Genomic DNA, 144,179 nt, shown 5'->3' with positions numbered 1-144,179 from the left:
ACTGCACAAAGGCAGTATCCAATTAAGCAAGAAGCTAAAAAACAGGTCAATGAGATTTTAGATCAACTTGAATACCAGGGGGTGATTGAAACATGCACCTCTCAAATGTACAATCCTTTGTTTCCTGTCTCCAAACCTGACGATTCATATCGTCTAGTTTTGGACTACAGACACCTTAACTCATGTTGCAAAACATTTGCAGTGCAAAATTCGCATAGTGCTGCACTAATGAATAATATAGTTCGGAAAAAATATAAAACGACATTAGACATATCTAATGGGTTCTTTTGTCAAAATATTGCACCAGAAAGCAGATACTTGACCGCTTTCTCAGTAATGGGGTCACAGAAAAATTTCTGTAGGCTCCCACAGGGATTCAAGAACAGCCCAGGACTATTCTCAGCCAGAGTAACAGAGTTAATACAAATATATGATGATGAGGCATTATCTTACGTCAATGACATCTATCTAACAGATGACGACTTGGAGACTCACTTGAAAAGGGTGAACACCATAATACTTGGGTTCGCTGCAGAGGGTTACAAATTCAACTTTAAAAAGTCAAGAATTGCCCATCTGACAGTCTTATTTTTAGGATACGAATTATCAAGTGAAGGAAAAAGCCTAGCGGACAACTTCTTAGAGAAATGCGCTATACTCCAAGCACCAAAAACGCTGAAGAACTTACAATCGATTCTAGGCTTCCTGAATTTCGGAAGAACTTACATTCTAAATTATGCGGAGAAGGTTAAATCTCTCTACGAATTAATTAATCCTGATTTTAAACCAATCAACTGGACTCAAAAACACACAGAAATTTTGAGATCACTGCAAACAGACATGTTAGCAAAAACAAAATTAGAAACACGTGACAATACACGCTATCTTGTAATCCGAGTCATCCCTGGAAGATGCGGATTCACGTACCTGACCTCTAATGAGGGAGAAACTGTACCAATAGCTTACAAATCTCACTTGTACACACAAGCAGAAAAAACATTCAGTCTCACAGAAAATACTGTGAAAGCAGTACAAACTGCAATAGCGAATGAACGAGAACTAGCACACGGCAAAAGGATCACTGTTCTCACAGCAGAATCCGCCTTCGAGGCACTATTCAGCCCAGTAAACCTGCCTACAGTGTCACTGGATCCGAAATAGATACAGTGGGAAAATTCTCTTGCTGCGGAAGATGTGAAATACTATTTCGCCCCGCACATGAAAAAACTTAATGATTTAACTTATGAAAAAGAATATCCTCTGCCAATCGAAATCCTGCCCCTTGAACAGTACTCCAGTATAATCTACACAGACAGATTTGTACAGCATTACAATGTAGAAAATAAATCCTACGATGCAGCCTGCGCGATTGTTAAAGGTCGCTGGCTCTGCGGTAAATTCAGACCGAAAATAACAAAAACTGAATCACTGAGAAAAGGTTCGGCTCAGCGAGCTGAAATCAGATCTTTAAAGATGGCGCTTGAAAATGCAGAACGTGAATTCCCGACACTAATCGTGTGCGATTCGCATTTTTGCGTCCATTCTTACAATAATGAGTTGCAGAGCTGGGTTCAAAATGATTACAAAGATGACACAGGTGCCACAATCAAGCATAAAATGCTTTGGAAACAAGTAGTTCTTTTACAGAAGGAACTACAAAAGACTCATGTGATACACACTCTGAGTCATCAACGTGATGGCGTTCACGTTGCAGGGAATTCATTGGCTAATACAGCCATAGCGGAAGCAACTAAACTGGCTTCCGTAGCCACAAAAAAGCGTTCAGAAAAATACATAGACGGGGAAACCATGCTGGCAGTTAAAACGTCCTTAAAAGGTGACTGTGCAGCACTACCCGTGAACTATCCACTCAATTATGCATTCGTAATTGATGCAAACTCCGTTCCTTTTGTTCGAATCCCTGGAGTGGGGGATAGGGTAATTCCAAACACGAACCGGAGAATCTTTTTAATAGCAGACGCACACATGGGATTGGGTCCGAGGCACAAAAAGATCAAAGAATCTCTGACTGAATTACAATCAGAGTACTGGTGGCCGGGGATGAGCGTGCAACATCAAATATTTGCAAAAAACTGTCAAGACTGCAGCAGAGATCGCAGTAGTGAACCGGTCCAGCCTGTTGCCCAGATACCCTTTATGGACAGGGTAATGCTGTCTATATGCAATCCAGCGTCCTATTAATGGTTTAAGACTACATTCACTTAGAAAATGTGGCCCCAGCGCACGGCTGACGCCAAAACTGTTATAAAAGATCTGCGAGTCTTTATCGGCACATACGCAATTGCCATGTTTCATTCTGACCAGGGTCCTGCTTTCAGCTCTCGAGCTTATAAGGAGGCCATGGCCAGTATGGGCGTTGGGTTGCGATTCTTTTGTCCATCACACCCTGAGGGGAACAGTGTAGTGGAAAGAAAAAACCGAGACATAAAGCAATCTATAACGGCGAAGGTATTAGGTTCGGGTGATGGGTGGGTCAAACATTTAATAAGTGTCCAACTTAGTCTAAATAATTTGCCAAGAAATTCTCTAAAAGGTTTCAGCCCGTACAAACTATTGTTCGGAACTAGAATGCATATTCAGGATCTTGATAGTCAGGCTTCAGTGGTAAAAGATAAGAATAAAGATTTTGACATCAAAGATCGTTTGGCTGTTTTACAGGACTTGAATGAAACAAGAAAATCCTTAAGCAACATAAAAATAAAGCAACAGCCAACTACCACTGAAGACACACCACCAGCCCCAGCAAGACCCGTCTGGATTCCAAAGATTGGGGATCTGGTCAGAGAGAAAATAGCGGTGAAGAAGGAATTTGGGCCTTCTTACAGAAAAGCAGTACCTGTCTTGGCAATCAACGGAACAAGATCAGTAGTACTACCGCCTCTTGCTGGTAAAAAGGAGAACCGAGTTGTATCAATCGACCTGGTAAAACCACAATCATGTGGCCTATAATCAACAGTAGGCCAAGTGGACTCCCGAGAAACAACAGAATACCTAAATTTGCAACAATTCAAGAGGTTCAAACTGAAAGACTAATTACATTTGATAAACCTGCAGTGCACAGAGAGGGACTATGCAATAATGCCATGGAACTCGTGCCTCTTGAAACACAGATTGAAACAGTTCGTCATGAAACACCAGTCTACAATGATGTGGCATCAGAATGTGCTAATGAAAGACAAATTGAGAAAACAATTCCAACAATTGACAGAACTGCCTCTGGCTACTTCATCAACTTCGATAACTTCTCTGAAGATCAAAACGACTCTGAAGTGACGCCAGAAACAAAGACCTTTAAAGAAAGGGCAACAGAGCTTTTTCATCAAATCAAAGAAGTATATCTAGATGCACCATTGATTGAGCATTGGATTATCTCAGGGGTACTTATACTCCTACTATGCCTAATTTTAGTTTTAATTTTAGGAATTTTTTTTACAGTTCAATGGACACAGCAAGTCAGAACATCAACTTAGTCCTGAATCCACACAAATCATCTCACGTGAAGAAAAGAGGACTATCATCAGTAAATGTCACAACCATTCCAATACCCGGCGGGGTAGTATGGGACAAGACTGACTTCGAAGTATATGGCCCGGTCGAGATCTTGAAATATCCTCACCAGTTCAAGGTTTCATTAAGTGACTTTGTAAAACCAAGTACATTCTCTGATGATTGGGATTTTGAAAGTATAAATAATATGATGTCAGATTTAGTGCTGTCAGCAAGATTTACAGAACATGATTATTTACAAGGTTCGTCTAATTATGAACAGATGTACTGCTTTTCACATTACGGAGACCACTACTTACATAAATCTGCACAACCTAGAAATGTTTTTAAATATAACCAATGGGAACATTGTGCTACTCCACCTAAAAGCAGTTCAAAAACATTCTATGAGAAATTCCAGTACTTCTCAGGGTTTAACACAAGTGATGCAGAAACATTTTATTATAAACTGTTGGATAAAACAGGGACGAAAACCATGCTGACAAATACTAAATTGATATATTCAGAAGCATTTTATGAAAAAATGATGACATTTGGTTTTGATTTCTGGAAAAACAACATTGAAACAAAAACCATCTGAGGTACAAAAGATTGGCAGGTACAAGGCCTAGAAGCATTATTTCGAGCCTGCATGATCCCAGAACAAATAATGTTCTTAAATGACACAATTTACCAAACAACCTGTCTTGGCTTAGCTAAGATTAAAGACCTTAACAAACCGTCTATTCCAAAGCCAATACCTGATAATGCAACCACAGATATTGAAATAGACGTATCTAAAATTTGACATCTAAACAGAACACATCCTGATTGGAAAAAGTGGTTAATCTGGCCCACTGACACGAATAACTGTCAAGATAGATTCCTGAACAAAACACAGGGGTTAAAAATGACCAGACCAGACCCTAGATACTCCCAGAGACAACATCCAGGGATAGTAACAACATACAGTGTAGGGAAGCTGTGCCTTGAATGGCTAGAATCATCCACACTGGCAGAAATTAAGCAACACTTATCTTTACTTAAAGATGGTGCTGATTTGCGCGATTTCATTATGGGACCACGCAAACAGCGTCAAAAACGTTTCATAGTGGCAAGTGTATATGCGGCTTACAACGAGGCATGGAAAGTAATGCAAATTGAAACAGCTGAAAAAATACGAGAAATTGATCGTATTAATTTGGAAAAATCACTTTCTGTTGTGGACAATGGGTTAATGACTTTGTCCTCCAGAATATATTCACTGGACAGTATTGTATCATCTGCCATCGATATAATAGATAAAGACTTGCTAATGTTACAACATGGCCAGTCGCAATTGCGTTCTATTGTATAGCTAGGCTGGACGCTGCAAAATCTTCGTTCAGGCTTTGTGCCATGGCGTTTAATCAACACAACGTCATTGTTTTCCATCTTTAACCTTACTGATAAACAAATCAGCTTGGCACAGAAAGGAGCAGACTATACAATCCTGAGCATCGAAAAACTTGAGAGATTGCCATTAACAATGTCAGAAAGACCTGCCATTGAATGGATAATACACGGGATTATCACAATTCCGATAACAACTTTCCGATTTAAAAATTGCCTTGAGTATATACCGACTGGCCAGTATGAACGATTGGGTAAAGGGTACATTAAGTCAGCATGGAAATTACCATATACACACACATGCTATAGTGACAGCAACAAAAATGTATTTCTTAGTGGTGAAAATTGCAAACATTCACTAAGCGGTATACTTTTGTGCCAGGGTATTAATTTACATGGGGCCTGTGAAGGGACTTCAAACAACCTTTCATGCCACCAACATGTCACACCTGCAACCCAGATAGAGCCCTTCTTTAGGCAGCCTTCTAACGGGAGTTACATTCTAATAACGGATCACAGCTGTTGTGGCTTGGTGCCAGGGAAAGCATATCTCGTAAGCGTAACTTCCATGGTCACTTGCTGTATGCAAGCATTGTTTCCAAACGGCCCTGGAGATTCCGAGACGCCGATTTGGCCTCCTTTGAATGTCTCTTCTATACGAATTGATACTTTAAGCAGAATGAAGTCTGTGCTTTTACAGACAACAGTGCCCATAACGTCATCAAAAGAGACGTATGATCTCCAAGTTGCAAGGACAGCTTCGGAGATACATGACCTTTTATCAACAAATTGCCCAGTGCATTTCACAGAAATGCTTAGGCAAATTCTAAATATGTCGGATGCTGTAGGTATCTCAAACGTATTTAAGACGATTTTTTCGGGACTGTTAACACCATTCAAAGCGATCCTGGGAATTATTCCTAATTTTGTCCATTCAGTCTTTGGCGGCATACCCCTGATTTTGGGACTTGTAGCAGGCATTTTATTTTTGACCCTCCTGCTCCGATATGGCAAGCCAAAACACAGACATGACTCCGGCAAGGATGGAAGAAACAATCCTAGCAGTACGCTACCGGGACCACATAACTAGAGTCCTTGGATTGGCCAGGCTGAGAGATCTGAACATGACCTGGTTTCTTTCATTCAGACCTATATGGTAGACCTGCATCTTACCTGTGCTTCGATGTATGCTATGCGGAGAAGAATGCGTGTTAGACACCTGTCTTGCACTACCATCAGCAGTACCAATGGATATCGATACTTTGCTAAGTCCTGTAACGGTTCACGCATCGTGTTGTCCCCAGCGGCTACCAATCCTGATGACGGCATTCGTTGAGACTCCTGCGCTACGACTAGGTGGCGGCAGTGAAGCGGTACATAAAAGCAACATCACCCAGGTTCGGCCTTCTGTGAGCATTGCTGATCCAGAAATCGATGATAGCAATCATTCTCACACCTGCCAAGTTACAGCATTATCGAACTTGGTCGAACTGTCACCTGAATATGTAGACCTATTCTTTGAGAGCTTGTCTGATATGATGTTCTCCCCTGAACAGAAAACATTCCGGCGCACAGCGTTCCCATGAACTCTGAATTTGGCCTTCAGTTTTGATCAACAAAAACTACTGAAAAGCGTTGGAACTCTATTCCCCCGTTCACCATAAAAAGTTTTTTTTTTTTTAAACTGAACATTTTTCAAAATATTTACCTTTTTCCTGGCACAAATACTTTTGCTTAAAGTAGAACTATTCATAAAGAACAGAACTTCTATTTTTAGTAGATCTAGAGACAAAATAACTTTACCTCAGCCTCTAGCACATTTTACAGCAAATGCATTTATATGTGATGAAATAGTCTCGCCCTTCTTTTCTGTATTAAGAGACATTTCATGTGTAATTTGTTCGCAAAATCGTTCAACTGATTACATATGCTATAATTTTTGAATGATTTCTATGCTTAATAACGTACAGTACCTATACTCTCATGTATTTCATATACGCCATTTCAAATGCAATATGTATTTTGGGGTGGGAAGTATTACACGCACATCTTATTGCTTTAGTTTTAGTAATTTGATGGACATAAATTCGTGGTGTGGGTGTCGTGTTCTATCTAGGACCCCGATCAATATTGTGACCTTATGCCCCTATACGGCTATAATCAATCCATACCCCTATAATGGCATAAACGATCAGAGCCATATTTCAGAAACTCGTCTCTGCAGCTCATTAAAGTACATGACACAGCAGAAGCCACTATCTTAGATTCCTAGATTACACAACGAGTTCTTTCAACAGATAAAACCCCCAGCAACCTGGGAAAGCCCGCTTGCTTTGTTTTTATTAGTAATAGAACTCTAATGAGCACTGTAAGAACGACTAGTTCTTAGTGACATCTTTATTGACGTCTTATGTCCAAAAACTTACGTCAAACAAGGCACCTTCCAGGTATAAATAATACCAGCATTGCCTTAAGCAAGCGCGATGGTGGTGGTGAATACAGGAGCCGAACAGCTGTCCCTTGCAGAGCCCAGCAGATGCGAGAAGCCCACGGATGCTGCCCCTCCTCCTCCTTGACGCGCTGAGAAAGACGCTGTCTTTTCTCCTGCCGAGAAAATCCAGCTCCGGCGTTTCCAGCCTACCCTTGCGGGTAACTGGAATATCGAGTCCTGAGGGAAGATGCCAGACCTCCAACATTCTATTCCAGAGGTACGGTGTTGACTAAACCCTTAGAGAGAATTCTTGAAGCAAACCCTTGGCAAAACCAACTTAACTTGTTAAGGACGTTAGCTAAATGTATATATGAATGTATATATTTTATTCATTTTAACTATCGTATGGCTAAGAAACCATATCAATGCTTTTATAGTATTATTTCGCAATCCTCCTTTTACTGTACACACTTTTTATAATAACAAGTCTTGCAATTGTGGCAATTCATTTCTCTTGCATGAGAAGAAAGACTGTTCAATAAATAATATCTTTTATTGAAAACGCCCGTCTCTCTATTCTCTGCATCCTGGTGAAAGTAATTCCTGCACAACTGACTGAGTGAAATAGCTGTCTATTGTTTCACACGACTCTAGAGATTGACTCTTATTCTAAGGAGCAAAGTTGTCATGTTTATGCGGTTGTTGGAAAACTGAATCCCTTCTTGTCTGAGCCAGGGAAGCTTATCACTTCCTATTCAGTCAAGAAAGTTTCCAGTGACCTCTGAGCTAGTTGGTACAAACCCAATTAAGTCTAACATAGTCAGTAGAGACCTGGAAGACCGCACTTCTACGTCTACACTGCTGTTTATGTTATTCCAATGCGCAGGGCCTATAGGGAAAATAGGAACTACACTACAAGAGTAGGGCACCAGGTATCTCACCTTTACAAACTACTACGCCCTAGATCCACCAAAATCAATGACAAAACATCAGAATATTGGACAAGGTAGCAAGGTATCACACTGAACGAGCACGAACTGGAACTCCTCTGGGCCACCCCCTCAAAGAATAGGATAACCCAAGCACTGGCCCAGACAAAATTCTGGCTACTACATAAAACGTACTGGACCCCAGCGTGACTAGCAGCACTAGGCCTCAGGGAAAACAACTTATGCTGGAACTGAAAGAACGAAAAGGGGAACCTAACACACCTAATCTTCTACTGCTCTAAAGTTAGAAGGTTTTGGGAGGAGATATTCAGGTTTATAAAAGAAATGCTGGGGTGCACACAGAGGCGAGAATTTTCCACCCTTAATACAGCGTTTATAACCACTGACCTTGATTCACAACATGACAGGGACCTGCTAGATCTCCTGCTGTCCTAGGCAGTAAAAATGGTGGTCTCCAAATGGAAGGAGATAGATAAGGCGATATTTAAGGGGTGGCTCAACTGGATAACATAACTCAGAGGCGCAGACAGCACCGCACTGCTGAACTCACCCTGGAGACCGGCAACCAGGGGTATGTGGACATCACTGGATGATTACTTGGGACACTATGAGCCCCCGTAATCAGTACCAAAAACGGGTGGTCGCCCACAAAATACTCTCCCACAGGCCAAGTTAGAACCACAAGCATGAACTCTCCTTGTGCACTATCCTCTTCTTTCTCTTCTCCTGCTCTTTCTCTATCCTCCTACTTACTATCATTCCTATAGTAGGACAGTGGAAAGGGGGACATCCAAACATGTAGACCACTTACCTGGATTAGTGTCATGTACAGCCAGTTTATGATGTTACCCCGCGATGGGAAAGCAATGATAATTGTATGTGTAAAATGTCTTAATAAAATAGTTTGAAATAAAAAAATAAAAAAATCACCCATCTGTAATGCTTGCATTTCTAGCAGCAGTAGCAGCAGCTCTGCTCGGAGCGCTGCTGCTTCTGCCTGCTGGAGCCGAGGTTCTCCTCTACTGAGGTGGGCGGAGCTGCTCGTGGGCCCGTCAGAGAGGTCCAATAAGCAAAATCTCCGAAGACAGCCGAAGCCAAGGGATACATGATCCCGTGAAGATACCAAATATTACAAAACACCAGCTTGGCACAGGAGATATGACCTTTGGAACAGAGCCTGGCCTCCTGCCCCTGTGTCCTTGTGCAATGAGAAGGAAATGCTCTTTTTTCCTGGGACCCCGAAGATTGCGCCCAGAGATACACCTGTCATATGGAACTCAAAGGTCACTGCCATAAAGTACACAGAGTCTTCAGCCTCAGCAGGGCACCAAAAGGTCACTTTTAAAATTGTGTTCAGATATTCACAGCAACACGGGATCAAATTGGGTGCTGAAAGGCTCCTTTTAAGTGCTTAGAAGCCGCTGTCATAGAGCACACTTGCCATACAGTTCAACAGCACAGGAAGTAGGGGTGCTGGGGTGATGCAGCACCTCCAAAAGTAACCATGCTTGAGATCAGAAGGTGAATGTGCAATAAAGATGTTTTTCATTTAAAAAAAAAAAACAAAGTGCAGGAGTTTACACAATGTGTTAGCATGTAGCCAGTTTGAAATGCACACCTAGGGTATTACTTTAACCAGGCAAAATACTGTATGCATTACTTTATGTAAGGGGCGGAGGCCGCTGTGGCCCCCTCTAGGGCTGCCAAGGGGCTGATGCTGGGAGGAGCGGGCACGCACCAGCACCTCTAGAGCAGGAGCGCCTGCTGGCAGCCGTTGTCGCCCTGTATCCGTTGCCGGTTCTGCTGCATCCTGAGCCGTGGTCATGGATGCAACCTCCTGCCATAAGTCACTGCTGCTAGCAGCCGGCCACTACAAGGCCCTCAAGTCAGAGCAAAACGCTCTACAGCTCCAGCGGAAGCTTGAGGTCATCGCCGGTCTGAAGCTGACCTAGCACTTCGCTTCCGGCCAGGTGCTACCCACTGCGGCCCGCCCGTGGTCCTACGCACCCTGGGGCTCCTCTCGACTCTGGCAGTAGATGGAGAGGCCCGCGAAGCGCTGCGATCTGCACACGGCCTGGGAGGCTCGCTGACAGCCGCCGTGCACCGCTACAGCGGCGGAAACCCGACGAGAGAGCCTCTTCTGCTGCCCTACATTCAACTGCTGCAGCGCCTGACCTACAGATAAGGAGGCCAGCGCGGGGCCCGCACCCACACAGATGAGCTGCGGGTTTCCTGACAGAACGCATGCAGGCCCCTGAGGATGAGCTGAACATGTTTGCTGGCCAACCTGTGCCGCGGCAACCCGATAAGAGGATGAAATAAACAGGAGGGAAAAAGAATGGAAACAATGGCAGGGGTTGAAATAGAAAGATAAAAGAGGGAAAAGAACATCAAAACAGAAGAAAGATAAAAGGTTGAAGGACAGGAAATAACCCAGGAGTCTGTCACAGATTATTGCGCACCGAAATGCTATTCATGGCTATGTACACATAACGGAGACGCGATAAGTCTCTCGAGGACTGCCGCGCGCAGCCCATTATCCATTCAGTGGGTTTCATTGAGAAAAGACGTGTAGGGCTTTGTGCATAATTCTGCTAGTCAGAGGCAGAAAGGAAATGAGGGGGCTTGAGAGTAAACATCACGTTGCATGTAGCGTGCATTTGAGCGCAATATGAAAAATGTGTCTGTGTACACAAGAAAGGGAAAGAGGAAGTGAACCTTGTGGGAGCGAGCAGTGGCGCGCAGGGGCCATTTGTTTATAATTAACGTGGCTGCACCGCTGCTTGCTCCCGCAAGGTGGATGCCGCCACAAGCACGAGTGCGAGTGCTTGAAAAGTCAAAACCGATTGCTAAAGGCCCTCTCCTAGCGCACCGTATGCTTGCTGCCTAGGCGAGACCTAAAAAGGTTATTTATTTTATGATTTTTTTGCCATAGTTTATCAAAATTCATTTTTTGAAAGAATAAATACATACATATGAATATTTCTTTACGTGTTTTTACATAATAAACATTGTTACAGTCATTCAGTATGGTCATACTTCAATTAGGATGTAAATAACAGGCAGCTCATACATCCTTTACATCACATAGCCATCTTTTTCAGTGTGTGCCACTTCGTACATCTCAGGTAAGAACTATTGAGATGTTTCTTTTGTCCTCAAATGTATACTGTTGTTTGTCAGCTGAGAAGCAAGTTTATGCACATAGAGAGATACGCCTGTGGGGCGGGGCATTCCATAACGTTTTTATTGTCAGCTGTTTTTTTTGCCTATTATTTACAATGCCACAGCTCCCCTGGGTTTTGGGGAAATAATGCCATGGTCTCTTCCCCATGACTATGCTGACACACTAATAATGTCACCTGTCGTTTCTCTGGCCTAACAGCTAGAGCAGCCGACGTTGAAGCTGGGGAACCAGACTCTATTCTGGCGGGGGCTCAAATATCCTGTGATTCTGGGCAAATTACTTAATCTGACCATGCCTGTTTAAAACTGCAAAAAAACTAAATAAATTGACCAAGGCAGACAAATGAACTATAACGTCATCTCTGCCTCGCCGCTCAGGCCATTGTTTTTGTTCGGTAGTTTGCATTTCTAGTTTATTCATTTAGCATCAACATACCCTGTCCCACAAATAAAAGTCATGTATAAAACCAAATGGGAAATGAAGAGGGGTCACTGATTTTTATAGGTGCATCATAGGACTAATTTCTCTTAAAGGACATTGAAAACAAAACAAAAAACCTACATCAGCTAGGTTGCATATGTTTAAATTCTTTAATAAAAAACAGTTCTTTTTTAAATTACTTTCTTTTCCCTCTATATTCCTGTCTCTATGTCTCCCCCTCCCTTCCTGTATTCCTGTCTCTGTCTCTCCCTCACTTCCTATATTCATGTCTCTATGTCTCTCCTTCCCTTTATCCCATCTAGTCTCTGTCATTGGCCCCACTCCCAGTGTAATTTTTTCCATCCCTCCCATTCCGTCTCATTATTTACCTGGTCCTAGTGGCCCTATTAGTATCTCCCAAACAATGCTCCTAAAATGTATCTCACAGTAGGACAAGGACAAGGGGAACCTCTCCACTTGGCCATAAACAGCACCTCTTAAACACTGCGTGGAAAGCATCATGTGAACAAAAATACTTTACATGTTCTTCATAGCCAAGCAATACAATTAAAGAGTTTCTCAGGTGTGAGGCTCCTGACTGCTCCCAGCCAAGAGACTGAACAAAAAGAGGCCTGATGACCCCTCAAATTCAGCCTTTGTTATGCGCCCATCAGGAGTCTTAAATAAGAAAGCCCCGTACATGCCTGCACGTTGTTGCTTGTTGCAGATGGAAAGCAGACAACGTGCAGGCGCTGTTGAAAGTGTCCCGGTGTTTGGAAATTACACCGGGATGAGTTCAGAACATTATTCAGTAGGGCCCAAATTGTTGGCAAGCTGGACGGCGTTCGCCCTGTGAAAAAAAGTGGGTGTACGTTGTCCCTGTATGTAGCGTTGCACCATTTGTTTCCTATATAAGCTTTCTAAACTTTCAGCCTGGTGCGCACCAGCTAAATGTGTTCATCGTGCAGAAGCGATGTTGCTTTTTACACAGCTGCAACCAGGGCACGAGTCGGGGTACCACGCGGGTGGACGGCATCCCCCCACTTATTTCCGAGGGTTTTTCAGGGTGGATGCCGTCCACCCTGCTAAATCAAAACCGCGTCCACCATTAAATAAACAAGCATTGGAAATGCAATAGGTCTCGCAGCATTAGAGTTAGTGCTTTTAGAATTGTTTATGGGTTTTTTTTGTAAATCTTTAGCATTTTTGTTTCCTGTAGCCAATGCTAAAGAATTACAAAAAAAAAAAGCCATAAACAATTGTAAAAGCTGTAACTCAAATGCTCCGAGACCTATTGCACTGTGTGAGGGTGAGGGGTTGAGGGTGAGGGTGGGTGAGGGTGAGTGAGGGTGAGGGGTTGAGGGTGAGTGAGGGTGAGTGAGGGTGAGGGGTTGAGGGTGAGTGAGAGTGAGGGTGAGTGAGGGTGAGGGTGAGTGAGGGTGAGGGGTTGAGGTTGAGGGTGAGGTGTTGAGGGTGAGGGTGAGTGAGGGTGAGGGTGAGTGAGGTGTTGAGGGTGAGTGAGGGTGAGGGTGAGTTAGGGTGAGGGGTTGAGGGTGAGTGAGAGTAGTTGAGGCTGAGTGAGGGTGAGTGAGAGTATTATTAATTATTAAAAAAAGATTTGGTACCGCGCACATACACCAATTGGTTTCTTGGCGCTCAAGACCGGGTGGGAGGAGAACATTCAGGGGCCGGGCAGCTAGCCATGCGCCAAACGGAACAGGTAAGTTTTTAGAGAGTTACGAAAGCAACGATAGTCGGTAGACAGACGAATGGCAAGAGGGAGGGAATTCCAGGTAGCCGGAGCAAGGGAGGAGAAGCAAGCTCCTCCATGTTTCTTGCGGTTAAACCTAGGGGTGATCAGGAGCTTGTGAGCCGAGGATCTGAGGTGACGGGAAGGGACATAGGCAAGTAAACAGGAAGAAATAAAGGCAGGAGCGCATGAAAACAGGGATTTGAAAATGATGCAGGCCATTTTAAAAACACACCGCTGTGCAACTGGGAGCCAGTGTAAAGTTTTCAGCAGAGGGGTGACATGTTGATGTTTAGGCTGCCGAAAAATTAGTCTGGCTGCCTGATTCTGGACCAGTTGAAGTCGGGAAAGATGGCAGGCAGGGACCCCCACGTATAGACAGTTGGCATAATCTAGACGTGAGGTGATGAGGGCCAGAGTAACAAGAATAAGGGCCTCTTGAGATAGAAACCTGCGAATCTTCCCGATTCGGCGGAGGTGGAAAAAACAAGCCGAAGTGACGGTGTTAATGTGAGGCCGCATTGAGAGGTCACTAGAAATAGTGACCCCCAAGCTCTTCACTGTGTTCACTGGACAAGGAGGGGGACCCAAAGCTACAGGCCAGAAGTTGGGAGACCAGGGAGTAAGAGGACCGCCGGTCACCACCAGCTCCGTTTTACTGGGGTTGAGCTTAAGTTGACTAAGGTTCATCCACTCATAGATGAAGAGCATGGCATTTTGAAAATTAGAACAGGAGGAGGGAGAAGAATTGAGAGGAAAAATAAGCTGTGAGGGTGAGTGAGGGTGAGTGAGGGGTTGAGGGTGAAGGTTTGAGGGTGAGGGTGAGGGGTTGAGGGTGAGTGAGGGTGAGGGGTTGAGGGAAGGTGAGTGAGGGTGAGGGTGAGTGAGTGAGGGTGAGTGAGGGTGAGTGAGGGTGAGGAGTTGAGGGTGAGTGAGGGTGAGGAGTTGAGGGTGAGTGAGTGTGAGGGGTTGAGGGTGAGTGAGGGTGAGGCTGGGGTGAGTGAGGGTGAGTGAGAGGTTGAAGGTGAAGGGTTGAGGGTGTGAGGGTGAGGGGTTGAGGGTGAGTGAGGGTGGAGGGTGAGGGTGGGGGGTGAGGGTGTGGGGTGAGAGTGAGGGGGTGAGGGTTAGGGGGTGATTGTTAGGGGGTGTGAGCGTTAGGGGGTGTGAGCGTTAGGCGGTGTGCGGGTTAGGGGGTGTGAGTGAGGGGGTGTGAGGCTTCGGGTGTGTGACGTTGCGTGAGTGTGAGTGTGTTTTTCTTGTGATGTCCCACTCTATTTTGATTCATTCTCCACTAAGTTCGGTGATTCATTGGGGGTGCGTGGCTAGCCGAGCTGCGAGATGGCCACATTAGAAATGTCACCGTGCGTAAGGAATTACACTTAGCCATGCTGATTAACACCCAGCTATCATGCGGTAATCAAGGTCATGCTTTTGATACAAACTACTATTCTGTATCGATGCACAACCTCAACCTGTGATACAGCATACTTGGTGCTGTCAAGCACCGCACGACAACTGCAAACCTACATATTCACCATTTACGACCGATTAGCATCAAGAAGCAGTTTTGACATTTTAGTAGCAGAGACGTGTTCATCGCCCGGCACCCTCTGCTGGTCTCTGAAAACCCTCCAATTAGTCCATTAGTAGAAGAATTGTTAATTAAAGGTTCTGACATGAAGGCTGCAAGCTCCAGTGCACCTTCTGGGGCCAGAGCTCACGAGTCCGGCCTCGATGCTGTGAATGACAGACATCCTAATGGGCGCTAATTGCCGGCTCGGAGAGTTTCAGGCCGCGAGAGCAGCTGCCTGTGGAAGGCACACAAAGGGCTCCACAAGGCTAAAAACACACCGCTGCTTTGAGGAGGGAAGCGACGGGGCCGTGAAACTAGACACTTGCTGTGCCCCAGTGGCAGCTCAACATTTCGAACATGTGCAGCACTGGGACTGCAGGGCCCGGGCCTGTGCATTCAAATCCTTTTCAAATAAGCTGGCGCTCATGTGGCAGTCTAGATCACAGCGGCTTAAGGAGGACTTCTCCAAATAGTTACCCACTAGGTTAATTCCTTCTCCGTGCCTCCCTCCTCCACCTATACATTCCTCTCTGGGGTTTAGCAGAGGTCTCTCTGTAACCCCCCACGTCGCTCATAAATGAACTGTACAGGTTCTGCGAGCGATGAAAGATTTTACTCGTCTGTCCTGCTGGATCTGTTCCACGAGGAATAGAGTATTGCACTTGATGCCTTCCAGGAGACACGGAAACTTGCGTTGCGACAGCCACGCTGAGCCGGTTTTGTAAGGCAGCAAAGCCTTCAATGCTGCTGCCCAATTTGTAAGTGTCCAGTGATCGGGAAAGCCCGTGCTGCTAAAATGGCGGCACCCCGCAGATTGCTCTCCAGATTGCTCTCCTGAAGCTGGCTGCCTGATAGAGTGGAGAGCGGGCGGGGAGACACGGAAACTTGCATTGCGACAGCCACGCTGAGCCGGTTTTGTAAGGAAGCAAAGCCTTCAATGCTGCTGCCCAATTTGTAAGTGTCCAGTGATCGGGAAAGCCCGTGCTGCTAAAATGGCGGCACCCCGCAGATTGCTCTCCAGATTGCTCTCCTGAAGCTGGCTGCCTGATGGAGTGGAGAGCGGGCGGGCAGAGAGAGTGAGGGGGCGGAGCGGGGGTGTGGGAGGAGTGCGGCTGGCTGCCTGATAGAGTGGAGAGCGGGCGGGCAGAGAGAGTGAGGGGGCGGAGCGGGGGTGTGGGAGGAGTGCGGGAACAGACGGGAGGGGAGGAGAGTAGGAGGAGGAGTAGGGGAGGCACGGCCTAGCGGCCGTGCAATCAAGAAGTGAGGGGGCGGGAGAGTAGGCAAGGCAGGCGGCTGGGGCCATGTGCACGCGCTTTTAAGCTCAATGCGCATGCGCATTGAGCTTAAAAGTCACGGGCACTGCAAGGAATCGCCACGATTCCTTGCAAGTTGGGAAAAGAGTGGATAAGTCCCAATACTCTCGCTTGCTCGATGCGCATGCGCATCGACAGGCGAGACCTAAAAACGGGAGCGCGGCGCGCACAAAGTAAATAAAGCATTTCCGTAATTTGAACCGGGCACAGCTTGCCCCCACCTCCCTTCTTGACTCCGATGCTGTATGAAAGCTCAGACCCCCAGCAGCACTGTAGAGGCACAGCGGGATGGCAACCCTCACACCTCCAGCCCTTGATGAGCTGTTAAGAGGTGCGTGAAGGTGACAGAGTGAGGGGCTGCAGCTTCAGGAGCAGGGGGCATCCATTCACATGCAAACAGCCCTGAATGCGTCTTGTATCTGCTATTTAGAGGGGGGCACACACATTCCATTTCTACCCAGGGCCCCAAACATCCGAGACTCGGCCAGATTACACCCCTGATTACACCGAGGCAGCACGTGGTTCTCTTCACAGAGCGTAATTACTGTCACTAAATTGTAAGCAAACCTCGGTTCTTCAAACATGCATAATGTAATACAAAAAAGAAATGGCACAATCGCACCCACACTGATGAACAAAGTATGGAGGACAATCAGTTCAATCAGTTCTCTAGGAGTATCTCCTGTAAGTACTGTACATCACAGTGGGGGATGGCATTTTGGACAGAGAGCCTGTCTTCTCGTTGTCTTGTGCAGGAGGGGGCGAGAAGCCCAAGATGATACTAGAATACTGCATGCCCACCCCTGTGCCCACCCTGGTGGATCACGTTCCCTCTCCTGTGATGACTCCTGCTCCTGTCCCCCCATGTTGTGGCTCCAGTCCACCCCTGCCTGTGATGGCTCTTGTCCCCCCCCCCTGTGGTGGATCCTGTCTCCGCCCTGGGTGGCTTCTGTCCCAGTCCTGGAACGGCCCCTGCAGCGAGGGTGAAGTTCTTGATGGGCCTCTTCTCAAAAGGGCTCAGCTCAAAATTAATATGGAAAGGTGGGCGAGTAAGTAAGTGAAGGGATGTGTGAATGGCTGGATGAATTAGTGAAAGGGTGAATGGATGAATGAAAGATTGAATAAATGGATAATGAGAGAGGATAGATGGATTGATGAGTGAGGGGAAGGATGGAGAGAAAATGTAAATAGCTGGATGTATGGGTGGAAGGGTAGCTGGATGATTGATGAGGGGAAAGATGGACGAGGGGAAGGATGAGGGATGGAGGAGGGGAAGGATAAATGGGTGAGGGGAAGGATGGATGGATGGAGGGGAAGGATGGATGGATGAAGGGCAAGGATGGATGGATGAAGGGCAGGATAAATGGATGGGATGGATGGATGGGTGAGGGGAAGGATGGATGAAAGGAAGGATGGATGAAGGGAAGGATGAAGGATGGATGGATGAGGGGCAGGATAAATGGATGGGATGGATGGATGGGTGAGGGGAAGGATGATGGATGAGGAGAAGGATGGATGGATAGATGGATGGAGGGGAAGGATGGATGGATGAGGGGCAGGATAAATGGATGGGATGGATGGATGGGTAAGGGGAAGGATGGATGGATGAAGGGCAGGATAAATGGATGGGATGGATGGGTGAGGGGAAAGGATGGATGGATGAAAGGAAGGATGGATGAGGGGATGGATGGATGGATGACGGGAAAGGATGGATGATGAGGGGAAGGATGGATGGGTGGATGGATGGGTGAGGGGAAGGATGGATGAAAGGAAGGATGGATGAGGGGAGAATGGATGGATGACGGGAAAGGATGGATGATGAGGGGAAGGATGGATGGATGGATGGATGATGACGGGATGGATGGATGGATGATGAGGGGAAGGATGGATGGATGGATGGATGATGAGTGGGTGGGTGAAAGGATGGATGGATGAGTGGGTGGGTGGATGGTGGATGGGTGAAAGGATGGATCAGTGGATTGGATGGTGGGTGGGTGAAAGGATGGATGAGTGGGTGGGTGGATGGTGGGTGGATGATGGGGGGTAGGTGGATGAGTGAAATGATGGATGGATGGATTGATAAGTGCAAGGGTGAATGAATGGACATATGAGTGAAAGGGTGGGTGTAAGTATGGATGAGTGAGTGAAAGGGAGAGTAGATGGACAAAAGGATGAATAGATGTGTGAAGGAGTGAAATGATAGATGGATGAGTGATAGGGGCAATGGATGGATTCATGAGTGGATGAGTAGATGGATGGATGGATGGGTGGATAGATGGATGGAAGGAAGGCTAAGTGAAAGGGTCGATGGAGAGAGAAAGGGAGGATGGATGGATGACTAAAGAGTGGATGGGTGGAAGGATTAGTAAGTGAAAGGATGGCTGGATTGGTGAAAGGGTAAATGGCTGAATGGATGAGTGAATGGATGGATGGGATGAAGAGTGGATGGATAGGGTGAAAGGGTGGATGGATAATGGAGGATGAGTGAAAGGATGGATGAGGGGATGGATGAAGGGATGGATGAGTGAAATGATAGATGGAAGGATACATGATGGATAGGTTTGCAAATGGTTGAATACTTTTGGAAATGGCTGGGCTTACTTATATACTATTGCGCGACCTCTGATGTGTCTGTAAAATGTACCTATTGTCCTCAAGTTTTGTCCTGAATTTTGACCTCCTGTCCAGAATTTGTGTCCTGAATTTTGACCCTTTGTCCTGAATTTTTACACTCACCGCCCTGAATTTGCACCAATGCCAGTTGGTCACCCTAATTCTTTGTGCGGTAGAACCGAGGCTCTTTAACACAGCAGCATGAGAGTGACGAGAGAGAAACCTGGCAGAGTGCTGCCAAAGAGCTCTCCCACTCAGAATATTTCATTATTCAAGTGATCGTGAACAATTAAGGGTAAACTGAGATGTGAAAAACTAAACACAATGCGATGCGGCTGCACAAGACTTGAGGAGTTAATTAAGTATTAGTACTAGCAAGTGTGCTGTAAGTTAAATTAAAACATTTTACATGCAATGTGCGCCTCGTGCGTGTAGAATCAGAGTCCCACTAGACCCGGCCCTGCCAATTAAGTGCCGGCGCTAAGCACTGGCACAAATTACGCCCTGCATTGAACAATTGACACCAGGCTACAAAATGTAAGTAATATGATGGTGTACCCTTGTGTGTTCTTCCGTGTGTCGCTGTTTCCACATGGAATGTTTAATGATGACAGCAACGCCCCCTTCTAGTTTGTGTTGTTGGTCTGAATTGTAAAATTTTTTGGAATGGGGAGGTGTAGGATGGCGCTGGATTGTTCATTTAAACATGACTCCATGATGACGTCTGACTTGGCATTACGTATGTCAGTATATTTTTAATTTAGGCTCAATCCTGTCAGTGTTTGGATAATTGCACTACTGGATAGGGGGGCACAAAGTTTTGCAAAGGTTCTGCCCGCTTTCTTCAAGGGGTCCCCACAAAATGACATCATGAGCTAGGCCCACCCCGATTTTATAGTAAGTAGTCTCTGTAAAGGGGGAAACAACCATTACAATGCATGAGTCATAATCGGCCCTTTTTTTAGGAACTATTACAAAAATAAACAGTATTAATACAAAGTAAAGCAATGTTTATATTTTGTTGCACTGAAGTAAATTAAGGCAAATAAGTCAAACTAAAATATACCAAAACTAAATACATTTCCTTAAATAAATAGAAATAAATAAATCTGCTAAAATAAATATAATGGCCAGTTAATATATCTAAAATTTAGGCATTGACCCAAGTTAATGCCCCGGCAGCTCCATTGTCTTCAGCCAAGATTCCCAATGTTAGACTAATGTTCTGATTTGTTACCTTTGCTGCAAATTGTAAAGCGTTCTGATATCCTTCGGGATCAAGTTCGCGCTATATAAAACTTTATAAATAAAATAAATAAATCTAGCCACAGCTAGAGAGAGGCATCTGGGACAAAACTATTTAATACAGAGTCGCTAGTTTACAATAGGTGGGGAAATAACATATAACACTCATCGATAGAATAACGTGAATATGGAGCCCTACTGTGTGTAATAGTCATTGTCGAGTGTGGGAAGCAGCCTCTCTGGGAACCTGTAATGTATACAAAATCTTGCAGTCAAACTTTCCTGTAGCGTTTTGAAAATGTGTTCATGTCACCTTCGCCAAACTTCATCCACATTTGGGCTGCTAATTCCTCCATGCAGGGACCTTAAGTCACAGGCTTAAGTACCAAGCAGCTTCAATTGTTAAATCTTGCATTATATGCAAATGATAGATCTGCCTTACATGTGATGTCACTTCCTGTTGTGATGTCACTTCCTGTTGTGATGTCACTTCCTGTCGTGATGTCACTTCCCGTCGTGATGTCACTTCCTGTGACCACGCCTACCTTGGAGAGTCCCCCCACTTCTTTTTTTAGGACTTGTGCCCTGGCTGCAACCAACACAAATTCGGCCTTGTCTGACTCCCCAGTCCATCTACTATCATGTTGTACTTTTGTATACTCGTATTTGTTTTACCTTTGCCTACACTTCTCAGTGCCCAAAAATATTTTTATCAAGTTGCATTAAAGCAGTGTGTAATGAGTCAGCGGTCCAGCTGACTGTCCCAGCTCACGACAGATATGTTGCACACATGCGCTCACGCCGCGAGGGCGCACCACGCTAAATAAAAGGGGGCGTGACCGCACGTGGTCAGTCTACACTCAGCTATACATGCGTGTGGTGTGTTGTTTTCTGCGCGAATAGGCCACGCACCTGCCGCGTGCACAAGGCACGTCTATTGCCCCAGGCTCTTTACACTGGCGACGAGGGGCGGAGCCGGATCCACGCTCCGATACTCCTCTGTGGCGGCAGTGCCACAAACAGCCCGACAGTGTGAGGCTCGCAGCTACAGTGCCATGAGTAGCCCAGATGGCGTGCACCGCCCATGGAAGTGCAGCAGTGGCTTCCAGACCTCCACAACCCAGCAAGGGCAGCAGCTGCACCGGTGCACAGACAGGCCCCTGCATGAACGGCAGCAGCCACTGGTAAGGCGGAATCGCTTCTGGTCTGCCGACCACTCCCTGCTCAGCAGCACGAGGCTTGTGCTGGACCGCCCATATGGCCATATTAGGCAGCGCCCGTGCGGGTGAGGAGGAGCCACACGCACAGCACAGGCACAAACGCCCAATAAGGGTACACCTGCGTAGCCCACCGACACAGCAGCAGCCGCACCTGCAGAACAACCGTAAGGGGGGACACAGACCAGGCCCTGCAGACCCAACACCGCGTGGTGCAATGACACAGTCCCAAGACGAGATGGGGACAATGCAGAGGAGAACCAGGCCCCGGTCCGAATAATTATGCAGCACCCTCCCACAGGCGTCGTACCCCCGTTTAGTGAGGCAGCTGACCCCACCACAGCATCCTCCAGGTGGAAGACATGGCTCAGACGCCTCGAGAACTACTTCAAGAGTCAGTCAAGAGGTCGCTCCTGCTCCATTACGCGGCGGAAGAGGTATACTTACTCTTCAAATATCTCCCAGCAGTCGGAGCCCCGAATGACTACGAAGCAGCGGTGGCCAGAGATCACTGTGCATTTTGACCCCCAACTGAACCCAGACTTCGAGCGGTTCAAGTTGCGGCAAGCCAGGCAAAGAGAAGGAGAATCCATCAATGCATTCCATGTGAGACTGAGGGAATTAGCAAGTACGCACCTGGTGGACGAAAGAGCGGCAGAAGAAATCAAAGCTCAGCTCATCCAAGGGATACACATCAAGGTACTGCACGGGCTTATATTACGGCAGCCAAACATACCTTTGAACAACATATTAGTCATGGCCAGATCACACGACCTGTCAGCGGCCCGAGTAAACAAAATGGATCTAGCACTGACTCGCACGACCGAGAAGAGCACCACCATCAAAGTGGAGTGAGTCAATGCCGTCAAGGCACGTGACAGGCAGCAGGCCACGAGACCGCCCACCCCAAGCCCAGAGGGTCCAGTGCGGATACTGTGTGCACGAGGAACACCCACCCCAATCATGTCCTGCCCAGGGGAAGATATGCACCAACTGTGGCATCCCAAATCATTTTGCGTCCGTGTGTAGAATAAAGGCACCGCGGAAGGATGGCAGAGGAGCAAAGCCCATGTGAAAACTGGTGCGAAAGCTGACGAGCGTCTCCCTCGCATCCTCCCATGGGGGAAGAAAGAATGAGTGGGCTGCCTACCAAGCAGAAGACACATCCATGGAGGATGATGAAGGAGAGACGTACTTAGTCTCATTCACTTAAGCACTCAAGAAATGGAGAAGGCCTCAGCCCACGTGCACAGTGCGAATCGCCGGATTCTAAGTGAGCACTGTTATCGATACCAGCGCATCAGTTAACATCATGGGGATTCAGCAGTATAATCGGTTGAGACCCAAACCAGAGCTCTGACTGTCCAAGACGAAGATCTTTGCATACGGGAGTGACTCACCCCTGCCACTCTTAGGCAAGATGACCGTGCCCCTACAGCCCGAAGACAGTGAAATCACCACTGACATCCACGTCATAAACCAAGAGGCCGACACCCTAATAAGCAGCCATGCCGCGGAAGACCTTGGGCTGGGGACATTCGCGAGGAGCGTGCAGACAGACCAGACTAATAAAAAACGACTTAGCCAATTCACTGGTCTTTTCGAAAGGCCTAGGCTGGATCAAAAAGGCCCCGATCCAGCTGCACATTGACCCATCCATCACCCCGATGGCGCTAGGGCACAGGCGGATCCTTTTCCACCTCAGACCGCTAAGGAACAAGAGCTACAAAAGCTGGAAGACCAAGGGGTCATTGATAAGGTCTCTGGACCTACACCATGGTGTCCCCCATGGTGATCGCAGAAAAGCCCCGACAGCCAGGGAAGATCAGGCTGTGCATAGACATCTGCCTCCCTAACATGGCCATCCGGCGTGAACGCCACATCACGCCGACGATGGATGACATTGTTGCTGACCTCAACGGATCCCGCTAGTTTTCCAAGCTGGACCTGAATGCCGGCTACCACCAGCTGGTACTGGCGAGGGAGAGCCGCTACATTACCACGTTCAGTACCCACCTGCAGCTGCAAGGGTACAAACACCTTAATTTCGGGATATTGTTGGCAGCCGAGGTATTCCAGGACGCGGTGAAGGAGATCTTGAGCGGTTTGCCGGGAGTACTGAACGTGAGTTCTGACATCCTCATCCCCTCAAGAACCCCGGATGAGCACTACAAACACCTAAGAGCTACGCTGAAGCGGCTCCAGGAACACAGCGTCACCCTCCACAGGGAGAAATGCCTATTCTTCCAGAAGCAAATAGAGTTCTTCGATACACCTTTAACCAAAAGGGAATCCAAGTAGACCTGCGGAAGTTCCAGGCAATCAAGGATGCACCGGCCCCACTGACCGTGTCAGAGGTACGAAGCTTCCTGGTGATGGCCACGTACTGTGGCCAGATCATCCCCAATCTGGCCACCATCGCAGAGCCTCTCCAGAACTTCACACGCACAGATGCCATGTGGAAATGGAGGACCTTAGAAGAAACTGCATTCTAAACAATCAAGAACACTCTCCTCGACCAAACCACGCTGGTGTACTTTAACCCCGGCAAACAGACGGAGATACGGGTCGACGCCGGCCCCTTAGGCCTTGGGTCGTTCTCACTCAGGAACAGGAGCCAGGAAGATGGGCAGCCTTAGCCTATGCCAGCAAAGCACTATCACCTGCTGAAAGGCGCTATGCGCAAATCAAGAGAAAGGCTCTAGCCATCCGGTGGGCGTGCCGCCATTTTCCCTTGTACATCTGCGGCCAACCATTCAGGACCGCCAGCTGCTGGTACCGCTGTTTAAGGGGTCGTCCCACATCCACCTCCACTGATCGAGGGGTGGGCAATTGGGTTACAACAGTACGAGATGGAAGTGGCCTATCGGCCAGGCGCCAAGAACCCTGCCGACTTCCTCTCAAGGCCCCTGGCACTAGAGGCACACTTAAATATGATTTCCACCATCACATGTCCAAAAGCACTAACACTAGAAGATGTGGCCGCTGCAGCGGAGGGAGATCCCGTAATCACAAAAGGCCTGCGCCGCTGTCCAAGGATGACATTGGCACCCCTTCTTGCAGTCCGCCAGCACCTGGACAGGCCCCGAGAAAGAAGGCCTAATGCAAATGTGGAGGATCCGGAACGAGCTAAGCGTGAGCCAAGGAGAAATCCTGCTGAGAGGATCTTGAATCGTCATTCCGGTGGCCCTACAGCACCATGCAACACACTTGGCCCACGGAGGGCACCAAGAGATCGTAAAGATGAAAGCCCGCATGAGGGAAAAAGTCTGGTTTCCAGGACTGAAAGCCCTGGTCGAGGAAGCAGTAAGAAGGTGCCCAGCTTGCCAGGTGACGAGTGCTTCAGAAAGACTGTCACCCGTCCAGACAGAACATGGGAAGGTCCCTTGTGAGAAGGTGAGCTTGACTTTGGGAGTTTCCCAGATGGCCGAACAACCATAGGCCTGATCAACAGCTACTCCAAATATCCCCTCGTAGAAGTCATCAGCTCCACCTCTTTCTCCTGAGTTGCCCCAGTGCTCCAGAAGATCTTCGCAATGTTCGGGTGTCCGGAGGAAATCAAACGTGATAATGGACCCCCATTCCAGTGAAATTAGTTCTGAGAATTCATGCAGCATCATGGGATACGACCCCGCCGCATTACCCAACAGTGGCCCCAGGCTAACAGAGAGATCGAAAAGTTTATGAGGACCCTAAAGAAGGCCCTCCGTATCGCTGTGGCTGAGAATACAGACCCAAACAGCACCTGCAGCTGTTCCTCCGAGAGTACTGAAGCACTCCCCACAGCACCACGTGCTAAACACCATGGGCGCTCATGTTCAATGGAGCTCACGGTGACACCCTCCCCACCGGGTGGGCATCACTGTAGAAGTGATATTTGTATCTGTCTCACTGGTACAGGGACACCCTTAGCCTACGGGTTCACAAAATGAGGATCAACATTGGAGTGGAACAAAACACAAATTTATTACACCTTATGAGTGGGCTCCGTCATACAGACACTGCAAGTTTCTGAGAGGGAACTGACTAGCATGGTTTCAAACCTAGTATTTATACAAATTTGGTACAGTAAGACAAGAACTAAAACCCCTTTGTTACATAATGCTTACACAACCCCTTTGTATAATGCTTACATGCTGAACTGTTAAATCCTGATAAACCCCCTCCCACATCACTTTCATCGATAGTCAGAGGTGGGTACAGGCGTTGGTGGGTTTGTAGATAGGAACATCTGCATGCTCTGGGCCTTTCGGCAGGGCCTCTACTCTAGCAAGTAAGTATTATCAGCACAACCAGCTTTCAGTGAACATGTAACTTCTGACTTTGCAAAAAGTCCCCACAGAAACACAAAATGGGGGCTGGTAGACAAAATGGCTAAAAGCGGAGGCTAAGTTAACAGAATACATTTTTTCCTGTTTAATATCACCACCCTACAACGAAGAAGACGCCATCGGGCGGAGAGAAAGACAGAACCTAGTTGCCAGCCGGACAAGAAGAGCAACGTCCAGAAAGGTGCAAAGAGGGGATACAGTCATAATAAAGGACAGGAGACCCGTAGAAAAATTTCGGTTCAGATACGAACCAGGTAACTGGTAAGTAGTCAGCCTCAAGGGAACCATGATAACGGCTGAGAAAGAAGGAGAGACAGTGACACAAAACATCTTGTGGTTTAAGAAGATACCAGATCCTCCTGCGGGTGAAGAAACAGATGGGGCCCCAGTTGTGTGGGAGGACGGTGGAGCAGAAAAGGAGAAACCCCACGAGAGTAAGCCGGCAACACCACCGCCTGCCGTACCCAGTGAGGTGGTGGCAGGGGAGACCCCAGAGGCATTGTCGGCATCCAGAACGCCGGGGGCCCCATTCAACAACCGAGGCTGCCAACCCAGGTATGAACTGAGGGGGATCCCCCAACCGAACACAGGCCTGAGGGACTGTGCGTGCCAAGTAAGTGGACTGCAGATCCCCTGTAAAAGATAAAAGGACTGAGTTGGGATGGGATGTATTGAGTCAGCGGTCTAGTTGACTGTCCCGGCTCGTGATACATAGGTTGCACACATGCCGTGAGGGCAGAGCGCGCTACAGAAAAGGGGGCATGACCGCACTTGGTCAGGCCGCACTCACCTATACATACATGCGAGTGGTGTGTTGTTCTCTGCGCACATTGGCCGCGCACCTGCAGCGCGCACAAGGCACATCTATTGCCCCAGGCTCTTTACAGTTAACAACTCCATTCAGTTGCACAAGGTTCACCTTCACCTGAGCATAAATATCTAGAAAACTCAGCTGATTTACAGGCTCTTCTTTATATCGCACTCCACTACAAATAAAACATAAGTAATAAACAATGCCATTAACAACGCCAATAGTTCTACCTATCACAAATGCAAGACCTATTGCATTGCAAATGCTTGTTAGTGCTTCTTATTCGCGCAAAATGTTGTAATTTCTGATATTGATCCGTTTCCATGTACTTTATTTGCTCGGTTTTACTCGTGAGAAAGTGTCATACATTTTGGTCCTTGAAATTCACTCATAAGTAGACTGCAAGCATGGAAATGTCACACGTAAGCAATCTGAAAACTTGGTAGCATTCAAATTGGGCTAAAACGATGTTTCTTAATGTGTACACATATTTTACAAAGAACTTTAAACGCATTTCCCATTCACGCAGCAATTTTCGCGAGTGCATAGCAAAGAAAATGAAAACTACACTAATGATGTAATCCAACCGTTCAATATTTTCTAAATCCGCCGCATTACGTAGGTGCTCAGCAAGACTACGACAAAAAATTAACGAAAAGTTGTATGCGGAGGAACTCTTGTCACCCGAAAGAACGTTTCCCACTTGTAGAGTGGGGCGCGTGCTGCGCGCGCACCACCGCACAGAGCTTCCGGTTTGGTGGAACTGTTTTTGAAAGAAGAAAATGGCGGCAAGCCCCGGCCCGGTCCCGGGGATGCCAGTGGGCGGAATGGCTGCACCTCAGGGAGAGGAAGCGGAGACAGCCGCTGAGCGAGACCCCCGGGTGCACTGCTACAACAAGCGCCTCCTTGGGGAGGTGCTGGAGATGTGTAGCGACTTCAGCAAAGCTGTACTGGAGAGCCAGCCGCAGCTTTGTCCGGAGCACAGGAACAGGGCGTTGCAGGAGGCGCGCTGGGTGAGTAACTGCGTTGTTTGTCTTTCCCTTCTACAGTCGAAAAGGTTTCCCTTGCTAGAATGACGAGGTTTCACGTTTGCAAATTCCCTGAGTGAGTAGGTCGCCCAGTCTGTTCGTTGCATTCTGGTACTTGTGGTTTTGTGTCCCCATTTATGCTAGGGCGACAGTACCAGAAACTAAACCCGGAACTGTTTGCATGGACCTGGGAGACTTCAGGAGTCTTGCTTGGCTTCTTCCCAATAAGCTGTATACTCTGCTAGCAAGGTTGTGGGTATGCTGATTGCTGTTACCTAGTAACCCGCTGAACGCTGTCTCCCAAGGTTACCTGTACTCCAGTGACGCTGGACTGTTCTGCTCATTTACATAGTCATCCTGGTAGCAAGAAATTATACACTTTTGACCTTAGATCAGAGGTCGAAGTAGGCGGGGTGACCACTTAAGCAAGCAAGCTTTATTAATTTGATCAGAGCAGATCCCATGCTTTATTTTTGTTTGAAAAAACAAACAACAAACACAACCGTTCCTCAACGGTGCAGTGGCTTGGGGTTGACGGGGGACTCCTCTACTGCGAATGATACAGGGGTGAGACTGCTAAAGAGGAAACCAGCCTATTCTCCTTCCTTTTAAAGAATTGTAAATCTGTGCAGTTGTTTAATCAACAAATATAAAAGGCCAATATAGGATAGCTGAAAGGAATCTGGAGTTTGTCCATTTAATCAAAAGCTATAGTAAAGGTTTTCACAAGCCCGAACTTAGCAGTTCGGGCTGGACTGTTCCAATGAGGCACATGTCAGACTGATTTGCATATGGCCATGTCTGAATTGGAGTGGAGTGAGCTAAAAAATGAGGATAGATTAAACCCAGATCAGTTGACTGGGGTTGAGTTTTTGATTTGCTCCAACGCTCCGTCCATCATCCCCTTTGGTATCGCAATGTATTACTGAAAACATTACCCACTGAAGGCACTGTAAACATTCAAACTATCCTTTTGCACTTTTTTTCCGGCAGCCTATTTATACTATGTGCAACCTATCTTTTGCTATGTGTAATAGACTTTTTTTAAACCAATGGATGGCATTTTCACAGTGCTTTCTGTCATAGGTTTGGACGTCTTAGCACTAGAAATACACACCACTACCCCCCCCCCCCCTCCACACACACACCCCCATGCACCGTCTTAGACTGTCGGGATACACCCACAGACATCTGAAATGATCTTATTAACTATTGACCTTTCCTAACTGAAAAATTAATTTCCCAAAGATACATTTATTTTTGATTTAAGGCTTGTGTGTTATATTTTACATGTAGTTACCTAAAGGTGAAAGACCAACCAAATATTTCCAGAATATTTTGTTCTTTTAAGCCACGTCTCTGGCTCCGCCCCATCATACTCTGGATCACAGTTCCCACACTTTTCTTTATGCACTTCGACTGCTGCCATGGATGCTTGCAAAGTAAACATGCATGGATTAGCTGTTTATTTCCCTATGATGCGTACTCTCAACTGAATCGCCGCATGTCTCCTGGGAGTATTTTTTTGGAGGGCGGTTATGTTCAATCAATCATGTGTTTGTTAAGCGTGACTACTCGCCTGTAATGGTCTCAAGGTGCTGGGGAGGAGGGGAGGTGCAGGTTCCACTCCATCTAAATGTAAATGTATTGCGATTTATATAGCGCACGTATCACCCGAAGGCATCAAGGCGCTTGCCTTGGGAACCCGTCCTGGTATTCCCCTGTGAGATAACCCCAGCAGGGTATCCACAAGGTGAAAGCCAGGCATCCTGCCGCGAGGGGCCGTAGTGGAGATTAAGCAAGCTATTGCCCAGAGTCTGAACCCGTGAGTCGAGTAGGCACCGGAACGAGAATTATCGAGTCCGTGGGATTTTTGAGCCCAAGACCCGCCGAGGCGGGGAATTGAACCCTGGTCCAGGACCGATCTCAGCTTCCGGGTCTGCCACCTCTAACCCCTGAGCCACACTTCTCTAGGAGGGGGGTCTGTCGAAGAGCCAAGTTTTGAGGTTCCTCGTGAAGATGGGTAGTGATGTTTGTCTGATGTGGAGCTGTAAAGCGTTCCAGGCTCTGGCCGCGAGGAAGGAGAAGGAGTGGCCTCCCGATCACGGTGTAGGAGAGTTGGTCTGATTGTAGGGTTCTTTGGGGTGCATGGAAATTGGGTCGGCTGTTCAGGTATGCTGGTCCGGTGTTGTGGTGGGCTTTGTGTGCGTGGATGAGGATCTTGAAGGTGATTATAGTCTCGATGGGGAGCCAGTGGAGTGTGCGCAGGTGCTGGGAGATGTGGCAGTGTCTTGGCAGGTTGAGGACCAGTCTTGCGGCGGCGTTCTGGATGTTTTGTAGCTTGCAGGTGAGGTTTTTGTTTGTTCCGGTGTAGAATGTGTTGCCGTAGTCAGTCAGCTGGTGACAAGGGCATGAGTGATGGTTTTTCTGTGGTAGAGGGAGATCCATTTGAAGGTCTTACTTAGGAGGTAGATTGTGTGGAAGCAGGATGAAGCGACGGAGTTGATCTGGCGGTCCATTTTGAGTTCGGAGTCCCGAATGATTCCAAGGGTACGTGCGTGGTCCGTGGGGGTGGGTGGGCTTCCGAGGGCGGGGGGCCACCAGGTGTCGTTCCGGGCATCGGGGTGTGGGCCTATGATGAGTACTTATGTTTTGTCAGTGTTGAGTTGTAGACAGCTGTTTTTTATCCATTTGGCGACAGCTTCCATGCCTTGACATGTTTTTTGGCTGCGTTGGGTTTGTTGGATAGGGAGAGAATGAGTTTGGTGTCGTCTGCGTATGAAACAATGTTGAGTTCGTAGGTTCTGACGATGGGGGCGAGCGGAGCCATGTAGACGTTGAAGACCGTTGGGCTGAGGCAGGACCCCTGGGGGACTCCGCAGGTGGTTGGTGTAGGGTTCGAGAGGAAAGGAGGGAGTCTGACCTGCTGCGTTCTACACAGAGGAAAGAGTGGATCCAGTCGAGGCCCTTGTCCCGGATCCCTACATCGTGGAGTCTGCGTGTTAGGGTGCGTTGGGAGACTGTGTCGAAGGCCGCTGAGAGGTCGAGGAGGGCCACTCTTTCTCCTTTGTCCTGTATGGATCAGATGTCGTCTGTTGAGGCGAGGCAGGCGGTTTCTGTGCTGGGTTTTTTTCTGAAGCCGGATTGGGTTGAGGATGTTGTGCTCTTCGATGAAGGTGGCAAGTTGGTGGTTGATGGCTTTCTCGATGACTTTCGCTGGGAACTGGAGCAGTGAAATGGGTCTGTATTTTTTGAGGTTGGTGGGGTCTGCCGAGGGCTTCTTCAGGAGGGGTCTGATCTCTGCTTGGTTCCAGTCGTCGGGGAAGGAGGCATTCACCAGGGAGCAGTTGATGGTGTGGCGGGGCATGGGTGCAATGGTGTCGGCAGCTCTGTTGAAGATGTGGTGGGGGCAGCGGTCCGTGGGGGCCCCTGAGTGGGTTGATTCATCCTCTTCAGTGGTGAGGGTTGTCTAGCTGTCAATCGTTGGCTTCAGGGTGTCAGGGGTGGCTGGTAAGGGTTCAGTGGGTTGGTTGTCTTCGTCGAAGTTGTCGTAGATGTTCTTGATTTTGTGGTGGAAGGTGGAAGAAGGGACTGAGTTTGTTGCAGATATCTTGTGAGGGAGGAATGTCCGTGGACTCGCTGGTGGTTTGGGCGAATTCCTTGATGATTTTGAAGAGTTATTTGCTGTTGCGTGCGTGTTAGGAGATTCTGTCTTCGATCACTGTTTTCCATGTGTTTCTGATGAGCTGGTGGTGAGCTTTGGTGGCGGCTTTGAAGTTGTTGTGGGCTTCTGTGGATTTGGAGTTCCTCCAGGCCATATCGAGGCGGCGGCAGGTGCGCCTGGACTCTTGAAGGTCGGTGGTAAACCATCTGGCTTTGTCGGCGTGTGTGTTGTTGTTCTTCTTGAGGAGGGCTATGGCGTTGGTGCTGTCGGAGATCCCTCTGTGCAGAGTTTGGGCTGCGGTGTTGGGGTCGTATTTTTTCCGCCGTAGTTGGGGTAGAGTTGCTAAGTGAGGAGGTGAGTTGGTCATCAGTGATTTTGGTCCAGTTTCTTCGTGGGAGCAGGTGACGGTGTCTGTGGATGGTCGGTGTTCTGAAGGTGAAGTGGATGCATCGATGGTCTGTCCACGGGAGTTCAGTGGTGTGCTGAAAGTGATGGCGTTTCCTGTTGTGAAGAGGGGTCGAGGGTGTATCCTGCTGGGTGCGTGGGTTCGGTCACGATCTGGCAGAGTCCAATGTTGTGGAGGTTGTTCAGGAGGGATGTGGTGTTTGGGTCTAGTTGGTTGTCGAGGTGGAAGTGGAGGTCTCCCAGCAGGGTGTAGTTGGTGGATGCGATGGCTTGCGGGGAGATGATCTCCGTGATGGAGTTGGTGATTGGTCCAGGGGCTCTGTAGATGAGGGTTCTCCAGAGGGTGGTGGTAGGGCCAGCCTCTATCTTGAAGTGAAGGTGTCCCATTAGGTCTGTGGGCTTGTCAGGGAGTGTGCTCAGGCGGAGGGTGGATTTGTGGACAATGGCGATTCCTCCTGCCGGGCGTGTGGGGCGGTCCTTCTGGGAGATCTTGTATCCTTGGGGAATGGAGATGGTGATGTCCGGTCCCGAGGTGGTTTGTGTCCAGGTTTCAGTGAAGAATGCTACGTCCGGGGTGGTGCTGTCAAGGAGGTCCCAGATTTCGGTGGCGTGTTTGTGGAGTGATCGGACGTTGAGAAGGATGCATTGCGGTGTCTACGGTTCGGTTGTGTTCTTGCGGGCAGGTTGTGCTTGGTCCATGTTCCTGGCGGTGCTGCAGGTGTGCCGGCAGCGGTGACCGCTGAAGGGTCCGTGGGTGTCGGCTGGTGGTGCTACCTTGCAGTTGTTAATGCGACCTGGGTTGATTGCATGGAGTGCCGCTGGGTCGTAGCGTTGGCAGTGCGAAGATCACGAACGCGCGCAGACGGGCTTGCCTTTGGTGCGTCTTCGGCTGCTATTAAGTAGAGGTAGGGATGGGCTGGACAGCTGGGAGGCGGGAGCCGGGAGGGGAACTTGCTTGGGCCGGTCGTGCTGGGAGGGGCCACGGAGGCAGCAGCGATCGGAAAACTGGCACAAAAAGTGGTAAAAAGTGAATAACAGAGATAGGGTGAAATAAAAATGAGGGTGAAAAACAAGTATAAATGGAGCAGAAAAGGAGTGGAAAAGCGGTGCGAGAGGAGGAGTCAGGGGTCCACTGGACCACCAGGGATGAGGCGCAGGTATAACCTGCGGGTGGAGCAGGGCTTGGAACATCAACACTCGAGGGTGCAGGGGCTCAAGAGGGTCTCACTTGATGGTGGAGCTGCGAGGGCGGGAGAGCAATTTCACTAACAATGAGTCGGTGGTCTTGCTCGCCTGTCCCCGCAGCGGCTGCCATTAATTAAGGGTCGGGAGGGCTGGACAGCTGGGAGGGGAACTGGCTTGGGCTGGTCGCTCTGATTGCGCTGGGGTGGAAGAGGCTGCAGGGGCAGCAGCGGCGGGGAAAACTGGCACAAAAAGTGGGGAAAAGGAAAAAGTGAAGGACAGAGATTGAAAGGGTGAAATAAAAATGAGGATGAAAAACAAGTATAAATGGAGCAGAAAAGGAGTGGAAAAGCGGTGCGAGAGGAGGAGTCAGGGGTCCACTGGAGCAACAGGGATGAGGCGCAGGTATAAGCTGCGGGTGGAGGAGGGCCTCGCACACCAACACTCGAGAGTGCAGGGGCCTAGGAGGGCCTCACTTGATGTTGCAGCTAGCTATACAAAGGTGGGAGAGCAATTTCACTGACAGATGATGGTTGCCGTGCAGGGAGGTGTCCCTAATCTTCTGTTTTTAAACTCTGCTACATTTCCCATCATTAACCCCCCATAGCTGGGTAATTAGCTGCAGAACCAAATCTGACTCTCATGAAACTCTGTGTCCATGAAAGCTTGTTGCTAATAACAGTATTTTTTTGCTTAGGTCTGGCATTAGTGGAGACCTTTTAGATTTTTCTAAATTTTATACATTCAGACCATGACAAATCATACAAATGTTACCAACCGGCAGGTCTTGTGACTCAATCTACTCAACCTGATTGTAATTCTCAATGCTCCGAAACGTGGTATTGGGTATAGGTGTATGGCGCCACTGTGTAGAATCATACCGCTAATTTAGGATCTGTCTATTTGTTCAGACGGTGCTGCAGGGTATGGAGAACCACCAAACTCCACAGATCAAAGCCTTAGCTTCACACAAAATTCAATTCACTCCCCAGCACACGTCAAATTTCAATATGGTTCCCTGTTGTAAAAAAAACAAACAAATAATAATTTTATCACAGTGTGAATTGTAAACGTTTCGTCTTTTCTTTTTCAAGTTTTATTCTTGTAGGCTTTCCACATCAGCTCTCAACAGCCAACACATGTTTCAATGTCTCACGCCGCTCGCGTCGTCAACCGATATGGCAACAAGATTGACTATTCGGAAGCTCTAGCCTTGATGAAGTCGCGGGACAACACCCCATACGCGACGAAACACATGTTGGCTGTTGAGAGCTGATGTGGAAAGCCTACCAGAATAAAACTTGTAAAAGAAAAGACTAAACGTTTACAATTCACACTGTTATAAAATTATTATTTGTTTGGTTTTTGTTACAACAGGGAAACCTTATTGAAATTTGATGTGTGCTGGGGAGTGAATTGTACTAATTGTAATGCTCTTGGCCCACAAACTGTTTCAAATTAAGTGATCCTGGGCAAATATTTTAATTCCCTGAGCTGCCATTTTTTTTCATTAAGAAAAACAATGGTTCACTCGCGCATCAGTCTCAATAAAAAAAGCAATATGTCCTTAGTAATTGAAGACCGAACAATAACAATTGTCCAAGGCAAGGAAGAAACAGGCAGGTAATCAATATTGTTTGACAATTTATTTATTCATTGCATTTGTTTATCAATCTAATGTTTTTTTTATTTTAACAAATATCCAATGCTCACACAAGTGAAGAAGGGTGCAATGATGGGTGATAGAGGAGAGAGAGAAAACGTGCATCGCACGCAAAGACATATGACTCTTTAAGGTTATTTTATACAATATACCAGGAGTCTATATAGACAGCTTTTCGACCTCTGGCAATGAGTGGACATCATCGGGACAGGGCGCAAGCACCCACTATCTATACATTTAAAAACATATGTATGAGAATCAATGGCCTGAAAAGGCAAATGAGGATGAAAAATCCAGCTTTTCTTGGGGTGAGGGGAGGTGGGAGGGACGGGAGTCAATCCATGAGAGGTGTTCTCTCCAGGGAGTTATGGTAAGGGAGTCAAGGGTGTCCAGCTTAGCCCTAAATAACTGAGAAAAATTAAAATGAATCATGCTGGTAGCGCAAGTGTTGCAGTGGAATATGCCTACTGATAACGCATGCTTTTTTCCTGCAGGCAATTACAACGCACTCGTTAACACGCCTGCCTTGTAACAACGCCTACCATTACCCCGCATTTTATAACAACGACTTGCTCTGGGCAGGGGGGGTGGCGGGGGCTGGGGGGGTTTGGGGGTAAGGGTGATGCGCTGGATTAAGAACAGTATATTTTATTCCACCTCCAGTATGTGGAACAGTAGGGAAGGTGTTGGATTTAAATCCGACTTGCGGAGTAATGGTATGCGTTGTTACAATGCGATCGTTGTAACAACCGCGCTGTAATTGCCTGCGGGGAAAAGGATTCGTGGTAAACAATGTTTACCGTTTCATTGGGAAGGTTTACAACATATTGTGAAATAGCGCGCCTCATATTGGATCAGTGCTGACTGACAAGGGGAGCTGGGTACAAATGGGGGCTTGTGCCAGTTGCTATCAGCCTAGGGGTTCCAGAATACTGGATGGGTGAAGAACTGCATTTTTGGGACCCCCATAAGGCTATAGCTTCAGTTGCTGGAAGGTAGAAAGGGCGCTTAATTAAATGAATGACAATAAGGCCATGGGGCCGCTAAGAGAAGTTGGGTCCAAAAGGGAAGATTGGCCTTAAGTGCTGATAGCTCATGGCCAGCTGGCCTATGGAGCTGGGTTATGGAAGAGGAGCAAGTCAGGATAGCGGACCTAATACCGCCCGACTAAAAAAGGACTGAGTGGCGCAGTTTCTGAGCAGGAAGGAAACTAAAATGAAATGAGTCAATTAAAATGTCTGTGTCCCCAAACCTAAAGAAGGTTCAAGTTGAGTCGCTGGTGCGTACATGTACAAAACGTCCTCTACAGGAGGACCTATGGGGTGTCAGAGGAATATGAGACCGAACTATTGAAATGACAAACATACATTGAACATTTTTATTTCAGCAAGACCCACGTAATTACCATTGGTTGCAGTGTCATGGACTACAGTGTTTAGCGCAATCCAGGGCATTTAGCGTTTGCCATACTTAGCTCCTCAAATGCTGTGGACTTATCAATGTCCCGGCAATATACACTCTTATTGTATCGTGCTCTGACCTTATTTGCTTTGACAACTGTCATTGAGATCATTTTTCTCTTAGCCCTCGGGGATCCAGGGGCCATAACTTGGCTACTCTTGTTATTTTCATTTTGAGGAATAGTCTTTACTACATTGAAGCTTTGAAAAGGTTGTCTAGTGTGACGAAACACATGTCGGCTGTCTTTGTGTTTGTTTACGAAATAAAAACAAATGGAATCATCAGCTTTTCTGTGTCTACCTTTTGCTCATCAAAGTTGATTCTACATGAATGGACCCGCTAAAGTGAAGGACCTTTTATTTGTACTTATGGTGGTGCTCTGGACATTTTTCAGACACACTGAAAATACTAAACACATAACTGAAAAGCCAGGAAAAAAGCAGAAAGAATTGCAAAAATTATAGCAGTTGACAAAACCGAAATAAGGTAAATGAGTTAGCAACTGATAAGTGGAATTGTAGACATGGAAAAACGTACACATATAGGAAAATTAGACATAGAAAAATTATATTTCAGTGTTAGTAAACCATCAGGGGAAATGAAAAGTCATCAGTGATGCTATATGATAGCGTTCCATTTGTCTTGTGGATTCAAGCATTAGTTACACACGCGTTTCAAAATCAATTTTTCCTCCAATCTGTTGAGCAGGTGTTGATTGTTGCCTCCTCTCCTTTGGGGTTTAATGATTGCGATCACTTGCCAGAAGTTATTTTCTCTAAGTCCTTGCAGTAGAAAATGTTCCACCAGATGTGCCATGGTGACTTCGCAGCGGACTCTCCTCTTGTTTTGGGAGATCCTTGCTTTCTCTTTTTGGGCTGTTAATCCAATGTAGATCAAATCACAGGGGCAACGAATACAGTAGATAAACCTACTTTAGTTACAGTTCGAAAAGAAATTGAGATCTTGTTGAATGTTCCCATGGTGGATTATTTTCGTGGTTATGGTTGAATTACAAGCTGTGCAGTTTCCACATTTTTAGTGACCCTGTACTGGTGGAAGGTTCAGAAGGACGTGAATGGTGTTATCGCTACCTTTTAGTTTGTGTACCCTCACTAGGTGGTCTTTGATGTTAAATCCTTGTTTGAATGATACCTGTTGGTAGCTCTAAAAACATGTTTGTTATCGATAAGATGTTCCAGTGTTTTTTGATACTCCGGTTCTTGATGACGGGGCAAAAGTTGGTGATGCAAGTGATATTGTTTTCAAAGGTGTTTTGTCTTTGGGTTGTAGAAGTTATTCCCTGTGTGAATTTTAAGCACGTTTGAGTGAATATTTGACACGCCTTTTGGGTACCCTGTCTCCATGAGTTTGACAAGTGTTCTTCCTTGAGTTTGCAATTGCGGCAAATGCACAAGAATTGACCATCAGGAAGGCAATCTTTCAGGACATGTGGACGGAATTAGACTATTGGAGCAATGTGTCCTCTCTGTGGGTTTACAGAACAAGGTATTGTATAGTTGGTTTTCTGATATTTTTACTGTGACATCTAAATAGTTAAATTGAGTGTTGCTTTGGTGGATGAGCCAATCTAAGGTCAAGTTGGCAGCTGTTAGCCATTCACAGAAAAGTGTAATATCCCTTACATTGCCAGACCAAATCATAAAAATGTCTATATCTTTGCCATGGGCATATTTTAGAAAAGCATTAAGGATGTATTGTCTCCATATCATCAACAAACAATATGGCAAAGTTTGGTGCGAAAACCCACTCCCATACACTTCCCTTTGCGTTTACCGTAGTATTTACCTTCAGATAAACATTTTATTTTTTGCTGAGAGCTATTTCTAGAAGGGAAACAATGTCGTTGGTGGGTCCACCGTTAATTTTTAACAACGTGGTAACCCTTACAGGGCTCTGCAAGTGATAATTTGTAGAAGAGAACGGAGTTATTTCCTTAAATTCGCAGACAATAGTTCTTTTGGAGAGGAGCAGGAGTCCTTTAAATGTACAGCACCCCTTTAAAATCGGGGAGAGTTTTTTTAACTGTGCTTGATGTGTTATAACGTGTCCATTTGTTATTTGAAAGTGAACAACCTAATTCTGTAAATGTTTTGCCTTTACTTAAACGGCTGTCAGTCACGTTTGCTCTTTCCTGCTTGATATCCGGAGAGCAGAGTACTAAAGGCACAGGTCTGTAAAAAAATGCAAGTATCTTCAACGATGAGTGCAGTTTGGGAGTTTTCCACATTTGTCACGCACAACTGTGTCCTGTTACGTCACATAACCAGGGCTCTATGTAGTAAATGTCCTCTCCACTGTCCTTCACTAGATAGACTGTACTATGTCATCTGTGACATCATAGAATGCCTGGGTGACTCTCTGGCTCACAGTGTCTCTCTCTACCTGACTGTGGCTGTTGGTCAACTCAGGTTGAGCTGCTAACAGCTGGCTCCTGGTGGGGTAAGGAACCTACAATAAAGGATCTTAACTTAACACAGTGGACTGTGCATCTTCCTTTACTACACTCTACTCTCCGAATAAAGAAACCGACGTTGTCCAATGAGACTTCACACTGAAGCTGTTCTGCTGTTAATCCGGGGGTTCTGACCAACCAGAAACACTAAAAGGCGATTTAAAACACAAAATACCCTACTATTACATTCCAAGCACATACTCGACACTCAAGCGGCAGCCCAGTGGAAAAAAGTGCATATTTGAGTTTAGAATAAAAGAAGTGAAAATAGTAAAAAAGAAAACCACCTAAAACCGCTGTCACTCCTATGTCCATGCATTCATAGCCGCATGCTGGGAGGGGAGGGGGGCATAATAGCAAGTACCACACTGGGGTTGTGTATTCCATCCTGCGCCCAGACACCGTGCTTCTCAATCATATGCTAATTTTCACCACTTCATTCCAACCCCGGAATCTTTGCATCCATAATTCTGTTGTGCTAGATCTGAATGAGCTCCAGCACTAACCCGGAGACCGCGCTTCTGCAGCCTTGCACTCTTGGGTCTCTGTACATTTCCAATCAGTCGTTGTAGGACAGTGCAGCTCCGGACCGTGCCCTAGTATGTGCCTACACAGTCCTGTACCCCCGCCTGAATCTGTGCAACCCACCCATGCTTCCTTAACACCATGAACACGAAGCCATTCGCGTGCCGGGCCAGAGTATCTCCAGCTCGAGACTCCTGGATCCCTGCTTCCCACTCTGCGTCCCATTCCAGTACGTTTAGGACCGTTTGCATCTTTCAATTACACCCCACTAAATGCTTTTACCATGTTGTGCCACGTGATCATGAACGTTTTAGGAGTTACTTTTCACTTGAATTCGTTATTACCAGGTAGATTCTTAATGCTGATTGGCTAAACGTGTTCATTCGTCCCACGGTGACCTGTTTCATTGTGGGCTTGCAGAGGCAGCAGAATTCCAGTCCAGAAACCAGCCTGCCTACAATGGACGGAGATCTGTGCTGCAGCCTGTGCTCTCAGAGCGTGAAAAAAAATATGATTGTTGAAAACTAGATCAGAAAAGAAGAAAGATAAATCTCAGCTTTTACAGTGTTTACTGCATCGCAATTTACAAGTGCATCTCAGTGGATATCGAAGTGTAGCCTGTTCGTTACAGGTTATTTTTTTTTATCTTTCAAAGGTCAGAAAAGCCCACCTGGTTTTGTTTGTGAATTTTATTCACAGTCCCTTAAACCCCCAAGACAGTGACCGTGACCGCTCCATTAGGCACGTGCATGTAATAATACACATTGCCAGTATAGTGTGTACAGTGTGCATTCATACTGGGTAGACATTACACTCTACCAGCTGCGCTGCCATGCTTTCCGATCACCTGTGAGATCCACGGGTCATGTTATTCAGCACGGAGGTTTGAAAGTGAAGGGAGGGAGATGTGTTTTAAATAGCTTGTTATTATATTACTTCCTCTGTAGTCCTTTTACTGTTTTCCTTCCTTGCTCATTCTCAGAATACCTCTGTAATCTACTTGCTATGACCTCATGTAATTAATGTTCCAGCTGAGGCAGTTGGTCCCTGATCAGCTGGTAGTGTGCATGTTATATTCTCTGTGCTGCAATAAATACTTGAAGACTTATAACCTACAACTTGTATTGGATCTCTTCATCTTACATCATCAACAAAACTCTGATTTTCTGGCACTGGTATTTTGGAAAACCCACACCAATAAATCCTACTCATGTGGTGCTCCCCTGTCTGTGTTCTGGTTTTTGTGCCTCTGGGCTCCCCTGTCTGTGTGCTCGTTTTTGTGCCTCTGGGCTCCCCTGTCTGTGTGCTCGTTTTTGTGCCTCTGGGCTCCCCTGTCCGTGTTCCCGTTTTTGTGCCTCTGGGCTCACCTGTCCGTGTTCCCGTTTTTGTGCCTCTGGGCTCCCCTGTCCGTGTTCCCGTTTTTGTGCCTCTGGGCTCCCCTGTCTGTGATCCCGTTTTTGTGCTGGGTGGGTGCCTTTGTGTGTGTGGCTCTGTGTGGGTGTAAATGCAATAGGTCATGCATTTGCGAGCGATTATGCTATTGGCATTGTAAATGACAATGCCATTTATTTAACGATTAAGCTATTGGCAATGTAAATGACAATGCCATTTATTTAACGATTAAGCTAGTGGCAATGTAAATGACAATGCCATTTATTTATGATTTTAAAAAAAAAATGTCATGAGCAAGCCAATAGCTCTACCTTTTAATAATGCCTAGACCATTGCATTGTAAATGCTTGTTTTTCTTAATATTCTGCAGTACCTCAGGTTCGTGAAAGCTTTGGGGTCACCCTTGCTCCTAATAGAAAGCCATTTTCTTCATTATCACATATGCAAGCACCTTCAAATATACAAGTCTGGCATGTCTGTTGTACAAAAAACGATATTGTTTGATTTAATAAACTCCATCTTTGTTCCAGGAGAAAGTGTGACAGGAGTGGTGAGATCCCACCTAAATCTTCATGCTCATGTCTAATTCGTGAGAAGGGCTAGAGTGAAGTAGTTTGCGTACTAAATACTCTAGTTTATATAAAGAATTTTCAGAATACACGAAAACTGCTTGATATGGAACATACAGTTGTAAAATTTGTAAGCCTCCTTTAGATTAGGTTCGCTGTTTTATCATTTGGGTCTCTACGTTCAGCTATTGGGCTGTCCATTATGGACAGCCCAAATTCAGAAGAGCAAAAACAATCTCCTATAGTATTGCAAGCAGTTCTTAGCTATAAACTTGAATGAACTCCTTCGCGGAGGGGGTAATTCCCCCACGGTGCGGGGGGGGGGGGTGGGCGGTGGGGGTTAGCGCGGCGCCGCGGTGCTTGTGACGAGACCAGCTCATCATGAGTCACGGTGGAGCTGTGCTCATGATGAGCTGGTCTCGTCACGGCCCTGCCCACTGATTATTTCGCCCGCACAGGCGGGGAATTAATCGCGCGCGGGCGGAGCGACACTGTTATGACGAGACCAGCTCGTCAAGAGCACAGCTCCACCGTGACTCATGACGAGCTGGTCTCGTCACGAGCACAGAAGGGGTTAAATGAAAAATAATTTATCGAGCTAAAACTGTCTACTGAGCTCGCTACTGAGTCAAAATTTAGGGTTATTCTAACAGTAGACTAATAAATGCAAAGATATGAAATCCTATTAATGTATCGTGCTTTAAGGTAGTTTATCTATTTGTCTGAAAGCAGTATTGTTGACCGTTTTATTACTAGTAATAGAGATAGATAGCTCATGTTCTTTTATAAAGTCGATTAGAATGTGGTTAAATATGCAAGGTGAAATTTAACAGAACACCCTCTAAGATATTCTGTTAGACCATGTAATAACTTATACAAAGATATTGAATGAACCTGGCTTTGGAAAAAAAAAAAGTAACGATTTGTGCAGATTGTAAAACACTCACCAAACAGCACATTGAAAGTGACAGATTTAAAGAGTTGATCACAAGGTTGGATAAAACCTACTAGGAAACTCACATCTTATCTGGTAATAAACCACACAGTAATGAACCACAATGTAATGCATTTGAACCAATATAACACTAGATGTGTATATCAAAAAAAGACACTGCACCCTTAAAATAGCAGCTTACCTGGCACATAGATTTGTGGTTAATCTGTTCTCCACTCAAAATAAATGCCCTTCTGGTCGTGCACAAATAAAAGCATAGTTTATTTATTCTTGTGCCTCTCCTGAGCAATTTAAAGATAAGAGGTATCAAAACACAGCAGATATATTTTCGAAGCACTAGCGATTGTCTGCAGCCACTGACTTGTTGTGGTTTTCACTATTGTGAAGTGGTCTTGTTTACCCGTTGCTGAGTGTTTTCCCTCTTTCAGCCTGCTCCTTGTTGGTTTCAGGCCACTCACTGTCTGGTTCACAGTCCTTTGGAAATACTTTTTTGTAATATGGGTGTAGGAGAGTAGCATCTGCTTACTATGGTTACCCCCACTTTTTGCTAGTGTTTCACTATTTTTTTTTTACTTTAGTCTGGCTGGGGCCCTGCTATCCCAGACCCCAGCCTAGCTGCTTCCTCTCTAAATTGATTGCATGTACGTTAGGTACACTCCAGATTGGTTTCTGGGTTACCCTTGTGAGTCCCTAGTATATAGTACCTTGGGTACTAAGGGCATGGGTACCCCAGAGGCCTACTGGGGGCTGAAGCATGTATTATGCCACCCCTGGGAAGCCTTCCAAAATGGCACCACAGGTCAGCTACTGCAGCCTGGGTAAGGTGGTGCATGCACCCCTTACTAAGTTATAGGTTACCTATATCTACCTTTAAGCACTGACACATATAACCCTATAAGCCACTCCTATGGCAGGCCTTATCAATCCTGAAGGCAGAGTGCTTAGTTTTGTGTGAGAGGGTGCCCATGCATGAACTGAGCTCCTCTGCAGCTTTCAGAATCTATTCTCTGATGCTGTTCTGTGATGCAGCCAGACCATATACTCTTAAGTGCATTATAACCTCGTGGTAAATGCTAACTTTGGAATGGCTGCATGGAAACATGTCGTGTTTGGTGTCAAACACTTTGGAATTCCACCCCCCCCCTCCTGCCAGTCCTGGCGGCGGGGGTAGAATTCTACCCTTCTAGAGGGAGAAGACATGTACACATGTACCTGCCCGGTAATAGTTTAAAAGAGCCCCAGCACCTCACAATGGATGCTGCAGCCACAGACACAAGGCTGACCTCCTGCTGCTGGACGAAACTCCGGCAGGGATGCCTGGACGATAGGTTTCCTGTCTCGGGGAGGTGTAACCACCTCCCAGACAGGCTTTAGTGTATTGGGGCTGGGTGGGTGCAGTCCTAGAATGCTTTTTAGACCATGCTGGGGGCACACTTGGTGTCCCTGTGCATACCCCAGTTCAAACCGGTTGCAGGGGCTCTCAGCCCCTGCTCTGGCGCGAAACTGGACAAAGGGTAAGGGGTGTAACCACCTCCACACTGGGTCCTCTCATAGATGGGACCCTAGAATAAGTCCAAACCCTTGTTAGTATAAGTATAGGAACCCAGTCCTTAAGACTTTAGATTACCCTGGACAAAACTCTGCAACATATATCCTGGAACTTCGATATTCTATTTTGACTAGAAGATGGAAGACTCTCCCTTGGCGTGAAGGAGTGACTCCCCTGTTCAAACAGGCACCAAAGAAGCATCTTGCCAGTCTGCATTTCCAAGGCTCCCGCCGGATTTGTGACTCAGGACACGGACTTCCAGACTTCTCCGAGCCCGACACGAGATCCCAGAAAAGCTGAGACCCGCTGCCCTCACGAGTGACATGGAACCGGAACTCATGGACACCGTGCACATTTGCTAGTGCATAGACTTCCGAGCTTTCCCGAAGCTGTGCATTGGGCTACTTGTAGTCCAAGCCCCAAGCACCATTTGCACCAAAGATTGTGGGCCTACACTCCACGAGTGTTCCGTGGGCCCGCTTCTAGTATTTCCACTTGAGGCTCCTTCGTGATCCCTGGTACGTCGATTGGTGGGTCCCCACGAAGGTAGCTCTTTTGTTTCTTGGGCTTTCCTGGTTGCTCCAGACGTGCTCTGACTCCCCTCCAAAGGGCGAGTCCCTCAGACCTTGCTGGTCTGCACCAAAGCCAATCTCTGCTTTCTGCTTGGGTTGCTGTTGCCAAGGCTTGTTGGGTACAATCCGAATACCGACACCGCAGCACTCGACATCCTCCGTGGGACAGCTCGAATCCAGCTCCTGGTCGTCGACGGCGCTTCCTGGTCCTTGTGGCTAGCTTTACCTTCTGCACCTGTAATCACCCAACATCGGTGGGCATCTGCTCATCGCCTTCCTGGTCACTGGCTAGTGACCCAAACTCTGTCCCCTCTGCTTTCAGGTTCTTCAGATCTCCGATCCACCCTTGGATCCATCCGGACACTTTCCACTTGGACGCCAGCAGCACTTTTCAGCAGCTTGCCATAAAAAATGACGACGAAACCTGACACAAAAAGACACTATGCACCGGCTTCCCTGGGTGAGGTAACTCGAGTACTCCGGTGCTCCCATGGGCATTGACTCTAGAACTGCCTAGCTCTAAAGGGGTTTGCTCCAAGTCCACTCCTAAGTGTCCCTAATCTTTAAAATTCTAATTGCACCTTTCTCCATAGAAGTCAAAGGTCATTCGCGGCTGTGTTTAGACACTGCACGCGTCCCCCATGGGTCCCCTGTGTCACTACCTTGGGTGGCTCCTGGTGGCCCCAGGGGTTCTACAGGCCCTAGGCCTTGACTCTGTCTGTCGTGGTTCTTATACCACTTTCTTAGTATATGGTTTGGTACGCCCCTAGGGCTAATCATATATTGTGCCAATTTACTGTGTGCTAAATAAGTTTAATGTATGTACTTTTGCTTCTAGCCTCATAAAGAGACTAGAGGGATGTGTTTAGAATAAATACATAGATTTTATCTATATACCTGGTGTGGTTCTCCTTTCATTTGGTCATTCATGAGATTATAGACTGGTAAAACAAGCTGCTTTACATTCCTTCAAGACTTAGCCTGAAGGCTACTCTCCACAGCTACCACTAGGATAGCTTTCTAGATAGGTTGTCTTTAAACCTACCATCAACGAGGGTCGTTTAGACTGGTGCTAGGTGCCCACTACAATAGTGGACCGCATATGCCAGGCCAACTGCTCACAATTGGTTAGAATGAAACATTTGCTGTTCACTAATTGTAGATAACTGTATTATGTGTGTGTGTATGTATGTATGTATGTGTGTGTATATGTATATAATATATTATATATACTGAAAAAAACATAGGTTCCAGGCACGTTATAGTTAGAAATTAGCATTTAAAAAACCTTAGAAATTCACAGAAAAACCCATAGGTTCCAGGGATGTTCTAGTTAGTTGGACATTTCACTTGCAAAGAACCATAGATATTCCTCAGTTATAATTAGTTGAGCTAACTATAACTCGCGCCCCCGCAATGCACCGCTGATGACGTCACATATTCCATCATTCATGACATGGTCAGTGACATCACTGATGACATAATGACTCCTCAAATGACTCCTCGAATGACTCCTCGAATGACTCCTCGAATGACTCCTCGAATGACTCCTCGAATGACTCCTCGAATGACTCCTCGAATGACTCCTCGAATGACTCCTCGAATGACTCCTCGAATGACTCCTCGAATGACTCCTCGAATGACTTCTCAAATGACTTCTCAAATGACTTCTCAAATGACTTCTCAAATGAAATCACTGATGAGATCATCCAGTGAATGTGTGTTTCTATAAAGTTTAAATATGTGTTATATACCAAGGAGTATTGAAGAATGAGTGGGTGTATAAGTGTCTGGATGGAGGACTGTTTAACCCCTTCACTGCGGCGGCTATTCCGCCGCAGTGCTATGGGGGTGGGGTGGCCGCGCAGCGGTCCCGTCACGGCACGCTGGTGAGCTGTGCTTGTGACGGAACGGTTTGGTCACGGCCCGCCCGCGCTTCAGAATGTTAGCGCAGGCGCGGAATTCGCGCCGCGCAGGCGCGGCGAGAGGGCTGTGACTGAACCGTTCCGTCACCAGCACAGCCCACCCGAGGCTCGTGGCGGAACGGTTCCGTCACGAGCATGGAAGGGGTTAAGCGAGTTATTACATATGTCTTATTGAATGTATGGGTTAGTGACTAAACAGTGAATGTCTGTATCAGTCTGTCTGCTGTTGTATAAGCTGCGGGGCAAATACGAGAGGTACCCCTTAACTAAAGTCAAGGGAAATAGGGTTTACTAACCAGTAAAACAAAGTATTCCCTTGAGCGAAAATGAATAGGAAAAGCCGGAGGGTCAAGGAAAAAACAATTACAAAATACAAGTAAATATAAAGAATTCTTACCATTTATTTGGAAATACAAATGTTAAAAGGAGAGTGGTCCAAATGGAACCCACTCAACACAGGTAAAACAATAAAAGGTTTTTTTGACATTCAATTTTGGCCAGCAAGATTGAATCACAAGGACCGAAAGGACTGTAAGACATGGAATTTGTCCAATACTGGTTGTATATTCGGACTCTATTGTTAACACCTAAGCTATGTGCACTATAATACAGTAAATCAGCAAAGATGTTGAGATCATGAATTATACTGGGTGAAGCGTCGACGCGTTTAGGTGGTTTTCCAAAGTTTTGTCCACCTTTATCAAGACACCATTTAATTTCTCTCGAGGTATTGGGGTCAATGTAATTGCCCTAGAAGAGTGAACATACAATAAGGTTTGATTAGTACATGGTGATTTACATTTATCATACAAAACACACTTAGCTACTTGACCTGTAACAATTGGTACATGGCTGTGCATATATATAGACTTTTCTAGTATCTTTTGTGCTAACAGATTGGTTATTTAGGGTATGCTGTTTTATTAACTCCCCATAGGGTTGCAGGTTCGAAACGAACCAGGACTGTTCGTAGAACATCCCAAATTCATAGAAACTTGGATGCTGATCGCCAACCGGTGTAGCCGTGATTGGCTGATTTTAATCATCGAAACAGCCCAAGAATTAATAGAATTGGAGAAATTAGAGATAGACAAACTTGAAACAACACTCAAACAATCTCCGGCCCTGGAAGATGCAAAAAAGAAGCTTGATGAAATCAATTTTGAGGCAGACGAATATAGGGATTACCTGTCCAACAAAAAACTTAGGAAATTTAAAAAGGATATAGAAAAATACTCTACTGAGGTAGTTTACCCGTATACACATAAGGACTATTATACCAACAAAAATGAACCCCGGTGGGAAAGACCCAACCCACAAAACACAACCTATTCCAGAAATAACAATAAAAGAATCACTTTTTCAGAATCTTCAGGCTCTAGTGGAGAGGAAGAACTCGATAGACCCGATGAAAATGAACCTTTTTTAGACAGGCGCCCATATCGCGGATACAGGAACCCAAGGGGTTAAAACCACCCACAATATCCGAGGAAGCAACAACCTCAGAACAACTCCAGGGAGTACATAGCCACCAGGAGCACACAATATTGGAGATAGGTGAATTTCCTATAGTCCATCTCTCCAAAAGGACCCTAACCAGTGTAGAACAATCAGTATTACAGAAGGGTTTTAGTTTCGCGCCAACCAATGCACCTTCCCTGTTCCATTTGGAGAGTGACCTGAAATCATTCTTTAGAAAAATTCGGCTTAACCGATTTTCGAAAATCTGGAATATAATCCCCCTCCCAGTGTCACCGGGTTCAAACCCAAGTCTACTTTTTTCCCAGCACGCACCAAGTAGACAAAAATGTAGAGGTGTTTGAGAGAGTAGTTGAAGTAGAAATCAAGAATTTATTTTCTAAAAAGACACATGGGAACAATAACTTTTCAAAAGCACAGAGAGACGCCCTTAACAACTTACAAAAGAGTGAGGAACTCACAATAAAACCCGCGGACAAGGGCGGAGGAATTGTCGTATTCGATACTGATAAATGACAGTAAAATGAGACAACTCCTCAGCGTCCAGGAACACTACCAGAAATCTAGGTTCCAAGAACTCAGTAAATTAAAAAATGAAGTAGCCAAACTCCTAAGTGAGGGGAAGAATAGTGGTGCCATTAGTGAAAATGAATATAAATTTCTCTTGAACCAACACCCAGTTACCCCTGCGATGTATGGACTCCCGAAAATCCATAAGAACCTTATTGATCCACCTATGAGACCAATAATTAGTGGCATAGGGTCCATTCTGGAACCATTAAGTAGGTATGTAGACTTTTTCTTACAACCTATTGTAAAGAAACAAAAGTCTTACCTCAAAGGTACTTCACACGCTATTTCAGTATTTGAGGGCAAAGGTTTCAATAGGGTGACCCAGTTCTTGGTCACCCTAGACATAGAAGCCTTATACACAGACATCCCCCAAAACAACACCTTAAAGGTTATAGCGTCTATACTAGAAACAGAGGACCTCAATGGAGGGGACGACATCTTCATCATGTCGTGCATCCATCTGATCTTGAAGAGGAATTTCTTCCTCTTCAAAGGTGACCTATACCTACAGGTCAAGGGGACCAGTATGGGGGCCACTTGTGCCCCCAGCCTGGCCTGTTTATATGTGGGTGAGTTCGAACTCAAGCACATATTTAATGAGGCTGCCCCCTTTTTTGAGAATATCTCCTGCTGGCACCGCTACATAGATGATATCATCTTTATCTGGAGCGGTGCCAGCGAGGATTTAGCCAGCTTTTTGGAATGGCTCAACCTGGGAGACCCCAACCTTAGATTCACAGCACATCAGAGCAACTCCAGGGTAGAATTCTTAGATATAGCCATCAAAGAAGAGGAGGGCTTCTTGAAAGTCGAACCTTTCGCTAAACCAACGGACAAAACTCACTCCTCCACTATTCGAGCAACCACCCCAAAGCACAAAGGGACAATGTGCCCTTTGGAGAATTCCTAAGACTGAGACGAAATTGTTCCAATCTGGACGATTTCTACAGACACTCTGAAAACATGACAAAAAAACTCAAGGAGAGAGGCTACCCCCACAAATTAATTAAAAATTCCCTTAAGCGGGCAAGATTCTACGATCGAGGCAGCCTGCTCGATCAAAACAAAATTCGTAACAAAAACGGTCTAGACAAAATAGTTTTTGTAACTCAGTTCTCACACCTGAGCAATCAAATTAAGAACATCGTGAACAGGAATTGGTGTATCCTTAATTTTAATCATGAAACCAAACTCAACAAACCATTGTTTTCTTTCCGCAGAAATAAAACCCTACGAAACAGCCTAGTTCATAAATATAAATCTCCTATGGAAACACAACGAACTTTGACAGGGCCAATAGCCTCAGGCAACCACAAATGCGGAACTTGTTCGGTATGTCAGCATTGCATTACAGGCACTAGTCTGGAATTCAATGGGAAAACCTTAACCCCCAGAACATTCAACAACTGTAGGAGCCAAAATCTGGTTTACCTACTGGTCTACCCCTGTAACCTCGGTTACGTGGGGGAGACCAATAGAGAACTTAGACTCAGAGTCTTGAATATAAATCGGCCATACGCACAAACAAAGGCAATGCACCTCTAACAGAGCACTTTAAACAGGAGAATCATACCTGTGATGACCTGCGTTGGTTCATTTTAGAGAAGGTCAGGACTACCAGACGAGGGGGTGACACTGACAAATTGAGAAAAACCAGGGAACAATGGTACTTCTGTTTCCTCAACACCATCCTCAAATATTTAAATACCAGGGAGGACTGTACAAAATGCATCTAGATCTCTTGAGTTAATAGTCTAATTCTGTAACCTTGCCCCAATCAATCGAGAGGAGTATTACTTAAAATACTTTTCTAGGGAGTGATATTTTTCACAGCACATAATGATACCGCACGAACCCCCTTTTCGGTCGCCTTGACCGTAGCACATATTTAGTAGACCATGATATGTTCCATTGCTCTCTCGAGTAAGCATTAAACACACCGCCATCCTTAGTCATGGGAGAGTAACTACGCGACCGCCTTAGATACTCCCTCCCAAAAAATAATGGGAAACAACTCTCTCATTTAATCCCTCTAAACTATGAGTTTGGGATATTTCTTATCGATAATAAGCCCTCCGCTTTCTCAGATTTTTTTAGTAAACACCTTCCGTACCATAGACGGGCTCCCATAACATCACTACACCACAATATCCTGAATATAGGTCCCAATCCTCGCTCATGGGATCAAACTGAGAAACGTAGGAACTATATTTCCTTTTTCCCTTCCCTCCCGCATATTCCATCGCACGGTCATAATTTCTTAGTCCACGATCAAAGAAATAATTGAAATAGTATCTGTAAACACATCTGCGGCGAAGGTGGTCCAAACTATGAGAATCATACATTCCGAGAACTACATATGCGGTCTTAACACCATCGATGCTAGTGTTATTTTCCTCCTGTGCTCATTTATTGAGTTTCCCATTGTTCATGACGAGCTCAGCTCGTCATGAGTGTATGGAGGTGTACATCATGACGAGCTGAGCTCGTCATGAGCATCCAAGGAGTTAAGGACCTCCGCACAACCATTCCTTCCGAGACACGACCCACCTCACTGAAAGACTCCCCTTACCAATCGGAAGACACTCGATTAAGACCAACCAATAGGGAGACAACACTACAAGCCCGATTATGCTAATGTCGTGGCTTCTGCTAGGATCGACCCGATTGGCCAGAATTTAGACCAATCACATGCTAGATAGAGCATTTAAATACAGCGCTTTCTTTCCTCGGGTATTTTCCGTGGAACCAGAGAAGCAGGCAGTCCGTCGTGAGACAACAGGTAAGCACCTCTATTAGAATAGGATGTGAGGCAATATCGGCAACTGAACCAAGCATGGTATACATAACCACTAAGCCCCCTTTTCTTTATCGACTCCTAGGAAACTATTCCCATAACACAAGGACATGACGTTAATGCCTCTGGTTCTGCAACTTAATGACTAATCGTAACCAGAGAAGTGAGCAGTCCTTTGTGGATAATTAGGTAAGCCTATAAAACTTGGTGACAGTATAGAATAGCAATATGCTAATAATATTGTCCCCAACTGACCTACACTTGATCTTTATATATTATGTTTAGAGAAACGGAATCTCATTCTGCAAGGACAAGACTTAGGCGCCTCTGGATTTTAAAATTGTAAAGAAGAGCAGGAAGAAACATTGGGCACAATAATTCTGAACTGACTGTATGCCCACGTACCAATATCAACAGGTATGTCCAACCTTTACTAATAATGCCCAGATAGCCTCTTAAAAAACCAGGCTTAAAACTAGAATTACATTAGGGTAAAGTTCCTTCTTTTTCTTATCCGTATCCTATAATCTTTTGATTCACAGGAGCACCATATCGGTAGCATGATCCACATATACAGCTTTAATAATTTGCGTCCAAAAATGGAATAATATAGAAATCTAACTCAACCCTCGCATATGGACTTTAAGGTAAACGTTTCTTCCAAGTCATACAAAAGTGATAGAATAGACTTGAGCGTCCTAAGGTTCGTCAATCTGGTACACGATTACTAAATGTAAATTCACCACAACCTTTATCCCCATACCCTAATAGTTTGTGCCTATATAGAGAACCCTGTAACTTTCTGGCCAAGCAGAACAGCTCCTCCCCAAAGGTAGATGGCCAAAGAAATAATAAACTGTTAAGAACTTGATCATTTTTCCTCGAGGAAATAAGACCATAACCGATTCCTCCATACACTTTCTGAGCAAGTAGAACAGCCCCTCCCTGAAGATAGAGGGATATAGAATAAAGTAAACTGTTAAAATTTGGATTAGCCATCATTGAGGAATTATGAATACAGTCGATGTTTTCACATGTATGTACCAGAACTGTTGATCCATTGGTTACGATACTGTAAGAAGATTTATAATGGTCTGTACAGCGAATGTATCCTTTTCTTTGAGTTAATAAAACAGCATACCCTGAATAACCAATCTGTTAGCACAAAAGATACTAGAAAAGTCTATATATATATGCACAGCCATGTACCAATTGTTACAGGTCAAGTAGCTAAGTGTGTTTTGTATGATACATGTAAATCACCATGTACTTATCAAACCTTATTGTATGTTCACTCTTCTAGGGCAATTACATTGACCCCAATACCTCGACAGAAATTAAATGGTGTCTTGATAAAGGTGGACAAAACTTTGGAAAACCACCGAAACGCGTCGACGCTTCACCCAGAATAATTCATGATCTCGACATCTTTGCTGATATACTGTATTATAGTGCACATAGCTTAGGTGTTAACAATAGAGTCCGAATATACAACCAGTATTGCACAAATTCAATGTCTTACAGTCCTTTCTGTCCTTGTGATTCAATCTTGCTGGCCAAAATTGAATGTCAAAAAAAACTATTATTGTTTTACCTGTGTTGAGTGGGTTCCATTTGGACCACTCTCCTTTTAACATTTGTATTTCCAAATAAATTGTAAGAATTCTTTATATTTACTTGTATTTTGTAATTGTTTTTTTCCTCCGGCTTTTCCTATTCATTTTCGCTCAAAGGAATACTTTGTTTTACTGGTTGTATAAGCTGCTCCATGAGTTGGTTAGTAGCTACATGAGTGTCTATATGGGTTATTCATTGGTTGCCAGGGTATTTGTATGGGCGACTGAGTGGGTGTGTGGGAGGTGTGTGACTCTGTGCATACATGTTTGAGTGATTGATTCACTGGCTGTATGGGTTCAATAGTGCATGTGGAAACAGCTGTATGGGTGGGTCAGTGTGTGTATAGGTGTGTTACTGAGTGAATGAATGTCTCAGTGGTACATGTCCAAGTAACTACATATGTAAAAGGCAGTGTATGTGAGAGTTGGAGTATATTAATGACTATATGTGAGAGTCAGTGATTGTTAGAGTGGCTGTATAGGTGAGTGTGTAATTGTATCAGTGATTTGTATAAGAGAGTAATTATGTTTGTTTTTGTTTCAATAAGTGTTTGTTGTGTGTATAACTCTGTAGGTCAGTAAATGGAAGTGTGATTAATTCTTTGCATGACTGGCTAGGTGTGTGAGTAACTCTGGATGAGTGCTGGTGTGTGTCGGTCTGTGTAGGTGTATGAGTGTATATGATAGTGTTGTATTGATGAGTGACTGCATGTATGAATGATTGTATGGGTGAATGAGTAGATGTGGGTGTAGTCCTAAGAACCAGTTCGTAGATATGTAGTAAGTGGAATTGGTGTGTATATGGTTTCAAAAATAGTATTCTGTATTTTGGAGTGGGTGTATCAAAGGTTATATTAGGGTGTTATGATGTGTATCGGATTATCACATGGATGATGTCATAAGTGATGTCATTTGCCATGTCATCGGTGATGTCACTGAGCATGTCATGCATGATGTAATATGTGACGTCTTCAGCAGTGCATTGCGGGGGCGGCGTGTTATAGTTAGCTGAACTATCTAGAACAGTGGAATTTCTATGGTTTTGTACGAGTGAAATGTCCAACTAACTATAACGTCCCTGAAACCTATTTTTTTTTCAGTGAATTTCTAATTGTTTTTAAATGCTAATTTCTAACTCTGCCTACTGTTGCGGGGCAAGTGGGGCCGAAGGAACTGACGCAGAAGCGGTTGTCGGTCTGTTTCAGTGAGGGCTTTATTTTTATGAACACTCGTCGCTTTCTACTGGTCAGTCTTTCCCTGGCGCACGCGGCAGGGTCCGTCCTGGCCTGACGTGGGGGCTCCAGGCTCTTGCGGTATTGACTCAGGTGGCTTCAGCGATGTTGTTGCCCCAAAAAGAAAAGAAAAGAAACCAAGGTTTAGGACAAGCGTCCTCTTGCTTTTCACCAGGGACCGGGAGTGAGGGAAACCAGGTGCTCCGGGGTTTCTAGTGAGGGGAGGGTTGAAGGAGAGTGGTGCTCGTGATCGGGAGGAAGGTCAGTCACAGTATTTACACTATGTACAATGAAGTCTGTACACGCGTGGCCGGGTACTTTACTCAGCAGGAGGGTTGCGTCTCCCCACCCAACCCGCTACCTTCCCCTGTACCTAGTCGAGCCACGCTCCTCCCGCGGGAACGTTGCTGGGCGACTCGTAGGGACGTTGGCCTCCTGGCTTGCCGTCGATGTTCCTCCGTTCCGCATAGCTCTCCTTCGCTTCGTCTTCTTCCTCCGATCTCGGTACTCTCCACTCCGCTCTCTCGCCTTCTACTCCTTCCACCTCCAGGGAAACGTTGTCCGCTGACTTCCTGGTTCCGCTTGTTCTTGACAGGTCCTGCGTGATGACGTCACGCCGAGGAGGAGTCAGGTTAAAAGAGCCGTGGTTTGTTTAATCATCCTGCCACCAAGGGGGGAGTCCGTCCTGTATCCATTCGTCAGCGGGAGGGGACTGCTGCATAGAGGGTACAGAGGTGGGTGAGAGGGGGACGGCGGACCACCAGTCCTGTAGTTCTTCGGACCCCTCAGTTGCCTGACCTGCCCCATCATACCTACAAAGGTAGGACATGAAGAAAGAGGAAGAAAAGCGCAATAAGAAGCAAGACAAATGCTGAAAGAGTCAACAGAAGTCCATAAAGACAAACAAAAGTGCAGGAAGAAGTAAGAGATGTGCAGAAAGAACCAACAGAGGAGCAGAAAGTCCTCCTGTGCCCTCAACTTTTTACTGATGGGTACTGCTAGTAACTGACTCTGACTAACCAGGACTGGAGCCAGTGCTATGGTAAAAGACACTTGGAATACAGTGAAAAAACCTACATACACTAGGAAACACTATGCGTTGGGGTACCCCTGTGATTAGCATGAACTCCTCTGTATTTGCCATGAGTTAGTGCCTGGGTCATTGCATAAGTACATGGGTACTGAGTGGATGATTAGAGTACTGCAAGGAGAGTGCATGGTGAATTTATAAGTGCTTGGGTTTTAGTGGAGTGATTGGATAAGTATGTGGTGCTGGCTGGGTGATTGGAGGAGTGCATGGGTAGTGACAGAGGGATTTCTTTTCTTTCTTTTTTCTTTTTTTTTTTTTTGGGGTAAGACATTTATTGCACATTGTCATAGAAATAGTACAGTCAATATCGCCTACAACCTGAGAAGGCCGGTTGTGCATAGTACGCAAGAGTAAATCAGAGACTTATCCATACACAGCCAATCAGCCGACAACCATAGGTCCGGCGGCGCGTGCTCGGTGTCCGTGTAGGCTCGGTTTTCGACAATGCATCTGTATGGTGTATATGCCTGGTCAGCCTTATATTTTCAGTATTTTCAACCAAAGCCCCCATAACCTAGGGGGGATGATACAAACAACAAAGCAACAACCCCCTGTAAAACTCAAAGCACTGTGTCACAACATTCTCCCCCCCTCATTGCCCCGCCAAGTGTAGCCCAGAGTAGCAAGCAACCTGTAGCAATTGAGCGCTCAGCACGCGTCGTCGTCAGAGGCCACTGACACCAGATATTGTTGAAAAGGTTCCCAAAAGTCTCTGGGGCGGGACCCCATAGGCAACTCTTCCTCATATGTGACTAAAGTGTCTCTACAATAGGTCAAATCCTCTAGCCAGTTTTTTACTTTTGGTTTCCGCTTACTGTTCCAATGCAAGGATATTCTCCTCTTCGCCATCAATAGTGCAATCACACAAAGTTTACGTCGTCTCGCTCTCAAGTGCGGCACCAACCCCAGGAGACAGACTTTAGCAGTACACGGCAATTGTGCCCCCAAAATAGTGTTGAGTGTCCGCATCACCTGATCCCAGTATTGTGCCGCCGCATCGCAGTGCCACGCCAAGTGTATGAAATCCGCGTGTTCCTGTCCGCACCTAGTGCAGTTAGAGTTGTCCCTCAGACCATATCTGTGCAGTCGTTCAGGCGTGTGGTACATGTGGTGCAAATATTTATAATGAATCAGTCTAAGATTCCCGTTTGGTGTCAGCATCCCCGTTAGCATGCAGGAGGCCTCCCATTCCTCTTCCGTGAGGTCATCCCCCAGTGCTGCGTTCCATTTCTCCCTGGCTCTTGTTGTGTTACCCCCATTGCTAGATTGCGCGCTGCGGTACAGACGAGACACCAAGTGTGACGCTGAGGGGGTGTTGAGCACGAGTGTCAGTGGTGCGAGTGCTTGTGGTTCTGCTGGGAAAGTCACAAAATGTTCCTTCACCGCCCTCTGTAATCTGTAGTAGTTGAAACTAAACAACAGAGTTGGATTCTGGATGTATGTCAGTTGGTTCAGCGTTACAAATTGCCCGTCTCTATACAAATCCCCTAGGGTGTCTATGCCCGCGCGTTTAAGAAGATCCATCCCCACCTGTTCCTGTGTGACAGACAGTGCCGGATGGTGAGCCAAGGGGAGTGTTGGTGCGTAGATTGGTGTGCAACGTGCCATCCTACTCAGTGTCCTCCATGCTTCTATCGTGGTGTTCACTGGGTTGATGTCATGATCGTGTAATCTGGGACGTTCGTGCGTTAATATACTCGTCAGTGGGATGGGATCAGCATCTCCATGCTCTACAGCTACGTGCGTTAAAAAAGGAATCTCGTGGAACCAATAATGCGCGAATTGCGCCTGAGCGCACTGATAGTATAGGTAAATGTCTGGCACCTTGAAACCCCCTTTAGCGTATGGGAGTGTCAGAGTCTGCAGGTCCAATCTAGCCTGCTTCCCCGCCCAGATTAAGGAGAGCATGAGAGATTTAATGTTACGAAACACCTCCGCCGGGGGCTTAATAGGTATATTATTGAAAAGATATAAGAATTTGGGCAGGAGTACCATTTTCACAATGGCGAGTCTGTCTGCCAGTGAGAGCGGTAGTCCAATCCATCTCTTGACCTTATCCTCCAGTGTGGAGACGGTTCTCCCGTAGTTGGTGCGGATGACTAACTCCGGATCTCTGTGGAACCAAATGCCTAAATATTTCGTCGGTTCCTCCTGCCATTCCAGGGGGTAGTCCAGCGCTGTGGGCTGGGTACCGTCCGTCAGCGGGAGTATGAGGGATTTGCTCCAATTGATGTGGAGACCCGAGTATTGGCCGAATTTAATGTATTCCCGCAGTAGTGGGTTGAGATTTGTCTCCGGGTTTTTCACGTATAGGACCATGTCATCCGCATACAAGGCTATGTGTATGGGCCGCGTAGGCAACTGAATAGCTGAATAGTGGTGGTGCTGTCTTATTTTACATGCCAAGGGTTCCAGTATAAGGGCAAACAGCATTGGCGATAGAGGGCACCCTTGTCTAGTGCCTCGCCCGATGTGTATTGGGGACGATAGATGTTTGTTCACCCGTATGCGGGCCGACAGGCCCGAGTACAGCATTGTGATCCAGCCGATGAATAATGGGGGGGAACCCCATCCGGATTAGGACTGCGTGTAGGAATGGCCAGTCAATCGTATCGAATGCCTTTGCCGCGTCTAACAAGACAGCAACCGCTTTGATATTCGGGGCCAAGTAGTGTGCCAGAGCAAAAAGGGTGCGAGTGTTGTGCGTGGTCGACCGGTCTGGGATGAAACCTGCCTGGTCTGGTCTTATTAACATCGGCATTAGCGGCTTCAGTCGGTCCGCTAGAATGCTAGCTAAAATCTTAGTGTCTACGTTTATCAAGGAGAGGGGGCGGTATGAGTCGCAGTGTTCTTCGTCTTTGCCCGGTTTCAGTAGAGCGATGATCAACGCCTCTCTCATGGACGGTGGCAGTGTCTGGGCTTCATGCGCGGCCTCGTACAGATTCACCAGATGTGGTGCTAGCGTGTCTGCATATGTTTTGTAAAATTCTATGACGAAGCCATCCGGGCCCGGTGCTTTGCCATTAGGGAGTCTTTTGATAGTATCTATGACTTCTTGTGTCGTGAGTGGCCTTGCTAAATATTCCCTGTGTCCGTCCGCCAGCCAGGCGATCTCCACGTCAGCCATGTATTCCATTAGCTCCTCCCGTGATATTTGTGCCCTGGCCTCATATAGCGCCCCATAGGTTTCTCTGAATTCACCCATAATGGTCGGCATGTCGTGTGCACGTGTGCCGTGTTTGGTACGTATAGTCGCTATATGTTGTGGCGCCCTTCCTGAGCAAATCTTTTCTGCTAGGGCCCTGCCCGGCCTGCCCCCTTCCCCATACCTCCTAGCCGTTGTCCTCTTGAAGATGTATTTAAGTTCGTCATCAGCAAATGTGTTGTATTCCAACAGTAGTGTCTGAATGTCACTCAGTAGTGCCGTGTCCCCAGTGTTTGTGTATCGCTGTTCCAGGTCTCGGAGCATCTCCTCCCTCCTTTTAAGTTGGCGACGAATATCTTTCAATATGCCAGCGGACGTGTTAATGCACACGCCCCGTATTGTCGCTTTAAATGCTTCCCACAGGAGGCACGGGTCCTCCGTGGTGGGGGCATTCAGCTCAAAGTAGTCGGTGATCGCTTTCTGGACTGTATCGACATATAGTGGATCACGCAAGGCCTGCGCATTAAATCGCCATGTGTAGGGCGGAGGGACATAGTGTGGGATCCGTAACCTTAGGAGTACAGGACCGTGATCTGACAGTGTTCTCGGGAGATGTGTTATCTGCTCCACCCATGCAAGGACGTCCTGTGTGGCTAGCCAAAAGTCTAATCTGGACCAGCTCCTGTTTGCAGCATTAATGTGCGTGGCCACCTGTTCCCCCGGGTGCAGTATCCTCCACAGGTCACTGACATGCAAATTAGACATTGCGTCCAGCAGCATTTCCCTCGCCTTGGTATGTTGCTCAAGTGTGTGTGTTGCTCTGTCGAGCCCGTCTCTGAGTGTTACGTTAAAATCCCCCCCCCCCCAGACGACATTGTCCGCTTGTATATCAGCTATAGTGTGCCATAACCTTTCAAAAAAACCTGCATCATCCACATTCGGGCCATATACATTCACAAGAGCTAGTTTTTGGTGTCTCGTCTCGCCTACCACTATAACATATCGTCCCCCTGTGTCAGTGTACGTGTCTTTGATTTTGAAGTGAGTTCCTTTCTTGATCAAAATACTGACGCCTCGGGAGTACGTCGAGTAGTATGAGCCAGTGGCGGATTCTGCCCATTTGTTCCCCAGCCTGGATGTGGAAGTGGGTGCCATGTGTGTTTCTTGCAGAAATGCCACATCCACCTTAAGTCTGTCAAAGTACGCAAACATCTGCCTTTTCTTTTTCGGGTTCCCCAGCCCCCTGACATTCCATGTGATGAAGTTGAGTGTGTCAAAGCGTGCCATTAACACGTGGTCAGGTGAAATTGTGCGCCGCGTGATCTGTGTGGCCACCTGTGAAACAGTGCATCCTTAACATGCGTAGTACAGGCAACAAAAGAGGTCGCAATGCTTCTCAGACACAGTGCAAACATATGAACTATACTCAGCTCCCCCAACCCCCCGCCTCCCACTTTAGCACCCAAACTTTGCCAAAGCCATTCCCCCCCGAACTTCAGAACTGTGATTGAACTTGTTGTGGGGGAACACCCTCCTGGGGGTGCCGCCCGAAGCACACATCTCCATCCACATAGTGGATGTGGACGAGCACGATTTTTACATAATGACATCGTCGAAATTTACCCCCTACCCCCCTCACCCCATTCCCAACCCCCCGCAAGTATTTTATGACCAGCGATATCCCCCCCCCGTCTCCCTCCGAGGTTTCAGAACACATGCAGGCAGTACCGTACACCCTCATAGTCAGTGTCTCGGGGTTTCACAGTAATAGTGCAGTTAGTACAGCCTGCCGGCCGCATGTCTTTAGTCAGTTGAAACCCAGAGTTCGTGTGCGGGTTCTGCATCAACGCTCCCCAAGTGTACTCACTGCGTTACTGCCATGTACGACTCCCTTCCAAAGTTCGTCAGCAGCGACGACCTCAGTCTCGTGGATCGCAACGTGTAGAGTCACTCTAATCGTAGTGTCCGTCGCCCGCTGCCAACTTCGAAGAAGCAATCCAATGTTACGCACATGTCAGCCATCATGTTGTCAGTCGTTGTCGCTCATTCTGCCCGCATTCTCCTGATTTTTCCGACGTTTGGTGAGGGTCTTGACGTAATCCTGCGCGGCTTGCACCGTCGTGAGAACCACCGGCTTGCCATCTGTTAGGATTTTAAGTTTTGCTGGGTACAGCATCGCGTATCCAATTTCCAGCTCACAAAGTTTCTTCTTCACCGGAGCAAACTCCTTCCTAGCCTGCTGCACCGCCATGGTGTGGTCTGGGTAAAACTCCAGCGAGTTGCCCTGGTGGGTAATGGCGCCCTTTTCCCTCGCCAGTCGAAGTATAGTGTCCCTGTCCCTGTAGTTGAGCACTCGGGCGATGATTATTCGAGGCGTAGCCCCTGGTTTCGGAGTGGGGGCCAGGGAACGATGTGCGCGTTCGACCAGGAAGACTTCAGAGAAGCTTCCAGCCCCGAAGATATCCTTCAGCATGTTCTCCACGTACGTCTCCATCCTGCCTGTGTTGGTGGATTCCGGCAGGCCCGAGATGCGCACGTTGTTGCGGCGGGACCTCGCTTCCTGGTCTTCCACCTTCGCCTTCAGGGTTTCCAGGGTCTTCTCAATGGCGCTGTGTGTTTTCGCGATGTCTCTGGAGTGGTCTTCCACCGAGGAGATCCTCTGCTCCGCCTCCACCAGTCTCTCCTCGTGGTTTTCCAGCTTGTTTGACAGAGAGTCCACCCGTGCCACGACACTGTCCATTTTGCTATTCATATCCTGCAGACTCTGCTGGATAGCCCTTAGTACTGCCTCCATGCCGGCGCCGTCCCCCAGCCCCTGGTCATCATCAGCTTCCTGAGCAGCTCCCGTTTTCGCCGTTTGCTTTCTCGCCTCAAAGGGCAGTTTCGATTGCTGCTTGTCAGGCTTCCCCATCGTACCCGGGGATTCAGCTGGGCTAGCGACTTGCGGGCTCGTTGGGGCTGCTGGCTTGGTCGCTGTCCGTGTGCGTCGCAACTGTGCACCAACCGCCCCCTGCGTTGAGGATCTACTCATTAGACTGTCCACTCAGCCACATACTGGTACATGTTAGCTCAGTGCGCTGCGCAGGAGTGTCCTGTGATATTGCATGCGTTGTGGGATTTTTACCGTGCCTCTGTATCTCCCTGTCCGTGTGAAGCGGTCCCGTGAGTGATGGCGGGTCTGGTTCGCGCCTTCAGGTGCGGCGCGTAGCAGCGATGAGAAGCCTCGCACCTCCGCACATTCCCCGGTGCGCCCCCAGCCGCCTCTCTTCCTTTTCCACCTCTGCAGCCGCGCAGTGTAGCGTTCCCGTACCTGGTTTCACGCTGGTGTATTAAAACGGGGAGCCGGCAGCGTCTGGAGCAGGGTCTCCGATTTTGCGTTTCACCGCCGCCGCCATTTTGGCCGTCTTGGAACGCACATAGTCCGCTGTGAGATCTACTTGCAGGACAGGCACATCGTACCTGATTTTCGCCGGGTCTTGTTCCCCACAGCTAGCGCGTTGGGATGAGGATAGCCCTGTGGTCGTCCGAGGGCGACATCGCTCGGTTTCAGCTGCGGTCGCCACGGTCGCGCGCCGCCATTTTGGTCAGCCTTTCAGCGCCGTAAGGTTATTTGCTGATTTCTTCGGCGTGCTGTACATCTTCTGGCTGACTTCACCACATTGCGGAGTTGAGACTATCAGCCGTCCATTCTGCTGATTTGTGCGGGAATCGGGGCGGATTTAGGGCCAAGGGGTCCGAGGAAACGCGCCCGTCCGGCGGAGCCGACCTAGCAGCCAGCCATTCCGCAGTGCGCCCTCTAGCGCCCCCCATCGACAGAGGGATTTCTGGACTGCATGGGTATAACATGGGTAATTAGAGAACTGAATCAGTACCGTGTAGGTTGTTAGAGGTCTGCATGGGTAGTGCACAGGGGATTGTAGCAGTGCATGTGTTAGTGCATGGGTCATTCGCGGAGTACATGTGTGCTGACTGGAAGATTAGAGTACGGAAGGGGATTGCATGGTGAATTTATAAGTGCTTGGGTTTTGGTGGAGTGATTGGATAAGTACATGGTGCTGGCTGCATGATTAAAAGAGTGCATGGGTACTGACAGGGCGATGGCTGGACTGCTTGGGTAGTGCTCAGAGGATTGTAGCAGTGCATGCGTTGGTGCCTGGGTCATTGCATAAGTACATGGGTACTGATTGGATGTATAGAGTACTGCAAGGCCAGTGCATGGTGCATTTATAAGTGCATGGGTAGTGACGGAGCGATGGCTGGACTGCATGGGTACTGCTTGGGGTATTGTAGCAGTGCATGAGTGCATGGGTAGTGACTGGATGATTAAAGTGCTGCAAGGAGAGTGCATGGTGAATTTGTAAGTGCTTTGGTTTTGGCGGAGTGATTGCATAAGTACTCACATGTCACATCAGGCCCGCCCCCTTTCATCACCACTATGCAAACACACCCCCTGGCTGGTTTTAAGTGGGGGAATTAGTTCCCCTTGAATCCTGAGGATCCCTGGGGGCCACCTATCCCACCAGGCACCTCCAGTAAGTGCCACAGAGCTGCGTTGCAGAGAAGTGGTCCGAGGTCACGCCCCTTTTTACACCTATCAGCAGTGCAGCTCTGCGGTGCTTACTGGAGCTACAGGAGCTCTTTCAATGCACTTCAGAACTGTTCTCTCTGGTATCGAAGTACTGGAAACCAGAAACAGCTGTCAAACCTAAAATTTCATTAAAGACTGCTCTGCTTTTTCTATAATCTGAGTCCCAAACCACTTTGCCATTGCACCTGTATTTATGCCTACCCCCACTTTTGCACTATTATCACTAGTGTATATTCAGCACTACAGTGTAACTGCACTTTAACACTGTTTTTTTCTTTAGCCACATTGAAAAAGACCTATCCCCACAATCCCACCAAATTAGGCAGTGTTTCCTCCACGCTTCCACCCTGGACAGATTTGGTCCGACCTCTGATAAAAGTAAATATTTGGCCTTGTCCATGATTAGAATGGGCTCTGTAAAGATTTGTGAATACTCTCAAATGCGTTTTGTGGATGTGCACACACTTGCCACGGCATTCCCACCCTAACTTACTCTCGTCTCGCACCTCGGAAAATACTTGCTCCCAAGAAAAGGTAGCTGTAAGTGCTTCTTTTTACAAGTGTCCATCTACACTTTGAATCTTACTGAAAACTAGTGCCATTTGCGAACCAGAAAGTTGAAACGAGCCATAAACAGCAAAAGCAACTAGTTGTGTCCACATTGTGCCAAGGAGGGCAAAACCCATACTAGATTTTCAGGATTATCACATACAGTTAACAGATATTCATTTAATCTCATTGGAACTAATTTGGAGTATGTGATAATTCTGAAAGTCTGGCCATGGATCCTGATCTGCCCTCATGGACCTATGCTGGACTTCTTTGCCACATAATCCAAAACTTCTTTGAAACCCTTCATCTTCAGCAAAATACGTTTGTATTTCTTATATAGTTGAGAATGTCCCTCTTTAGAGTAGAAAATTAGTGACTTCTTACAACCTTAAAGGAAGTCCATGGATTTCTTTTGCAGGCATTATCTTTGATCCATCCAGTCAGGCCCATGTTAGTCACATGTTATGCAAACCTCTCCTGTTAGGCCCTGCCTAATGCACAAATTACTTTGCACATGCTGCCGAACAGATCAAGGGCACTAGCCTGTCCGCAAGCTTTTTTTTTAACTTTTCTATTAGCATAGTCCTCGCTGACTACATAGGTATGAAACAGCATCAGAAATTGGACAGAGCAGACTGTAACACATTGGGAATAGGCAGGGGAGATGTTCCTTGCAACACTACAGCCTTTCTAATGGAGTTAAGCAGTGGGTTTGTCTGAGCTGTGTTAGTTAACAATGTATATGGAGGGAAGAGCTGAATCAGAGAAGATTTATTGCTTAATGCAGCTTTAGAAGCAAATTTATTTTGTTTTATTTCGAGAGCTGCTTAAAAGAAGGAATGCAAACAGTGACTTCTAAATATCATGCTGTCAGAATATTATATACAAAATATTCAAGATCGAAATATTGAGAAGGTAATTGGTAAGTAAAGTTTTACTATTCTTAACCCCAGACTCTATATTTTGGCCCTCAGTATTTTGGCAGCATGTTGATTCTGTAGTAGATTTTTTCACATTCAACCAATATGGATGGATGGATGTGGAAATATGCTGCTTGCTTTTTTGCCCAGTATACTCAAACTACCGTGCCTGAAGTCGATTATTCAAGATGATTTATTGTTGCTTTTCTTCAGTACATACGGAGTATATCACTTTTCTCAAAAATCCAATATTTGATTTATTTATTTTATTTATAAAGTCTTATATAGTGCAAACAAGATCCCAAAGGATATCGGAGCGCTTTACAGAATGATGGGAGGAAGAACATAAATGCAATATCAACATCTGGTTGAGAGACTGGAATGGTCGCATAATGCGGGACAATTCGCCCAGGAGGGAAATACAATAGGCAGGTGTACACTGGCAACGAGGGGGGTCCCAGTATGCATTAAAGAGGAGCCGTTACAAATGGAGGTATCATGATCGTGGGAACAACGAGCAAGTGAGCCTATCCATCTTAGGGTAAGAATTTGTTCATAAGGAATCGTTTAGCTTCTAACTTGAAAGCCTTAGTTGAAGAGATTCTGCGTACTTCGGTGGAAGAGCATTCCATATCTTTGGTGCAGTGCCGGGGAAAGCTCGGTGACCAGTTATTTTTTGTTTGTTTGTTAAGGATAAGTGGTTTCAAGAGGAAGGTAGTGGCACTGCTTGAGGCTCTTAAACCACAGGATAGCTCAATTTTTTGCGCAAGGTACCTAGGAGTATTGAAGTGAAGGGCTTTGTGCGCTAGAACGGCAATCTTTAACTGAATTTGTAGGGCAGCCAGTTGAGAGGTTTTAGGACTGGGGATATATGTTTGTATCGTGTGGTGCCTGTGACCAGTCTAGCCGCCACGTTCAGTGATAACCTTAGTGGAGCCAGGGCGTATTTGGGAAGGCCACAAGGGTAGCACTGCGTAGTCTAGCCTCGGCAAGACAAGTGCTTGGACCACCTGCTTGAAATCATTAAGTGGAAGGAAAGGTTTCATATTTCTGAGTGACCTTAACAAATGTTTGCTCCCTTACATACATTGCTGATATGATTTTTCATATTCAGGTGCTTGTCCATGGTGACTCCAAGAGATTTGGCTGAGTCTATGATGAGAGGAGTCCAATTGAAAGCAGTGAGGTGACTCAGCCATAGGTATAGCTTGGGGATGTGGTTCGGAGGGGAGATGAGCAGGAATTCTGTTTTGGAAGTGTTAAGCAGGAGATGGTTCTCTGTTAACCAGTTTTGAGTAGACGTTAGGGTAGTGTTGAGGGAGATGATGTTTTCCAGGGATGAGATTTTCAAATAGAGTTGCATGTTGTCTCGACCTTTTGCTGCCGACGGTGACCCGTGAAGGATGATGATATACACTACAAGGGGATCAAAAGTGCCACAATGATTGGGTGAAAAATCGGCAATCTGGAATTAATCCTAGAAATACGGTACTATGGAAACATATTGATACCAGTAACCACAGGACAAACTGATAATACATCGATAAGGTGGCCATCCCCATATAACTCTATATCCTTGAACTTTAGCGCCCGTGAATATATCAATTGAACGTCAAAAATCAACAGACGACATCCTTTTCACTACTTTGCCCTGAAGAAGTCTTCTGGACGAAACGCGTTGGCTACGCTCTGTATCAAGAAAAAAGAATAAAATAATTTTTAAGCCCTCCTTAACGGATTCTTCAGAAGTTATTGACTTATTATTTAAAAGTTATTGACTTACTATTACTTATTGTGGAGTGCTGAACCATTGTGTCTTTTTATAGAGTTGCATGTTGTCTGCAAACATTTGGAAGAGCATGTTCATAGAGTTTAATGAGTTATCAAAAGGTTCCAGGAAAAGGTTGAAGATGATAGGAGATAGAGCGGACCCTTGAGGGACCCCATGAGTACTGGAGAGAGCTGGGAGAGAGAATGGTTTGCCTTGACTCTTTGTGATCTGTGATGTAGGAAACCATTGTAGAACCGGATCAGCAAAACCCTTTTGGTTATGCAGGATGGATAGGAGGTTGTCATTATTAAACATGTCTAATGCGGAGGAAAGGTCGAGGAGAATCAGAAGCCAGGATTTGTTTTTGTCAAGCATTTTTAAAATGTCATCCATAACGTGAGTGAGAGCCGATTCAGTGCTGTGCCCCTTCCTAAAACCAGATTGATGCTGGTCTAGGAGTTGATAATTATCTATGTAAGCACAAAGTTGAGATAGAATAGGTGATACCTGAGCTGCTTTTAGGCAATTGGGGATCGTGCCTTGTGAAAGAGAAGTGTTTACTATCCTTTTCCAGGTGGGGATGAGTTCATTCTTGATTTCCTTGAAGATGGCCTGGGGCAACGGGTCACTGAAGTGGTTGGAAGGGTTGATATTCTGAAGAATCTTGTGGATGTCATTTTCACTAAATGGGGTAAAGGTGACGCATTGTTCTTGGTGGTCGTGTTGCCCTTTTCAAAGGGGGGAGGCGGCACTTGAGGAAGGCAATAGAGCCTTCTTAGAGGCGAGGCCGGCAGGGATGAGTCTTGATTTCTCTGAGAAGAAAGCGGCAAGTTCGTTGCATGAGGGTGGACTGCCACCAGGTTCAGAGTGGTTTGGACCAACGACTGATTGCTGTTTGACCAATTCGAACAGTTTCTTGGGGCGATTCGCCGCCTGATCCAGTTGGTGTCTGAAGTCCGCCTTGGCACTCTTGATTTGTTTGTTGTAGAGGCTCCTGACATCTCTAAGGAGTTTTAGTTGGTCAGAGGAGGGATTGGATCGCCAGGAACGTTCAGCTGCCCTAAGGTTGTGGTGTTCTGTGTTTAAGTTGTCATTATACCACGGTTTGGATATTTTTGTTGAAGCATTTTTATGTTTGAGTGGAGCAATGTCATCCATGATATTGGTGATTGTCGAATTGTAGGCGTCGGTGAGTGATTGCACTTCGACCAAGTCAGCTTGGGCGGAGAGGGCAGATTTACATTGGGCAGCTAGATCGTCAGTTTATTGATCTGAGGTCTTTTTTTCCATATCTTTGCTTTCAATGGTTGAGCCTTCCTCATCAACACCTCCCTGTTAATGTAAAAGAGGATGCTATGGTGGTCTGACCAATCACAAGGGGTAATGGAATCTAGTGTGATGGTCTGCCCTTTAGAGATGAGGTCTAGAGTTTCTCCTCTAATGAGTTGGTTAGTCGCAGTGCTGAGTCAGATCTTGATCCATTAAGAATGATTTAAGGCAAGATACAGCTGAGTCGTTTAAGTTAGACCAGTGAAGGTTGAAATCGCCAAGGATGATTTGGGCCACCGCCGATTCGACCTTGCTAGTGATGATTTCCATTTGTTGCTCAATGATGGGGAGATTGTCACCCGGGGGCTGGTAAAAGGTGTGAAGTGTGAAGTTTACTTGAGATGCTGAGACACAGGTATTCACTGGAGGGAGGCGCAGAGGATTCAAAGTGAGAAATCAAGAGTGTGTTCCTGTAAATACAGGCTATGCCACTACCCAAGTTCAAAGCTCTGTCTAGCCTAATTATGACATGAGTGGGAGGTACTAGGTCTAAAATAAGAGTGGAAGCGGGATTTAACCAAGTTTCAGTGAAGATGATGTCTAAATCATTGTGTAGGATGAGGTCGAAGATATCGGAGGCGTGTTTACTGGCTGATCTGCAATTAAGTAGTACACATTTAAGTCGTAGTGGATTGGGGGGGGGGAGGAAAGCGCCTGGGTGATGTTCACATGGGTGAGGTTGTCGGAATTTGCCGCATCACAATATTTCAGTCTTAAATATTTAGGCCTCTATACCCTGAACCTACAATATTTTCCTCCCTTTTTGGTGTTCGATTTGAATTATAATATTTCTTTCATTTCTATCTCTAGCATATTATTTCTAGCACTTCATTTATATATTATTGTGCGATTTCCATAGCCTTATCTTTCTGACACTCTTCTTCTTGTGGTTATTGTGGTTATCCATGGAAGGTATTTCGAAGTGTTGCTGAATCCTGGGCTGAGGTTCAGCGTGTATCGTTGTCCAAGATCTGTAGAGCAGCTTGCTGGGTTTTATCGCACACCTTTGTGAACCTTTATTAAAGGTGTTAGGAGGACAAAGCTGGTCTGTTGGACAGCGTGTTTTGTATTCTGCTTTGTCTTAGGAAATATTTGTTATTGAAATATGATTTCTTCTCACTAATAAAGTTCTGGTTTAGCTCTAGTAGTGACTGTCTGTGCTTTTCTCTCGCAACAGACGATGAACTCTTCAGTAATGATTGGGACCAGGGATGCGAGGATAATGTCCCGGTTACTTACTGGTAATCTTCATTATGCTTAGTCCATGTAGTCCATGTCACAGTTCTTATGAAGCACCCTCTTTCCCCTCGTTGCTGACCTTTGTTTAGGCTTGGTAAAGTTAAGAATAATTCTGGTAAAGCTATGCCTTTATAATGCCCAGAGGAATGTCGCCATAGTCTGTCTGTCTTCTTTTTTCAGTCATGAGGTTGGATACACCTCCAAAGTGATGACGAGGTGGATTAAGGTAATAAACATTACTGCCTAGTACTCGACATGCACGATTTGTATTGCAACAGACTTGGAGCTGCAGAAGGCTTAGTTGTTCAGCAAGGAGGGCCACAGGTGTAACTGAAACTGCTTTACACCAATAGTAGATGTGCATACTTTGAAAGGTGTATACTTTTATTTTCATGAATGATATTTCTGCTTTGAAGGGTGATGTGAAATTCAAGCTTTGTTGTGGTTGTGTGACTGGTCGTGAAGATACTATGTTGCTTTTATCTGGAATAGTCAGATGGAGATGGATTTGAAGCTCGGTCAGGCGCCATATATTGTTTGGCACAGGTCTTGATCATTTGTGGAGCCTAGAGTGTTTTACCTTCTTTAAACTCAGTAGAAAAATTAACATAGTATACAAATATGATGTGTATATATAACGGAGGAAATAACAAATAAAGCCCATCATTTGTTGTATGCAGATCTTCTGTGCTCTTGCAGTGAAGACCTATAGATCTGAAAAGAAACAGGACTTGTGATATGTTTTTCCTTTCACTTACTTTTAGCTATTTTTAGTATTGCTTTCACTATATTGGTAACTTTTGTGTGCACATAAAACGCGCTCAGTTTTGTAAAAGGTAAGTGCCGGTCCCAAAGTTTGCTCTAGGATGGTGCTACTGAATGTTGAAGGGACCAAATACCAAGGTTGCATAGTCTTTATTCCATCTGATGCCTCTTTCATCCACTGCCAGACACTCCTGCCCCCTTATCTCACCTTTGAAATTAAATTCTTTATCATACCTACTTTCTTCATTTGTCACCATGTTTTGTGTATCTTCCTCCTCCTTTCCCCCTCCTGTGGTTTTTCCTCTCCTGATCTCTGGTATGCAAGTCTGATGAGAAAAAATGAATGCTGGTACCCAAAAATGAGTGCCGGTGGGCCCCACCGGCAACCACCAACTGAAACTAAGTACTGCACAGATGACATATTTTGATTGCTTCATTTGGTTGCTCCAAGGGGTCCTTTACCCCAGGTATTGGTTGTGTGGCTCCAGTCTGTCCTGGAGTCCCCAGGCTTGGAGGTAGGACGGATCTGACCTGTACTGGGCGGCTGCTGCATCAGTAGTCCCTGTAGTCGGCAGGTTGTTGTACCAGGCATTGCTTCTTTGGTGCAAAACAGAAAGGTATGCAGTTCCTTCTAAAAGCTACAGGTCGATGTATGTGAGGAACACTGATGTGTTCCCCAAGAGCAGGAGAAGAGTATCCTCCTTTCGGAAAGGGACCCTCACACACCCAATAGGCTAGGTGTCTTGCTTAATCATTGGGTCTGCTCCTCTTCAGGTCGGCGCTGCAATACCCATTCGGCACCCATGATTGGGCCTTTTAGCGGAGATCTTTTTTCCTGACCGTTTGGGTGCAGTGCGTGTCAGGGCCCTAGTGAGTGTAGATGTGAGGTTGTGAGGCTAAAACAGATAGTGTTGTCGCCAAGTCAGTTGTGCACCTCGGGCCATCAGTATTTTCTACAGTCCTTTCGTGTCTGTTGAAATCTGAAGTCCTGGTATTAGGGGGTTCCCTAAATACTAATAGGGGCATTAAGGAGAGTGAGGGGTAGTGGTCTTATGGGCTACTTATCCCTTGTGTCACTACACCCCCTATGTGACCACTTCCTTTGGGGAGTGGGCTTAATCCTGTCCCAGAGTTGTTAATTCCACCACAAACAAGGTGGTGGAATTCCACCCTTCATGTTCATTTCAGGGTGTTCACCCAAGATGTGTACAGCATGGCAGTGCAACACATCTCGTGCACAGCTAATTTTACTGTCTGTCCTGGGGCCTGATGGGCCCAAGGCAGGGGGTGGCATCTCCCTTGTCTGGGAAAGCCTTGGGTCGCATTTGAAAGGCTGCAGAGGCCTTTTAAACCTCCCGCTTTGATATTCTGATTTGCCAGCCTTCATGCCAGCCTTCATGGAGGAGAAGGTAACAACACCGCTCTCCAGAGCAGGCATTGTTTCTGTTCTTTGAGAGAATGGTTCTCACTTCTTAGGGCGTCAAAAATATGTCTCTGGTGGCAGGTTGGACTGGACCAGTCAGCCAGCACTTTAGACGGCTAGTAGGATTCAGTTGGATTACTACATGCACCCTCTGTGTGCATGTAGTAATAAATGCACTGAGGGAAACCATGGTTTTTTTGTGGGCAAAGAAAAAAAAATCAACATTATTTTATAACTACGTACAAAACACCACAGCCAAAAATTAAAATAAATAATAAATCCAATTGCTAAGAATCGGTGGTTCCACTTCCGAGTGAGAAGTCTCATCTGTTGAACATCTTCCAGATTAATAGAGGAAAAGTTCACGAAATTGGAGAGAAATTAATCTTATCAAAAAGTCCTTCATTTATTCAAAGTGTTGTTCCTGTTGGCTTCCTCTTCACCAGTGACTTGACTGCTTTTCAAGCCTGTGTCCGAGAAAAAGGTTTGGGGGAAGCATTAGGGCTTTCAAAGCCACTGGACCTGGAACTTTCCAACATCTTCTCTGACTCTGATGTGTTCTCCGTGGGCTGTAGACATGTCCTTCCTCATCCCACACACACAGAACCCTCTTTTTACTCTGGATCTGCAGCAGGAACAAGGGTGGCACAGGCTGAGTTTGAAAGACAAGGCGTGACTTTGGTTTCTGTTGAAACTTGGCTGGATGCACCACACACGCACAAGATGAATAGGGGCCACTCAATGGGCGGAGCAAGGATCTGAGGGAGCCGTTGCTATGGTGCCATGGCTCGGAGAGTGCGTTTTATCAGTCAGACCCAACAGGCGGTGTGAAGAGTGAGGCTCCTCGGGCTAGTCAAACTATTATATACATTTCGTACACATTTTTCAGTCAATGACTTACTGAAATCAGCATTGCTCTGAGTAGCGGACAATCTACATACACCTGTAAATTCTTCCATGAAGCCTTAGTGCTTGACCTGTTGGGCAGACTAACGAGTGTGACTCTGCCATTCTCTACAGATCCATGCGATTGAATACACCCCCTACAGTTCTATGGAGCCCTGTGACTGAATACTGCCATAGCAGGCTATACAGATATGATTTATTGTTGTGGTGCCAGTTCCACTCAGACAATCCTTAACTTTGATCGTAGCTTCACACACATATCTTTGCTCACATTAAAAAATTGATGCAAATCAACATTTTAAAGTATTATAAAAGTTAAATTCAGCAAAGTATAGTCCTGCCCTTTGACGGGTAAGTAGTTACAAAGTCAAACGCCTTGATGGAGCACAAACATCTCAGCCCTTCCTTGGATGAGTGACCCAATGCCCTTCCTCTTTTTAGTGTATGCAAGGTGGGCAGTTCCTGTAAACAAATTAAAAAAAAAAAAGTATTTCAAATCTGCATTGGCTGCGACCTTCGGAGAAGCTGAAGCCCCCAAAGCTGCTTCTAGGTTTAACTTGAGGCACATGTCTTCATATCTAAATCTAAATCCATTTGTAAGAAAGTCCCATGGCTGAGGCTGAGCTTGAGGGGTTCACATGGGATGGACGATCATACCGGACAAAGTTCAGGAGAAGGCCAGTCGCTGGAGAGAGCCTGCAGAGGAGTACTTGTTAGAGTCCACAAAAGACTGATCATGGAAGCTGTTGGTAGGAGGGGGGAGAGGTTTGAGGTCTGACTACAGGTGCAAATGCAGCTTTCCTGTTTCACTGCACATGTTGGCGAGAGAAAAGAAGATCCCAGAGGAGCTGCTGCAGTTAGATGGCATATTTGTGGAAAAGGCCATGGTGAGACTTGATAGCACAATGGCGTATGGAGAGTTGGCCGCACATCCGTTCAAGAAGGTGGGCGAGGCTCCTAAATTTGACATACTGGTGTTGCCGTAGCCATTCATGCTGGTGGTGACGGAACTGTAGCTGCTCTGCTGGGGTGTGGTGCTTGGCACGTAACAGTGAGGGGACACGCTGCTTATGTTAAGAGTGTAACCCTGATTTGTGACTTGCGCCAATTCGGACAGGTTAATGGCGAGCTGCCCTCCGAACGAGCTGGCGCTCATCATGCCAGCGTGGACAGAGGAGTTTGAGAGACCTGGCAGGTGGCTGTGGTTACGTGGGACACAATAGAGCGCCTGGGCAATGTCTGCTGCCCTTTTCAGGATGATCTCTTGGTTATTGTGTGGCATCCCACACAGTGCTTCTACCAGATCAGCTGCTCTTTTCAAGATGACTTCCTTTGGCAATCGTTCAGGATCTCCAGGGTTTCTGGGTATCACATTTTGCAGCCTCTGGAATCCAGTCCATTGTGGGTTCATTCAGAACTGTGTAGATGAAGCGTCCGGGCGTTCCTTTACAGAACTGCTTCGACTTGTATGACAGAGTGACTTCCACAACACCGGGGATGTGTCGGGGAGGAGTCTGCACTCGGATTGCATGAGGGGTTATCAGACTGGATACAAACGCTGACGAGCTAATTATACAATCTGTGTGAACACACCGAGAAGGCTCCGAGAACAATATTTACAGATGTGCCGTCTTGAGCGCAGTGTGCTCAGCTCCTCATCCCTACTCCACGCGCACCGGCGCGAGCGCTGGCTCCTGGGCCGGAATACTAAGCGGGCGCCATTGGCCGACCTAATGATGATGATGCTGCTGGCGGGGCCTTGCCTCACTCCCAGAGAAGTTTACTCTTGGCTGCACCGCCGACCCCTGCTCTTTGGAGAGGACCAGGGAGCCAGGAAGGATCATTAAATTCAGCGGAGGGACGGCAGGTGGAGAATCAATAATACCCCGAGCCAGAGGCAGCGCATGCCTCCCGGAACAAGCGCAACGTGGACAGCAGGGGATCAGTGTTTTTAGGTCTCGCCTGTCGATGCGCATGCGCATCGAGCAAGCGAGACTATGGGGGCTTATCCACTCTTTATTCAACTTGCAAGGAATCGTGGCGATTCCTTGCAGTGCCCGTGACTTTTAAGCTCAATGCGCATGCGCATTGAGCTTAAAAGCGCGTGCACATCAGTTCCCTCAGCCGCACTCCAGGCCCCTGCTGCTTTCACACCCCCTCCCCGCTCCGCCCCCTCCCCTGCCCGCCGTCTGTTCGCCGTCTGTTCCCTCAGCCGTCTGTACCCTGCTGCTTAACACCCTCTCCCCCGCTCCGCCCCCTCCCCGCCATGTCGCATTTCTCCTCCCCCCCTCCCCACAGCAATGCCCTCCTGGTGAGTTTCGGAAGGGTTGGCAGCACCTTGATAGTTAGCAGCTGTGTGTGGAAGTCACTGCTATCTGTGTACACACAAACGCTCACATCCGTGAACTCTCGCACGCTTTTCTGTGTCTTTTTGGCGAGCCCGACTAAGAAGCATTTAACCTCTTTGCATACTCCCTGACCTGTGATTTGAACAACTTCACGGACAAATTACAAACTAATGTAGAGTATTTGAATTTCACGTGATTGTTAAGTAGAGAATGTTTTCGTTTTCTCTGTATCATTAAACACTCCATAGACTCGCAGAGTGAATGGAAACTTGTAAGCCGCTCTGTGTAAACCGAGATGCAGCTTTGAAAATCCACAAGGCTGTTCGGCTCGTCCTGAGTTCGCTGAAGCATGTTTGTGACTCATACGCAGTTGCTGTCTGGGTGTGTCGAGTATTTCTATCCCCCCAAGGAACACCCGTGCAACCGATCTACAGGAACCGATGATCTGTTCCGCCTTTAAAAACGAGTAAAAGAAACCGTTGCTACTTGGTGGTCGCATTTTCTAGGACAACCCTCCTTTCTCTTGAAGGGGTGCATGCTGCCTGAGCAGTAATGATAGTAGTAGCTTCAGAGAGGGACTTCGGCCAATCGAAGTGAGCACTACGGGAAAACTGAGGCGCTGTGTACATTGAGGCACTCTACACTCCTTGAGGCCGCTCTACACTCCTCGAGGCACACTGCACATCGAGGCACACTGTAAACTTATTTTAAGTCTGTTACGTTATTTAAAAAAAATGTAGTAGATTTTGTTAGAATTACATTTTAATTGTGATCAAAACGCACAGAGCAAAAACTGCAGCTTTCTTTGTGTATTGTAGTGGGAGATTGTGAACATTGAGGAGCAGCCATATCGTTCATCTTTGGGCAGAAATGAGTTTTCTTGGTGACTGAGGTTTGCTTTTGTGCCCTGGAGACTGAGTAGCAGTGAATATTTATTAGCTGCTTCTGATGAGTAAAATCGTTGTTTCCATCGGCGCGTTTCACAAGTTTGCATGCAAGGAATGTTTTTTTAAAGTGATATTTAAGTGCCAACTCTTATTTCCCACCTTTGCAGTATGAGTTAGAGCTTTTAGAAATGTTTATGGCTTTTTTTATTTGTAATTCTTTAGCATTGGCTACAGGAAACAAAAATGCTAAAGATTTACAAAAAAACCCATAAACAATTCTAAAAGCACTAACTCTAATGATGCGAGACCTATTGCATTTCCAATGCTTGTTTATTAATACGAGGTGTCTGATACCAAACCGACAGGGAGAAAATCGGTGTAGGTACTAGTGTGGCGTGCCTTCTGACGAATGTGTGACTACAAAGGCCACCACCCCTCCTTTGACCGAATTTCTGGTACCCCATAAAGCCTAATTTTGTGTATTAATGTTCCAGGTAGGATCCATGTGGGTTATATCTTAGTTGTACTCCCTCACATGACCATTCAGGGAAACTGGGGACACCCGGTAGAGTTGGAATAAGGATCCAACAGCCCTGATGTATGCCCCAGACCCCAGACAGGAGAAGTGTGGCTCAAGTGGTTGGAGCGGCAGACCCTGATGCAGAGGTCTGGCCCGGACCAGGGTTCAATTCCCCGCCTCGGCGGGTCTTGGGCTCAATATTTCCCCGGACCTGACAATTCTCGCCTCGGTGCCTATTCCAATCATGGAGTCCCACTCTGTAACTCTGGGCAATAGCTTGCTTAATCTCCACAATGGCCCCTCGCAGCGGGATGCCTGGCTTTCACCTTGGGGATGCCCAGTAATGGGTTATCTCGCAGGGGAATACCAGGACGGGTTCCCTAAGCAAGCGCTGGGACGCTTTCGGGCAGCCATGCGCTCTACAAATCAAATTTCATTTCATTTCTTTCACCTGGTAGGCTATCCTTATGGGCAGAAACATGCTTGCAGACTGTAAGATGGACTAGAGTTATAATTTTCTTAGTTTTCCATCACTTAATTCGGTTTTACTATACCTCAGGTCCTCACTAATAAAGGTGGCAACCCAGGTACCTGAAGGTGTTTTTAATTGAACTAGATCCCGACCTTATCCTGTAAGTTTTATGTAAGAACTCCCTCCTACCGCCAAGTCTTTGCGGAGGTGGAGTCTGCCCTGGAAGTACCATCTTATCAGGGTGGGCAGAGGATGCCTGTCATGAAGCATGACACAATATTGTGTATGAGGCATCTTCTTCCATTAATGATTGTCTCCTTGGGCTGAAATGGCGCCACATGACCTGCAATGGACAGCATCCGCAACTCGTTTTGACCAGTGCCCAGTACATACCTTAAGATGGCTTCCCTGTTATCTTATACTGTCAGAAATTGAACTGGCTAGCACAGGGACATATTTGCATATTTCAAAAATTTGAAATCTATTTTATACAAGTTTGGGGTGTATGTCCTATCAAAGATGAGTGCAAGTAAGCTAATGTTCACTTTTTTGACACTACCTTTTTTAGAGTGGCACATTTTCTCTTTAAGCAAAATGTAAATGTACTACCTTTTTAACATACATTTTATAATTGCCTAGAATGCTTAAAGTGGAACTAGATAAGTGGAATGTAGTGATCTTAAACTTTCGGAAATGCCGCTACTTGATTTTAATGTTGATATACTTATTACTGTATTGATATAATTGTTGTAAATGTTATGGCATGTATATGTCTAATAATCAATTACTTGATTGACGGATGGTGGACGTGACCCAGCACTATGTTTATTGGATTTGTAATTTTTTTTCAGAACTTTGAAACAACAGTACAAGAGAATGTCACTGTCAATGGACTGCCTTGGTCCGAAGCATCAGACTCTCAAAGTGGTATGTTGTGTTCTTAGTATTTCCAATAGTGCTATCAAATTATGTTAATTTTCCCCTCTCAACTTGTATCTTTTGCATTTTGCTATGAAAACAGAAATGTTTCTGTGTTGACTGACTGCCAGTTCAGAATAGACTGTCTCTACGAGGAACAGGGTCAGTACTGATTTACATAAGACTAGATTCTAGAGTGGTGTGGTGTGTAGAAAAACCATGGAATGAGACCCAAGTAGTCACCCGGGTTTGAGATGAATTAAAGTATTCCATCGTTTTCCTTGTTGCAGATGTCACCCTCAAAGGCATAGCATGTACTTACTGTATTCCATTAAATGTGTATGTGTTCCTTTGTTAAGCTCTAAGCTACCCTTCATTTTAAACCCTTTGAATTTTGATTTATTTTGTGCCAAAATCTAATGTGTACTGTGTCAGCAGCCGCAGTCTAAATGTTTGTGTTCTATTTGAAAACTGCATTTTACAGTTATCAGTAGCAAGAACTCCTTTGGTTATGGTTAAAGTAGTTGTGTCCCAGGCACAATTGTGGTTCCTTTAATCTTACATCCTGTACAGTTTGAGATCCAATCAGTTCACCAGGTAAGTGGCATAATTGAGATTTTCCTAGCCTTGGTGTCGGAAAGGCTAGATTTTTATTAAAGACATGTTGTCTTTTTATTAAATAGCAGCCAATTACTGAACAGAAACTACACAACTCAGAAAATGGGAACCAGAACTACTAAATGACATCACAAAGGGACTATCCAATCAAACGTCATGCATATTGATAATTATCTTGACTGGGAGGAACAAGTCCTCTTTTCTTGCAGACAAGTCAATCCAGATAAGGAAATGAATGGAGGAGGATGATCACAAAGATAGTAACCACGATAATTCCTGGACAAGGTCCTATATCGAAGGAGACTACATATCCCGAGGAGTTGGATGAGATCTGAGGAATTGTCCGTAAGAAGGAACATCCGAAGAACTGTCCACAGCTTAAGTTTGAGGTTGGAGTGCTGAATGATGGAGCTGGTACCGCGAAGAACAAGCATTAAAAATGCAATAGGTCTCACCTTTTATTAAGTTAGCCATTTGCTTTGCTACACAATACCATTAGCAAAGTTTTAACTTAATCAAGGGCGCGATCTATTGCATTTTCAATGCTTGTTTCGTTTACTTACTGTATCTCAATTCTTTATTGTTATTTTCAAAAGAGGAAAATAACAAAAAACGGCATGTAGATATCATAATACAGACTTGAAGTGCAAATACAGGCTCAATAATCCAGCATGGGAAGTGATGTAGACTGGAAGGTTAAGACTGGCTGGGAGGGCGGGAGGTGGCTCTCATGTCAACCACTGAGTTACAAACAAAATGTTAACTGCACAAGATGAGATGTAGTGGTGAAACCAATAGTTGTAGAGACCGGGTCCATGTGCACTGAACTTGCTTGACCACACAATGATCTTGGGCGATTCAAACCTTGAAAGCGCCTAGAAACAGGCAGAACGCAGCATCAAGGGCTACATAGAGCCAAAAGACACGTGTCAAGGTCCCCTAGGCGCACATCAGCGCTCCCGAGCACATTGGACCTTTCACTTCACAAGTCTCTCTGTGCCAGGACCGGCAGAGGTTGGGGAGTGACTGAGGACAGGCAGCAGGGAGCAGAGCCCACATGGCAGGGCCCAGCACCGAGCAGGCCCCGTGACTGGGCCTCTCGAGTCAAGTTATCCGGCTTGTGATGTGGTGAATCCCAGGAATGCAGCAGCATCCGGTTCTTATCACCCACGGAGCGGGTATCCAGAGCGGTGATGAGAGGCTGCATAGGGGTAGGCCAGATGGGAGAACAGCGCGGCACACGCATTCACAGGGTGCACTGCTGAAGGGCCTGCAAACACTGTCCATATGAGAATCACAGTCACGCATGCGTGCAGTAATGGGGTGCACTGTTCGAGGGTATGGAAACACTGTCCATATGGGGGGACACACCAGGGCGCACGCATGCGTGCATTCACGGTGTGCACTGTTCAAGGGTCTGGATATTGTCCATATGGGGACCACACTGCGGCGCACGCATGCATTCACGGGGTGTACTGCTGAAGGGTCTGGAAACACTTGAGTGCTAGTTGTTAGAGAGTGTGCACGGAGAGCTCGTAGAAATAACGCGTGTGCACAGACCGTGTGTAATACTGGGTTTGTGTGAAGGGTGTCCTCTTGTGTAAGGAGTCTGGGATCGTTGGGGGAACTTGCACTCCAAGGGCACATGAGGCGAGTGCTAGTAGTTAGAGAGCGTGCACGGAGAGCTCGTAGAAATAACGCGTGTGCACAGACCGTGTGTAATACTGGGTTTGTGTGAAGGGTGTCCTCTTGTGTAAGGAGTCTGGGATCGTTGGGGGAACTTGCACTCCAAGGGCACATGAGGCGAGTGCTAGTAGTTAGAGAGCGTGCACGGAGAGCTCGTAGAAATAACGCGCGTGCACAGACTGTGTGTAATACTGGGTTTATGTGAAGGGTGTCAGGCTGCAAGGAGCCAGCGAACAAAGATGGCGTCGGCCTATCCACATTGGTCGTCCTAAAAGTGGACAAGGAGGGAACCATGAAGCCACATTTCCAATCATGCGCCATCGTTTACCATTAACAATGACGCGAGCCAATGGGAAACAGGGGCGGGGCTTTAAGTCGGAATCTGTATCTATTCCAAAATGCACTCGCATGGCGAGAACAGCGCATGCACGCTGCTAACGCCAGGCGAGACCTAAAAATCTGAGGGGAGGGTTAATAAAAGAGGTGGGATAATACTCGCCTCCTTGTCTTTAATAAAACCTAGCCTTTCGGACACCAAGGCTAGTAAAATCTCAATTTTATTAAAAGACCGGAGGCTCATATTATGCTTTTTAGAGAATTGCAATTACAGAATCAGACCAATGAAAAATATGTTTACAATAAATTGTTCTAAAAGTATTGACATTTGACCAGTCTGCAGATCGGAGAATGTTTTTTAAAATCTTTGCCTGGCCAGAAGACTTTAGCTTCTACCTCTGGCAGAATGGGGGCCAAAGAATTCCGTATTTGTTCCGGCCAGGGACATAATCCATTGACCTACCGGGTAAGGGTGCAAGCAGAAACGGTTTGTGTTTTTTTTGGAAACAAATGAGGAATTGGAAGTCAGCTGACAATTTCAAGTCTTCAGTTCTTGAAACATAAGATTTCAAACAATCCCCAACACATAACTTAGGTTGAGAAGGGAAAAAAGGTATTGTGAATTGATGTTAAAAAAAATTTGGGTGCATCCATGGACTTGAAAAAAAACCCTGAGGGGACATACTGAAAAAAAGACACTTCAAGTGCTTTAACATCTGCAATACGTTTCAAAGAAACTAAACATAAAAGTATGGTTAACTTAGCCAATAAATGTTTTAGGGAAAGAGCCATATTATCTTGCCAGGAACTGCATATTCAACACAAAATTAACATCCCACATGGTATTGTATTTAGGAGCAGAAGGCTTAGAAAATCTTACTCCTTTCAAAAGTCGACAGATCAAAGGGTGTTCTCCAATGAGTCTTCTATCCCTTCTGACATGTTCTGCTGAAATGGCTGAATGATGGGTGCTAATTTTATGGCAAGACTTACCCTGAGACACCAAAGAGGAAAGGAAATGAACTAGTAGAGTTGCATCTACTGAAAGGGGATCTAAATTCCTGTCCATACACCAGGCCAGTCAGGTAGATTTGTAAGGTTTTGCCATCCCTGGCACCCAGGATTGCTAGATAAAGCTGACGCTTGTTCCAAAATTCCTGGGGTTCGCCAAGAAGACCTAAAATCCTCCAAGCGACCAGGGATAGAGAGCCTTCCGGGATAAGGTTGTGATGTAATCCTGTGGATTGAGAAGCCAATTGAGAAAGGTGGGAATCTGAACTGGGCAATCCGATGAGAGCTCCAGAAGAGTTAGGATTCCAAAAGGGGGTAATTAGAACTAAGGACGACAGCGTCTGTGTGCCTGAGATAGAACTCTGGAGATCATCACAAAAGGGGGAAAAGAGAAGAGACTGAGGCCAAGATTGGAGAAAGGCATCCATGGCCAGAGCTAATGGATCTGTTCTCCGACTGAAAAAGGAAGGAAGGGGAATTGATGACTTTATGAATTTTTTAGTTTTTTGTTTTGTACCAGGAAAATGGGACTAAGGAAGCCTGACTGGTCGTAAGAGGTAGGTTCCATTGCCTGCTTTGTGAGAAGAGAAAGAATCTCTTAGTGAACCAGAATGGATTGTTCCTGAGAGGAAAGGACTAGGAGCTGAAGTTGTATCGTAACATGGTAAAGTTCTATTCAAACAGTTCAAGTCTATTGTATAGAATATGTGATGTTGCACTGCGAGCAAATACCACGCGGTAGGCAACAACGTGGTCGTAACATCGTCCGCGTTGTTACCACGCATGGCATTACATCACAAGTCGTTTCAACAACTTGCGCTAGATGGCGCGCTGGACTTCGGAATAGTATAAATTACTATTCCTACTCCAGTTAGAGCAACCGCAGGGAAGTGTTGGATTTAAAATCCAACACATTCCCTGGTGTTGCGCGCCATCTAGCGCAAGTCGTTGAAACGACTTGCGATGTAATGCCATGCGTGGTGGTAACGCGGCCGATGTAACGTCCGCGTTATCTACCCGCGTGATATTACCAGCGTTGTAAACGCTGACTCCCTTTTGAATATCCGTAGGATCTGTTGTTTTTGAGGACCAAGCGTTTACACACAAAGACAAATGACCTCCTATAGGAGAAGGGCCAGATTTGGAACTGCTCACCTGCAAACTGGTCTGATTTATTTCTGTATCCCCTATTTTGGAAGATTCTGTGATAACATGGGTAGAAGTTAGGTCTGTAGGACTGGTAATAATCTTGTGATCCTTGGTTGAAGGAGCCTCTGTTGAACGAACTTCCTCTTGAGGAGTAACGGGCGGCAAAGTAAATTCTACCCTGCCAAAAAACCAGAGAAGCAAAAATGTTTGTAATGAAATATTGGGCTTTGTCAATGTGACAAAGGTGGAAATGTATTTACTCATTTCCTTAATGTGCGCTTAGGGTCTATCTTCAAAAGAAGGCTCTTGTTTCTTTTGGAGAAATGGCTGAGTTGGCATTTCCTAATAGACAAATATCCATTTTGACCCAGTCTGATAAAGCATCTGTGTCCACTAGCGAACCCCTCTAATTTGGCTTACTCCGCCACGTCAGAAATCCTGGTTAAGGAGCCAATCAAATCCAACACTCTGTCCTGGCAGTTAGACCAAGCCCCGTCCACTCGTTTTTTCTGGTCTTCACTGTATTTGGTGAAAAATATCAACATATTAGGGTCATTGAGAGGAGTCACAGTGATAATATTGGGATGGGCAGGGGCACTCAGAGCATTATTTGGTTCTGGTAGTTTTATCCAAAGGATGTCTCACATGAAAGGATTCATAATCGGAAACATGATCCGAACAGAACCACTCAGAGTTTAGGTGGTAAATTAGAGTAGGATCAAAAAAAGGCTCCCTGGAATAGTCCACTAAATGTGTAGAAGTATTAAAGAAAGAATGGAGGCAGCACCAGGCATGAAGTAAAACAGGACCACGTTGTATCAAAAAATATATTTTCTTTTATTTTCTCATTTTTAGGACAGCCAACGCGTTTCGCTCCCCAACCATGGGAGCTCCGTCAGGGCAAAGAAGTTTGTAAATCTTGATGCGACACAATAATGTAGACAAAAAAGCTGGCCAATAAGATAATAAAGATGCTAATATCAAGATTCCGATATTAGGAAATAGAGATATAGACTAACATCACGGGCCGTAAGATGGATATCATCAGTGACATAGAAGATAGTACTTCAGTTGTATAAAAGTATTAGAAGTGGACTTTATGAAGAGCGATGAGCATGTATGTAGGCCTTGGTAAGCTGCTACCACAAGTGCTCCAGGCTCCGTTTTCAAGCAGTGGCCCGTGACGGATTCGATCCAATGTGTAGAAGTAGGGAAAGAACACTCTCCATTCTTTGAAAGAGAAAGTTTGTGCCTTTTCTCAGGAGGCAGCTAAAAATACAAATCCGGGGAGCGTGGCTTCGAGCGTCAAAATAGCGGTTGCACTCTGACATTGCTCTGGGCCCCCTCCCTCATCCGCTGCCATAACATTAGCCATTGGGCTGCTGCTTCCTTCCTTCAAGTTCAGCATACTGTAGATTGAGTTGCCCTAGCTGATGTCCATTCCTAGACTGTGCTGTGGTCCCATCCATCATGGGACCATGGTGCCATAAAGACTTCGCCTAACCCAGCATGGCAGCCCCTGCAGAGAGAGCACTGCTGTTTCACTGGATCTGCACTGGCATTGCGGTTGAGGTGTCTGTACTGGGTGATGATCGCAACCGCCGCCCAGAGACCCCAGCCGCTGCCTGTCAGGCGATTCACCTCTTGCGCCTCCCATGTTCCCTGGTGTGGGCACTCGTGGCGGAGGTGGCCCTAGGATCCCCGCCGCTGCAGGGAGAGACTGAGGAACCGGTCATCCTGGGCCCACTCTCCTAATGGCCCTTGCCGGTCTGCGGGGGCCTTCCCATCTCACACTCCTGGGATCGCCTAGTGAGGGGATGGGGCAGACTTGTCGACAGCGGGGCAGAATCCCGCTGTGCCTCCTGTTGTGACTGCCTAACAGGGCCTGAGGCACGTGAATTCTCCGATCAGTCTCGGAATCCTGGACTGCCTGTGAGGCGGCACCCAGCCCGGACGCCTGGAGCCTACTGAAGTAGACGAGGTAGGTGCTCTGCCTTGGATGCAGTCCTGAGATTGGAGACAGCTCTCCAGGTGGCAGGTACGTCGAGACATGAGGCAGGCCCCCTGTGACACCTATGGACTTTAGGCCTGCAAAGGTGGCATTAAGGAAAGACTTCAGCTACCCTAGGTCCTTCAGGGGGAATTTAATTCCCCCCCTTCTTGTGGTTCTGGTGCTGAAGCTTGGCGGTGGGCCTGTGATCCAGGAACCAAACTTTCTGTCCAAAAGACTACATTTGCTACTTTGAGACAACTCTCTGAAGCTCTCGGTGCCTACAACTTTCACGTTTTACCCCCTGCTTTCTGTGCATTCAACTTCATTGTGTGCCTCAGTTGGCTCAGACCAGGGCAACCTTGTGCCCTCTCCTTGCCCGCAATCCCCATTCAAATGCTTGCTGGCCTAACCATCAGGGCTGGGCGGTAGGGCTTGGAGTATGGGGGGCCTGGAGTGGGCTTGACCGCTCGCACTCCCAGTGGTCCTACCCTAGGAACTGGGACGACTGGATCGGGGAGGTGTCAGGGGCTGCGTGTGGGCCATAGAGGGGCTGGGTCCATACATGTGCTGAAGGTGGCCTGGCGTGCCTTCTCTCCTGAAACAACGACCACTTGTGGCTACTTGGTCCATCTCTTTTGGTTCTGACACGCTGCACTCCCTGGTTGTTCCTGTCAGTCCCTAGGCCTGTGCTGTCTGCCTGCTGGCAGATCATATCAGATCATAATTGACAGTGCACCCCTCGGATGCTCACATTCAATACTGGAGTCGCAGGGCTCTGGGGCCTGGAGTGGTCTATACTGGTCTCCGAGCTGGGGCGGTGGGACTGGGATGGCTATTGCACCACATAAGAGGGCAGCCTTGTGGGAGAGCTTATGGGTTCCAACTTGCGGCCTGGTCTGAACGTGGGTAGGTGCACTGTGATTGGCCTTGCGGCCTCTGAGGTTCCGTGAATTCTGAACCTGGGTCATAAAGGTCGTGGTTCTGTTACGAATTTGGTAACAGCGAACCGTAAACCGTGAGTTCAGCAAGTATGAGTGTTTTCATCATGTTACACCGATGGATTCACTGTGTATTTGAAGATTTTGTTCTGAACCATGGGTTCCATTTTGTGCATGGCAGCCATTTTGTACTTGCCCTCACATAGGCTGATGACTTTAGCTGACTGCTGGATGACCTGAGTGAACTGACCCTGTTGCCTGAAGCTGACCTTGTTAGACCAGTTCCTTGCCCAGTAGCTGATCAAGATTAAGGATCAGAGCACATGAGATTGTAAAGTTTGGTATGCACATACACACCCCTTATCCTACCTCTCATCTGTTTCTGTTCCTTCTTTTTATGACCTGTTTACGATATGGGTTGTGGTCTTTTATTATGGGTTTGCCCAGCTTGTGTAAGAGGAATGTTGGGTTTTTTGCATGCTTGCAAAAGCTAGGACTGCCCCTTACTTTTGTGCTGAGTCATGTAACCCTAAAACATATAAAAGGCCTCTGTTCTCTGTATTCCTCAGACTACCTCATTCATTTGCTACGGCTTCTGTGTGACGTGGCCTCACTTAATTAAGTTTAATAAAGATGTCTTTTCATATTTCAGCTTCTGTGCCAAGTTCTTTATTGATATTAGTAGGACCCCTGAGAATGAAGATTTTCCATTTCCTCAAATGGCGCAGCCAACGCGGGGCTCATCAGAGAAGTGACTTTCTGTGGGAGTGATCTTGTCAGGAGACTGAAATCTACTGAGGAGGACAGAACAGGATTCTACTAAGAAGGTACTCTGTGCACAGGGATTCTGGAGATGCTTTGTTTCTGCAGCCCAGTATATTTCTGATCTTCCTGATTTTGATCCTCCACATGATGTCACTCCTGACTGAGAACCTTTTTGGCGTGAGTATTATAAAAAGACCGTTAGGTCATGTAGAACTTGACGGTTAGAATTTGGATAACGTTTTGATTAGTAAAAGTAAGAGTTAAGTATAAGTGGGTCGCTCCCAGTCCTTTGTTCTTTGGTTCTGTGGTTCTTTGCTTAGTTTGTTTGGTCCTTAGTTTTATTTGAAGATTGCAATTTTCAAAAACCGAGGGTCTCGTATATTTACGAGTGTATCGATAGAGATAGCCCCTTGAAGTTTGAAGCTAGATTAGTGAGCTATAAAACGCCTGATCTTAGTAAATTTGAAGCTTTATGTTGGCCAACTTTGTATACGTTTGGATTAGCCGGCTTCCCCTAAAGGGAATATCTAAATAGGTTAGATTTAAAAACCTATTTCTTCCTTGGTGATTTTGTATCCCCAGGGAATTAAAATATGACATAATACAAAACAAGGATCCTTTGTTCTGTTCTCCTTGAACCCAGCCCATAACATGCAGCATCACAGTTCACACCATTTTCTTAAGGCTATGACCGCTGCATAAACCAACTGACTCACCTGCCGATGGATCCGGTGGCGTAGTGAAAAGTAATTAAGACATACTGACCATGCACAATTGCCAGAGACACTCCCCCGCACCGTGAGGGCTAATGTTACACCAGTGTGGGGGGGAGGGGCATACAGTGTGTCCGAGACGGCAACCTGCCGCTCCCGATTCCAGGAAGTGCACCACAGTGCACCAAAGATGAGTAGAGTGACCTGCCTTGGACGGATAGCACTGAACAGGGGATCAAGTCACTCGGCGGCAGAGAGGCACCGGAAAAAGTGTTCCGTACCTCTTGGCCCACCCTTGGATTTTCAGCAGCTGTGTTAAGCATGTGGGCAGCACCAGTATGGAACCCGCACTTTTCACGCAGAACACTGACTTTTGGCTCAAGACGCCCCCCCAACCATTCACTGACTAGAGCCCAGTCACGCGTTTACAGCCTCTCAAAGCCTGTGAGCTCCAAAGTGCCTCATCTCGTATTTTTATAGTTATTTAATGCCTACTTGCCCAACAGACTAATTAGACAATAAATCTTCTTGCCCATTATAACAATCTACTTGGTTCGGGCGTCTGGCGATATGATTCCCTCACCCCTGGTTAGGTATGGAAGGCATTTCTTAGATTTATCGTACTCTTGTCAATATTGGAATGCTAGACCACTTCAGAGTGAGTTGGGAGGGATGATTTCACCGCCTCCCCCCAAACCCCCCAAAAGGATGACAACTGGCGTAATGCTTAAATGGTTCCGCAAGTCATAGCGATTTCATCCACGTTACATCTGTTTCAGACATATTACCTCTACTGTGCCTTCCTTACTCCGACCAGGTTACATTGAACAGGCCTTCTTCCTGATCCTGTTTGTCCTGCACGCCAGCTGACTTCTATCATATGGTATGGTTGTTGCCTTTGATTCAGAGATTTTGACCGCCATGGAGAAGGAACAGACTAACTGACGTCCTGGGTTGGGAGGTGCAGCTGAATGAATGCATTTTTGATTCATAAAGCGCCTGGTTACTCCAAGGGAGGGTCCCTGGGCTCGGCAGAATCAGGGCCTGGCAAGTCGTGTGCAAGAGAACTTCTAACTCTGTCTAAAGAGCCAGGTCTTCAGATTTTTCCAGAAATTTGCCTCAGACTGTTCAAGTTTTAAGTTAATTCACACTGAATTCCAGAGCTTGGCTGCACGTAACCCAAAAAAGCAGCCCCCCAGTCTTGCGTAGCGTACTCTGGGGATTACTGCCAGCGCTGCTTCTCTAGATCGAAGTGCTCTGAAGGGAGTGTGATCCTTGATCAGGGGAAAGAGATGGCATGGGACCCCTCCGATACATTATCCTATGCGTAAAGCACAGGGCTTTAAACGAGATTCTGTGTTGAACTGGGAGCCAGTGAAGTTCAGCTAGACCATGGCTAAAGGAAGACCATTTCGGTTGTCGCACGACCATCCGGGCTGCTGTGTTTTGCACTCTGTGCAGTAGCGCTAGCCTGCCTCCAGAAGTACTCAGAGAGCACATTACAGTAGTCCAGCTGAGATGCCAGCAAGGCCTGCACTATATATCAGTCTCAGTACCCTGATGCATATGCCCACCGTGGCCCTGGTCTGACTGTCAAAAAATAGCTGTGCATCAAAAAAGATGCCTAGATTTTTTGCTTTGGGTTTTGGGCACGGGATGGGGCCCATATCTGCTGGCCACCATGCAGAGGACCAGATAGAGGGCTGTTTCACCACCACCTCTGTTTTCTCTGCATTCAACTACAGGCAACTGACCAGTATCCATGTTTCTAGGTCAGCGAGGCATAGTTTAAAATTTGCTGCGGCCCTATCATCATCGTTAGCTAGTGTAATAATAAGCGGAGTGTCATCAGTATAGGACACCATCTTCACTCCCTGACCCTCGATAATGTCGGTGAATGGGCTAAGGCAAAGGTTGAAAAGATTGGGGCTCAGTGCCGATCCCTGAGGCACTCCCCGCTGTAATGGTATAATGTCCGAGGTCTTTGGCTTCTGAATAAACCGAAACTAGCGTTTATCAAGGAAGTCTGCAATCCAATCAAAAGCTCTACCCTTTATACCATGTGTCCACACTCGATCCAGTAACACAGTGTGCAAGACTGTTTCGAATGCTGCGCTGAGATCCAGCATGATGAGAGCCCCCGATTTCCTTTTATCAGCCACCCTACGAAGTGTATCCGAGGCCAAAAGGAGGGCCGATTCCGTACTTTACTGTGGCCTGAAACCTGATTGGTTCTCATGTAGGATATTCTTCTCTGTAAATAAACTATGTAAATTGTGAGTTGATGTCCCGTTAAGCCAGTTTAGCCACAAAAGGAAGTAGAGACATGGGGCAAAAGTTCACTGCTTTAGCGGGATCAAGAGAAGGTGTTTTTAGTAGCGGGATCACCATTGCATGTTTCTACTCAACCAGAAGTCGGCCGGCCTCAAATGACCTATTAAGCTCTCACTTTGATGCTGCTGTTGGGGGTCGTGGAGGGTTCCGTAGGTACAAGGGCGGACAGGGCGTTCCTGGGAATGACTACCATGGTGGTTAATTGCGACATAGCAGTCCGATGGAAAAACCCTTCTCCCCCTACAATGTTGCAGTGTAGACAGAGGGTTGGACTGGTGTGCACAGTAAGAGAGACCCATGTATGAAGCCAGACGGTGCCCCTCAAAGCATGACCGAATATGGGGAAATGGTTGGGACAGCTGGAGTAGATTCTCCTGTATTGTGTACTGTGTGAATATCTTCTATCCAGGTACTACCCTTATAGTGCTTTACAAACCTGTCGTTCTGTACTTTGTGTACCCACTTGTCATACCTGAGTGTTTTTGTTGTATTAAAACTCAATAAACCTGGTTATCCACAAAAAAAGACAAATATGAAGTATTCTCAAAATCATTAACATTACTAAACACATCATCACCTGTTTCCTTAACCTGAGTAATGTTGAAGGGGGGGGCGGGGGAATAAGGGAGTGACTCTGAATTAAAAACCTCTCTGGTGGCAGGACCAGTTTTAGCAGAAGCACCTTTAGAAAACCCATCCTGTGGATCAGCACGTTTCTTGCCCTTTTTTTAGGGTGCACTCCACATTTTAGTCAGAGGCTTCTAAATTCTTTGTAATGTTTAAGAAAGAGACAGACACCGCCTTCTGCATCGAATCGTTCAAAACTTGAGCCTCCTCAACATTTTCTATTTTAAATAAGAATAATGGGGACAAAACTGGGAATAATCCAAAAACTGCTCCCCGCTGATAGGCACTCAGTAACAGCCTTCCGAGATTCGAAGAGCCGACAAGTGAGGGGAAAAGTGTTGCAGGGATTTTGCAGAATCACAACTATGCCTGCGATCATGGAAGTTTAGTAAGCAGGGTTTGAGTCATCCTACCACCTGAGTACCCATGAGCCTGGGACCGACTAGCTATAGTGTCTCACTTGCCCTCCTACTCATTCACAGAGGTTATTAGACCGCCCAGAACACAACACTTGCAACACTATCAGGAATTGTGGTTGCAGGACAGACCTTTTTGCTCTCACACTCTTACCAGTCCACAGTAAGTTCTGACAGAAACACGAAGAAAGGTTAAAATATTTATTTTAACTAACGCGTTCTAGTATGCAGTATACGTGCCACAATGAGTAGAAAAATGCCTTACACAAGTACGGTTAGCATAGTAAGTAGTCCGTAGATCATAAAAGGTGCTGCCAATAAATGATTGTATAGCCTAACCTCCCTCCACTTCTACAGAAGCAAATGATTATATATCCGAAGAACTCTGGGTGTTAGCACAAACCCCGTCCTTACCTTAAACTGCACAGATGCACGTTCTACATCTCAGATGCTGTCACACTCTCTTCCCTGGAAAGATCCCTCTCCAAGTATGTGTCTCACCTATCTATGCATGCCTATATGACAAAGTACATGTTCCCAAACTACATCTGCATCGGCGTGTTTTGTCTTGGTGCAAGGGCCTGACCAGAACAGAATAACAAGGGGCATTGTTGTTTGACCTTGTCTGCTGTGTTCAGACTAAACCCCAGGAAAGAACAGAACGCAAAAACAAATTGATGTTCTGTGTGAAAGTACAGTGTGGCACGAAATAAAATGAGTTTGTGTAGTAATGTGCGCAAAGCAGAGTTCAGTCAGCAGCGTGCTCATGCTAACATAAGGGAAAACGACAATGGCCTACACAGGGACTTATGACAAAACAACATATCCTAGTGAGAGCTCACTGGAAAACTAAGGAGGGCTTGGGCTCGTGAGTGTGATTATAAATATAACAAACTGCCATAAACATTTAAGCACATTAGCAATAAATATATCAAATTGAAAACTAGAGGAAAAGGGTAGCAAGAAGAGAGGACTTCTTGCTCCCACTCAAGGCCTTGATCTTGCCAGGTAGGTTGCTCCCCTCCGCTGCAGCTCCACCTGCCTTTGCCTTCTGTTGCCCTTGTGTGCCCTTTGTGCTCCTTCTGTGCCCCGCTGCCCGTTATGCCTTCTCTACCCTGTGCCCCCTGTTGTCCCTGCTCGTGCCACTCCCGCCGCTGCATCCCCTGCGGCCCGCCCCCTCCGTGCCCATTCTCTCCCCTCTGCCTCCCAGCTGCTTCTCTCTCCCACATTCCCCCCTTAAATGACAGCCGCGCGCAGCAGGCGCCTAAGGCAAGCCCGTCCGCACCTGGACCGCACCCAGCGCCAGAACCCCTGGCCCCTGCAAGACCGCCTTCGATAAGATGCCAGCACCCCAGAACTGCAGCTTCTCCTGCATCAAAGACGCCGAGACACCTGCCACAACGGAACACAACCATCTCCGATGCATCCTTATCAACACCCGCTCCGCACGCAAACACGCCGTCTAGCTTTGGGACCTATCGACACTGCATCACCAGACGTCGCCTTCCTGACCGAGACCTGGATGAAAAAAGCCGCCTCTCCAGACATCGCCATAGCCATCCCCGATGGATACAATATCGCCCGCAGAGACCGCACCAACGGAGTTGGAGGAGGAATCGCCATTGTCCACAAGAAGACCATCAGGGTCTCTACAAACACTGATGACACTCTCAGCACCACCGAACACATGCAATTCCAGATCCACACGGACCCCAAGACAACCCTAAGAGGCACCCTCATCTACAGACCACCCGGACCCAGACCACAATTCTGCGATGCCATCGCCGACTTCATCAGCACGCACTAACCTCCACCAACTACATCCTCCTTGGAGACCTGAACTTCCATCTGGTGAAGAACAACAAGGAAAGCAACTCCTCCACCCTGATAGACAACCTCACCAACCTCGGACTGGAACAGCTCGTCACGGCGCCTACCCACATCGCCGGACACACGCCTGATGCATCTTCTCCTCAAGCCCCCATGTCTCCTTCAGCCACGTCTCCGAACCCACCTGGACCGACCACCCCTGCATCCACTTCACCTTCTAGAAACCCGTCGCACATCACCGCACCCTACACACTCCCCGTCGATGCTGGGGCAAAATCACTGAAGTACAACTATAGACAAACCTCGCACTCAACCCACCGACCAACCCCTCCAACCCCGACGATGGTGCGCGCACCCTCAGACGATGGGTGGACGACTGCGCCAACACCTTAGCCCTGCTGAAAAAGCAAACCCTCAAAGACACCAGCAAGGGAGCCAACTGGTTCACCCTGGAGCTCCTAGCGTCAAAGCGCACCTGCCGGAAGTTGGAGAACATATGGCACAGCGAGAAGTCGCCGGGCAGCCGCGCAGCCCACAAAGACTCCATCCACAACCACCACCACCTCATCAGGACCGCCAAGAGGACCTCCTTCAAAGAGCGCCTCGACAACAACGCACACAACAGCAAGGAGCTCTTCAACGTCGTGAAGGAACTCTCCAACCCCAGCTCAAACGCCAACAACATCCCGCCGTCGCAAGCCCTGTGCGACTCCCTCGCCACCTTCTTCCACCGCAAGATCGCCGACATCCACAGCCGCTTCAACCCCCGGACGACCCGAACAGGCCCCAACACGCCAGACCCACCACACCGACCACGACCCCCTGACAACCTGGGCCAACGTGGGCATCGAAGACACAATCAGGAACATGGGCACAATCCACTCTGGCTCGCCGTCTGACCCTCTTCCACACCACATCTTCAACAAAGCCGGCAGCTCCATTGCACCCCACCTGCGCAACATCCTCAACCGCTCCTTTGAGACCGCGACCTTCCCTGAGAGCTGGAAACGCGCCGAGATAAACGCACTACTGAAGAAACCCAAGGAGGACCCAAGCGAACTCAAAAACCTCCGGCCCATCTCCCTGCTTCCGTTCCCAGCTAAGGTCATCGAGAAGATAGTCAACATCTAGCTCACCCGCTACCTCGAAGACAACAGCATCCTGGACCCCTCCCAGTCAGGATTCCGCAGCAACCACAGCACAGAGACTGCCCTCATCGCCGCCACAGAGGACATCAGGATCCTACTGGACAACGGCGAGACAGTGGCCCTCATCCTTCTAGACCTCTCCGCCTCCTTCGACACAGTCTGCCACCGCACAGGACTCCACGACGCAGGAATCCGAGACAAGGCCCTGGACTGGACCTCCTCCTCTTTCCTCTCCGGAAGAACCCAGAGAGTCCGCCTCCCCTCCTCTACCCCCCCTCCCCCCCCCCCCCCCCCCCCTCCCCGTTCCGATCCGAAGCCTCCAAGATGATCTGCGGCATCCTGCAAGGATCCTCCCTCAGCCCGACTCTGTTCAACGTCTACATGGCGCCTCTCGCACACATCGCCCGACATCACGACCTCAACATAATCTCCTACACCGACGACACGCAACTGATCCTCTCCCTCACCAAGGACCCCCTCACCGCCAAATCCAGCCTCCACCAGGGAATGAAGGCCGTCGCCGACTGGATGGAGGATAGCCGCCTTAAGCTGAACGCAGAAAAGACGGAGATCCTCATCCTTGGGCCCAACCCCTCCACATGGGACGACTCCTGGTGGCCCGCATCTCTGGGGACACCCCCCACACCTACCAACCACGCACGCAACCTGGGAGTCATCCTCGACTTGAAACTCACCATGACCAAACAAGTCAACGCAGTCTCCTCCACCTGCTTCAACACCCTCCGTATGCTCCGCAAGATCTACAGATGGATCCCGACAGACACCCAGGCCCTAGTCAGCAGCAAGCCCGACTACGGAAACGCCCTCTACGCCGGAGCCTCGACCAAGCTCATCAACAGACTGCAAAGAATCCAGAATGCCTCTGCACGCCTGATCCTCGATGTCCAGCGCAGCAACCACATCACCCCCCACCTGAGGAACCTGCACTGGCTCCCCGTCAACAAAAGAATCCCCTTCAAGCTCCTGATCCACGCACACAAGGCACTCTACAAGACCGGCCCAGCCTATCTCAACAGTTGACTCTCCTTCTACGTACCCAACAGGAATCTCCGCTCCGCAGACATCTCCCTGGCCACCGTCCCACGCATCCGTAGAACCACAGCCGGAGGCAGATCCTTCTCCCATCCCTTCCAACTGAAGACCTTCCAACCTTCAGGAGACGACTCAAGACCTGGCTTTTCAACCAGCCCCCCCCCCCCCCCCCCTCTCCCCACCACACCCACACTCGACACCCTCAGCGACTTCAAACCCTTGCGGGTAAGTAGTGCGCTTTACAAATTATTTGATTGATTGAAGAAGTCTGATTGGATACTGTCTTTTTGTGATGTCATTTAGTATTTCTTGTTCTCAGTTTTCTGGATTGTGTATTTTTTCTGTTCAGTTCTTGGCTGCGATTTAATAAAAAGCTAGAAAAGACTGCATACTATGAGCCTCCTGTCTTGTAATAAAATTTCCTGTTTACCTCCTTATATTTAATTGAATAGAAGAATATAACATTTTCCTAACACTCTCTGTAACACTAGCAGTGATGTACCTCAAGTGGGTGCTCTATTCTGGCCTAATCTGGAGGGGGGCTTACAGTTGAAAGTATCCCATCATTTATGTCAATTCCCAACTGCAAAAAAGTAGTAATTAGAGCTAAAATATCATTGCTTTAGAATTAAAATTGTATCTAAGGTACTTGCACACCTCACTCATTTAACATCTATTTTATTGTCTACGAAATTAAATTTCCATCTTTCAAATGTGCGTAGTAAAATACTCCCATTGGAAGACCGCATACTCATTCTGATGAACTAGTATTCATTTTCATTAAGTTATATTGCTTGTTATCGGACTGGTGCCACCTTTTAGTTATGTATTATTTAGTAGACCATCCTAATAAAGGTGTGGTGTTGGTAATGTTACACTTTCCATTAACGTTCCATTGGTTATACCTCAGTAATTTATGCATCTCCTTATCTGAAAGCCCCCAGAAAAAGTATTACAGTCTTGCATGGCGTTGTCTTCTACGGACTGTACAATGTGGGAAAGGTAGCGCTCTCTTTTCTGTGTCCAAATCCTTGGTGATTTGTAGCTGGAGGAAGGGTGTGTCGAGACAGTCAGGTCCAAAGGTTAGTGAGTCATATTTGTGTACACCTGGGTAGAGAGACAAATTAAGCACTGGTATAGTTTGCCCACCTCTCTATCATTTAAGTGAGGCACCTTGATCTAAATGTCACTTTCTTAGTGGGCTTTATTCATGGCTCACAGAACTGCTGTGGTTTAGCTAACTTAACTAATACCCAACTGTCAACACCCCTTTCACTTCCTCCAATTAATATGTACATACTTTAGCTATACAATTTTGCTACCGCACTCCTATGTCCAAATCTAGTACTACTGGCCTATCCCATTGCTAGCACAACCTGTTCATTCTGGGACACAGCTTTGTTGATGCACCCCATTGTAGATTTGATGCTGTCTTCAGGATATGAGGCATGAGTGAAGTTTTCTGTTTTGTATTAAATGTAATACACCTTGAATTTGATGCATGCTTTGTTACAAACAACCATGGTCATGATGAGCTAGATCTAAAATGCTTTTTTAGGTCTCGCCTGCAAATGCGCTTGCGCATTGCTGGCGAAAGATATAGAGGGGCACCAGCAAGTCCTACCAAGAGGGCTTTGGAATGCGGATTATGCCCAGTGCATGTGAGGCATTCACATTAAAGTGCGAAGCTTCACCAGCGCGCGCTCAGCCTCACTTCTTGCTCCCCCTCTTACTTTCGTTATCGCTCACACCCCATATGCTCGTTCCCTCCCACCCTTCCGACTTCAAAGGAACGACGCTCCCCCGCCACGCAATGGCGAGAGCTTGTTAACGCTGCACTTACTGTTTTTTTTTTTAATCCGCGCTTTCCGTCCCTCCCTTCAGCCCCCCCGCCACAGCAATGCAGAGAGCTTGTTTTTTAAGCAGTGCGGCACGCCGCACTTACTCTAATGTTTTTTTTTTATCCGCGCTTTGTGTCCCGCCCCCCCCCCCTGCCACTGCAATGCCGAGAGCTTGTTAATCTTATTTCATGTGCCCAGTTGCAAACTTAATTAAATAATCATTCGAAAGGCCTTGTTTTTTTGGGCCTCCTGCTGTAAATATCTTGAGTTTGTAGCCGAGACCTCGACCGCCCATGACTTGCTCAGTGGCTGCTTGCCTGCCCCCCCTGTGTGTCTGCTCTGCTCTCTGCTTTACATCCCACGCTTTCTCCTCACCACCCATCTCACTCGAACTTTAACTTATCACTCAACCTCCCCATCTCCACCTTTCACGCATATCTCACCTCTCCACCTTTCACCCTTATCCACCTTTCACCCATCTCTCACCTTCTATCTCTCACCTCTCCAACTTTTACCGATCTCCACACTTCACCCATCTTTCACTTCCTTCAACAATCTCTCACCAGTCACCTCCGCGCTCTCTGCCTCATTACATCTCTTCCAAAACCTCCACTTCTCTGGCCCAAACCCTCTGTCCCTCTTCCGACCCCCCTCGCCCCCCCCCCCCAGTTTCCCCATCCCATCTGTCTCACCACCTGCCATTTTTCTTCCTCATCTCCCTCTTTCCACTGCCAAATCACCAGTCTGCACCCCCCAGTTTTTCACTCTTCCCACCTCACTCTCCAGCTCCCTTCTTTCTCCACCTACCACCTGCTCCATATCTCCCTATTTCCTATATCTCACCTCCTCTTTTTCTCTTTCAAATACCCTTCTTCCAGCCTCTCGCTTCTCTTCATCTTACTTTACCTACCACCTCGACTTTATTCACCACTTCTCATTTCCCACCTGCCATCCCTCACCTCCAATTAATCTCTCCACATCCCATTTTACACTCTACCTACCTCCTTGGAACCACACTTTGTTCTTCTAAGTGAGGTTCTTTTAAACATTATTGTGTTGAAAATGTGTCTGTCATACTCTTTACAAGACAACAAGGAGAGGGGTAGGGAGAGTCCAGAGCCACTCTTAGTCCCCGGTTAGGTTTTTTCAAACAAAAGAAGAGTGCCCCGTAGTACACAAAGAACCACAATAGGAGCAAAAATGGAAGATAGAAACTTGATCACTAGGACATGAATAAAATTTGAGTGTTGGAAACTGGTCCAAAATTAATTGATTGGTTATTTCCAAATGATTTAAATATTAAATATTGAATGATATTTAAATCATTTGGAAATAACCAATCAATTAATTTTGGACCAGTTTCCAACACTCAATTTTTACTGATGTCCTAGTGATCAAGTAATAAAATTAAAAAAAATGTTGATACACTTAAGACATTTTTACTATAATTCCTTCACTACCACTAAAATAGTTTCACTGCACGCCTGAACTCCCAAATAACCTGCTCCGCAGTAGACCTGGCGTCGTAGCACACTGGAGAGGCACTCGGCCTCTTCAGTGGGGCCCGTTGATGAAGCACGTCACCAACCAGGTTGGTGAGTGAGGGCTCTCCTAACTGACCTAAGTGAGGCCAGTTTCTATCTTCCATTTTTGCTCCTATTGTGGTTCTTTGTGTACTACGGGGCACTCTTCTTTTGTTTGTCATACGCTTTAGTCATACGTAGATTTTAGACTTTGACCTGTTTTTTTAGGAGAGCATAATTGTAATAGTTAAAAGCGTTTATTTGTCAGTTTATATAAATCAGACTCCTGTACTTTTTCGGGAAAATCATCAGATTTACAAAAAGCATTTGCAAATGCAATAGGTCTCGCATTTGTGAGAGTTTAATCTTTTGGCATTGTAAATAACAACGCCTTTTATTTATGTTTTAAAAGTGAGACCTATTGCATTGCAAATGCTTGTTTGTTTTAAGTTTGAAATGTGCAGCAGAATGGATGATGACCCAACCGGTGTAGTTATAAATGTTGATGATTTACAAACTGGGCTATTCGCCTATGAAAACGTGGTACACATCCAAAATTTGGTTTTGCATTGATAAAAGGGTTTACTTGAAGGATTCGTGTTTTGCAAATCTCCTCAGAGGGAGCTGGAAGCAGGTGAAAAGTAATAGTTACAGGGCTGGAAAGCCATGTGAGTTTGTGTATACCTACAAACCTTGGAAATATTCTATACACAAGCTAGGGGTAAAAACCTTTTCGAGGAACGAAACTAATACTACAGCATTTAGCTCCTGCAAAAATAAAATTCATAAGATTTTATATAAGAATATGGTTTTCAAGTTGTAAATTAGCACTAAAGCAAAGTCGGAGAACTGGTGATATACCTATGTGACTTGTTTTAAGAATGGGACTCAATTTTTCTTTATTTTTTATAGGCTACCTATAAGCTGCTATTAATTGTTTATTCACTGATTCTTCAAAACTATTTTATTTAGAACACTGGCCTGCATTAAACATGTTATATTACACCTTAGAGAAATGGTATTTAAAGTTACTCTTGTAATTTGCATGATAGTTTAGCGAAAATGCCTAACTTAAAAAAAAAAATCAAAATGCAAATATTTGACTACATTGATTTAAAAAACACTTGCATTCCTTTTGTTCTTCTGCGTGCACTTGTATATAAACTAGGAATATTCTAGGAGCATTATCAAGTCACATTGTTAAGCTTTGCAAATGTGTATGCGTTTTTATATTGCAACCACTTTCAGTAATGCAAACTGAGCGTACAAGTCTATATTTTCATAGAGTGCCTGCCTTAAAAGTAAATTCTTTGCATTTATGAACCATATATACAATTTTGAACACCTCATTCATATGGATGTTCTATTGTTGCATCATTAGCAAACAATTCTGCTTCTTATACCTTATACTGTACACTGTGAATTTGCAGCCGAAGGGTTTGTGCTGCAGGAAATTGGGCTGTCTTGTCCAGTGGACAGCGACAGAATAAAAATCAAAACCTTTGATCCTTGTGCCCAAACAGTTTTTTTTCTGTATTAGTGATATGTATTCCTCACCCCTACCCTATTGACCTGCGGTGGGACAAGGTTTGGTAGTATAGTTTTGAAATCTGCAGTAGGGAGTTGGTTGAATATTGATTGGACTTGCAAAGAGGATGTTTTATGTAGGAGGAGGCTTTTGGTGAAGGTGATGCAAGGCGCACAACTGGGGATAACATCGCCTAAATCATGGGGGGGTGCAGAAGTGGTCGTAATATTAAAAAAGGATAAAAAACCGGAGGATCCAGGCTCCTATAGGCCTATAACCCTACTTAATGCAGACGCAAAAGTCTTCTCTAAAGCCTTAGCATCAAGGCTGGCAAGAATTATAGATAAAATCGTGAGCAGTTGTCAGCATGGTTTTATACCAGGGAGAGGAACCACCCATCATATACGGAAGGCAATAACCTTATTTGACGTTGCGGCAGTCACAGGGGATCCGATCGCTGTGATGTTACTCGATGCAGAAAAGGCATTCGATCGGGTCTCTTGGAGATACCTCTGGTACGCTCTAGCTAGAACGGGAATTAAACAGGGCTTTATCAAAGCCATACAAACTCTGTACTTAGAACCGGTAGCGACACTACGAGTGAACAGTGGGAACACAGGAAAATTTTTTATAAAAAGAGGTACCAGACAAGGGTGCCCTTGTTCACCCTTACTGTTCGCTATATATATGGACCCACTCATACGTAAAATAGAGGCATCAGCGATGATAACACCAGTTACAACGCTTATCGGGCAATGCAAAATTTTAGCCTACGCAGATGATATCGCTGTTATTTCTCCAAACCCATCTGAAGCTATAGAACATCTTGAGCTTGAGGCGACGAAATTTGGAAGTATCTCGGGATACAAGTTAAATACAACAAAAACACAGATAATTAAAAATTCGTATACTCCATGTTTAGATAATCGAGTAACACAAGAAGGTAAATATCTAGGGGTTATAATAATGGCAGACTTGGATAACTTAGTGGAAAGGAACATCTCCCCTTTAATGAAGAAAGTGGAAAAGGACCTGGATAGATGGGATAATTTGCATTTATCAATAGTGGGAAGATCTAATATAGTAAAAATGATTATCCTTCCAAAATTTCTATATCTTTTTAGGGCAATACCGCTTTTGTTCGAAAATAAAATATTTAAGAAATTAGAGAATATACTAAATAGATTTCTCTGGGCAAAAGGTAAAACGAGAAGGGCTCTCAGATATATGACACTGCCAAGAGAAAGGGGAGGCTGGGGGGTCCCAGATTTAAAATTCTATTACTGGGCGGCAGCTTTACAGAACATGGCTGGCCTAATGGGAGGTGAACAGGGCAGTGGAGGGGAGGAGTGTAGCGATTATGGATCATTAGCAATCTATGGCCTAACTCTGGGAACGGAAGTGAAGGATGTTCTTCTAAAATTCACAGAGCCTAGCTATTACAAGAGGACAAAGTTCAAGATAATAATTGCAGCATTTGAAATATGGAAAAGTTTTTCCAAAAAAATTGGCTTGGGAAAATTTAATTCTTATACGAGATTGTTATATAATCCAACCCTTCCACAAGATATTTTTTCGGGATCCGTAATGGTAGAGTGGGAAAATAGGGGAATCAGAAGTATTGGAGATATTAGGGGGGAACATTGTTTTCTACAATTCAAAGATCTGCAGGATAGATACAACCTAGAAACAAGGCAGTTCTTTAAATTTTTGCAGATCAGGAGTTTCCTCCTGGCAAAGAAAGGTGGTGTTTTGGGATTCAGGCGGAATGCTATAATGGAAATTATTCGGAAAGGAGAGGATTGCACAATTAAAAGATTGTATGCTGAATTGATGAAAGTAAAACAAGATGATCATCAAAAGTGGAGTGAAAAATGGAGGGATAATCTTACAATTAGTTATGAAAGCTTTGGAATCTCACTAGAAATGGGGAAATCATTATTATGTGCAGCACCATTACAGGCTCAGCACTATAAAACACTTTACCACCTGTACTATACACCGGCTAAAATAGCTCAATGGGGAGGCTTAGTGGGCATTACATGCTATAGGTGTGGGAGCTCGGATGCTGACTTGGAACATGTATTTGCTCTATGTCCCCGCTTAGATTGGTTTAAAAAAGAAATTGAAAGTTTCATAAGTAACATTGTAGAAAGCGAAGTTGTTCTAACTCCAGGAACTATCCTATTAGGAGTAAATCTTGAGGATACACGCTCTTTTCGTGGTAGGGAATTTTTGTTTGTTGCTATGGCTATTATGAGACTATGTATAGCCTCTGCATGGATAGATCCTGTACCACCTACCTTCCATAAATGGCTGGCTAAGTTACTAATAATGCATAAAATTGAGAGAGTGATATATGCAAGGAAGGGAAAAAAGGGTAGGAAGCTGGGCGATATAATATGGGATCCTATAACTCGATGGAAGGAAGTATAATAAGGAGAAATGTTGGACCGCCTGTGGATAAGAGATATTAACTTGGTGCAAATACAATCTTGAGGTTGATCAATATGAAAACACATGTTGCATCTATTAATGGTATTTTTTATGACCTAATTTGTGTTTGAATCTAACTTTTGTAATACTACCCTCACCCGCTGATGATTTAGTCATTGTTTTTCTTTTATTTTTGCTTATGAATTAGTGGCATATACTTTTCCTCCTCCAATTTATGGTTTGTATTAAGGATGCCGTGCTTTGTAAATAAATGCAAAAATATTTCAATAAAAAGATTTAAAAAAAAAAAAAAAAAGGAGGAGGCTTTTGTAGGGATTGCTATAGGTTAGTGCAGAAAGAGTTATGCCTAAAGTGTAGACCCACATATCTTGGTTTGGATAACGGAGGTTGCCTCCTTCTCAGAGGGGTGCGTTTGGTTAGCCAGATCTCAAATGTGAGCTATGATTCTCGGGGAAACTAAATCCATTCTGTTGGGTTCTGCACAAGGAAAGCAGGAACCATCCTGAAGTTGATTTTCAGGAAGGAGAGATCTCATAGGCTTTTGCTGCTGTTACTCGAGGTGATCTTCATGTATTGGTGGATATTGTCAACTGAATGATGAATTGTGGCTGCTACTAGTTCATATTGATACGTGGATGTCATTCATCGTATTGATCGTAGGAAGTTCACTAGAAAGCTGCTCAGACTGCTCTCTACATTTGAAATGTTCCCGGCTGCAGCTTTGCTCTTTGATTTGTCAGCTGTTTGAAACCTAACTTTTTCCAGACACATTACGGTATTAGGCATGTTTCAGATACTTGACCGTGAAGTTAAGTGGCAGGGTAGTAACTTTAAAATTGCAGTTGTAATTCCTGTTTTGAGTGCCTGTCCTCACAGTGCCCTGCCTGATGGTAGTTTGACACCCTTCTTTTTATTTCCTACTTTGTAACAAACCTTGTAACCTTTGTTATCTTGTCTCAAAATGGAAGAAGAACCTTACTCTTTGACCCCTAACGGCTCGCTCCCCACAGCTTTAAATCAGTATTTATATATAATCTCACAGGTTAGCTATTCTAAAGGGGTTGCTGTGTGACCAAAGGGTTGTTTGTTTACTTTATCCTTGAGGCTTTCCCAGAGGGTTCTGACATAGACATGAGACTGGGGCTACACCACACATTTAAAATACAATTAGCACAAATGTTAGCACAAATATTCAATCATTATTGTAGCGTATAAAACTATAAATTAGCTTTTAAAGTGTTTCCAATCTTTTCAGATAAGCAAACAGGAGTCATCAGAGGCAAAGCGATTTGTCCAGGATTACACACCATAAACAAATGGTGGGTGCTAAGATTGATTCAGATCACCTGAGACTGTGGTTGCAAACTCAATCTCTAGACCAAATATCTATAGCAACTTATCTAATTAGCTTATTTTTCTTTTTGACCAAAGTAAAAGAATGCTAACAGTTTGTCCTTAAAACTAGTATGGCTTCTGTTTCTGTAAGATTGAATTCTTGTTTTTTTTTCCCTGAGAGTTTAGGCCTCGACATAAAAATTCTAGAAGATCAGTTTGATGAAGTCATAGTGGATACAGCTACAAAACGGAAGTACCATCCTAGGAAGATCATTGCGCATGTCTCCAAAACCTTGAAAGCTGAGCGGGAAATAGTGGTATGGCACAATTTTGTAGTTTGGAATGCTGGGGCTGATTTGACAATTGTGCAATGTAATGTTTTGTACATTTACAGATGTGAAACAACATTGTCAATATATTTGTTGAGAATTTAACAGATTTCTAGGTTGTATACCTGCATAGTTGGAACACATGTTCTTCTTTACTGTTGCATGTCCATTTCATCTGCTAAGAAAGGTATTCTATTGTGCCAATCAGCAAAATTGATATTCACAGCCTCAAGTCTTTGTGTCTTCACAAATCTAACAGTACATCCCACAGGAGCAGCCTTCAGACCCCTTTCAACAAGGGACCCAAGACAAATAACATGAATCAAATTTCACAAGAGGTGCCGGGTAGAAAAGGTGTATACATTGGGCCAGTGATAAAAACATATGTAACCCAAAATGTGATCAAAGGGAAATCAGCAACAGACTGTGTAAAGCATAGAATTGCAAAACAGTGTTCAATTGTTTAAGTCCATACAGTAAAAATTATGCACTGTGCATTTATCACTTATAAATGACTTAATAGACTATAGCACACACAACATATGTGAAGACAAAACTTCCAATCCGAGATCTTGGCAGACACGTTAGGTGTTAGGAATGGAGACCACGCAATATTGCCAGAATAGAGATGAGTGTTAAGTTTATGACAGATTGTCAGAGGGCTGAACTACAGTCCTAAGAGACAAATGGTGGGCATGTATCATGACATGGGTGCTTGCAAACATTTTCTTTGGGGCCATAATGTACAGTTTGGAGTGTGTCGGAGGGCTATATCAATGCTGTGGCATCACCAAGGAGTCTGGGCAGGGTGGGGGTTATCAAGACAGAAAAGAAAAATACATATTTCAAAATATTACTAGTCGCATTCAAGGGCAGTTGGGGGATATAGCTTGCTTCTGGGAAAGCCTATTAGTGCCATGCAAGATATTCTGGACCCTTAGGGGATCTATATGGTATTTGTGATCAACAGAAGCGTGGGCTGCTGTGCAACACGGCTTAAAGGAAAAAATCACTATGACAAGGTCAAAATCGTGGTTTTTGTTTTTTTAACACTTTGCCATATCGCACAGCAGCCTGCTCTGCAGTGCAACATGTCTACAACAAGCGTTGCCAGTGCCAATATATCTTACTTGGGCAAAGCCTGTTAGCTTTACCAATGCATTCTGGAAAGCTGGAAACACACAGAGATCACTGCCTTACTCAAGAAACAAAAGGCGGACCCCAAGAACTTCCGGCCCATCTTTCTGCTCACATTTCCGGCTAAGGTCATCGAGAAAATCGTCAACAAACAGCTGACCATCCCAGTCCGGTTTCCGCAGCAACCACAGCATCGAAACCGCCCTCATCGCCGCCACAGATGACATCAGGACCCTGCTAGACAACGGAGAAACAGCAGCCTTCATCCTCCTGGACCTGTCAGCTACCTTCACATGCCTACACAACACCGGAATCCGAGGGAAGGACCTGGACTGGACCACATCCTTCCTCTCCGGCAGAACTCGGAGCGCCGCCTCCCCCTCTTCCGCTCTAAGGCCACCAAGATAATCTGCGGCGTACCGCGGGGCTCATCCCTCAGCCCGATGCTGTTCAATATCTACATGGCACCCCCTCGCCCACGTCGCCCATCAACACGACCTGAACATCATCTCCTACGCCGATGACACCTAGCTGATCATCTCCCTCACCAAAGACCCCAACACAGCCAAAACCAACCTCCACGAAGGAATGAAGGCCGTTGCCAACTGGATGAGGAACAGCCGACTGAAGCTGAACTCAGCCAAGACGGAGGTCCTCATCCTTGGGTCCACCCCTTCAGCCTGGGACTCCTCCTGGTGGCCGACCACACTGGGAACTGCTCAGACACCCACAGACCACGCACACAACCTAAGGGTCATCCTCGATTCCACCCTCACCATGACTAAACAGGTCAACGCCGTCTCCGCCTCCTGCTTAAACATCCTCCAAATGCTACGTAGGATCTTCAAGTGGATCCCCACTGAAACAAGAAAAACAGTCACCCAGGCCCTCGTCACCAGCAGGCTGGACTTCGGTAACACCCTCTACCCAGGAGCATCGGCCAAGCTCCTGAGACGGCTGCAACGCATCCAGAACACCTCGGCACGTCTGATCCTCAACATCCCCCGGCGCAGTCACATCACTCCCCACCGGAGAGACCTACACTGGCAACCCGTCGACTAGAGGATAACCTTCAAGCTCCTCATCCACGCACACAAAGCCCTCCAAGACACCGGGCCAGCGTACCTCGACAGACGAGACTGCTTCTACACCCCCACCCGCAAGCTCCCGCATCCGAAGAACGACAGCCGGAGGCAGATTCTTCTCCCACCTCGCCGCCAAGACCTGTAACACCCTACACAACCAACCTACGGCAGACCCAAGACCCACTGGCCTTCAGATGACTACTCAAGACCTGGCACTTCGATCAGTAGCACCCCCCCGGTGTCTTGAGACCCTCACGGGTATGTAGTGCGCTCTACAAGTGTCAGGATTGATTGATTGATTGAATGCTTGTTTTTACTAGGATTTCAAAGGACCACACTATCAATGAAGCTACTAATAGTGTGGGACGTGATTTGTCTGGGATGATGAAATGGATAGACATCCTTCAGGACGGATGCACATGCCCTTGACTGCGAACAGGCTTTAAATGGGTAATTTATGACTCCAATATGGCAGATATATTGAGGCTGTAACACAGAAGTCTACATGGGTACTCCTAGTACTCAGCAGTACCTAATATGTGCACATTCTATTTATCATCCTCTTTTGCTGACCGGTTTGTACACATGGATAGCACTATTGTTAAAAAAATTAAATAAAAAAAAGACCACTTACACCGACGTGGTGTGACTGAATAGGGAGTATTAACACCAGTAGGGTCAATGACTGAGGCACAGCCACAACAATGATGCGAAGATATTTGATAGGGTAAATGTTTGGGGTTAGATAAGCAAGGATAAAAGGAGTGGCCCAAACAGAATGACTGATAATCGGCACGGGAGAAAGGTCATTCTAGCAGATGTTCAGCTTGTAATGAACATTTGCAGACACTATCAGCTGGCATCATACTGACAGTGGCTCCTTAATGAGGGACACAGGCCTAGAAATTCACTGATATGGTTACTAAAAAATGGAAGAGACACATACACACACACACACATCTACACCTCTCACACACGATCCACAAGATTTCTTAAATGTGGCAGTATCAAAGGAGGAGATATTACTGGCCATAATATACCTGAATGGGGGTTATCCGCCGGGCACCAATAGTCTCCCTGCTGAAGTATATAAAGAATATGGAGACATACTGTAAGAAAAATTGCTGCCTGTGCTGGGGAAGCCAGAGTAAAGGGGATACTCCTAGATACCACGCTGGAGACAAGGATAGTATTGAATCGTAAGCCAAAGGTAAACCCAGTGACTCAAAACAAACAGGCCACTCTCTGTTAAATACTGATACTGAGATCTTCGTTCAGCAAGGTATTGTCAAATAAACTGAAGCGGGTTATAGTATCAAAATTCGTAAGTATTTATACCTTATAGCAACACCGGATAGAACTGGAAGAGACTGTTCAAGATATTGTAAAAGTTGAATTATGGTCAGCAATTCGTATTCTGGCTAAAGCCCCCATGGCAAACATGCAGGTTATGATTATAAATGATTGTTATTGGATTCGCAAAAAAAATGCACTATAAATTGGGAAGAGTCTGTTCAAGATGTTGTAAAAGCTAAATTTTGGCTAGCAGTTTATGTTCTGGGTAAATCCCCCATGGCAAGAGTAAAGACTAATTCTGTGAGTTTCAGGATGATGGAAGGCACAAGGCAGGGATTCCCACTCTACCTGCTACGGTCTACATTGATGATAAAACCATTAACTTGTCTGCTGTGTGTCTAAGGAAGTGGAACGCTACAGTATCCCAATAGGGAAGACCATATTTGTAATGTCATTATATGCAATTGCCCATGAATAGGAAAAGGACCTGTCCATTATTCAGGGATAAGTGCTGAAGAGTTGCTGAAACATAAGCTAAATATACTGAGAATTCTGACTTCACTGGAGAAGGCTGTAGAATTCTGACCCTCACCATTACTGATGGGCAGAATAGCACTGAAAAAATTATAGTTCAAGAGGCTTATGTTTTTCCAGACTTCATGACTTTTTCTTGGAGAAATGTTTGGCAGAATAGATTAACTGATGCGGAGATTGGACGGGTTGGGAGAGACAAAAGAAATAATGTGGCTGTATAAATCATTATTACGGGGGATGGTGGAAGATCAAGGATTCTCCAAATGAATTTTTCTTAATGCCACTATGGCGGACAAAAGCAAACCCTTTATAGTCACATTGGCTCAGATACAATGGAAACAACTCTGCAATAAAATACAGATTCCAAACCCATGTGCACCAGAGGCCTTCATATTTGAACTCTACGAGTTCCACAAAGCTCTTGATGATATGAACCTTATGCTGTAGAAAGTAGGGGGAATGAAGTAAATGGGGGTTGGGAGAATGTCCACATTTGTGAATACCCAGGACCTATTTAGAGTCCAAAACAATCTTTTTACTGTATGCCATGCAGAGAAAAGCTGGCAAAAACACATTGGTGCAACTCTCAGGAGAACCCAAACCTATCTCAACATACTGTATTATATCAGCTGCATCAATCATAAAAAAATGTATTACACGACAATACAGAACTATAATAGAAGACATACCAAGCATACAACTAAATGTGAAAGCAAAGTGGGAAAGGGACTGTGAAAAGGGTCTGTCAGAGAAAGACTTGAGCCAGTTGTGCTTTTTAGTAACACCAGTTTTAAACTGAAAAAGTTCAGTGTCTGTCTTACATAGGACATAGTCTATACCAATGACACTAAAAGAAATTAGATACTGCAAACACACTTGCCCTAATATATAATCAAGATGGTGTAGACTTCTTCCACATGGTTTGGGATTGCACATTTGTGTTCGGGAAAGAAGTATGCACCGTGGGAGACACCTGTGATATTCAGTACATGCTCAAATCTTGTCTGCTGGGACTGTATATGCTATACCTTAAAAATTAAAAAGAAAATGGTAAGAAATGTAAAATTACTGCCCGTGGTGTTGCAAAAGATTGAATTGATTTAATTGGATGCACATTCAGGCGCCCACTAGGACTGATTGGAGGATTTATCAAGTTTTCTCCTGCTACAGATTTGGAGGCATGATAACTTGTCAAAAGATAAAGTAATGTGGAAAATGTTTATGAAAAATTTATTATTTACACAAAATGACACCCTCATGTGAATGAATAAACAAAATTCTAATACTAACAAAATGAAAAACATAATGAATATAAGTGGGTGAATGATAAAGATGTATACCAAGGATAAATCTAATGTTGGATTCAATATTGCTTAAATGAAGGCCTGTAAACCATGCTGTGTGAGTGCACCCTGTATATCAACGAAGGATAACTCTTAGTTGTTTTCAGGGATGTTATCGGTTGTATTTTATGAAACAGAAAAGAGTACACGTGTAGTAAGTAGACAAACTATTACTGGATGCCACTTGTTTCTATATTATGTTGTGACTGTGGCTTGCATATAATAAACTACATATAAAACAAGAGAAGCCTCTTGTCAAAGTCCGCTTTAGAATCACAGCTCTCGTATATTCCTGCTCATCACTACACAGTGTTCTACAGCCTCCACTCAGTTCATACCCCCATGGAAATAGCTTTGCTCAGAAAGGCCTGATACTACAGAAGGCCCAATCCCTAAACTCACCCACTATTTTTTCTTCAACACCTTAAAAATGTACTCCATTGTTGGGTCTCGCTTGTGACTGTTCATGCGCTGACACTTTCAAGATATTTTGTTAGCCGAAAGTGGACTTAGAGCCCACCCATTACCATTGGTTGGCTTCCTTGTCCCTCTTATTTCTATGTTTCTCTTTGGTTAGCCCGTGCTAACTTCACTTCCTCTTTGTCCCTCCTGCGGAGCAAGGCCCAAATATTGCTTCCGTGCCCAGCAATTGTCCTTGCGCTGTTGTTTCTGGGCTACTTTTTTCTTTCAATTGCTGCACTACAAAAGAGCACACATGCTTTCAGGCCCTCTCCCTTGTGTCCTTCGCAATTCTTAGCCTCCTTGCACTGGCTGACTTGTTCCTTGCCTCTCCTACTATCCCTTGTGTTGCTTGCCGTCCTCCGTTCTGCATGATTCCTTACCACATCCTACTTAAACCCTTCCATGTTGTTCTCCCGTTCCTCCCTACCCCCTTCCTTCCCTGTTGTTGCTTCCCGCATCCCTCTCCCACTTCCCCATCATTTGTTGCTCTGTTCCCACTCACCATTGCTACTTGCCCCTTTCCCTACCACCTCCCACCAGGGGAAAAAAGTTTGATGCAGCTATTGCTGGCCGCATCAGTGATTTTTCCCTAACTTTTAGCTGTGCTGCACATCAGGTGTGCTGCTGTACAACATGGCTAAAACACATTGACAAAGCCAATAGCTCAATCATAGACATGAGGAAGATGTATCTTTATCTCCCGCATAGTTCTACTTCAAATTGCTTATTCTCACCGTAACAGGCCTAGCACAAACCATCTTCCTCTGTACACTGCCTCACCACCCTGTTCATGTACCTACTCAACATTTTGAAAAGCTTCTTTCTACAGCCCTGCAGTTGCTAGACCTGTAGTTGCTAGCTGAAAGTCTTCTAAATAGTGGAGTAGCAATTTGTTTAGCTTTGTCTAGCAAGTGTAAACAATTGTAACTATTATCTGCATCACATCTTAACACTCTTGTCAGAATAATCTTCCTAAATACTAGCTTCACTGTTGCCAATATACTTTTCTTTAGGGAAAGTTGTTAATGTCTGAAAGCAGAACTTGAAGTCCAAATGTGGTTTAACTCCACATATGGTCTCAAAGCGGACTGTGGATAGCTTGTAGATGCTGAGATCCTTTGCTACCGTTTGACTATTTTTGAGAATCTGGGTCCTCCAAGATGTTTTCTTTGTCTTTTAGTCAGAATCCCTTTCCAGGTTGATCTTCTGATTTGGTATGTTCCCTATTTGAAGCTGCTCCCATTTCCCAGAGCTGAGCCTTTTTTCTCAGGTGTGATCTCTTGAGGCTGATCCTCGCCAATTTTGTTGAGTGCGTAGTCTTTGTCCTGGGTGGATGGTGGTGTTTTTCTTACGGAATACTGGTACACTGAGTCAGAGCCATCAAAAGAATGTGGAGATTAGCTCTGCTGCGCAATATCAATATAGATTATTTTAGAGGACCCTATGCCCCCTTCCTACCCCAAAACCTCCACATCCTGTTCTTCTGCATTGGCACTTATGGAAACTTAAAAGCCTTTCTATTTCATTAGTGCATAACGTGACCCGCCCTTCCGTCAAACGCTTTGTTGCTGGATTGTAATTTCACTTGGAAATGCTTTTAATGCCGAGCAGTTAGCCTGGATATGCGTTCCTGGCAAGTACAGGTTATGTGCTGGGCTGGCCAGAGACCTCTGAAATGACAACTAGTGCAGAACATAAAAGGCGATCTCTGCGTCCTTCCCCCAAGCTGGCCATTCTTTGGCTTTCTACCCCAGGTCCCTCGCTGAAGTTGTAGATTGTCTGCAATACTTTCCAGTTTAACATGGTGTGGTCTTCCTGCTGTATTTCTGCAGTTTTTGAAATCTTTAGTGTTGTACAGTTTTCACGGAGCACTTTGTTTCATGTCCAAACTCTATGGTGGGAAAACAAAAATCTAAGTTAGTGTCTGTGTCCTTATGCTTTGTGGGATTCGGAAACGGGATCATGAGTTATTCATAGCATGCTAAAAGGCAGTCTTTGAAGAAAAACAACTTGTAATAATCTGAACCCTACATTAGTTTGCAGGAGAGTGCTGTAATAAGTGAAAGGAGCCGTTTTCAGAAGATGAAGAGTTTATTATAAGGTTTTCCATTCACTACACGGAGCGACCTCCTGGTCCAGTGATCGAACGGCAACTGACAAGATGCCATTCGAACCTCGACCAGTGACCACTCCATGCGCGGACCATATTAAAAAAAAAAAAACACATTTAATTCTAAAGCATCTCTCGCTAGCCGCGCAATGCCCAATTGTAAGAATACTACAAGTGCATGGCGTGTGATTTATAATAATAATCCTTACTGCACACAGACTATAATAAGAAAGGTAAGTTCTCGTCATTTAGCTCCTCTCCTCAAAGGCACAACCACCTCTCTGAGCATCTTCAAAATAGCCTAAAGATATGTCCCGCTTCAACTTGGAAGATTTCACTGCCTATCACGCAATATCCAGCCTGACCGTAAACATCATGTACACAGAGTGCCCCATGATCACCCCAGACAAAGTATAATGTTCAAGGTAAATCCTGACCTGGTTTCTTTAATTTCTGTTTGTACACTGTGCCTTCAGTGTTTTCAGTCCACTGCTAAACTTCTGTGTACCCTCTGTCTTCTCTAGATGTTTTTTTTTTTTTAGAAATGGTAAGCACAGAAATGTCCAGTAAGAAAATAATATATTCTATCACGGTGTACAGTTTAGTTGGATGGTGTCAATGGATCCTTTCCACAAAGTGTCTGATTAGAACATCTGTTTTTGTAAGTCACCCTCTGGACACACATTCATTTAAAAAAAAGCTAATATTTTTTTCCTGATGCTTCAGAATATGTACTTGTATCTCTGCCTATGCAGTTGGTCTCTGTTTATATGGATGCTAAAAACGGAGCTTTGTGAAGATGCCGTAGGTAACACAATTCCAAAAGCATTGACAGAACTGAATACAAGTTTAATGTACTTTTGTTAATCTCGGCATTTGTTAATGTAAACATATGCATACAATTTGTCTTTTCAGGGGCAGTACCAGCCTGTTGTAAATCATGAACCAATAAGGTGTGATGCTAATCAAGGTGAGTACAGGGCAAAAATACCTACTGCCTCACTGGGTAGGATACTTCATAAATCTACCAGTCCTTCTTATATTAAAAATAAATAATAATAATCCACTTGTTTCTTTGGTGCCATGCAGTGAGGTGACCAGTTATGACAGCATACTCATTATATCAGAGCTTTGATAAACGCCTCTCCGATTTAGAATAGGATTCATATAAGCAGCGTACAGATTTTGACACCTTTTTGCAAAACTAAATGCTGGGGCCGGAAGCAGCGAGAAGCGGTAGTTCCAGGTTCGGAATGTACTTTGTATATGCACTCAGAAATTTACATGGTTAAGGGTTTTCACAAACACGTCTCTAATCTTTTCCCATACTGGGAAAGGTTGGAAATGTACTTATGACAAATGCACAACTAAACCTTTTCCAAGGTGGGGGAAAAAGTGTTAGGAATGTGTACTTACAAATGCTCAACAGATTTTCGCATGAGCAAATACTCCCATGCATAGTTGCCCATGCGAAAATGCAACTGATGGATTTGTAGTGTGGTTTCCTGTTCTACTTCTGTAAATTCATGAGTTTTAAATCTGCGTTAATGCATGGATGTATACCATGGGAGCACTTTTGTAACTTTTTTTCTTTATGAATTGGGTGCCTAATTAGGTCTAAATTTAGCTAAGATCTTTTCATTTTATCAAAACCTATATCTCACCCTCCCTATCTGCACTCACCCTATCTGCACTCAAAACAGGACTGGCATTCGCCAATAGCCCTCTGCTGTGAGTTTCAAGTGAAACTAGACTCATTACCTGCTCACCCCCCAGTGAATTCTGGTCAACGTGGTCCATTTTTGCAAAGTTGCAGTTCCTCCAGTGGGGCATAGCTTGTTGAGAATTCGGTTGAGGGTTTTGGAGTGTAAAAGAAAAAGTGGCACCTATGCTGGTAGCAGTTATTCCAGGTAAACGTGACAAAATAAGAACGGTGCAACAAGGTCAGAGTAGACCCAAAAAAACCTCTGTATAGGTTGGACAAGGGTCCAGCCAATTGAATAAAACACAAATCCTGTGCACACGTTTATAATGGGTTAATCATGCAGGTAGGTTCTTCTCAAGTATTCGAAAATTATCAACCGTCAGTTATGGATATGAGACAAGGTAGACACATGTAGAATTTTCTCTTTTTTGGGATGTATTTAGACCCTCCTGTTCTGAAGGGATGATTTCAAAACAAAAACAACTTAACCAGCCGACACTTGTTTCGTCAAGCGAGCCGATAGCTACTCTTCAGGGCTGTCGGAAGTGTCAATATAACTGGTTTGGATTGCCGTTGAGAATTCCAACCCAGCGTTAAGCGGGTACAAAAACCAAGGAGTATCAGTAAAGGTTCATAGTTTAAAGGAAAAGACGGGCGGGTACATCCGTCTGAGTGCAGAAACCCAACAGTAGCAGGACCGTGGTGTCTCGTCGGTGTGGGAGAACCGTGCCCCTGCTCTCATGCCCAAGACCAGTATGACTCTTTAGCCTCCACCGTGACGATGACATGCGGCGGCAGGTTTTTCACGAGGAGTTCAATGGCTGAGCTCGCCATGCAGCGCTGTGCATGGAGCCAGGCCACTGCAAGCGAAAGGTAAAAGGGACTCTTCACTCCGAACTTTCCTTTTTCTTGGCTTCTCGTGCAGACATCTTTGTTCTTACTGGGGAAAAAAGACGAGCAGGCTCATTTATCAAAGTCATGCTGATGAAGTTAAGTCAAATGAAACTAAATAAATGCTCCTTGACGGCAGTAAAGCTTGCCCAAGTGGAAATGTGTGTTGTGCCTCACTTAATAATGGGAATGCGAACTCCTTGTCGCCAGGCGCGGGAAAAAAGTGTGAAAGGTTTGTGAAGATAAATTCAGTCACCGTCTTTTCTGAACCTCCCTCTCGCTCCCAGCCAGCTGTTCCCTCAATCCATTTCACTTTATTTGTTCGTTTTTTTAAATCAAAGTTGATCAATCCAAATATTCCTATATTACATAAAAATAGCACTTCAATAGTTGTCAAATAATGATGTATATCAGTTAGTCAGTGTAAACTTTATTCTGTTTCAATACAAACATTAACGTTCATATATAAAATCGAACAATACATCATAATAAATCATACAAACTGTTCTGATATTTATAAAAACTCAGACAGTAATAAGAGGCTCTAAATATTCAAATGTTAAACCGCCTCTAACAGTACATAAAATCACTATAGTAAAAACATTTAAAAAATCATCAGAAATAGAAATCCACAAATGCAAAGGTCAAGGATAAAGTTGGTTCACAGATGGTTTTATATAATGCTAGTCATACATCTCCTGTCCTCTTCAAAATGTGGATTGCTTCCCAAATAAAGGTTGATACTGAAAGACAACCCCCTACTAAGCCTAATTGCTGTAGGTATCTCGTTGTTGGCTTACAGTGCCTAAAATTACTCTTCAGAATAATGAATGTAATGGTGGTGCTTCATACAATTTACAGAAAAATAAAAAGTGGAATTTGTTTTTTTGGGAAAATCCATCACAAGGACCACAAGTTGCATTTGCAGCATCTTACAATCAGACCAGTGGTTGTGGCCCTCTTCTGTCAATAAAGGTGCTGTTGCAGCTCTTCAAGGATAATCCGTCCAAACTTTCACAGGGAATGTACTCGTTGTGGTTCAGAAGGGGAAGGTTTTCTCTGACAGAGTGGTGAGAAGAGGATTACTGAACTTCAAAATGCGGGCTAGGGCAAGTCTCTGCACTTTAAAAAGTGTATTGAGACACAGGCCTGTCACCATCTACAGTCTAGAAGGGACCTATGCACCTGAATGCATTACTTTTCACACGTTCGACCCCTAGGCCCTCGAAAAAACCCTCATTGATCCCACCTTCCCCTGTTGCAAAGCCAGTGCTTAATTTGAGCCCGTGATGCTTTGCGTTAGCACCAGTTGAGGACAAATTCATGGTAGGCACTGGGAGATGAAGTGATTTGCCCAGAATCACAGCCGACACCCAGACTCAAACTTGGTTCCCCAGCTCTAAATTCGGTAGCTCCGGCTATTATACCACATCCTCTCCTAGCTTTCATGGTTAGTAGTTGGTTCTGTTTTTGGCGGCACTAACAGGAGAAATGGGCTGGTGCAAGCTGCCTCCTGACGAGAGCCCAGCGCTTTTTTTTTTTTTTACAAATGAACTACTGCTATGGCCAAGCTTCACATACACATGGACAAGCCACGGATAATTACAATTTAGCAGTGCAGAGTTGGCAGGCGTCCCGCTGCCTACGAGGAGTGAATAATAGACTCTCCTCCTGACGTAAGTGGATCCCCAGTGTGCTGGGTGTGTGATACCAACTCTGCTCTTCGATTGCCGGATAGGACTGACATCGATACTACAGTACTGTGTGCAGAGCGCTAGGAAAGGATACTGGAAAACAGCTTCTTCTCTTGGCTGGAAGAGACTGGTAGGTCCACAGGAACACACGGGGACTCCTACTAAGCACGTGCCTTGAGAAGTCTCAGTTGGCCCGCAACCGAATCACTTCAAAAGATTGGGGCAATCATTGTTAAGAGGTTTGGGGTGGGGAAAACTTAGGGTGATCAGTGTTAGCTACAAAAAATTATTGCGGGGAAATAAATAGTTTGGTGCTCCCTTTTCAGAATAATTTGAATTTTATTACCCATTTTCTGCTCATTCAAGCCAGCAAGATTACAAAATATATTGAATGATGTCAATTTCCATTTTGGATAGGGTAACAAAATCCCTAGGATGATACTCGGTAGAGAGAGACAGAATCTGAGGAAGAGGTTGGTCTACAAAGGAGGATGAAGTTGCTCATCCACTACACACCAGTATCTCAACCGGACAAAGAATTCAAGTGTTGAGAGTTGGCAGTCTTGGGGATCTGCTCTGACGGGACGGGAGGGAGCCATATGCAAGGAGTACCAGTAATTGGGGCTGGATGAGCTATAAGATAAGAAAAAGAGTTTGAGTGGGATGTAAGGTAGAACAGAGCTCTGTGCCTTCCTCACTTCTAACCATCTCCACCATACTTCTGATTGATGGCTGCCTGAGTATTAATTATTCTAATAGAGACTTCTGACCTCTCTCACCTTTATAATATTCACCAGGAGTCAAACTGGATCTGGAAACTTTCAGCAGTAGCTCAGCGTGCCTGCAGGTGGCACCATCCTCTTCGGAAATGACGGGCCGGCCCATAGATATGCCACCTCCGCACGCTGACGTCTGTTCATTTCTTTCTGCTGTACCAGACTCCAATCCGGAGCTACGGCTTGTCTCTTTGAGACCAATTTTCTACATACATTTTTCTGTGTGCAAGGGAAGTGTCACATCCCAAGATAAAAGCATTCAAACCCTGTACGGGCTGTTGCAAACAAATATCCGTGACAGACTGCACAGGAAAAGAATAGTCCTACATCCAGGGAACATATTCTGTTTAGTCGGAGAAATAAAAACCCAAAACGGAGTACATGGTTAAGCTGATTACTACAAACAGTAACAAACAAAAGTGACTAAGTCAGTTAAAAAGATTTGGCATTTAATTCTCTCCAATCATAGGAAAGATGGTTCCGGCGAGACCACAAATAACCTATCGGAGAGCCAGTTCGATGAGGGACAATTTGGTGAGATCTAGTCCCGAAACCAGGAGAACCGAAAACTGGCTTACAGGAGCCAGTGGGTTCCATAAATGTTACAGATGTTGTGCCTGTGCCATTGGGATAAACCTCAAGGGGTATTGTTCTCCTTTTTCATACAAACTGATTTCCTTAAGAGGCAATATCAACTATAAAAGTGAATTTGCTGGGTATGTCTTAACATGCAGTTGCAATTTGGGATACGTGGGCAGCACAGTGCTGCAAACTCATAAACGCATATTACAACATATGTGGGCCATCAAAAATAAGGATTTAACTTATCCAGTGGCAAAGCACTGTTCCGAGTTTCTTGAAAGCAACACCTCCCGAATGTCATATTTTATCCTAGATACAGTACCCCATAACATCCGAGGGGGAGAGAGGGTGAAAGCGTTTTGAGAGCAAGGACATTCTCAATGTAGCTTCCGAGTCGCCCAAAGGATTTACCATGGAAGAAGACCTATATAATTTCCATATATATATATATATATATCAAGAGGTTGAGAAGAGGCTTTGTTTCATCCTGCGGGGCACCTGAGCTGGAGTGTGGCCCTTAACCAGACAATTGGGACATCACCTGATGTTAGTAGTGTACTGTCACTGCACAGGCACACTTGAGGACTACGCCTTCCAGCATGCATCTGCTCAACAGGAGGAGTGTGAGGGGCGAGTACATCCCATATTGGAGGAGGAGCTCGATGACGCCATCCTGGGTGCGGTCTATCCACCACCTGTAAGCCATCTGACCCCCAGAGCGAGCGTGGAGTTCGTGAAACCGGCACTGATGAGAGCCATTGGAGGCTTGAAACGCGTATGCCTGAGCGTTTCAGGAACTACTTAGCACCACGCGCAAAACGAATATCAATAAAGCAGCTTATCTTCACCCTCGGAGTTGTGTCGCGCTTTTTCCTACCTGGGAACAGGCATTGAACTTATGTTTAAGTCAGCAAGCAGGTCGCTGACTCGGCGGCACACCCTCTCGTTCAGGCGTACCGTGTAATGACCAGCAACCTTGTGGACATTTGTAGCGAAACTGCAATACACGGTCCCCCCCAGCTGTTGGATTTCCACCATGGTTTGAGGAGCGGCAAGGGGAGAGAGGAGGCGATAATGATCGCCTGATCAAGAGGTTGAGAAGAGCCTTTGTTTCATCCTGCGGGGCACCTGAGCTGGAGTGTGGCCCTTAACCAGACAATTGGGACATCACCTGATGTTAGTAGTGTACTGTCACTGCACAGGCACACTTGAGGACTACGCCTTCCAGCATGCATCTGCTCAACAGGAGGAGTGTGAGGGGCGAGTACATCCCATATTGGAGGAGGAGCTCGATGACGCCATCCTGGGTGCGGTCTATCCACCACCTGTAAGCCATCTGACCCCCAGAGCGAGCGTGGAGTTCGTGAAACCGGCACTGATGAGAGCCATTGGAGGCTTGAAACGCGTATGCCTGAGCGTTTCAGGAACTACTTAGCACCACGCGCAAAACGAATATCAATAAAGCAGCTTATCTTCACCCTCGGAGTTGTCGCGCTTTTTCCTACCTGGGAACAGGCATTGAACATATATATATATATATATATATATATATATATATATATATATATATATATATATATATATATATATATATATATATATATAACTTACCTCTGTGTGGTAAAGACATGCGGTGTAGCAAATGCGTGGTAAAGGTATGCATGGTAATTGCATAGATTGTAGCATCATACATTTGTTGCTAGGTGGCCAAACTCTTTCAACAAGATCAGCAATGATCATAGAATCTGTTTGTAGAGCAGGCTTACCTTTGACTTTCTTCCCAAATCCCTAAACCTCCTTGGCTGAGATGAAAAACCCTGAACAATTTAGACATCAAAACTGATTTTTATCTGAACTGAATCACAGATCTACATTTTTCAGCCCAAATATTTGTGATTTCTGTGGTCAATGATTCTATCCGAGCATTTGCCACTACCACCCACGCCAGATGGATAATGGCATGTATAGCCTTTGCGATTTTAAATATCAGTTTGCTGTGAATGTGCATTTTTTTGAGTGTTTTCAGAACTTGTAAACATCAGTGGTAATCACAGTTTACACTTGTGGTTAAAATAAATATATACAAGAACAGAGATTTTCTAGTGCATAAAGAGCATTTTACTGTGCTACAGAACCTCTGTCCTTAGACCAAGTCTCTTATTGATACCCTTTGCTTCCCATTCTCAACCTCATTAGCCATGGAAACTACCCAAAGGTTGAGTATGGCAAATAGTATGAAAGAGGGTAATCTTGGGGATCGAATGCTTGTCCGTATGACAATACCATGCGTTTTCAGTATGGTTGCACAAAGCTCTGCTTTGAAACCACTATAGAGGCAGGTTGTGGTAATGCCGCTGGGTGCAGGGATACCCAGGCTGTTAATTGGAAGAACCTGCACACGAGCTGTCCCACAAAAAGGTAACTTTATTATTTGGTATTCATGGTACCCGATAAACATTCATTGTACATCACTGTTAATAGTTTATGAAGCTTTTAAATTTCCTGTATCGGTCTCAAAGATGTTTGTAACTTTGTGAGTGCCATTAGTGTTACATGGAAAGGTAAAATCTAAGGCATGGAATTAACTGTTGGGTATTCCTTTTAGTCTGTCCTAAAGGAATAGATTGTAATAATTGAATACCTGGAGAAGTGAAAAAAAATGGGTAGCATTTACTCTGAAGCGTGTGACTGAGAAATGCTCGTCTTGGATGTTCAGTACTATTTATACAGTAATTTTGGTCCACCGTAATAGGGAAGGGGTGCAAGTGCTGTGATTATCAGAGTTGCATGCTTCTCAAAGCCTGCTTCATGTTTGATAGATATATATATATATTTTTTACATAAAATGAGAATGTAATTTTCAATAGTCTTATGCTCCTCAGGTTTGCCTCCCGTACACCACACCATAGACAGTTTCATTTTGTTCTTTTTGTGTTGTTGTAGTGTTACGCATGGCCAATGTGACGACTGAAATGTCGACGGTGTCAAAACAGATAAGCGAAAGCATGAAGGTAAGACCCAATGTAAATGAACTTATTTCCCATGGAGCTTCTAGACCCTATCCGATGCTTTCTGTGCATTTCCAAACTTTTTCTCATTTATTGGAGGATCCCAATCTCTCTGCTACTAGGAACTTAATATAGGTGGACATTGTTAAGGAACTGGTTCCCAAGACAACTGACAAGTGAAGATTTGGTCTTTGGGTTGTGAAATATGTGTAACATGATCACCGCGCAATTAAATTAGTTAAAGCTACTAAAGTTTTTTTGATAACTAAATTATACAATTAAAAGAGTATATTGTTTGAAGTCGCACAGCAAAATAAATCTGTTTCGTTAGGGTTTTTATCAGTGCAGACTAGACAAAGATTGGGAGCATAAAAATTGCCAATGAATTTTTTTTTAGCACTTTTTGATGAGTTTATTGACCATTGTCAGTACGTAATACCAGTGTCCGGAACATGTTTATATCAGATTTAGACATATTGGTAGCTGCAACATTCGGAATCTCCTCGACCATGTCGGAACCCTTCCGACCGACTCCGTGAGTTTACAATCGGCCCGACCGATTTAAGATGTTCATGGTCGGATTGCAGACCGCATGGTCTTTCCGAATTGGTTATGACCGGCTTTCGAAGTATCCATGTCAGTCGGACCAGCATCACACAGCTCTATGGACAAGATTTCCGACTGAGCGAGCCTTTCTGAGTCTACCTGTCTGACCCAAAAAGGCTGTTAGAAATTCATGCTTCAGACATGCATCAGTCAATTGTGCTTTGATAACTTCACCATTGGATGTTGGGCAGAAGTCAGGAAACCTCAGTTAACATATGTAGTGGGCATGCTGATGTATGCTGGATTGGACAAATTGAGTTCTCCGACTGTACAGTTGGATTATTTTACTAAATGATTATATTCAGGTATGATCAAGAGTATGCCTTCATCGTGAGATTGGGTTTTTAATGTGAGGTCAGCTACCAAACAAACGTGTTACTGCCTTGAATTAGCAATCAACCAGACTGGTGATGTGCGTGTCCTCAACCCTCTCTAACGTAGCTAAACTAATGGAACGAGTACTGAGCACAAGTGTAAAATATACATTTGCAAATGGAAGCTGCTGCTGTTCCCAAACAACTGATAATATGGGACTTATTCCTGTAATACTTCGGTGTTTGATATTCGATTGAAAAAAAGTCAGAAAATTGGACGTCATCTCTCCTCACTGCAAATATTGGGTAAAATCCAACTGTTGGTAGAGGAGATAAATGCAGCCATGACTTGGGAGAAGCACCTCAGACCGCATCTTCAGATATTGTCGAGAGGGGGCCCCGGAAACACAAAAGTCAAACAAATGTAAGTAATTTCCAAAAAGAATCTGGAGAAACTAAATAGATTAATCAATGCATACAATTTGCTTTAGCGCCAGCCCCCTGGAGGGGTTCTGCCGTTGGAACCTGGTGGGAATATCCTGCCTAGGAGATGTGTAGGTGGGAGACCATGTCCGCTCCTTCTCTGACCTGCAGCACCGACACTCGCCCCAACACTTCCAATTTCACAAATACCTACAGCTCCGCCACACCCTCCACCCCCACCTCCCTGTGCCTACCTCCCTTCCAGAGTTTAGTCCCCTGGAGGCCCAAGTCATGATGGGTGATCTGGGAAGGTGGGGGGTTTCCCGAATCTACCGAGCTCTGGTTAATAATTCCCCCACATCCCTCGATCGCCTCAGGGAACGGTGGGAGTGTTGGGTGGGCCCCTTGGACGAAGCTGACTGGCGTGATGCCTTTATGGCGCCCAAGGCCCTAACCACATCTTTGAAATTACGCCTGGTCCAGCTTTACTTCCTTCACGCAGCCTACTTGACGCCGGCCCGTCTCTTCCGCGTAGGTGCTAGATCCTCCCCGCCGATTTCTACTATATAGTGTGGATGTGCCCGGCCTTTGAGTCGTTCTGGAGAGGGGTGGAGGAAGAACTTACGGGTACACTGGGCTGGGTGGTTCCTCATGACCCGAGACATCTGCTTTTAGGGGTGTTTGCTGGACTGGATGGCTCCCGAGCTGATAAGCGTTTTTTGGGCACGGCTCTGGCGGTGGCGAAACGGGACATCGCAGCCAAATGGTCCCAGGTTGAGGCGCCAACATTGGGGAAATGGAGGAGGGGGGTGGACTGGTGTGGGACACAGGAGGAAAGTGTATTTGAGGCCCGAGGCTGCCCAGAGCTCTTCCAGAAAGTGTGGGGCAAATGGTTTGGCTTGTTACCATAGTGATGAACTTGTTATGCCACTGGGATCGATGGACTCTGGCGACTCCATCTGCCACTGTTGATATGCTCTGTGATGAAGGGAAGGGAGGTAGAGGGGTTTTTAATAGAATATGTGACACGCTACGAATGAACTTGTTTTGTATTGAAACTTCAATAAAAGTTGATTATCAAAAAAAGAATTTGCTTTAGCAGTTAGAGAAGGTCTGAGGTTTAGCTAAACTTATAGAAAGGTGCTTAAATTTTACGCTCTCTATAAATCTTGCATTTTTGTTCTAAAAAGAAAAGGCCCGAAAGTACATTATAGTATGTGTGCCTGGAAACACACAAGAAGAGATGCATGTAACAGGGGACTCAGTGACTGAAAAACGAATGTGGAAAAAGCAAAGACTTGGCTCAGCAGACTTAGTTTATCCGAACACCTATACTAAAAGGAGGACATTCTACAAAAACCATGAAGACCGAAAATTGTTTGCAAACTAGATCCTATGGTATTTGCGGTTTTTATTTCAAACTAGATCTTATGGTATCTGCATTTGTGATTTTACTTCATCCCAGGGCACAGAAAGCAGGCAGGCAGGCAGCTGGAAACAAAAGCACAGTAAATTCAGGATTTCTTGTTATGAACTGGCGCACTCTCTGCTGACTAGCCCTCATTGACAACCCAGCACAGTTAATGCATGTATCTGAAAGAAACGCGTAGTGATGGATTCCTTACCTTAGAATTACCCCCAGGTGTCAGAGTGGATCTGGAATTTTTTTCGTCGTCAGTACCCCTGCGCGTCGGTAGGCGTCGTTGTGCGGCTCCGCGTGCGTCGTTGGTACTGTGATGACATTGTTGGAGCTACTTAGAAGCGCCCACGCTCGCTGACGTCAGTACTTTCTTTTTCCGCGCCAGCAAGCGCAGATCCGGGAAGAGCAAGTACCCCAGTCAATTTTTGACTGACTTTTTCGAGGCCTTTTACCTCATCTTTTCGAGTCGATCGACTCCTGGTGTCGTAGGGATGCCCGGTTTCAAGAACTGTGGGGACTGTCATCGCATGATGTCGGTGACGGACCCCCACTGCGTGTGTCTCTACTGCCTGGGGCGCGGCTACGACCCCAACTCGTGCCCCGACTACCGGGCCATGGCGCCGGAGACTTTGCGGGAGCGGTCCCGAAAGTTGCTTGAAGCCTGGCAGTCTGCTCCGCGCCGCTCAAGGTCCCGGTCTAGTGGGAGGTCGAGGGACCGGTCGCGGAGTCGTCATCACCACTCCTCTGGATCTAAGTGTTCGCACTTGGGTCAGGTAAGTCGAAGCATTCCAAGAAGAAGTCGAAAAAGCATAGTCGTTCTTCGACTTCCCCTCGCCCGTCGAGGCTGAGGGTGCGGGCGGTGCCACCCCCGTGGCTCCGGCGGAGCCTGCAACGTCGCCCCAAGTCTAATATGTCTAATATGGCCAATATCACAAAAGGAAACTCCTTTTATTGGCGCTTGGTTGCCACGGCCTTAACAAACTCACTAAACAAGTGCTTCTAATTGGAATTCTTCGGAATTCTTTGGAAATACAATTTATGTGAAGGTTACCTCCTTTGTTACATTTCTTGCTTGGAATGTGGCCTGAATCAGAAAATTACAAGAGGTGCATTTCTATGTGATCTATTAAATCTTTATCGGTGTCAAAGACACATGGGCAATGGAATAACCACCCTCAGAAGACTGCTAGTCATTATCATGTCTTTGGCACGTTCTATGAAACAATGCGTAATTGAAGGCCATTTGTAGATATTGCCTCAAGTTAAAACCATGAAGTAGTACAACTTAAGACTTCACATGGACTATCTAGTGTTTTGGTCCATTATCTGTGAATAGATGACTAACAGCCAGGTTCCTTGTGAACATCCTGCAATGACAAATTATAGTGTATTTTTAACCTAATCCTGACAGATACTCAATGAGATTTGGGCACAGGATTTAGCATGTGAGCAATGGCAAATTCTGAACAATTGCAGAGTAAAAGCAACTTTAGGGAAGGCATTTTAGCCGTCCTCAAGCCCTTCATCTTAAGGCACTTAATGGTTTCTACCAAGGGTCTCACTGTTTCAATTTTTCTCCCATGGTAGATACGTAGTATTTGAATATCATTTTGGGTCATGCGCACTCTAGTCCCAGGCCACGTGTATTTAAGGAGAGGCGCTGTGCAGAAGCTGTAAAGTCTCCTTGCTTATTTGCACAACTGTTGATCGTTTAAGTGTTTTTCTCAGTTTTAACTTGTTTGAAACTTGAAACTTTGGGCACATAGGCGATTTTGCAAGTACAAAAGGGATTCTGAAGGGTTTAGGGAATTGGAAGCAGCTAAAAATTCTTGGGGGACAAAAGATTTTCTGCCATTTTTACTCCTTTGGGATACTGTGAGGCACCATTTTGGGCAGTACATGTTCTAGTCCCCAGCCACATGTATTTAAGGAGTGGCACTGCATGAATGCTGAGTGGACGCGCCAAAGACAAGCCTGGAAGCGGCCAGCACCAGCCACTCTGTCAGTTTTAGGACATAAGGTAGGCATGTTACCTCAACAGGTGTCAGCCGTTAGACCAGCTAGCTCTACAGTGCCACTATCACCCTCCTGTAATCTACAGCGGTGTAGGTAGTTTCTGTCAACCACTGAACATGACACCCTGATTCCTCCGGTATCGTGGAAAACAATACAGTATTTTTCGCTCAGTCACTCGTGCTTATTTTCCAGAGAATACACATAGAATGACAATTGGAAATGTTTCAATAATTATTTATTGATCAAGCGTCAGTCTAGTATGAAACATATTCGCTGCGACAATCAAAAGACAGGAGCAAACAAATGTGATTGCTTGCACCAATATCGTAAATATTGTAGATACATTTCTACCATCCGCCATTAACGGCCCTCTAGAATACACAGAGAGCAAATTATTCTGGCGAAAGTCTGCTCCAGGTGAGGGGTGCCGGACTGGCAACTGAGATATTTGAAAGCTGCTACACTACCATGTAGGTCCCGGCCTGGGAAAACACACTGGGCTTGGCCTAAGAACCTGTGTGCCCTCTGGGTGGCTTTCTGGAGATAGATGGCATAGAGACTACTCTGAGAGGCCGCGGCTGCCACGTGAGGTGGCTGCGCAGGGCTCGAAAAATACAAAAAATGTTTCTAGACCTACAGGTCTAGTAACATGAAAAACCTCCTCGACCTAACTGTAACGTACTTGACCTCCGTCTCTGAAAGGCGAGCAAATGTGACAAGATAACAAGATTTAATGGCATCTTTATTGCTCATTCTCTTTGTGAGCAATAAAAATGTCTTTAAATCTTGTTTTCTTGTCACATTTGCTTAGCTTTCAGAGACCGAGGTCAAAAGTCAGTTTGTCTCCCTACTCGCCAGAAAGGGTGAGTAGGCCCTAAAAAAAGCTTGTCCTTAATAAATCTTGCTCACCATAGCGAGTGAATTTTTCGAGCCCTGTGTACCGGATACCCCGTAGTGACGGGCTGACCAGACTGTGCTGGGCCTACGTCGTGCTGCAGGGCCTAACCGGGGCCTGGCGGAGGAGGCCGGTATGAGCAGGGGGCATCTTCTAGAGTGGGCACCCACGCATCAGTGGGCTCTACGGCGCCACAAAATTGGACTCCTAGGCAGATGTGCATAAAAGGCGGCCATCACCAACACTACTTTGATGAAAGGCAGGGGGTTCTCCATAGGCATAGGCCCCAGAAGATGGGCACACCTTGGTGACTGACTGTGGTGGACCTGTAAGACCCCAGGTCATCCCTCGTGAGCTGCGGCCCTGCTCTATTATCTTATGCAGCATTTGTGTATGAAGCAACAAATAACCTTGAAACCTTGCACAAATCATCCAGATGTAGTGAGACATACATGGATGGGTGGCAGTTAGGTGGATCTGGGTTTTCCCTTTTGGGCTCTGTGCAGTTCCCTCCTACCAATTGCTCCCCGTTGAGGTGCTTTGAGGGTTGCGGTCATGGCCTTGGTCAGGTGTAATTTTATTTTATTTATTTATAAAGTTTTGGAGCCACAGGGAGACATGATGGCACCGACCAAGAGGAAATGCCCCCCTGCGAAGACCTCGAAACATGGGTTGCCCGTAGGCATCAAAATCCTCAAGTAAATCTAGCAGCGGAGATGGGGCTGAGCTTTCAGACCAGCTGGCTGGAGGTGGGCTCTGAGGAATAGAACCGCATAGCCAAGCCCAATCTTTGCACAAGTTAAACTGGACAAAATCAAATTACCCAGAAAAGTGAGATCCTGGAACATAAAAAAGACATGGTGTTGGTGGATGTGGGTCTGCTACGTGATGATCATAAAAAGCTGGCTGACAGTCAAGCAAACTGAGAGCATCTCGAGCATCTTGCCCTGCGTACGATGCAGCTACAACGTGAGGCGGTCCTTTACTGAGCATCCCGCTCCAAACAACATTAGATTAGTGGAGCTTCCAGAATGTAACGAAGGTAATAATATGGTGGCACTCCCTGAGGAATTGCTACGACAAGCATGTGTGGGGCCAGCTCGGCCGCTTCCACCGGAAGCCCCACTGGGACTAGTGGTGTTGCGCAACTTAAATTATAGAGACCAAAATGCCATCCTTGTGGCTTCCAGAAAAGCTGGTCACTTTAAATTCCACGATGCGAAGATCATGATATTCCACAACTATGCCTTTGTGGTACAGCATAGGAGACTTTTTGGCACTCAAGAGAAGATTAGAAGAGAAGGGAATTAAATGATGCTCTCATGTTTTTAGCCTGACTAAAGTTAATGTTGAATGATGGCACGAGATTCCAGCTTGATAGTCACAGTAAGAAGCAAACCAAAGGTACCCTTTCTCCCAGGCCGAAGCCCAGAGTGTGAAGGCAATGTAAAACTGGGAACTATCCATCCAGCACCGAAGGTCGGCCCACAGTGCAACAAGCCAGTCGTGAAAGAATGGATGGTGTATCATTGACTGCAAAAGCACCGGCCAATGTGGAGAGTTGAATCACAGGTGACCTCCGAGGAGGGCAGATCCGAGTTGGATTCAGAGTCCACAGGGAAATCCCACACCGATTTACTTATGTTGACTCTTAGAAGAACTGGTCAACTAATTGAAACATGAAATATCCTGTTTTGTAAGGATCAGACAAGCAGGACATTGAGAGGGAATCTGAGAATGATCCTGAGAGGGCTCTGGTGACCGCTGAGGTTGTAGCTGGGAGCATAAATACATACACACAGATATTACTCTTATCACAAACCTATCAACAGCAGTGCACTGCCATGCATAGCGCTAGACACCCTGCCCCCCATCCCCCCAAACAACATAATGGCAGTATTTGTTGGTAATAATGAGTCTTACCTTACACATTTTGGACTGGTGCAATTCTAGCCCTGTCCTGTGAATGAGTTAAGATTGGAAGCTTGTATTGTTGGATTTTACTAGGTGTGATTGTGCACTTACAGTATTCTCAGCGGAACTTGGAGGATAGGGCCGAAAGCAGGAAGCGTAAAAGCATCATAGGCACTTTCCCCAGGTTATTATCTACATGACGCGGCTAAGACTATTCCCTAGTTGACTGACAAGATGACCAAATATGTGCTAATGACTTAGAATGTCTTGGAGGTTTCAACAGTCTACCGAAGCATCCTAATTAGGGCTCCCGATTTTATGGTATTTATTTTTTTAACATTTCCGTCTGTATTTATCCATATTTATTTTTTTGGCAATTTTATCTGTATTTGTCCACATTTATTTTGTGTTTTGCGCATAAATGACGTTGAAAAATTGTACATTTCCATACTTATTCAACTGATAGACGTGCACTCATACTTTGATGTCTGTCATGCTTTAGCTATTTAAGCTGTCAAATATTACATAACAATACATCCACTGGTAAATAATACTAGCATTATACCATAAATGTATGTTGACATATGCCGTTATTTAAATACATTTCATCCTGTTTTTTTTTTATTTCCCATGCTCGCCATACGCTCAGCTGCTGGCCTACAATTTATCAAAGACCGCATGGAGAGTCACTTTAAAATGTTCTGTATTTATCCACTTTAAAAAATAAATCCAGGCAGAAAACGCATTGTTTTCTGTCTGTATTTATCTATCCGTAAAAACGGGGTGCCGTAATCCTAATATCCACACATGTTTAGGCCATAGAGGTGTGGACGTAGCTCTACGGCAGGAGATACATCGGCCGAGACAATTTGAGTTAAAAGAATGCTGGATAGGAAACTTTTTTCATTACTTATTTGTCCTTTGCCAGAGGAGTATTGATCGGAATTAGCCTGGGCCTCCCCTCCAAGCTCTTGAAACAGGAGGTGGACACTGAGGGGCAATATGTTTTTCTGCTTGGCCGACTAGATGGCAAGCCTGCACTGCTGGCCAACATTTATTCCCTGACTGTAGGCCAAGAGGACTTTTATGATTTCCTATTAGTGGAAATGGCAAGCTTCATCGGCTCACCCTCTTGAATTGGAATTGACTTCAATGGGGTGGAAGACATTAGCATAGATAGATCTCACCTGCCGCTGACATCGGCTAAACAGTTGGGGTTGCAAAGGCACAGACAGGCTAGCATAAACATTGGTAACTGAATGACACTTGGAGACCGCTTCACATGTGCTTGAAGGAATACTCCTATTAACTTACCCGTTTGTGACTTGCATAGCAGATTGGACAAGATATGACCATGACTAACTTCTCCACCACATATTTCACTCAGAATACCTAGGTCGAACATGCTCCAATCATCAGAAGTTTATAAAAAAAAAAATATATATATATATATATATATATATATATATATATATATATATATATATATATATATATGATTTGAATTATAGTTTATAGGTCACCCGTTGTAAAAAAATAAATAAATAAGAATAACCTTGGTGGTTTGCAGACTTTATCGATTATTCAGTGTCATTTTCCACTTGCTACCTGCATGCCATTCTGACTCCCCTAACTCCTCCTAATCACAGCCCGGCCTCCCTAGGCTCTTAATTTCAATCAATAATCCCACTCTCTTTCACTCACCCCAATCCTGCTCATGGTGTGACACTGGAATGTTGGCACATGCACTGTTGGTATAGGCTACCATCACTGTTTTTAGTGAAGTCCCCAGCATGACACTATAGTAGTTTTTGCTCTTCTTGACCTCTGTTGACGTGTTACCTTAGTAAACCCAATTAGCTTTGTTTACTACCTAATCACGTATTTTTCTGTTTTCTTCCCCTAGTCTCTCCCAGCGCTGATTGAGACAGCAGAAGGACTCTCTCAGGTCTTGAGCATGCATCCCGTCTTGCAGCTTTCAAGAACGCACAAAGAAGTATTCGCCCATAATTCATCTGAGGAAAAGGATAAAACTATGGACCTTGTCAGAGGCCTAGAAATTACTCCAACAGGGACTGAAGCACAAAATACAATTGAGCTTAATCGGAAAAGGAAAAGATTGGACTCCCCAGAAAGCAGCCTCTATCCACTTCGCTCACGGTCCAAGAGGAAAATCAGCATTAATGCAGCACAAAAACATTCTTGAGACCTAACAATAAACCATTTACACAAGGCTCCGGCGAGGACCATATAAAAAAATTAAGCAGTGTGCACTTCGCAGAAATACGGATAGTACTTTCTTCATTGATGCTTCAGCGTTTTTTTTTTTTTTTATGCCATGAACATGTTGAGAAATGTTTTTCTTGACTATCAAGCCGCTCGGTGCACAAGCTAACCGAGACAGACATCTACAAGGCTATGAACATGGATCCATTGCACCTACATCTCCAGTTTTAAACCGATTTTTAATGCCTGTACCTAAAAAAAATACTGCTAGGAAAAGTGTTTTAAAACTATTTTTGTAAAATATCCCACCACAAGCAATAATTTGTTCCCAAAACAATTTGATTTGTATGCTTTTTTTGAATTTTGACGAAGTGAAGCTTTCAGTTTATTACCATTTTGATGCTGGTGAATATCTTAACATATAGTTTGCTACCTAAGACATTCAGCAAGGCATTCCCGTTTTAGAGAGTGCTGTTCTCTGATGACTGGCCAGAATCGTCCACAAAACACGTCAAATTGTCCCTTCTTGCTAGGTTTGATTTTTTTTAAGTACTATGTGGAAACTGTTATCTGCATTGCCTGATTTCAAATGTAGCCATTCCAACACTAGAGATGCCGGAAATGAGCAGGTCTGATTCTGAATGCAATGTTCCCAGTGAAGTGCATATCCTTTTAATAGCACTGTTATGGTAAAATTTTATTTGTAAGTATCCAGCACTCATGTTTTTGGGTACTTTTATTGTTTAGTTGTCTGTCAGTTCACGACCATAGGGTCGATTCTAGTACCGCTTTTATTTAACTTGATATTTAATGCACATGCTTGCAGCTAAGACAATTGTCAAAAGCTTCCACTTGTCTATTTCTTTGTTAAAAATACAACTACGCATTGTATTACATGACAACACATTTTAAATGACTGTCCGTTCCGCTGGCTCCATCTGTTCATTTTTATTACTAATTGTAATTTGTATATTTTGTATATATAAATATTGGCTTTATTTGAAAGTAATTAAAAAGGAAATATAAAGTAGTGCAGTCCATGAATCATAATGTGACATTGAATCTGGTTTTGGCACTATACACTTTTCAATTCCAGCAAACAAATGTTAAGTAATGTTCTTGTCTGTAAACTCCTCCATATACTTCTAAAGTTTATTTTAGGTTACCTTATGTCAAGGTTGGACCACAAAGAGACCGAACATCCCAGCTGTAAAGGCCTTGTCCCCAACAGTCTTCTTGTGGATTCGCGAAAATGAACTACTTTGAACCAAATGAGCACAACTTTTGTGTGTTAAATCTGTATAATCAGCATGCGCTTTATAGCCATGACCTAAATGAGGGACACAGCCCCATTTTTTCCAATATTTTTATTAAAGTTTTGTACATTTCAACATGCAGTTGTATCACTGTAAGTGGGGAAGCGTGGTTTTGCAACGTGAATCTTTTCTAGATTCACATGCTGCACAGTATTTCACCATCTAGTGGTTGGGGCTGGAACTCACCTCTTGTACATTGGTCCCGTCCCCAAGTCCCCCCCCCCCCTCTTTTGTTGTTGGGTGTCGACTGTCCTCAAAATTTGGTGCCTAATCTAACCTCTCCAGACATTGGATGCCCCTCTCTGGAAGCCTCCAAGCAAGGTCACCTTCTTCAGAATCTTTTTTCTAATGTTGGGTCTCGAAGCATCGCTGAACGATTTCCAGTAGTCTAAAGAAGAAGGATATATTGAAGGTTCCTCAAAAGCAACATTGAAGTTCTAGTGGGAAAACATTGATACTGCAACCGAAAAGAATTCTGAAAATCAAGCAGGTAAGGGGAATACAAGGATAAACGGCGAAGGAAGACTGGAGAATGCGCGGTGCGGGGGGCCCCCTGCTCTGATTGAATTGGAGAGCCCACCCTTCTGCCCGGAGTGTCCCCACAAATTTGTCCAGAGGGACAATCATCAGATGTGCAACCTCTGCCTATGAAAAGACCACAGTCCTAAGAACTGTGAGCCCTGTGCAGAATTCAAGCCCAAAACTTTAAGAGCAAGGTAGAAACGAAGACAAGCAGGGGCAGAAAGAAACTTAGTCGCTGATGGACCTGAGTACTTTGAGCAAAGTGGAGAACTACAACGCTGAAGGAGCCGAGGGAGAGGGCTCGGACGTGGCAAAGGAAGTCATCGACGTCTAGCGAAAACACAGAGAAGTGGCCACAGATAACGTTAAGGAAGCAGGGTTCAGGTGAGTCTCGAACACCGGACTAGAGCCCAAAAATCTGCCTCGCCGCCGAGATCAAGTGAAAGAAAAGCCGCCTCGAGGCCGAAATGGCCACAATCCTCCAGAAAAAAATTAGTTTGACGCATCCCTCCAAGACGGAGCACACACAAGAGGACAAGGACATATAGGAACTGGAGCTTCCAATGACTCCAGAGCTGCAGGAGATCTTCTACAAGGTAGAGGATCCAGGGCTGTTTTAAGAAACCTATGGGTCGGAATATCTCAAGGCCCAATGGCAGGACTTCAATGTCGATTTCCCCAAGGCGGAAATAGACCCATGCCAGTCGAGGCTCTCGCTTCTGGACGATATCCCCATGTATAATCAGCTAATAAAGAGAGCTGCAGACAAGTATGGGGTCCAGATGGAAAAGGAGAATTCTCAAACATGTTTTGTTACTAGAGACATTGCCACTCTCACAGAGTGAAAGCGACAGAATAAATGCCCATGCTCCTGAGCATTCTGGACCAGGGGAGAGAGCAGGGGCAGCTCCTCCACTAGGGCAGAAGAGCATCGCCCCACTGCTTTCTTGCAATGCGAGTAAGCCAAAATATGAAATGGTAAGAACTAAAAGTTATTACCATTTTATGTTTGTATTGTGGGCGGACGGTGGTCGGGCTGCTCTGCTCTTGGAGCAGGGCAGGGGAGTAGTGGTTTGTCCACTCCTGAGTTTGCAAAGACTGTTTGGTCGGCCCTCTCGGGCTGCCCAAACCTGTCATGCGCACTCTGTCCTTCTCCATGCAGGCTGCATTGCAGCAGGCATGGAGTACATGGCCAACCCATTAGCCCTTGGCTGGGCGGCACCCCAACCAATCACAACGCTGCTTGAAGCGATGTGATTGGCCTAGTGGAGGGAGCCTGGCTTCCTGTTCCTGAGACAGGAGAGCAGGAACCGAGAAAACTTGGGACCCAGCGGAAAGGTACGTTTAATTATTATTATTATTTTTTTTTAATTTCCCCACGACCACCCCTCCCTGTGCAAACAACCCTGAACCCCCCCCCCCCCCGCACCCCCTCCCCCTCCCCCTCCATCCTCCCCCTGTGAGCAATGCTGGCTGCTACTGGGAGAGAGGCCTTTAAGGAACTTGTAGCTTGGTGACACCCAGGACCGAAAAGAAGTATAAACACTCCTCGAAGGATCCTGCATATGTCAGAGGTTAGGTGCCAGTGGATTCCATCATTGTGGCCACTGCCAGAAAAATGGCAAACATGCCAACTACTTGTGGACTACCTCCAGATTAGACACGCAAGAGGAGGGTATATGGTGGGGAGAACATTTGAAAGGGGATCAGCAGCTCAACGGCGCATTGCAAACTCTAATGCCCTGCTCAATAGATATGCCTACCAACACTGGGAAGAGATGGCAAAGTAAATGAAACACCTACCAGAGCAGTATTAGAAGAGAGCGGCATTCCTCGCAAAGGACTGGAAGAACATCGCCTGCACCTGTTTAAAATCTGCACTAGACGCCGTAGACCAGGCAAGCAGACAAATGATGGCAGGGACAACTCTAAGAAAACACACCTGTGGGGCTTCAAAAATGATGTTTATGCCATTTAATGGGGAACACCTGTTAGGGAGCGCAGTGGACGACACACTTGAACAACTTAAGAAAGATAATTACACAGCTAACTCGATGGGACCCCTACAATTCAGAGTGCAACAGGGAAGCGAAGTACACCCATGGGAAGACCAGTGGTAAGATGGAGCTTTCAAACTGCTACTACTACACACCAGACCTTCCAAAGCACAACCAGGTGCAGACACCAACACAACAGTGATAGTACCAAGCAACCCCGGATACCACCCTTTTGTGGATGAGTGAGAAGCAGAGGACAGCCCGGATAGGGGCGGGTGCATCAACTAGCAAGTGACTTACAAAGCCATAACCCCCAACCTCACAACACCTGCAAGGGGGGGGGGATAGGAGCTTTCTCCAAGGAGTGGAGGAAGGTCACTTCAGACAGTTGAATACTCAGCATCATCCAACACAGCGATTACATAGAATTGGTCAATCGCCCACCAAAGCGAGGACCGAAGGAAAGTACCCCCATACAAGATGAGACAAGACCTTTGTACCTTGAGAGGTGAGAAAATTGTTACAGAAAAAGGCAATAGAAAGTACCCCGGAAGGAAATCAACCAGGGATTCTACTCTGCATTTCTCGCCGTGTGGTTTCTTGCCGTGTTGCAGATCTACGGCAGTAGCGGGGTCTTGGAATCCTGACAGTTGCCTTAATGTGTTCTACCTCTGGCGAGGGGAGAAGTCCGGTTGGGTCACCCAAATCCGGTGGCTCAATAACGGCAGTCTGTATCTCAAAAGCCATTGTTCAGTCAAAGACGCCATGCGCAATCCCTATATCTCTTCTGTCCTAAGTATTGCTCCCTCAGCCCTCGCCCCGCTTACCACTTCTGCCTTCCACCGGTTAAGTGGGGGACCCTCTGGGACTTCGGTGTCTCGCTGTCTCTCTAAAGGCAATGCCCAGGGCTTGATCCACAAATCTATTTCCAGTCTTCCTCTCCGGTCACCTAGGGTAAAGACAGAGCAAACAAATTTCAGAAGTACATGTCACGTTTGTTTCAAGCTCCTCCATCACCTCTAGTCAGACTCCTATAACCTCGGGGCATTGCCACACCATATGTGCGAAGTCGGTGTCCACTTTGCGTCACCTACGGCAGCTGTGGGTTTGTGTCTACAGTATCACATTTAGTCCATGCAGTGTAAGATATGTCATGTGCAAATATTTAAACTGCATGTATTCAAATCTTGTGTTTCTCAATGTCTTATAGGTCTATTCCAGTGTCCTCGTCCACTCTGTCCCTGAGGGGTCTGTTTAAGATTCCCACCAGTCTCTAAAATCAGCTTGCGGTACCGCTAGGTGATCAGCGTCCACCGGTCCCCTACGGTGAGTAGATCTGCCGTGTGCTATTAGTCACAGGCTTAGAACCTGCCTCTCCCATAAGGTAGGTTGGTATTGAAGGGAGAGTGTGTGTTTCTCTGTCTGTCTCATATATGCTTGGAACTGTGCACTTGGGAGCTCATAGTCTGCCATCAAGCTCTCAAGACTTCTTGGGGTGCCCCTTTTTATATAGGTCCCCTCATGGTGTCAATCCCTGCCTCCAACCAAACTCATTTTCTGATTTGTGAAGTAGCTCCTGTGGTGCATGGGCAGCGCAGGAGCATACAGCCTGTGTCCCCTGGTCTTGCGTAATGTCCTTCTCCAACAGCGTAGGCCAATTTTGGAGTTTGGGTCTCCTGCTTGTGTTCAATTTAACCCCCATCCATAATGCTACTAAGGCACTCTCCCTACTGGGCTCCCCAAACTCCCCTATTTCTGGTATATTCTGGCCTGCCAACCACTGTAATTGTGCTGCCAGGGAGTATAGCTCATCCTTGGATGCACTTAATCCAGCGCCCCGAGTAGGAAGCCGGAGTGCGTAGAGAGCTTCTCTGTACCTTCCCCGATGGACACAGCCAAATTGTAGGTCTCCCTGAAACACTGTTCAAAGAAAATGTGGTCTCTATCATTGAGCTGCTTCCACAGGACTTAAAAAATAATAATAAAAGGATTGGGAGGACAGGGGTGTCTTTACCAGTATTTTCTAGAAGGTTATGGTCCTCATCAAGTTATGATCATAACTGCTGGATGGGCAGTGGAGGCAAATGCAGTCTTTAAGTCAGAAGTTGCCTTTCTATATTAGGTTATAGGTCCTTACAGGATGAGATGGTCTTACGCAGATGCTTAAAGATCCTAGTCTAATAATATTTATGAGGGAGCACTTCAACATATAGACGTCACAGGAAACCAACAAGGATCTGAGCTGGTGGAGAATATAGATGCTCTGAGCTTAAACCAGCTGCTGAATTGCACTGCACAAACACAATTTGACCTACATTTATTTAAATAATCTTGAAACAGATAATATTACAGTGATGTGGTGCCCTAAATATGTCCGGACCATCCATCAATTCCTTTCCTCCTATAATCTGCTACATATTCTGGATTACCACAGCACACTGTAGCCACCACCTGTAATTATGAATGAATGAAACCTGCTACAAAACCATGTACAATGCAGTCTAAAGAAGGTCAAAGGCTCATTGGTCCAAGAACACCTTAGAAGCCTTCTATCGCACAAGGCAAAGCCTCCCACATCAAAAATACGAAATCAAAACAAGGTCACAGGTTTGCTGACAAAAGAGATAGCATCTTTAAAATGGAACTGATACGGAAATGTTCCCATAAATGCTGTCGGACTGACTTCTTCAGAGGCAGCCGCCTCCTAAAGCCAACCTTCCTACAGCAGGCTTTACTGTCGGGAGTACAGGGATCAGTATGGCCAGAAGATATGAAAAGGGAGGCAGATGTTGGGATTGCGGCCTGGAACAGATTACTGCTGAATCGATGATTTTTGATGATGTGGAACAGTGCAGTTTCTAATTACTTGTGCCTTCTTCCAGTGATGGAAGTAGCTAAAAGGAAAATAAACATGTAATATTGTTTGCCAATATGTGTCACTGCAAAGGTGCAACAAGAAGGCACTCAGGAGGTTTGTGCAAGCTTCACCAAAGTTTCAGTTCCCTATATATTTTTATTGTGTTGACTGCACTTTTCCACAAACCACGGTGCATAGTAACATGAACGACGGCGGGCTTAACTCTGCGACAGGACATCAGGAGCCAGATATCATAATGAAGATACAGTAAAAAGCAAGAATAGTAGCCACATACCTAATAGAGGAAAACGCACCCCTTTAGGAAGGGCAGAGGAGCCCATTGTACAGGAGCAGTCAAGCAAGAGAGACCCCCTCCCCCCACTTACCCATTTACTCACCATGCACAGACCTCAGCATCCCCCAATCACAACAGGAGATGACCAGTAGAGTAACAAAGCCAAAAGAAGTAAGGATCGCTAAAGAGTGCCAGTCTGGGCTGGACTCGCACCCAGCGCCTGAAGCCGGCGCAGAGGTTCCATCCTCAAGCACCTTGCTATCTAGATTCATACGCTAATACGATGGAGTCCCATTTAGGTAATATTGGTACTCACCGAACCCCCTAACCCCCCTCCCCACAAATTGCCTCCCTTTAGCAGACTGCCCATTTAATCAATTCTAACCCTCAGCGATAGGCATTAGGACCACGGGCCGACTTTCAACTCCTGTTCAGGTGCCTGAAGGCGCAAGGACAAAGCCAAATCTAAAAATCGATCAGTAGCCGTCCTAGCTGCTGAACGTTCATGGGGGCCAAGCAAGAATAGCTGAGGACAAAGAGGGAAGTCTCTGTCCGTGCCCACCCCCAACCACCTGGAGGACCGTTGTCCAATAAGATATTATGATCAGGCAAGACCAAACTATGTGGAAAAAAATCTGCATCCTCAATGGTGCATCGAGGTCACTCCAAGCCCAGGAACATAACGTGCATATGTCGGAGAGTCAAAGAGTTTTTATATGTTTGAAGCGGTGTTGAACTTGGCCCTTTTTGCAGGGCCACCTCTAAACTTTTTGCCTTTCTCCTAGCCTTTTTTCTGACATGGTGTTGGTGGTTGTAAGACTCTGGGCACTTTAGTACTGCTGTCCAGTGTAAAGTGCGTGTGCTCTCTGTGTTAAATATGGTAAGGTTTGGTCTACACCTGTGGCATATTTAATTTACCTGTTAGTCCCTTGTAAAGTGGTATCTCATATTCCCAGGGCGGTAAATTAAATGCTACTGGTGGGCTTGCAGCGCTAATTGCGCCACCCACCAAAGTAGCCTTTCAAACCTATCTCAGGCCTCTGCCATTGCAGGGCCTGTGCGCGCAGTGTGACAGCCGCTGTGATGTGGCACCTAAAGTGCATGCCATGTCTGTGTCCCCCTTTTTCTGCATGTCACCCCTAAGGTAGGCCCTAGCTAGCCCTATGGACAGGGTGCATTGTAGGTAAAAGGTATGACATGTACCTTAAGTGTATGACATGTCCTGCTAGTGACAAACAACCGTTTTGGTTTCTCACTACTGTGAGGCTGCCCTCCCATAGGATTGCAATGGGGATTCCCTGAGAAGTGTTTCAGTGGTAATTCCTGATAGAAGAGGAGCAGGATGGTCAGGTTTGGTATGGTTGGAATAGTAATAATAAATGCTATGCAATGGTGTGCGCAGATTTATTACTACTATTTTAGAAATGCCACTTTTAGAAGTGTAAAGTTTTACAAAACACAAAAGCCAGTACTGTGACTTCTATTTAGCTTCTATTACCTGCACGCAAAGAATTAAACTGAGTGCGGGATGAAAGCAAATTTCACAGATTTAATCACTTTTATTTTTATGAACGTATTTTTGAAAAAATGCGTTGGTTGAAGTTCACCAAAAATTCAAAACAATTAGAAAACACAAACAATACAGGGTACAATATTCATAAAAATGACATTTTCATAAAAGGCACATTAGTGAAAACAACCAAACAGTCCTACCTGGTTGATCAACATTAACATTCAAAAACTCTCTCATACAAACGTCACTATTTACAATGACACAAAAAGAAATTTTTAAGGGGAGAAGAACACCATAGAAGTTTACTTTGAATTAAGTGACCTATTTTTTTGGGAATTTGTAAGGTACTATTTAGAAGTCAAAGTCTTATGGTGCTGAAAAACGGTCTACGCGTTTCGAACACCTGACAAGTGGCGGGGGTTCTCATCAGGACCTCAGAGGGGGCTACCAGAGGCAAAAGGAGAGCCTCACGAAACCCTCCCCCCCCCACCTCCCCGAGACCAGAGACCCGACTGACCGCAGGCCGCCCGAAGCAAGACTGCTGGTCAATGGTTGCAGCGGACAGCTGCTGTCTACCTCGCTCAGCCCCCAAGGAGTGGTGAGAGGGGCTGAGCCTCTTTTTATTTTTTTTGGTTGTGCTCAACTCTGGGCCGCGGTGGTGAGGGGCTCTGCCAGTGTAACAGTGATCCCCTGCGCCGCATGATTGCGAGCCGCCACACCCTCACCAGGTATTGCGGGCATCTTTTCTTTGTCGGCATTCCCGGGCAAGCTCAGTAGGGGCCCCGGATTGGAAAGTGACGCCGAGGAGGAGCTACACCGGAACTTAGTGTAAGGTCTGGGCAAGACCTTGGTTGGAGGTCCTGATGCTCCATGCTGTGTGTGGGTCGAAAAATACTGCATCATGGGCACAGGACTGCGTTGTTCCCTGAGGTGCACTGTTGTGGGGATTTCATGGCAAAGGCCTCACTCCGATGGTGCCATAGGTGTGACCTGACATTGTTGTACTGTTGGGACACAAAACGTCCACTTTTCAGGAAGGAGCACTTAGGTGTGTTTATGCTGCTGTTATACGGTATGCTCTCTGAAAGTGTGTACCCTGTTCCTAATGCTGTGTATGTGCAACTTTACCACACTCAGTGTCGTTATTGGGTTATACCTAATGCATTTATAGAGTGTACATGGGGTTACTGTGATTCGCTAGTTCTATACTGCCCCGTGATTGTTGCATAATATGTTTATGCTGGTGAGGCCCATTGTGTAATGTGCTTATGCTAATGAGGTTTGGCCCTAATGTGTTTTTTGCCTAATGTTATAATGCTGAGTACAGTATTTTGCCAGTAATTACTGGTAGTGTTTTATTTTTACTACTTGTGCTTTGTGATGGTTCTGACAGTGGCCCGATTGGCCCGGTCTTGTATATAATCCCCTGTAAATATTGCCTAGTGCCAGTTGGCATAGTGTATATGTGTGATTATGCTATAATGTGTTTTGGATAATACAAATGCTATTTTTTATATAACCTTGTGTGGAATTTCTTTTGTGGTGTGCCTAGTGTGTTGCTGCTGTGTGTGTTGCACAAATGCTTTCCACATTGCCTCTGGGATAAGCCTGACTGCTCGTGCCAAGCTACCAAGAGGGTGAGCAGGGGTTCTCTTTAGCGTGTAACTCCTAGCCCTGACTAGAGTGGTGGTTTCTGCCTGGCTTAGATGCATGCCCTAGCCAACCAGAAATCCCATTTCTAACAAGTGAGCATTTCTAGAGACTTTGGAACAAGCTCCAGTGTCTTCCTCCAAGAAGAATCAGAGAGGCGTCCCCAGGTCTGCCTCCCGATGAAACTGAAGGGTCATGAGAGCTGGTCGCGTCCCCTCCAACAAAACCCCATAAAGTAATATAATCACCTTGTCTGACCGATAATAAGGAAGAGATGCAGGAAGTCATTCTCGGGTGAGGGGTTCTGCAACACTGGCACCCCACCACTCCTGTATCTTGTGAGACGGGGGTCCCATGAAGGACGAAATGGCCCACTGGAATATCATAGGACTCCCAGAGATCTGAGAAAGGACACAGCTCTCCCCCATGAAAAGATCACCCAGCCATCAATCCCCGCCTCCAGCCACTTACATAGACCTAACCACATCCCCGGGCAACTCAAACGCTGAATTGCCAAAAGAGGAAGCTTGCATTTGGCGATTGGAGATTTATTTTGTTCACCAAACCTACATTTATTTGAAACGTAGGCGAGTTGAAGTTGTTCAAACCGTGTGTGTTTGTCCATGTGACGTACATGGTGGTTGTAGATGGAAGCTAAGACAGGGTGGCGACATTCAGAGGATGGGGTTTATGTTGATGTGCAGCTGTGCATTGGGAGCTATCTGGTCTGTAATATGTAGAAAGTTTGATGTGTCAAGTGGAGTTTTTGTGCAATGCTAGGTGTTGGGTTGTAAAATCTGTGTACTGGACCTTTAGTTAATTATCTTTCTCTGTGATATTCAGTCTATAATACCTGAGAGCTTACAGTCATATAAAAACCAGTTTATAATTTCATTATCTAAATGTGACTTCTCTAGTCACCTGTAATAAGACTATGACCTAGCTACTCAACTGTAACACGTTTTAACAGAGTTGTGACTTCATAATGTCTGCTTCCCAGAGTCAGCTGAGGTTATATAACCAAATATGAGAACTGCATTTTCCCTTTTCTGATCTGTTTTTCTAAAATGTAAAGTAATCGGCAGAAATTAGGTCTTTAAGGCAACACCTTTATTGTTTGCACACTGTGGGTCATTCTAAGGAAGACAATCTGCATGTTTATGCACATTGTGAGCTCCAATATTTTTTTTCTCATCTGATTCACGTTGAACTAATACTGATATCCATTTTTTAACAAATTACTAATCGCTTTTAGGCGTGTTTCATTTTGCACTACAGATTTTGCTTTTCTTCATTTTTGCAACTATATTCTCTCATATGAAGGAACAAGACAAAAAGGATTAAAGTGGTTTGTGGGAAGGGTGGTGCTGTGATCTTCCAGTATAAGGAATAAAGTACCTCTGTTGTGGGTCCTGGGCTCACTGTGCCACTGGATTCAAGCTAACCTGGCTGACATTGGGTGATACCCTGAAATCGGTCCCAGGATTCTTGTTTCTGGTCCATGGAGGACCTGGATTGGCAGTTCGGGCTGAACTGTTCCCATGACGAGCTTGGTCAAGACCGATTTGCATATGGCTGCGTCTAAACTGGGGTGACATGGTGAGCAAAAGAGCAATGGATTTAACCCTGATCTCTTGACTGGGGGTGGATGCTTTATTTGTTCGGAATTTCGTCCATCATTAGTGCGAGAAAGCAAAAGACACACAATTTGCTCCGGGTATCCCCAGACATGGGACCCATGCTCACTGTGCCACTGGATTTCAGCTAGTCTGGCTGTGGGAGTGAAACCCAAAACCGATTCCACGACTAACCTGCACCATTAAGCCTCAGGCGGCTACACTACCTTATTTTATAAGACATTTGTTTCACAGCTTTGGTCACAATTGTTATTACACACATTGTAGCTGAGAGAATGTTAGTTCACCCACTCTCCCTTGATGTCCAAATCAACAAAATCCCTGATTCTGAATCCGAGAGACCCCCTGGGATAATTGTGCCTCTTACAGGACAAGTTCCTTGATCAATTTAGATGGCAAATCCTTTTGCCAACCTGGTTGCAAACAAATGTCAACGACTTGATAAACCAGGACCAAACAGGATTCATCCAAGGGAGACAGGCTAGTTGCAATGCAAATGAAGCCCAGTACCTTATAGATATTGGTGACAGTGACACATCTTGTTCTCCCTGATCTCCAAAAGTCTTTGACAGGGTAGATTGGGACTTCATGGTCGTTATCCGGAGAAGGTTCGGTCTGTGGGATAATATACGACAGTGGATAATGGCAGGATACCAAGCTCCATAAGCCAAGATCAGGTTTAGCGGCAGGCACCCTGCGGAGTTGTTCCTTTTTCCCTTATTTTAGTCTTTTTGATGGAACTCTTTAGCTTTTTGCCACCTATTATAAAGGAGCTGGCACAATACCATAAAGTGTCCAAGTCCAAAATAAACTGGAATAAATAGGAGGCCCTCAATAATTCTACCCCAAATACATTTGTTCCACTTTTGAAGGAGATGGCCCCTTTGCAGTGGGTCGACTTCACAGTTACGTATTTAGAACTTGACCTGGGGAAGACCCTTGCAGTAACAAAGAAACAAATCCACAAACATTAAAGACTATCTGGGCTGACCTAAAGAGGTGATGCGGTAAGATACTCCTGGCTGGGATGTATCTCAGATATCAACATGTCGATATTACCTAAAGTCCTATACCTCTTGCAAGTGGTACCTTTACATAGCAAAAAGGAATGCATAGGGCAATGGCAGCGACACTGCGTGGAATACATTTGGCAAAATGAAAAAGAGAATCATTCTCTGCCGAATCACCACCTCTAGTGGTGGGAAACAGCCATTACAACGCGGGCATAACAACGCACTACCATTAAAATAAAATTTTTACAACGCAAAATCCATTACAGCGCAAGCTATTACAAAGCATGCCATTACAACGTAGGTGCTTTTGGTGCTATTACAAAGCATGCCATTATAACGTAAGTATTTAATTTAATTATTATTATTTTATAAAGTATTTAAATGTATTTATTATAGTAATAAAATAATTTAATGTAGTAGTTAATTTAATTAATATAAATTATTTTAAATAATAATTTTCATTTTATTTAAAATAAAAATATTCATTTATAAATTAATTTTTTTGAATTTAATTATAATTTATTTTAATATATTTAAAATTAATTAAATTAAAAAAAAAAAATTAATTTTAATATTTTTTTAAATGAAACCCCTAGACTATCCAATACTTACCCTACTATTACACCCCCCTGGAGTTAGAATAGTAATTTTAACCCTTACACTATCCAACACTTACCCTACTATTACACCCCCCTGGAGTTAGAATAGTAATTTTAACCCCTACACTATCCAACACTTACCCAACTATTACACCCCCCTGGAGTTAGAATAGTAATTTTTACCTCTACACTATCACACTTACCCTACTATTACACCCGCCTGGAGTTTGAATAGTAATTTTAACCCCTACACTATCCAACACTTACCCTAATATTACACCCCCCTGGAGTTAGAATAGTAATTTTAACCCCTACACCATCAAAAACTTGCCCTACTATAACACCCCCTATTAAATATAATTAATTTAATTTATTTTTAATTTAATTATAATTTTTATATTAATTGTATTTCATTTTATTTTAAATTAATTTAATTACATTTAAATATATTAAATTAAAACCATACTTATTTCAATAAAAAATACTTACGTTGTAATGGTAGGCGTTGTAATGGATTTGGCGTTGTAAAAGTTTCGCTGTAAAGGTATGCGTTGTGAATGTATGCGTTGTAATGTCATACATTCCTAGTGGTACCCAGTCTCCTCACTTACCATTACGCTGTGCACCTCTCATACTTTGTGGGTTGGATCAGGAGGGAACCTGATGGTGTATGATTGACCATATGTTGATTGGCGACTACCTCTATAAAATCCCCTGAATACTCAAAGAAATCCAAAACTGTAAATCTCTCCTGCCACTGGTGCAACCTTGAGGATCTAGGACAGTATAGGCCTACGAAGAGGGTTGACCTCTTTCCCTTCATGATGTTTTGGCGCCATATAGATTCCTCCTTAGGCCTCTACGGTCAGAATTCGTTTCAGTGGTAGAAGGTGGATTGTCACCCCCCCACCCCCCCTCCTCCTCTTCCCGTGGACATGCTTGAGTCAGGAGAGATCAAGTCCTTCGATTAACCTTGAGAAGAATCTAGCTTACAGGAAAGAGAAAGTTTCCAATATTATGAAGTGAAAAACTGGGATATGCAGTTACATGAGATCTGACTCATTAGAAAGAAAAATTGTCAAACCATCCACTTAAACTTGGTAACCACAGCTATACTTTCAGAAGACATGGGTCGGCCATGATGGATCATGTGTATATAAAAATTGTCAAAAACAGCTCAAAGCAAACAAATGCAGTTTAGAACACAATGGGTTCGTAATAAACAAACTACAGATTTCAGGGAACTACAAAGCCTTAAGAGGCTGGAGGCCACCCACATTCTTCAGGAAAAAAACTTGACTTCTACTGGTGACACAGGCAGGGGCTCTTGGTCTGATATCTAATTCAGTTGAAAATAGGTGAGCACGTGCTTCTTCACATAACCCCAGTGCAGTAAATATTGCTTGTGGTGTTATCAGTACTTGAAAACTCAATTAAAATGTATTAAACTTAAATGGTAGACTCGTTCCTACTGTGCTCAGCATACGTAAACAATTGAGGTTTTACTCCACCTCAAGCCAAAAGCTGTATCTAGAAGAACTTTGAGACACATTTAGCAAAGGTTTTGCGTCACCTTTGCGCCACTCAGGTTGCATATAACCTGAAGGTTGGTGACGTGGATGAAATCCGAGTCTGAATACCCTTAGAATTGGCAGGCTCTGAATGGCGCAATTTACCAGAACTCAATAGAAAGGGCAGGAGCCTCGGCTCTCGACCTGCCAGAGCAAACAGCAGTGTGAAAAATTGGTGTGAGAGGTCTGTCTGTCTGAATGATAAGTGCCTGCTGGCACCGAAGTTACCTTTATGTGCAAAATGGCTAAACAGTCGCTAAAAAAAAGTTTTACCGCCCTAAACAAACGCATTTATTTTGCTGCTCAACGAGCTGTAATTAGTTCCAATCAAAACCTTCTGGCCTGATCATTTTGTTGTCCCTTACCAGTTGTCCTGCCGTCTTTGGTCGGGGGGAGGACGGTTTCTCCACTTGCTGCAGCAGACGTGCGAGCCGGCAGCTGCGTGCCTTAAAGGCCGTAGCTGTATGCA

The 144,179-nt window shown here is 45.5% G+C and overlaps 1 protein-coding gene and 1 pseudogene across 1 annotated transcript; one reads left to right on the top strand and one right to left on the bottom strand.

Moving 5' to 3' along the window:
* The first annotated feature begins 27,422 nt into the window (after positions 1–27,422).
* NSL1 (NSL1 component of MIS12 kinetochore complex) lies at positions 27,423–129,770 on the top strand. The gene is made up of 6 exons (XM_086927858.1): positions 27,423–27,753; positions 76,607–76,682; positions 102,161–102,291; positions 111,186–111,240; positions 118,862–118,929; positions 128,421–129,770. The coding sequence occupies exons 1-6, from the start codon at positions 27,523–27,525 to the stop codon at positions 128,718–128,720; spliced, it is 861 nt and encodes a 286-aa protein (XP_086783984.1). The 5' UTR covers positions 27,423–27,522; the 3' UTR covers positions 128,721–129,770.
* LOC147709305 (transcription factor COE1 pseudogene) lies at positions 72,196–74,227 on the bottom strand (annotated as a pseudogene).
* Positions 129,771–144,179: the final 14,409 nt, after the last annotated feature.

The sequence above is a fragment of the Lissotriton vulgaris genome, chromosome 6 (genome assembly GCF_964263255.1).
Source record: "Lissotriton vulgaris chromosome 6, aLisVul1.2, whole genome shotgun sequence".
NCBI lineage: Eukaryota > Metazoa > Chordata > Amphibia > Caudata > Salamandridae > Lissotriton > Lissotriton vulgaris.
This window is presented reverse-complemented; position numbering and strand designations above follow the sequence as displayed.

Excerpts from the sequence above, each read along its gene's own strand:
- NSL1 (XM_086927858.1), top strand. The coding sequence starts at position 27,523 with ATGGCGGCAAGCCCCGGCCCGGTCCCGGGGATGCCAGTGGGCGGAATG. Across the intron at positions 111,241-118,861 it reads AAGGTGTGATGCTAATCAAG|TGTTACGCATGGCCAATGTG; the intron begins GTGAGTACAGGG and ends GTGTTGTTGTAG. Across the intron at positions 118,930-128,420 it reads AGATAAGCGAAAGCATGAAG|TCTCTCCCAGCGCTGATTGA; the intron begins GTAAGACCCAAT and ends TTCTTCCCCTAG.